At 37.3% G+C, this 144,179-nt stretch overlaps 5 protein-coding genes across 9 annotated transcripts in view; 3 read left to right on the top strand and 2 right to left on the bottom strand.

The window, feature by feature from the left end:
* Window positions 1-4,632, bottom strand: part of LOC116242985 (calcitonin) — a 12,063-nt gene extending 7,431 nt beyond the window's left edge. Inside the window, exon 1 of the mRNA XM_090140496.1 lies at window positions 4,511-4,632. The gene's annotated coding sequence lies outside the window, so the exon portion shown is untranslated. The remainder of the gene's footprint in view (window positions 1-4,510) is intronic.
* A 981-nt stretch (window positions 4,633-5,613) lies between these two features.
* CYP2R1 (cytochrome P450 family 2 subfamily R member 1) lies at window positions 5,614-14,567 on the top strand. The gene is made up of 5 exons (XM_031614062.2): window positions 5,614-5,771; window positions 8,177-8,318; window positions 9,943-10,575; window positions 12,709-13,038; window positions 13,764-14,567. Exons 1-5 carry the CDS (start codon window positions 5,742-5,744, stop codon window positions 13,937-13,939), a joined length of 1,311 nt encoding a protein of 436 aa, XP_031469922.2. The 5' UTR covers window positions 5,614-5,741; the 3' UTR covers window positions 13,940-14,567.
* Window positions 14,568-24,195: 9,628 nt separating this feature from the next.
* Window positions 24,196-100,875, bottom strand: PDE3B (phosphodiesterase 3B). 2 transcript variants are annotated; one of them, XM_031614055.2, is made up of 16 exons: window positions 99,752-100,875; window positions 43,726-43,776; window positions 42,628-42,876; window positions 40,315-40,457; window positions 37,208-37,323; window positions 35,435-35,636; window positions 34,825-34,898; window positions 34,231-34,334; window positions 33,334-33,468; window positions 31,034-31,145; window positions 29,182-29,295; window positions 28,268-28,467; window positions 26,909-27,112; window positions 26,374-26,535; window positions 25,665-25,908; window positions 24,196-25,399 (listed from the first exon to the last, which is right to left on the bottom strand). In XM_031614055.2, exons 1-16 carry the CDS (start codon window positions 100,739-100,741, stop codon window positions 25,179-25,181), a joined length of 3,321 nt encoding a protein of 1,106 aa, XP_031469915.2. In that variant the 5' UTR covers window positions 100,742-100,875; the 3' UTR covers window positions 24,196-25,178. The 2 variants fall into 2 exon arrangements, with proteins under 2 accessions (XP_031469915.2, XP_089996613.1); XM_090140487.1 differs by lacking the exon at window positions 42,628-42,876.
* Window positions 100,314-125,728, top strand: PSMA1 (proteasome 20S subunit alpha 1). Of its 4 annotated transcripts, none has more exons than XM_090140494.1 (14): window positions 100,314-100,328; window positions 101,306-102,055; window positions 102,234-102,321; window positions 104,290-104,370; window positions 117,230-117,782; window positions 118,068-118,112; window positions 120,114-120,215; window positions 120,752-120,855; window positions 121,646-121,734; window positions 122,443-122,513; window positions 123,296-123,425; window positions 124,052-124,131; window positions 125,039-125,143; window positions 125,518-125,728. In XM_090140494.1, the coding sequence occupies exons 5-14, from the start codon at window positions 117,780-117,782 to the stop codon at window positions 125,572-125,574; spliced, it is 786 nt and encodes a 261-aa protein (XP_089996620.1). In that variant the 5' UTR covers window positions 100,314-100,328; window positions 101,306-102,055; window positions 102,234-102,321; window positions 104,290-104,370; window positions 117,230-117,779; the 3' UTR covers window positions 125,575-125,728. The 4 variants fall into 4 exon arrangements, with proteins under 4 accessions (XP_089996620.1, XP_089996619.1, XP_031469920.1 ...); XM_090140493.1 differs by lacking the exon at window positions 100,314-100,328 and adding an exon at window positions 100,953-101,091; XM_031614060.2 differs by lacking the exons at window positions 100,314-100,328; window positions 101,306-102,055 and adding an exon at window positions 101,153-101,271.
* A 317-nt stretch (window positions 125,729-126,045) lies between these two features.
* On the top strand, window positions 126,046-142,630 carry COPB1 (coat protein complex I subunit beta 1). Its single transcript, XM_031614056.2, has 22 exons — window positions 126,046-126,222; window positions 128,276-128,427; window positions 129,191-129,420; window positions 130,154-130,323; window positions 131,022-131,136; window positions 131,808-131,900; window positions 132,150-132,287; window positions 133,265-133,384; window positions 133,793-133,900; window positions 133,994-134,140; window positions 134,374-134,519; window positions 135,429-135,525; window positions 135,949-136,109; window positions 136,264-136,384; window positions 136,799-137,026; window positions 137,188-137,367; window positions 138,517-138,661; window positions 139,146-139,265; window positions 139,700-139,845; window positions 140,385-140,474; window positions 140,999-141,154; window positions 142,298-142,630. Exons 2-22 carry the CDS (start codon window positions 128,337-128,339, stop codon window positions 142,355-142,357), a joined length of 2,862 nt encoding a protein of 953 aa, XP_031469916.1. The 5' UTR covers window positions 126,046-126,222; window positions 128,276-128,336; the 3' UTR covers window positions 142,358-142,630.
* The last annotated feature ends 1,549 nt before the right edge of the window (window positions 142,631-144,179 follow it).

Below are 144,179 nucleotides of genomic sequence, written 5' to 3'. Positions count from 1 at the left end.
AATATTGCCATCATGCCAACAAGCCATAGACATTGCAGTGAGGTTCTTAAACGTCACCTGATTTGCAGAGCAGGGTGTTTCATGTTAAAATGGATTATAAAAGCTACACAGCCTTTCTGTCTCTGTGTCTCTACCTGTCCATGTTCCAGATGGACGCCTAATTCAGCCTCCTATCTCCACAAATGGCTGGAAAACACTTCTACTGAAGAAGATGAATACATACAGGGGACAGTGAGCACTACTAAGCACCCATGAAAACATCTTTCTAATGTGTGATTCCAATCTGCCCCACAGAAAATTAATCTGGACCTGAGTTAGCCACATGATGCTGTTGTAAAAGAAAGCTGTCTGTTAACAGGAATGTCATGTTTAAGGCCCTAGAGGTAATCCTTGCACTCTACTTGCTGCTGATAAGACCTAGACCTCACTGTACTCTGTTCAGACTAGCATGACATACCTCAGAAAGACCTGGGCAACTTGGAGGGAGTCCAGAAAAAATCCAACATTATTATTATTGGAGCTCAGAAAGCGACTTAGGAGAAAAACAAAACAACAAAAAAAGACCAAATGTGAAGATTGGAGAAACAGTTAACAGAAGGAAATATCATGAAGAAAGATAAAAACATAAATACTTGCTACAAAGAAGTAATAATGTGCTCAAAAAAGCAAAAATATATGAACTTAAAAGACATCAGTAGAGATGCTGTACATTAGAAAGAGCTTTCTATAGTTGAAATTAATGCCATATAAGAACAATTTCTATTGCACCATACTAACAGTTTCTATGCCACTGTATGGCATGGTAGTCTAACATCTGTCAGGAATGACATCATGTAGCTAATATTCATTCTGGGAAAGGAACATGATCAATTAAATGAGCTTTCTTCATCTCTTTCATCTCCAGTTTCTGAGATTATGTAATTTTAACAGCTTGCTTAAACTCTGAAACATAACATCTTACCTATTGTCCAAACTTTTACTAGCAGTGGTTTTGCAGATCTTACCTCCCTAAATCATCTGATCCTTTTCCCAACCACAGCCTTCAGAAGGCAATATTCATATTTAGACTAACCTCATGTCAGGTTTACCTGCACAAATTATATTTTACCTATCTATCCTGTAGTTTCTTTAAATTTGGCCAAAAAAAATGAGTGCCTCTCTTCAGAAAAATGCAGCATTTCAGTGAGAACCAGAAAATGGATACAGATCCCAACACTAGAGGGTTCCCTTTTTAATAGCATCAGCAGTCAGGGTACTTCAGTGACTCGTTTCTCAAGAAAGGAAGTTATTGAGCTAATTACTGGGAAATCTATGAATCAGTCTGGAAGCAAATTCAGATCTTCCAAAATGCCTTAGAAAAGCTTCCAGACTGAAATATGGAAGACATTTTAAACAGAAGATCGATGCTGGATTGTTTTAATCTCACTGAAACGCTCCTAATGAGCTTTGGCTTTGAAGTACTTTCCCTATATGTATTCAAAAACCTGGTACAGAATAATCTTTTACAACAAAGTGGGTCACGCTGTGCAGCACTGAGGGTTCTATGGCACGGAAGAAGGGGCAGATCATAAGGAAGTTGGCTATGGCTCCATCATCTTCCAACCTTCAGAACCACAGCTCAGCCCGTGGGCAGGCTCACAGAGGCTGCAGGCCCAGTTCATGCCACGTGGCAACACTTCCACCCTTAAGAACTGGCAAAACTCTACCACACTCCAGCCAGACCCAGTCCTGTCCCAGGCTGCACCTCCAGTGCTCTGACAAGGGAATCCCTGAAGGGGAGCTTTCAGCTCACCAAATTCAGCCAGGGGCAGACCCAGAGCATGGCCAGGCTAACACTAAGAGGACAAACTGCATGGGAGAATCTCACTCTGAATGAAACACAGCACCTATTTCCACTTCAGTTTTATATATTTTCCAGCTGAGATAGGAGTTGAACAAACTCCTTATCTGGAAAGCAGCCTCAGAACTGAAAACAGACCTTGTTAGGCAATAGCATAGTTATAAAACCTTGTTTCGATCGCTTGCACAAGTGCTATCCTACTATCTTATATGTCATCAGAGCGTGTCAGCAAAAATCTAGTGAGAAACTGTCTGGTAAATCCTGACGTTAACCCTTCACAATATACTAGGAGCCTGGGAGAGCTCATGTCAGTATTTCATTCTGTGTCCCAATAGTAGGTAACCCTAACCCTGATTAAGCCACAATGTAATTTAACAGTTTGATCAGCCCATTCCAGGACCATTCTGCTGACCCTGTGCAGTGGGCTGCTACAGTGATAGGCCTCTTGTTGCCAGCAGTGCCATCTGTGTGGGGAGGACCAGGCGTAACAGTTTCTCAACTGGCTGTTTAACTCTTTGACTCTTACAAAAGCCACTTGTGCTTGACAAAGAAAGAAGCCTGCTTTGATACAAGTTGGTGAGATACTTGATGGAGCTTGGAAGCAACTTCATCTTCCTCCCAAGAACATAACAGAGTTGTCATTGGACTCTTAATATTGTTACTGAAAGAACAATCCCATCTATGTGTAGATTTCTTCAAATTCTTTCTGAAGTCAAAACTATGCACATGCACAGCCACTTCCTGTCAAAGAACTGCCTTCTGCTTTTCTGGAGAAGGCAGGAATGTAATCTTTGCTGTTACTTGATTGCGTCCAACTCTTCCTCACAGAATTTATGGTGCAAAGTAATTGTGAATTGTGATGACAAGAATGTTTTAGAATTTAATAAAGATACACACTTTAATGGGTTTCCTTACTCAGCCATCGTTTTTTTATAATTGAAATCACAAAACCTTTACTCATCCTATGAGTTTGCTCATTTGATCATCTGTGATTAAGATGAGTAAAACCTTCCCAAAGTAGCAATTCAGCACAAGCTACCCCCACACTCTCAAAAGAATGAAAGAAATATAAAAAGATCAGTGAGGAACTGGCAAGGAATCCTCCTTGGATAGCCCACTGGGTTCTTGAATCCCTACACCTCTGTTCTTACGTGATGTCATCTGTCTGCGAAGCTTCATTTATCACTTCTGACAACTTTCAGTCATACTTATCCATGGCTTTCAGTCATACTTTTCCTCCATTTAATCATTCTTTAGAGACTGTTGGATTTGTAACCTTGGTAGATTCATCACCATTTGGCTTGATCAAATCTGATATAACAGCTCTGCAATCACGTGCTTCATTTCTCATCCTCTGTTACAGCAAATAGCACCATCTTCTTTCCTCCATCACCAGGGTCCAAATACTATGATAAGAGCAGTTTTGATTGTTCTCTCCCCCGCTTGAAAATGATTGTTGGACTTTTCTATATCTCCTTTTTTTTTTTTCTTGGGTCTTCCTATGCTATGATTGTTTTCTGTTTTTCCTCCCCAGAACATTTGCTGCCAAAAAGTCAATCACTTTTGCTTTCTTTTCTTAGACAGATGCACTGGAAATCATAATCCTCTGGGTGCATGTGATGTATTACACGCTTAAAAGTGAAAATCAAAGCAATTGCAGCTAGGCTAGGTTTCTTCAGACACTCTGAGAACTACTCAAGTATCATCTTATCCGGGGCAGGTGTATTTTGATCAGCTCATCTGTGTACCTCCATTCACCTAAATATGCTGTTTTTAAACCCTCTCTTCCTTACTTAAGTAGGTTTGAATCCATCCATTTGAGTTTGCATGTTTCAGCACAGCTGCTCAAGCAAACTGCAGACATTTTTTTTAACCACTTCCCTTTTTTCTCCCTCTGGCTGGAGCCAAACTGGGGGCCTGAATCTGTTGCCCACTGGTGAGAAATCTTAAGGCACTTACACGTTGATGGTTTTGCAGGCATGGCCAAAGTAATTCAGTCAAGATGACAGGAAATTTCATAATGGAACAAAGTGTGAGGGAAGGGACTGCACTGCTTTACACTGTTCTGCTGCAACCTCACCTTGAGTACCATGCGCTGGTTTGGGTGCCACAATACAACAAGGATATAAAACTATTAGAGAGTGTTGAAAGGTGACAAGAAAGATGGTGAAGGATTTACAGGGGAGGATGTATGAGGAGCTGCTGGGATCCCTTGGTTGGCTCAGCCCAGAGCAGAGGAGCTGAGAGGAGGCCTGATGGTGGCTGCAGCTCCTCACAGGGAGCGGAGGGGCAGCGCTGAGCTCTGCTCTGTGTGACAGCGACAGGGCCTGAGGGAACGGCGTGGAGCTGTGCCAGGGGAGGGACAGCTGGGAGTGGGAGACAGGTTCTGCACCAGAGGCCAGTGGGCATGGAACAGGCTGCCCAGGGCAGTGGTGATCACACCAAGCTGCTGGAGTTCAAGGAGCATTAGGACAGCACTTGTAGACATAGGATCTGATTTTTGTGTGGTCCTGTGTACAGACAGGAGCTGGAGTTGATTACTCTAATGGGTCTCTTTCAACTCAGGTTATTCTATGGTTCTGTGAGATAACTTGCAGCCAAAACGCCAGGCAAAAGGCCACACCTTATCATTTCCCAGTCTCCTTCCTTCCCCCATCCCAGTCACAGTACCTCCACTCTGTGCTCTCAAAGTGATGCCTTTGCCGTGCACGATTTCATCTTCACCTGCCTTCTGAGCAGCATCAGGGGCCATCCTCAGCCTCGGGGCCACGTGCTCTCAAGTTAGTACCTCCACATCAGAAGCAGAACATCCCAACACAGGAACACACTGGGGGTTAAGCATTAAATAGTTAGATGACCGAGAATGTGATGCACTTTGATCAGTTAGGTTATTTATGAAGTTCATCAGTACAAACTCTGTATCAGTGCAGATCTTAATCTTCTTCCAGAACTACTGGAGGTACCGAGCTAAAATCAGCAGAAAGAAAGACTGAATTGGACACAGCACTGTAATTTTAGTAGGGCATCAGTACTTCTGTTATGCTAAGATCTACTTGTACGGTAGCAGCGACAGAAAAGTAAAACAACATGAGTGGAAACAGAGTGAAGTTTTATACGAACTGTTTCAACAGGATGTTATGCTTCATTGTGGGATTGCATTCTTAGCTCGGCAGGAAGCAATCTGTGTTTGTCCAGCATCTGCAGCCCTTTGCCGAGGTGCCACCCTGCTCGCTAACAGTGGCAATAACGAGTTACTCAGAGATGTCCTCCAGCAGACATCAGGCTCCTGCCGACGGTGCCCACCGCCCACCAGCGGAGCCCCGTCGGGCGGGCACGTTCCCTTTATCGTGGCCAGAAGGGAGGGCGAGAAGAGAAGGAAACGCGGCGGGGTTGTCCGTCTGCAGTCTCCCAGACCCGAGGAGGCTCCGGGAAAGATACCCCCAAAGCGCGTATTTCCGCTTTTCCTATTTTTCCAGGTCTACGTACGAAGGTATTTTCATTCGGGCGCCCCAAGCTTCTCAGCGCTTCACCAGCGCAGCCCCGTCCCGCCCCGCAGCCGGCCCGGCCCGCTGACGCGAGGGGCGGCGCTCCCGTGGGCCGACCGACGCGGGGCGGCTCTGCCAGCGCCCAACGGGGGGCGGCGGGCCGGGGCCGGGCGGCGGGAGGAAGCGGCGCGATGGGGCCGGCGGCGGGGGACGCGGAGCCGGCGGCGGCGGCGGCGGCGGCGGCGGGGGGCGGGCCCTGGCTGCTGCTGGCGCTGCCGCCGCTGCTGCTGCTGTTGGCGCTGGTGGTTCGGCAGCTGTTGAAGCAGCGGCGGCCGCCCGGCTTCCCGCCCGGCCCCGCGGGGCTGCCCCTCATCGGCAACATCCACTCCCTGGGCGCGGAGCAGCCGCACGTCTACATGCGGCGCCAGAGCCAGATCCACGGGCAGGTACCGGGCGGGAGCCGGCGCCGACGCCGAGCCGGGGCAGGCGGCGGGCAGAGCGGCGGAACGGCCCGGCCGCTATCGGGCGGGACGGCGCTGGGGGCCCCGCAGCTCCGGCGCTGAGCGTCGGGCGAGACCCGTGCTGCGGCGGCCCGGCCCCGGGCTGAGAGCGGCTCCGCTCTCGTGCGTCCGCTTCGGGACAGCGGTGTGGCCGAGCATCCGGCTGCCCTGCATTCGTGGGGCTTCGCCTGGGGCAGAGCGCGCAGGAAACCAAAGGGCAGGCACGGGCATAGTGCAGCATTGTCACGGGAAGAACTGTGCATTAAAGTGCCTTCAGAGTGATACTGGAGTACTTTCTGACAGTCCATTTATATACATATATAGGAATGTTGTGATGTTTTGGTTGTTGGTTTTTTTTTTTTTCCTTTTCATGTTTTCTTGTTTCTCAGCTTTTTCTTTTCATTACCCCGTTTCATGGAAGCAGTCTATTCTTACACGCTTCAAAAAAGTGAAGCCCAAGCTATCAGTGCTGGCTCGGAAAGGCAGGCAGAGCAGATGCAGCACGTGTAGGTGTGCGCCTCTTCCCGCCCCCTCCGTCCCCGGAATGCCTGCGGGCTTTTCCTTAGAGGGATTCTCATCGATGGAAAGAGAGAGCTTTGAGTCCAACAAACACTGGCTTGGCTAGAAAACCACATTCCTTAAACTGTTAAGAGTTGTTTAAGGGGTTAAGGGGTGTTTAAATAATACTCTGAACAAGGAAATGAAAGAATACTGGTGATGGCACATAAGTCTTTCAAAAGCTTTTGTAAAGCTTTTCATTATGGAAGCTGCAGAAGAGACTTAACAGTCATAGTTTTATGAATGAGAAGCAAAATGTGTGAACGAAAAGCGTGCTCAGTGGCAGAAGCGAAAGGGTAGGGTTATCTCTTCATCTCTTTCCTGTTATTTTGGCAGTAAAGGTGTTTCAAGGGATTGGGATGAACTGAATGGAAATAGAAAGGCAAGTGTATCATTTTAAGCTTTTTTATCAATTAAGCTTTATACTTGCCTGAATGCTGACTGCAGTTCTCTTCACCTGCTGTCACCAAGGATTCTGCAGAATTTGGGCTAGATCAGGAGGCAGACCAGGATACTGGGAGCTCTAGAGAAGATCAAAGAAATGATCTTTTAAAGAGTGTTTCACAACATACGAAGAATGATAAATAGGCTATGATTGAAGTACACAAAAATAAATGCTTCCAGGAGGTACAGCGGTACTTTCTTCTCATCATGTAAAAAAGAGCAATTGCAACAGTAAAAAATTTAGGCTTGCTAAAAGGAAATAGACTTAATAGAATGAGTAACTAAACTACTGCCTATTACTTCATACAGCGATGGTCAGCAATGCTGTAATGAAGAAAAAATAAAGATTTGTATAAGTGAAAAATACCAGATTTAATACACTAGCTAAACTATGAAAAGGAATATAGAAGTTCAATCTTGAGAATTTAGCCTCATTTTTATTTTATTTTTTTAAGCTTAGGAGAAGATTTTCGTTGTGTTTATCCTGTACCCTTCTGCAGGGTGCATTGCATCTTTCTCCAAAGGATGGAGTGCTGAGTACTTCTGAAAACGGGAGATGGGACTAGCTGGGCTATGCTATCATTTGTTGCCTGTCATCATGCCTCTCACATCTGTCATCTGATGGGTCTTTGGGAGTCTGTGCAAAGTAAACTGGTGCCCAGTTTCAGAGAGAAGAAGGACAAGGTGGAGCTTGGCTGTCTTCCAGCACTGACACCACTTCTATGCCTGCCATCACTAAGTGATGGAAGTTTTGGTCAGAAGAACTTGTAGCTTCGATCACAATGCCCTTAACCAAATTCAACTACAGGATTCTTTTTTACTACAGAAGAAAGGAGCGACAGATAGCAGTGAAACATCCCTCCTTTCTTTGTTTCAATATGAAAGTATATAGTACAAGTACTTTAGTTCTTCTGTAAATAATGTACCTCCCATCCACTTGCATTTGGAGAAAAAACTTTTTTTTTCCTGAAATATGCAAAGGTTCACTTTTTTTTTTTTTTTTTAATGACTATATGAAAGTGTTCCCAATCCTTACGTTGGTGGTTTGGTCCCACTAGGTGCACTGCAAAGCAGAATGTAGCATAGGCTAACTCACTGTATCATTTGACAGAGATTAATTTAGCTCACAACAAACTCTGTGATGCCATAATTGTGTCAGTACTTGAGAATGCTCCTATTTCTTGTATGCCCCATTGAAGTTTATTGCTATATTTATGAAATCCATATTTTGCATTGAAGTTTAGTGTTGTGTCACTTTTTCATTAGTTATATTTGCTTGTTTTCATTATTTCTTTGTAAGATTTGGTTGTTACAGCATCTTATAATCTCTTTTTTTTTTTCCCCTAAAGATTTTCAGTCTTGATTTGGGAGGTATATCTGCTATTGTGCTGAATGGCTATGATGCAGTGAAAGAATGCCTCGTCCACCAAAGCGAAATTTTTGCAGACAGACCATCTCTTCCTTTGTTTAAGAAGCTGACAAACATGGGAGGTAAGTGCTCGTGTCTTCAAACAGAAATACATTTTTGTCCATAAGATTTTATTAGGCTGTATGATCATATGAAACATTTGTTCCAGTTATTTTCTCTACCTTATCTCTTTTTATGAAATACTCAATGCTTCTTTGAAGACATACAGAAAAGACTGTCATTCCTGAGCTGAATTCCACAGCAAGATGCATGTAATTTTTTATTTTTTTTTAATCTCTGTGCTCTCCCTTCCTCAGTCAATTAATGTCAGTTGGAAAGCTATTTTCTTTGTTTCTGGGAATCAAATTAGCTTTGAAGCATCTCTTAGCTTTTAGCTATGAGCAGTGCAAGAGTCTTCTGAAATAGCTATACTTATCTATTATTATAACTCTTCCAGTTGTTTAGCACAAACTCTGAGAAACATATTTTTCACTCAGAGGGTGGTGATGCACTGGAACAGGTTGCCCAAGGAGGCTGTGGATGCCCCATCCCTGGAGGCATTCAAGGCCAGGCTGGATGTGGCTCTGGGCAGCCTGGTCTGCTGGTTGGCGACCCTGCACATAGCAGGGGGTTGAAACTAGATGATCATTGTGGTCCTTTTCAACCCAGGCCATTCTGTGATTCTATGATTCTATTTTCTTCCAACTCATCTTGCCTTCCTTGCAGATTTGGTCTGTTGGAGTTTGCAGATATGACTTCTGTGGCCTTGTTATTGAGAAGATCTATATTAAATTGGCCTTTAACATTCAGATACAGGTCTATGAGGAACTTCAGAAATTTTGATGAGTTTAAGAGCGGCACCTCAAATTTAATTTCTCAGGTTAAATATCAGTATTTCTTCTGGTGTTTCCATTCTGTTTCTTTATTTTCTGCCTTTTATGCCTGGCTTTGTAACATGTGCTTTGCACCACCTCTTTTACCTTGTATTATACAGATTTCAGCCACGTCATTAAAAATTGCACCTTGTTCCTTCTTAGGGTTTTTTCTTTAGAATGCTTATTAACATAACTATTTTTAACCTAGACTGGCAGCCCCATATCCTTATGGCACTTTATCTCCCAGAGATGCTGAGAAGTAGTATGACCTTTATAAATCTGATGGAGACAAATACTGAGAGATTACTCAGTATTTGAACTCTTTGAATCCAAGCTTAAAAGATCTTTTTTTAAAATTAGTTATAGACAGACTTCACCTCAACTTTTGTTTATAGGATATACTACTTTTAGTAAAAACTAAGTTAAAACTTCAGTGAAAAAGGAACATGTGGGCATTACCACATGTTAGTATATGTCTTATGACTCAGGAGGCTTGCATTTTGATATCAAAATACTCTTGATGTACCTGCTGACGTCATAGTGGAAGTAACTCATAGCAATTGCTCTTAGTTCCAATTTTCCATAAATGCAAAATGTTTCCAGATAGATCTGACGTGCTTTTACATAAAGGTATGAAATCTGCTTGCCTGTAGTAGCATAGGTATATCTAATTCAGCTTCGAGGCAGAGGGGTTGTTTAGGCAATCTTCTAATTGCTTATTCTACTGACAGTAATATACTTTTAGAGTGGACTGAATGGTTAAATAATTTTATTGTCTTATTGAGGCATAAAAAGCATTGCATAAAATGCTGTGTCAAAACATTTTTTTCAGGCTTACTGAACAGTAAATACGGCAGAGGATGGACAGAACATCGCAAGTTAGCTGTAAATACCTTTCGAACTTTTGGATATGGTCAAAGGTCCTTTGAACACAAAATTTCAGAAGAATCTGTGTTTTTCCTTGATGCCATTGATACCTACAAAGGCAGACCATTTGATCTTAAGCACTTGATAACAAATGCCGTTTCAAACATTACTAATTTGATTATTTTTGGAGAACGTTTTACATATGAAGATACTGAATTTCAGCACATGATTGAGATTTTCAGTGAAAATATTGAATTAGCTGCTAGCGCCTCTGTATTTTTATATAATGCTTTTCCTTGGATTGGTATCTTGCCTTTTGGGAAACACCAGCAGCTGTTTAAAAATGCAGCAGAAGTCTATGACTTCCTTCATAAGCTTATAGAACGAGTCTCTGAAAATAGGAAACCTCAGTCTCCTCGACATTTTATAGATGCATATTTAGATGAGATGGATTGCAACAAAAGTGATCCAGAATCTACGTATTCAAGAGAAAACTTAATTTTCTCTGTTGGAGAACTCATCATAGCTGGGACGGAAACCACAACAAATGTTTTAAGATGGGCAGTGTTATTTATGGCTCTTTATCCAAACATTCAAGGTAAGAATTTTGAGAAACTGATACACTTTCCCATTGCAAATTATAAAATGAAGTATGATATTAACATTTTAGCATGTTATTAAATTGTTTTACAACTTTTTATGGAGATTTGATTTTTTTTCATAAATATTTCTAATATATTTAAATTTTGCATTGCATTGCTTAATATTGGTTGGCAGATGCACTAACTATATTAAAATATATACATGCAATTAAGTAAGAAATAACAACGTAAAAACATCAGCAAAAATATTTTGGATATCTTAGTTGCAATTTTGATTTTCCTTAAGCACCTCAATTCAAAATAGATTGAAGTTTTTTGTATTTCTGGAAGAAAGAAAAAAAAAACATTTAAAAACAAAAAGATAAGATTACAGCTATCGGGAAGTAAGGCAGCACTAGATGTTTGAATATCAGCCCTGACACCGTGTAGAAATTTGGATTTCAGAGCTAACTAGTCATCTTGTGTCACTGCCTACAGATTTATTTCTCCTATTAAAATCATAGTGGTACTTACTTCAAATAGAAACTGTCATGGTTTGGAGAAAAAGCAGTGTGATGACTCAAACTTGTAAAACTAGTATTTGTACTTTGACCAAATAATATTGCTCTAACATCAATTTGAACATTCTTTTAGATTAGGGATAACAACACTACCCATGTCTGTAAGGCTCTTCAGTTCTATCTAGAGATCAGATATCTCTATATATGAAAGGTTATGCTTTATTTTTGTGGTAATGGATGTTTAACTAAGGAGAAATACCTAGGTTTCGCTGAGTACAAAATGAATACTTCTTTTGTGGAAGCATAAAAGTGAGGTTGCTATTTTTAAGCAGTCAGCATATTTCAGATGATTTAAAACAGATAGTTCTAAAAAAATTAAATACTGCTTTTACGTTTCTGTGTTCCGTTAATTCATCATCATACTTGATGTAGTACAATTAGAAAGTCTACAAAAAAAAAATTAAAAAATGATAGAATATGATTATAGGTACTTAAGTTTTAGTATACATATTCGTATTGAAAAGAGGTATTTTAAGTGCCATAAGTAGTCAAAAAGACTAAAAATGTCCTAACTCCCTGAGATCTGACCAAGATATTGTTATTCAATTGAGATCAAGAAAAACATTATCTCTTCTCCTATACACTGGCCAGTTTTGTAGAAATCCACTCACCTAAAATAATCTCTTGATGTTGGATACTGTACAGTACAATACATTCCTGAATCAGAATTCAATATCAGTTCATCTAGATAAAAAATAAGAATTGCAGTTACTTTTTTTTTTTTTTTTACAATACACGCCAATAAATCACTACATTACAGAATGTGCTTTCACTAAGCTGTTTCCCATCTCTTTATATTGATATGAAATACTGTCACATCAGATTGAAGAACCTGGTGATTCTTGGTAGAATTTTTCTGTTGCTATTCAGATTTTCATTATTTGTACATTTAATGTAAAAATGCAAATTTATTTTAATTAATTAGGGGCAGTTTGCCTGTCTCAACAAAGAAAGCTTATGAGGAAAAAAAAAAAAAGAGGAGGTCCGAATGCCTTTTTTTTTTTAAAGAGTGATCTTATTCCTTTGAACTTAGGTTCATATAATTTTAAAAATAGCTAAAAAAATGAGGATTGATTGAATTTTTTTCTTTTCAGTTACATTCAGAATCTTGCTACTGCGGTCCTTTTATCTAATACATTACAGTGAGAATTATTTTCAGTTTAAGAATGAATGATTTTACACTGTGTCAATTTCAAAGACTCAGCAGAATTAGACAAGCACCATTGTAAGTAGGTAATATCAGTGTTATCTGTGTCCACTCAGGTATTTAAAGTACATTATCTTTAGAGTCTCATGCTTGTTCCCTTCACTTTGATGAAACAGAAGTAAATTTGAGGACAAAAGAATATAATGAAGTATGATTTTACTGTTAATAGTTAATCTTGAAATGAAGATTACTGTTATATATGCTTACAAGTATTCCTACTAGCAAGAGGAAGACAAAGGTCTAACTTTAAAAATAAGCTACTATATTTTTGGTATGAAATGTCATGTTTCAATATTCTTTTATAAGTGTATTTTCAAGCTATAAAATATAAAGGATTTTTCACTTATTCCTTTTCCTAACAGGACATGTTCAAAAAGAGATCGATTTAGTCATCGGCCCAAACAAAATGCCTACTTTGGAAGAGAAATGTAAAATGCCATATACTGAGGCTGTTCTCCACGAAGTTCTAAGATTCTGTAACATAGTTCCACTAGGTATTTTTCACGCAACCTCCAAAGATACTGTTGTACGTGGTTATTCTATTCCTGAAGGCACTACAGTTATTACAAACCTCTACTCTGTACATTTTGATGAAAAATACTGGAACAACCCAGAAGTGTTTTTTCCTGAGAGATTTTTGGACAGCAGTGGACAGTTTGTCAAGAAAGATGCATTTATTCCTTTTTCATTAGGTAAAAACGATTCCTTCCACTGTTCCTTCCCATAAATCTAGGAACATACAACATAAAAGTGATGACAATAAATCAGAAATGAACAGCATGATTTAAATCCATGGTTCTGATGAAACAGCTATTTTAAACATATATTCTTTTCTGAGCATAGCACATTTTAGGATAATGCTATATGAAAAAAAAAGGAAACTATTATACTGCTTATACAAATCAACAACTATTTCGCAAATTATACAAACCAACAAAAAAAACCAACTTGTGTAGTATCTCCTTATCTGCAGAATTTATACGTATCAGATCATCGTGGCACCTAAATGCTGTTTGTTTCAGAATTAAGGTGCATAGTCATTTGCTGCTGAACTTGTCACAAACAGGTGATATGCAGAGCTAGTTTTCAAATTTCAGCACTTTGGTCAGCACCAGAAATTGCAGGTACTGTTTTCAAGGGAGGTCAGCATATGGCTCTACCTTATGTCCCAAGAAAATATTCAGGGAGTCCTAAGACAATTTTCTTGGACTAGATGCACAACTCCTAAATGGCCTAAGTTAGATGTGATGAATTCTATCTTTATTGCTTGTTTTGTTTCTCTGTATTTATTTGATTTTAAAACTTCTAGAATTTGTAATCCATCTGTCCTACGAAACCACAATTTCGTATTCACAAAAATGAAAACGTAATGTAAATAATTTTACAAGTCTTTTCAAAAACTTTTTTTCTAATTCAGGAAGAAGACATTGTCTTGGAGAACAGCTAGCTCGAATGGAACTTTTTTTGTTTTTCACTTCTTTACTGCAACGATTTCACCTGTGTTTTCCTCATGGTGCGATTCCAGATCTCAAACCAAGATTGGGCATGACATTACAACCACAGCCATACCTCATTTGTGCAGAAAGACGATGAAGAGAGGTGTCTAGACTGTGAGGTGGAGTAAAAATGGTCCAAGCTGCTGCAAAGGAGTCTCTTGCCTTCTATTTCTAAATGTATTCAAGTTGGAAGAACAAAAATGTTAATGACTTAAACTATGGTTATTTGTGCACAAGTTCATGTCTTCTTTTTACTTAGTTTTCACAAAAACAGCAGACCAAAAACACTCTCAACCAAGAATATAAAACAAATCCTGTGTTTAAAGGTGACCTTTCCACTCCATAAATTTGTTTTGAATCTAATTACTGATTCAGTTTTTAATTTCTTAGTAAGCTATTTTACTTTATTTTACATATTTTTATGACATAGAGAATATGACTTAAATTTTTATACTCAGATTTATCTGTAGAAATCCTGTATACCCTATTCCAGCAAAGCTAGAATATATAATTCTCTATTAAATTCACACAGCTAAAATGATTTTAAAGGTATGTTTAAATTTCTGTAACTGAGAAATTCTTGACAAACAAGTCTATAATTAAAGCATTTCAATCCTTTCTTCATCATTCCCAGTATTCCTATATGGTCTTCATTTTCTAGTAAGTCAGATAACTGTATGATTCATTTTTGATGTATTTTATGGCTTGCTTTTTGTTCAGTAACATACGCAACGTGTTCCATTATTCTCATGCTCCTGACAATTACAGAAATGCACTTTGCTTGTTAATTGCATTTCCAGACACATCCTCCATTTCCTCCCAACACAAAGCATTACATAACAATTAAGCTCTGCCTCAGTAGTCTAAAAAAAAGTGTTTGTGTTACAAAAGTCAAGTGCAGCTGTACTAAGAGTCTGCTCATGAGTCTGGCAGAAGAGACCTTGTAGGAAGGAAGGAGAAAGTAGGGTAGGGAGAAACAAATTTTAACTGGATTTTAAGCTCAGGTTCTAAGCATAAAAGCTATTTGATTTCTGGTAACCCTATTTTTGATCCTGCTTGCAAGCCATTGCTTTATGGTTATCGGTAGAATGTGACAGTGAGTGCACAGCTCTGTGGGTAGTAGTGGGACTTCAAAATAAGGTTCAGAAAAACACACGTGCTGAGGGAACAGCTATTTACAAACAAGGCTTAATATTGAGTCTTGCTGTTTTCATACCTTTTGCTTTGACTTGGAGCTGCAGGAAAGTTCAAAGGCAGAAATTTGACATTTTTCTTCTCACCTGAGGTTTTCAGTTCATACTGAGCAGAAATACTTCCCTTCTTTTGAAATAACAACTGAAAAGTGTGAAATACAGCTAGTATCAGTCCATTTACATAGACATGTATGGACTTAAGATGCAGCAGATCCAACTTAAATTACTCACCATGTCTAAGGATGAGATGAGACGTGTCCAACAGAGAACATCTCAAAAGCATGTTCCTGGTGCTCTGAAAAGGGAAGAGTAGCAACTCTTCTTGCTAAACTACATTTCCTTAGAGATTCGTGATTTCAAAAGGAGAGGATGATTATAAACCTTATTCCTGTGTATTTGACACACCATGAAAGCTGCAAATAATCTGTTCCTAGGATTTTTGCATATAGAACGAATACAGAAGACAAAGCTGCTGAGCTTCTCTGTCCAGACTGTGGCTTTCTTTTCTTTTCTTTTCTTTTCTTTTCTTTTCTTTTCTTTTCTTTTCTTTTCTTTTCTTTTCTTTTCTTTTCTTTTCTTTTCTTTTCTTTTCTTTTCTTTTCTTTTTCCAACTTAGAATTATAGTAATATTATTATATATTTTTCCAACTTAGAATTATCCAAAGATCCAATTAAACCATTTGAAATATGGGTATAATTGTTTTTTCCAGTTCTCTGGTATTTCTCTGTCCTATTAAGATTGATTTGTCATGAACACCAGTAACTGGATTTATGTTCAGAATTTCCTGGTGACAATTTTTAAAAAATCTAAAACATCTTGCATAACTGGCTGCTACTTACATTCTTTTGGGATTTATGTATTTATTCTGTGATAAAAATACATGGGTTGAATTTTTCCCCAAATACTTGTTCCATAGTTTATTTTTTCATCTTTTTTTTTTTTTTTTTTTTTTTTTTTTTGCCTAGCATTATTGTGTTCTTAATATTTTTATTATTCCCCACAAGGAGTGTTTCAATATCACTGGAGGAGATTGGTGGTTTTTTGTTTGTTCCTAACATGCTTAATTATACATATCAATTGAGAACTCCTTATCTTTCAACTTTGCTGATTCTGATGACTAATTTTTCTTGCAATAGAAACGTCTATGTACTCCAAGCAGGAGATAAGTCTGCATCCACAGTGCAGGCAGCATTACAGTATTGCACAAGATGGCGTGACATGCGCTGACTTTGAGCTGTAGGAATTTAGCATAATCTCTGTGGGATTCAGTATGCCTCCAAATGTTCCTCGCCACTAACTAGACTCAACCATAACATGCACACTTAAGGTGAAGTAATGCATCTTTTTACATTTGTTTTGGGGATCCCTCCTTGGTACTACTGTTGTGCAGGTAAGTTGCCAGTACAAGATCACTATTTTATATTTATGTTCCAGAAGTTATAAATCTGTAACCATGAAAAAAGTTCAGTTGATTTACATTCATTTCATATATACACATTACAATCTCTCTACCTTACAGCTGGATGTTTTTACGAGTCAGATCCAATATCAGTAGAAGGTCTTCCCTTTTGGACTCCAGCCTTTTTGGATGTATCCAAGTATAAGTTCATATCTCTATGAGCCAGTGACACAGAATACAGGAAAAGGATGAAGGAAATCCTTTATGAAAAGCTGTAATTCTTAAAAGTAGTTGGGATTCATGGTTAAACATGAGCTTTAACTCTGCAGCCAAAAGATCTAATGTGACAGAATATTGAATAAATATACAGAAACGACATGTGTATTTGTTGCTGGCACAAGTATTCCTTGAATACTGTGTCCTGATATGTTATCTATAACAAAATTTTAAATGCTTCCATAGTTGTGTTTCTATAGAGCTATAAGAGTAACTAAGAATATGTTTATACCATGTATTCTGGCTTACTGCAATCCACTTCTACTGATTTATAAACTGAGCATTTATTATATGATCATATCAGGGCAGAACTATGTCCAAGCTAATATGCTTTCCTGTCAACATAATTTATTGTTTCAGACTTGGTTGTATACTGGCACTATTAGTTTTGTAAGTTGGAGACTCAAGCCTGTTTCTAGAATGTATGTCACAGAAACACACTGAAGAACATACAGGCTAATCACACATTCAAGGCAATTCATTCACTAGTTTACCAAATATAATTTAAATGGCTTGATTACAATCTACAGCTGTCTATACAGGGAACAAAAAGCTGGTCTCTTCAGTTAGTAGAAAAGAACAATAGCAGCCAAGCTGAAATATCTTTAAACTAGGAACCACGTGAATATCTTGAAACCGCTGTAGATGAGGAGTCAGGTATATGGCTGATAGTGAGAATAGTTATCCAGGATCATTAAGGAATCTTAAAATCAGCTAATAGGTATCCCTCCCATGCTCTGCTTCTAATTTGCATTGCCTTCAGTGTGATGTACATGTAACATGCGCCATGACGTAAGGTCATAGTATTCTCCCACAGCAATCTCACTCATCACTTTTTAAAAATGTACTTTTCTCTCTCAATTCCAAATCTCTGCTAACTATTCAAGAGTTCAAATGGCTTGAGCTGACATAGCAAGCAAGCTTTGTCTTGATTTGGTGTGCAGTTGTACTACACAATTCGATCTGTGGTTGTCTGCATAGTGAAAATATGCCATTAATGTGCATATTTTTAGCCTAAAGGTTTGTACTAGCACAAATACTAGTGAGTAGATGAGGGAGATTATGCTTCCAATTAAGACAGCACATTCACTTGGAAAAGTAACAAGTTCAGAAAAACAACAGTAAGACAATCAAGTCATGTAGGAAAAGGGGAGACAATAAGATTATGTAAATTTTGCAAAAATGCACTAAATCAGAAAACATTAGGACGAAGGATAAATAGAAAAATAATCATAAATGTTTGAGTGCCAGATCAGAATTTATCTTTGGGTAAGACAGACGGAAAATGAAAACAAGATAATAGAGTCAAGTGCAATGGACTATTAAATACAAGCTTGAGAGGGTAAATTCTCAGCATAAATTGGTCTGTAAAGGTACAGACATGGATTTTCATAGCAGCTGAATGCCTGAGGTTTTAGTATCGCGCCTTATTTTGGTATCTGGTATTAGACAAAGCCTTTGTCTAATCAAGATCAAATTAAACTTCCGCTCTGGAAACATTTTGCCTTATTCTGTCCTTCATACAATGTGAGGATCAGCAGATTCTTCCATTTCTAGATTATCCCTTCAGATATTTCTGAAGACTGTCAACTATCTCGATGTCAATGTGATTAGAATTAGGCAGAACCCATACTCAGAGTGGTCATTTCTTAGGAAGTCTGCCAGAATTCAAGGGACATTATGTTTGCTACATTCTCCTGAATAAGTAACATTCCAAATAGATTAAATCCATTAAAATAATGGAGCAAATCAGGAATGTGCAATCTAATCCAATAGCTTACTATTACAGCAGCAGATGGCTGCTTGCCCAAAACTTTACATGTTATTTATAACAGCCTATAGTAATGTAACAGAAAACAGAATACATTTTTTCCTTTGCTGTTTTCACCTCCTGACTTGCTTGTCTAGGCTAGTACAAAAATCCTTAAAGGAAATATTTCTAATTTGTATAAACTGACTTACCAAAAGTACAAAAAGAAAGTACATTATATACACTAAAATGCCATTAATTTACATGATATATACAAGAGTTTTTACATTATGATTAATTTATTAGGAGGCTTAATCAAATTAATCCCATTGCTAGTACCCAAACAAGAGGGCCCACACCAAATAAACTTATGTTCCCACTAAAGTGAGGGAAAACAAGATGTCAGTCATTGTTCAGATCCCTCACAGGATAGGCAACACAGATGGAATTTCATACAAGCAAGCAATGCAAATTAAGTAGAACATTGGCTGTGGATAAAACACTAAAGAATTTTAGTTAATTTCTCTCTAAACGCACCCAAGATTAAGCAGCCCAAATGCTCTCTGGTTGTCTTTAATTTGCACAATAAACTCAGTTAAAATAATAGTGCTGGTGGTGCACAAGCACCATAGCATTACTGAATAGGTCTAATTTTTCCAGGAAAGAAACTAGATATCTACGAACTTTCTTGTGTCTATAAGGTTAGGAAGTTCATTTAACTGTTCTTCATGGGACCAGAAAAACTGATCTTCAAAGTTCCTTGAAGGCATCTTCAGGTCAAGTCCCAATGTATTTTACATTACATAAAGCCATACTGTTTCTCTTCTCAAGTAATCTATAATCAGAATTGTCACAATAGAGGAAAATGCAACAAATCTCAACAAGGCATTTCTATCTATCACAAATGATAGATACAGGCTACAAAATAGCTGAGTTCTTCATGCTAGAAAACATCACTGTGTATTTGAAAAGAATAAGAACAATTACTTGTTGACTGCAAAAAACCTCAGTGCTAAAGTTAAGTTTTATCTAAAAATCCCCTCTTGCTAAAGTTGATTTTCTTTATAAGTATATAAATTGCATTATCTTCAAAAAGAAGATAACGTGCACTTTCTTAAGCTCTACGGAACCATATAGCATAATAAATATCTAAAATGTAATAAGTTTTAGCAACCAAAGCTTGAATTATTTATTTTAAACATTTGGCTACTGTCTTTCCATTTATTCATACAACAAGTTCTCAGAATCTTAACTTCAGCTGTGCTTCAAACATTCATTGGAGATCCCCTCCTTCTCCTCCAAAGGATTCTAAATTTCTCACTCAACAAATAAGACTGTTTCTAATGTGAGATGCATTACTACTTAAACGCTCAGCAAATGAAAAGCTTTAAGATTATTTTCTATCATTGTGTACATTTTCTTACAAATATTTAAAACGATACATATGAAATCCCATCTCTGATGCTAACACTTAAAATATAGGTCCAGAAAGGAGGTCAGTAAGTTATGCAGTTTTCACTCATCTCATCCAGCAATATATTTTCTCAGAACTGTTTGTCAGACTTCAAAAAATTTCCTTCCTACTCTAAAGATAATCTCTTTCAGTGAGTCACAACTTTTTCGATCCTCAGACAATTATTGTCTTAAACATTATGAACACTGAAAAGATTATTCTGATTATTTTGCTCATTTCTATAGGAATTCAATGATCTATCTAACGGACAGATACTTTTCCTGAAGAGTGGCATCTGAAATTAGAAGCAGTATATTGGTAACTGTTTACTTACACTGAATAGAACAAAATGATTACAAATTCATTCACAAACGCTTCTTCATTCACTTCTATGACTGAGAGGAAGCTTAGTTAAAATATGCATCAGATAAATTAGCAGTACCACAGAGATTAATCAATAAGAAAGTCCATTTGAATGACCACGCATAAGAAAAAATTTCCTGCCTAACTGGCACTTCCAATAAGCAATATCAAGTCTTTGGACTGTTTTGTATAATAGCTTTAAGCCAAGCATTAGTCTTTGTTTTATACACAAGTAAAATGGGAAAACTTTGATCTCATCCAAGGTGCAAAGGGTTTGCTGATCTGTAGCAATGAGTCAGAAGTGAATCATCACCTGTTTTTTGGCAAAATATTTAGAACATGGACAAATCACAAGGTGAACGATAAGAATAATCTGAAACACTATGCTATCTCATCATTACTTAAAGACTCCATTGGTTTATTATTAAAGCATTTGTTTCTATTTTTCTGAAAACTCACAGACAAACCACATGATAGAAAGTTTCTGATCTGCATAGGCCTTTTAGTTTCCTTGGTTTTGCAGATAGTAATATTCTGCCAGGTAATAAAGCCTGTGCATTAGAACCTACCATAGACACCAGTTGCTAACGTCTGTGATCTCTCGCAGTGCAGAAACTAAAAGATGACTCACAGTGTACAGATTCCAGAAGAAGCCTTCCAGTCAAAAACATTTGATTGTGTAGTGCACTTTTTAAAGGGTGCCTGCTGTATCACGTAGAACTGTGTGTCAATCCCTTAGGTGTATTAAACATCCATTATTCAGTATCCTGAATGAATCACAACATAGCATTTTAAGTCTGGCAATTTCTGGACAGACATTTCCATCATTGTGCCAAAGAAAAGCAGACTTACTTTACTGAAACCATTTTCTTTAGCTTAATGCTATTATTAGCAAAACAAGCAATTGTTTTTTAATCTGTTGTTTTAGAATATTAAAGATAACAGAAGTGAGACTAACCAGAAGTATTATTTCAAGCCTGAGCCAGAAATATCTCAAAGAAGAGTAAAAATGGACAATAAAATTGAACAATTTGTCTTAATTGTTAAGATTAATGTGTATATATACATATATGTCTTGAGTTAGGAGTGGTATATCTGCTGGATTCATAAGGATTTTGGAATATGCACACTATGCCAGGAGCATCACTGCCAACTTCACTGCACTGAAATGTTTATCTTATAGTGGCTTAGTTCATTAGCTTTCCATCTTGTTTCTTCTGGAATATTAGTCATTATTCTTTATCATTAAGCAGAAGACAGAATACTAATTGCTTGTGATGCCATTAAACTAAGATCAGATAGACCAGTTAAGACCAGTTAACAGACGTGTTCTTTTGCTATCATCATCTCTGAAAAGTCACAGTATGATTATTATAGCAAGTTGAAGGCTTAATTCTGGAGATTCCAATGAAGGAAAATTCTTCATTGCAAAAATGAAAGCAATTGATCATCTCATTTGCATTTACTCAGAGGTGAGAAATGTAATTGTTCAGAAACACAGTTCTGAGGAAAGCTGGAGAAAGAACACTGCCTTGATCATACTTGCTATATCTTTTAGTCAACTTCACATTCATTTTCTCCATGTTTTTTAACCATGCTAACATTTATAAGTCATAAAAAAAATCAATTTTCCTAAACTTGAATCGCTAATTCATTTATAATAGTTGTATTGTTATTAGCACTATGACTTAATTTTCATTACTATTAAACCATAAAAGTATTGTATTAAACAATACAAGTATCATGACAGTCATGTTTCCATGTTCTTTAAAATACGATGAGCTGGCTTGAAATGATAACATTTAAGTCTCTCTTTTGTATAAGTAAATATCTTTTGCATGTATATAAAATTATTTACGCCATGCCTACTTTTTATTTCCTAGTATTCATTACCTACGATGATTCTATCCTACTGTTAGTCTAGTATCAGGCTGGGATTCTTGATCTCACAATTACTAGCATAAGACACTTCAAATCTGCATCTCTCACATCTTCTGAAAAGGTTCCAGATAAAAGGGAAAGTTCTGCCTTATTAGTTTCAGGCTGTATTACTTCAAATTCCTTGTATATTCTGGAAGAATCAGAAGCAGGGCTCAACTGTAAGTGCCCAGGAGAATGCACTATAGGTAGAAGTGAGCTCCTGAATTCTAATTACTTGTGGTGATTCACCTGCCACTGGTTGTGTTTGACAGCCAGTCTCGATGCCCATGAGAATGCACTCCATTCACTTGAAAAGGGTGGTTTGAAAGCAGAGTGAAGAATTTCTCTCCTCTAGCAGAACCATCTTTATTAGCAACTTGAATGAAAGACATACAGAGTAAAAAATGGTTTTAACTATCTTGCAAATAATCTTACTCAAATACTGTAAACTTGAACTCACCTGAAGAAATGTTACACCAGTCCTTCCATTTTGAGTCTTCAACTCACCATCTGACTTTGCTGTGAAGGAATAACCCAAAGGAAGAGGAAGCAAGTAGCTGTTCTTGACTGTTTAGTACCACCATGACATCAGAGGTCTCCAGAAATATAGAGGGAATTTGGCTCCTTACAGGAAACTTCATAGTGTAGTTCTGTATGTACTGTATGCGTGGGAGTAAGTAATCCAACCTATGTTGTAGAAGAGGGCAATGAGGAGATGGTAGACTATTTTGACAGGAAAGGTGCTGTGAAGGCTTTACTTAAAACTGAAAATATTGGAAATAAGGATATCTACTGTAGAAATATAGCTCAGTGTAAGCTAATTTAGCCTACTTCTTGACCAAATGAAGTATTTGCATTAGCAAATATTTTAAAGGTGTTCTGTGCACTTCTCTGTGCTCCTTAGCAAACCTTGGTAGATGTGGAATAGAAGTGCGATCACAGATCAAAATTAGTTGTAACTTCCAGTAGTCTGTCACCAGAATAAATGTGACCTGCTTTATAAGGATATGTGTTGCTGACAACAGCTCAAACAACATTCAAATAACTCTCCATCAATATTTTTGAAAGATTAGAGCACTTCAGTTGAAGTTACCTCCACTTCTGCAAACATGCCCTGAAGCAACCTTTGATGACATTAGCTCCTAGGAAAAGAGTAAGCCACGTATTATGTATGCATAAACAACAGACATTCTAAGATGTTTTTGAACACATTCACAACTAAATGAATAAAATAAATAAATAAAATGAACAAAATAAATAAAAGGAATAAAAAATAAGAATATAAAATAAGTAAAATTAAGATAAAAAACTGATAGTAATAATGACAGCAAGGGGGAATTTGACACTGATAAGGTAAAAAAAAAAAAGCACACCTCAGTAGTCTTTGAAAGTGAATCCACAAACAGCTGATTAGTAGGGGGAGGAATAAAAATCTTTCTCAGTTATTTGAACTGGCCAAATGCAGAATAGATACTAAATTCTGTGAAACAGCACAAAATAATTTAGACAAGATTATCTTAGAAATGTTAAACCTTTTTCAAGCTAACTAATGTAAATGTAAACAAAAATATGCTAACATACATTAGCAACATGTGTAGTTTTCTAATGCCATTCATCTGCACAGCATATAAATGTTTAGTATTAAAAAGTGCACTTTAAGGCTAGCTTTCTTTGTGGCTTGCATAAGGTGATTATTTACTTGCAGTTTAACTTATACATTTTTATTTTTGCCACCAGCACTACAATTACAGCGTTCCTAAAATACATATTTGTGTGAATCGTGGATTAAGTTTCTTATTTTAAAACTAAACGATCTAAAATCTACTATATACAGTGGTGTTTATCTTCCTATGAGACTTTACATGAAGCTTTCACATTCTGCTTTCCATATGTATAATTCTGGATGCAGATCAAACTTGGATGCAATATAAGCTATGTCTGTGATGGAAGAAAAGATGTAAGGCACATTAACATACACTAGCCACTTTGAAACAGTAGTTTCTATCTTTTGTAAAAAAAATCTTTAATTCTCCTAAAGTTTTACATACAAAGAATAAATGAAATAAGATCTTATTTCTTTACAATTTAATACCAGAAATCGGTGCAAGATAAAATCTATTGTGTTGTTGACTTGTTTTTTCAAACAGGAACCTGAGTACGGGCAGGAAATATAGCATTATAACTAGAAGAATAAAGTCCCTTAATAATTTAAGTAGCTGACCAGATTTTTAATGTTTTACCACAAAACAGCAAGGCAACAGATGATAATGGCCTCATATTCAATGAATACCCACTGCAAACCTGAATATTTTCTGCAAAAAAAAACAAACCATCAAATTATGCACAAGAATAAAAAGCATCATAAATAGATGCACCTGATTTTTTTTTTTTCTTTTTTTAAACCACAAGTATCAAAATTTAGCATTTCTGTCACAGTCCTTGGACAGTTGATCTGAGATGACTACATTAAGCACGCAATTGCACTAAAGTAGACACCCCACAAGAGGCTTGCACTGCAACAGGAATATGGTTTTCATATAGGCACAGAATTTTTCTTATTCATGTTCAAAAACAACATGAAATACACAACTCAAGACAATATTAGAATTCATCAAACGTATCCTTGTTAGCAAAAAGTTCTTGCCACTTTGGTAACTGAAGTCACTGAATGTATCTAAAAGTTGTAGGTACCTTGAGGAAAATAAGAGTTCCATATTCAGCAAGGCAGCATTGTATCAGGATATTTTATACCAACTAAGGCATAAAGAACTTTGCATCTGGGTATACAATACTTAATTTTAGAATAAAGTTTTGTATTCTGTGTGGTGAAAGTGCATAGGAGTGGGATTCCACTGGAGCAGAAAGAATCCTCTCACAGTATTAAGGCCTTTCAATTTTAAGTGAAATGCATCAGGCTAAAGTCTGCACAGTGAAAAAAAATAGGACTTCCTATCATCATACTGAACACAACTGGAGTTTACTCAGCACGTCTTTTCTTCTCCTAGTTGCCGCTCATCTTCTTCATCAGCTTCCTCAATAACCTGAATTTCATCTGCTTGAGGTAAAGATGAGATCTCTGTTAGCAGTTCAGCTCCTTCAGCTTTTTCTTCTTCTTCAATCGCTTTCTTCCATATTTTGTGATTTTCACTGAGATGATGTATTAGCTGACAAAATATTCTTCTACCTTTTTTTCTTTGAGCTTCTGTAAAATTTAAAGCATTATGTTTTAGTTTTTTGAGATTCAAAGAGATCACATTTTACACACACACAAAATAATGCCGTCTTGAAAAGGAAATGTAAATTTGAGTAAAAACCACAAATGCTTACTCACAGTATTTGAATAGCAACCTGGATAATAAGGATAATCACGATAGCTACAGTATTTGAACAGCGTGATTTCAACCACCATTGTTACGCCTGAATCTAGTAAAAGAAAACCTGGTACCAACTCAAGTATAAAATCTTACTTAAAATGAGATCATCTTCTATTTCTTCATCATCACTCTCCAACTGAGCTCCATCATCTTCATTACTTTCTGCATCCTCCTCTTCATCAACCCACCGCCCTGGAAGCAGTCCTGCTGCATTATAGGAATTACAAAGGGGCCCAACTATGTGAGTGATAAAGGATTCTTGCAATTTTGCAAGCTGTGGAGAAGAACGATCCATGAAAGGACTTATAGGTAATCCAAGACTTGCCTCTTCATCACCCTAAAAAAAAGATTGCAAAAAAAAACAGAACTTCTCAAAATATTAACTTTAAATTTTGATTTTAGAGATTAATTTTGAGGAGATAAGTAAACAAAGCTGATTGCATCTTTTTACCAAAGGCAATACTAATATAGACTAAACTAATGAAAATGTAGTTAGAACAATCATGAAAAGATATTTTAAGACTTCCACATCTCAAAATTCTCCCTTCACCTTTGCTCTCAATATCTCAAAAATTGATAGTCTGTTAGAAGTCTTCAAGTTTCTAGAAGTAATAGAAAGTGAAAGATTACATTAGTACGCTTCACATAAAAACAACTTGTCAGTATTCAGGAAAAGAAGATGGAAATACTTTATCTGACTTTATCCTGACAGGTAATAATGTTCGTATTAGTTATACATTTACTCGCATAAAGAATTGATGATCTGCTTCTAATTAAAAATATGTATACTTCCAACACCTACCTGTTCATAAAATTCATTAACAATGCCTTCTGTCCATTTCAGATGCAGCTCTCTAACTTTTGCTGGGCCATTGATATCTGCCAGTTTGATGCATATCTGACAGACAAGCAGGCGATCATTTTCATTGCTCCATTCTATACCATGACTGTCGATGTCATTGGCCTGGGTTGAGCACATAAATTTTGAAAAATTAAGTTAAAACTATTTATGGGTATTATATTTTTAGGCTCTGCACCAAGACACTTGAATTATTTTTTCTATAGACTTTTTTTTTTTTTATCTTAACATAGTCAAAAAAGTCATTTTCCATCTGAAATAAGACTCGGGTCTACTACAGGTCTGCAAGGCCTACAGGCAATATAGAAACCAACATAAAATTGTTCTGTATGAAGAAAATAGCATATTTGCATTTTTAAAAACAACTCAATAATATAAAATTTTAAATACAATTGTTTAGTATCAACAAATATTCAATGGCAACACAAACATCAGTATACCACAACCAGCTCAGCGCAGGCAGTAAAATGTAACTAACCTTGGAATTAAATTCTGCAAGGAAATCAAAATGCTTCTTGAGATCTGTGGCAAGGATTGCTTCAATCACTAAGAAACGAAAACGCTTAAACTCTACGTGATCAAGATTTGATAAAAAGTTGTATTCTGGTCGTGATAAGAAAAGATTCCAGGCAGAAGCAGCGTGGTGGTTTTCTAAGACTGATCTGTCATTGTAAAGAACAGCCTACAAAAGAAGAGAATCATAAATTACAGATTTAAGATTTAGAACTTAATATTCTGAAGCTTAAGGATTAGCCACTAACAAGATGTTTTTCTTTTTCTTTTTTTTTTTTCCTTAATTAAACTACCCAATGATGTTTTACCTTCTAATTTTGATGGTTATAGGGAAAAAAATGGCAGGTGAGAGGAAAAAAAGCCAAGTAGTAAAAGCTTTTCTTTCCTCAAGTTCTCCAAAGGTCTTTTAAATTTCCATTGATGCTTTTAGGCACACATACTTCTTAAAACAGAGATTGAACTTCTGGTAATATGTATGGGGCATACACCAACAAAAACAAAACCAAAAAACTCAAACTGTATTGGTTTCTGATTTACTATTATTGTTGTTGTCATAATATATGCTTCTTGTCTCAAACTTCAGACATGCAAGCCACCATGATCAGTAATTAGTATTTTTCTTCCTCAATCACTACTCCCCTATGCAGTTTAGATATCTTTTATTCAGTGATTTTCCTTCCCCCCATCCCCAACTCATTTATTTTGGCTTTGCTCTATCTCACCTTATTCATCTTTCACTTTTAGACCTGAAGAGAATTTCCTTTCTTTGAGTTGCTTTTCTAATAAAGCTGATTACAGGAGATGAAAGCAAGCATATCTTGCTGATTTTCTCCTAGTTTATTCACCCACCCTCAAAGATAATGACTTATTTGGGAAACTTATCTGTTTCCCAAAACAGATAAATATGAAGTACAGATTTTAGGCAATGCAATTCACGGAACTAAAGAACACCTCATGTTTTTAAGGCAATTGCAGAAATCACTTTGATAGCGATAGGACTTTTCATAGGACTTGCAAAATGGGATATATCCATTAATTTAGCTGCTCTGCTTGAAATTATCTTTTACTACAATCTACATAGATTTAAGTTATTTATAGTTTTTTAAATTGAGATTTTTTTTTTAATATATGTACAATCAATACACAAAAATACATGAGAATATATCAGGAAAAAAAAAGTTACATGAGTAAATTCAAATTCATTTCTCAAAGCCTTAAATTGGGCAAATGATTCCTACACAGGCAATATAGGGATAAAGAAGAAAATAACTTTTACTAATCTCCTTGCAGATAGAAATAGTTTTCTGATTAAAACATTTCTTACCTGTGGTGCATTTGTAGCTACTAAAAAAGCATTTGTACGACCAGGATGATCATAATCGTGCATGGCAGCTGCCACATATAAAGCCATCAGTTCCAAGGCAGGAATGTTTGATGCCAGGCACCCGTAACTGTCATCAGTAACAGAACAGCTTTTTGAAGAAATATAGCTGACTTGATCAGGAGGACCACCACCAGCTTCATCTAAGAAAAAATCATATTTCTGTTTTTACATAAACCAGCAATTTTGAAGCACAATAGGAAAGGCCAGTAAGAAGTAAATTCATCATGACTGTACGTGTTGTCCAACAGGGTAGCCAAAATCTTCATGGAATTCATGGAAAGCTTTCACTATTTCAAGACATTACGCAAAGGCAACATGTTTTTGCAGGACATCCTTAAGTTTTTAAAGTGTCTCAAAACTGGAAAGTCCTAGAGCTTCTGCATTCAAACCAATTATTTACTTAGCACCAGACAGGGATATTAACATACTTTTACTCAGGCAAGTTTGCCCATTACAAGATAACTGTCATTCATACAAGTTAGAGAGATTTTGGAAAGAGCTGTTATCTGTCATAATGAGGGAAAAAAAGACAATTCTTAAAATTAATCTAATGTATTTCAAATGCTAAAAAAGGGCTGACTTTCATTTAGCATAGAAAACTTGAGTGAAACTGTTTTGTTGTCTAACAAGCCAATTCTTCTAATAACTGTTCTAAAATCAATTGCATTTTACTTCTGAATAGTATGTACTAGTATTGTCATACCACTACTGCTTTATAATAAAATATAAAGAATACTTGAGTGATAAGGATAATTAGTGGTTTTGTTCAAATGTACTGTGATGTCATTAAAACTTAAAAAATTTCATAAAATTTTTACAGCAAAAGAATAGAAGTAAACTATGTGGATGCATACCCATATCAGTTCCCAGTACATGCTCATTATGAATTTGCTGAAATCCAGGAATGGGCCTTGTGGTCAGATACCATACTGCATGAAGAACATCTGTGGCATGTATACGATTGTGATCTGAAAATTAAAAAATAAATAAATTAGGTGGGTGAGTTACTTCACACTCTTTACTGAAGTTTTTGCATTTAAATTGTTTTAAAACAGATCCACATTAAAAAACACTTTTTTTTTTCTTCCATAGAAGAAAAAGAAAAGAACCAGCACAAAAATATTTGTAACATTTTTCAATTTTTGCTCAGACATAATACTTTATCTTTGCCTTTCAGTTTTCATGACTCTTTATTCAATGCCATTTCCTCATTATTTATTTTTCTCAATCTGAGTTGTGAAGTCACTGTAAACAATTTCCACAAACACACACAAAAAATCAGTTAACACTTAGCGTGTATTTAAACTTTGCATAAGACATAATGTCTGTACACCTTATAAAAGAAGAAAGTTAAATTTAAAATGCAGTAAGGCATGAAAATACCAAAACAATTATCTATGTTTAACTTACATTAAAATGTGGAGAAACAAGACCAGGAAAAGCAATCACATACAGAAAAAGCGAACTAACTCATTTGAGCAGACTTGTTGACATGGGACATGGCAATAATTTTATTCATATAAAAACAGTACCTCAACTATCTTTTACTAAATATGTAATTAACCGTTTTAAAGTGTTCTATTTTTGCAAAAAGACCCAGGGAAAAAGCAATATAGAAAATTAAATAAACTAATCAATCAAATTAGTAAGAATCCAAGACAGAACTAAACTTTTCTATCTAATATCTAAACAATTATAACTGTTTTTGATACATCATCTAATTGTTTTTGTTAAAATTAGAATCTAATACTGTTTGTTGTATGCTGCAGAAAGGACCTAAAGAGGATCACTGACTGACTACAAAATGAAACATACTATTAAAAATGCACTATATGAAAATCTGATAGTATTTATTCTGCCACTTTTGGACCTGTCTTTTCCAGTGAAGAGCTGGAAGAAATAAATGGTAAGCATAGAGAACAAGGATTTACTAAGGAAAATTAGAATTTGTTATACAAAAAGAGACTTGACAGACTTTGAAAACAGAAGAAAATTCACTAAATATGAGTGGACAACTGTTCCATCTATCTCCCACAATGGATCAATAACAGTGAAATATCTAATAGACCAAATTTACCATAAAGGAAAACTCAAACATTAAGGAAAAGATTGCATTTTAACTTGTAGTAGACACTATCACTGAAAGTTTTTAAGAAAAATGTGAGATAAAAATCAAACAAGTCCTAAGCACGCTTCATCCATCCTGAAAGTCTGGAATGGATTAAGTAACCTTTCAGTCAGCAATGGGCACTAGACATTCATACCAATTTGATACCTACAAGCATCTGGGCCAGTAAAAACATCTGTGACATGATTTTACTTATTTATTTTAAAGTTGGCAGCCCTAAACATATTGATGAATGATTACAGTGAAAGTTCTTTCTCGTTCTTCAATTACAGCCCTAATCCAATTTTCTGTTAAATCAGCTGAGGTTCTCCCACTGACTTCAATATTTTTGAATGAACTACTCATCAAAATCTTTAAGACTATATTCAGCCTATACATTAACAAGTCTAGTTTTGGAGGCCTTTTGTTTGTTGTTTTTTTGGGGGGGTTGTTTGTTTGTTTGTTTGTTTGTTTGCTAAATTCTGACATAGATACATCGTATAAAAATATGCTGTATACCTCCATACCAAATATTAATATACCTCAAGGAAATACATAAATATAAAAGAAAAAGACATATACAATTGGATATTACTCACAGGGAATATCTCGGTAGCCATTTTCCAGTGCACAGAAGTAATTCATGAATTCTTTAATTGGGATTTTGAAAATCTCAAACAAACCAGTGTCTTCAAACAAGGTGTAAGTTACCTAAACATATATTAAAATGAATTTTAGCCTGGAAACATCACAGTAGCTGAGCATATTCTGCTTTTTCTAAAAAAAAAAAAAAAAAAAAAAAGTTCTAAAAATATTCCCATCTTTATAAATTTTGCTTGCTGATAGGGCTGAAAACTACTGATATTTCATTAAAGTTTGCCAGAAAGCTACTGTCATACATTAGTTAGATGTTTACAAATCTAACTAATGTCAAAACATTAGTTAGATGCTTAATCATTTTTAATTGAGAAATTTTAAAAAGCATTTTTAGCATTCTCTTAAATACATATGATAAAAAGCCTGCATTTTGCTACTGATTATACAGACAACTGATGTTTGAATCATATCCACCAAACTTTTCATAATACATCAGAGAACTCATGTTTTATCTCATGACCAAAATAGAAGAAATCTATATTCTTACTTATCACTCAAAAATTTAGATTACCTAACTATAGTAGCAGATCCATTAATATAAAAAGAAATAAAAGAAGCCACATCACATTGCGTATTTATTTTTGAGACCTTGGAAATCCTCTCTCTTCTATTCAAATCTCAGGTATTTTTTAACAAACCTATCAAAAGCTAACAAAATGTCCTCAGAACATCCACACACGTATATACAGTACAAAAATATTGAAGTGTACATGTAGAATCTGGCAACTACAAAGATATAAAAGCTTTTTAAGACTGCAAATATTGAGAAAGCTTTTCAAAGACACTACTTTTCACTTTTTGCCAGCTCCTACCCAGCCACTTAAGAATGAACAAGCTCTAAAATGTGGGAGGTTCTCAAAGCAACATGAGAGCAAAATGAGGGGCGTCCCTCCTTTCAGCTGTCCTAAATATTTCCTTTTTATACATACCCAATCTGTGAATGTTGCAACTAATAATGATAAAAACGCAGCTTATAGCATAACTGACAACAGGACTGGTGAGGAGAAGAGATAAAACACATACACACAAAATCAGGAAGAACTGATACATACATTCTGGTTAAATAGAAACCTGCTCATTGAATTGCTTACAGGTTTAAACTATCCTATGGGTTGCACACAAATGAAATACCAGCTAGTATGGATCAAAGAACATTCGTATACAACTGCAAAAATACCAATCAAAAATGGATCGTGGCATTCTACACTGTACATTAACAGCAGTCAATAACTGAGGTGATAAAAGTCCCATCAATTTTCATCAAGTAAAAAAAAAAAAAAAAAAAAAAAAAAATCACCTACTTGAAGACTTAAAGTAATAGCTAGAATACCTGTGGATTGGGAAAGAAAAGATTGCATCTAATAACAAAAATTAAATTATCCCCGTTGTTTTTTCCTGACTTCAGCACAGGTGCTGGTCTATTTTTCCACCTGCACCTGACTACTTCTAACTTGTTTCCTTCCAGGTGCTTGTTCATAACACTACTTTGAACCAAGAGCAATGTGCATTCTAATTCAGGATAGAAAATTAAGATACCAGCAAGTAAAAAGCATTTAAACTTTGGATCAGAACCAAATCCAGCTCATACTATAATTCCACAATTCCTAAATCCAGTATAAAGAAAGAGACAGAAGTTTACAGGTGATACTGATGAATCAGAAAGTCTGGGGAAGAGCAAACAGGTTCATTCTTTTGCACTTGCCATTAGACTGGCTTCAGCACAACATTAAATTGCACCAAAGAGGTTTGTAGTAAGTCAGAAAGAGATAAAAGGGATACTACATGCAGAAAGCAGTATGGAAAAAAAAAATCCCATTGTTTGTAGGATAAAGGGGCAAAAGACTGCCTAAAAGATCACTTCTCTTCCCCCACAGGTGTAGCTCTGGCAGAAATGTTTTACTGAAATAAAGAAAAAAGAAATAGTTGACAAACAAGGTAGCAATTCTGAAAGCAGGAGAATTTTTATAGGAAATGGCACATTACTACAAACCTATTCCAGTAACCATAAATCGAATGTATTTTACACTGAAAACAAAATTCAGCCATTTTGGAGCAATTTCTCTATAAACAAAGCACTTTTTATGGTTTACAATGAGGTGGAGTAGGAAAATGGAATTTCTACTTCACAACTTAGTTTTCAAATATACATTGAATGCAGAATTTCTTCATGGTTTAAATTAATATAAAGGCATAACAGCTTCAAGCAGTCTCCCTATCCCTCATATAACAGAAGACAACAAACCCGGCTAAGGATCCTTCCAGACTGGTCTCCCATTTCTTGCACAAGGTCAAAAATTTGGAAATTCCAATTGTTCATTTTCTCCATCAATGAATCGTGTTCTGTTATCATCGTTTCTAATTTAGGATTCTGCACCACCTGCATAAGAGTAAGAGACTTAATCAACTCTAAAATAAGAATGAAAATTAATTTGCCAACAATATCGACCAAAAAACCCTATGAGAATCATAAACCATAGCTGAATTTATTGAATGATGCCATATCTGTGGCTATGAGAAAATAATAAATCAGCAGTACAAATAACACTGGACTTTTCATACTTTGGGGAAGCTTCCTGACATGGTGATAATTATTTTATCATCAACATAATCTTTAAAGCAAACTGAGTTAATAAAACAAAGCAAAAATGCATAGGGTACCAAAATGTATACTGAGCTTTGAGAATTCCTTAGCTCAACCAGCTTTAAAAAAGCGTTATGAAGACTCAAAATATCAGTAAAGCTTAAGAAACACTTTGTCTTCTTGCACTTCCAATATACTGCATTGTGTGAACATTGACAGTTTCACTGAAACTGCCACATACTTCATAAATGTCCAGGAGAAAATACTAGTCAATTAGTATTTAAATGTAATATCTACATTAACTCTACACAAATTAATTTTAAAGAACAAAAATTCATGCAGTTCACTATCTTGTCATTTACTAGTGAAATTTAGGCAACATAGAAATATATTATTAATTGTAAATTTTAATTAAAAAAAAAATTGGTGATGCACCATTTCCCTTCAGACATGACAGTTATTAGCAATGCAAAAACCTCTTTACAGCATGTTTCAACTGATAAAGAAATACTCTACTATCATAAGTTACTTCAAGTTCTTTTGCAATTGCATACTTACAAGTGAATTATTTTGTGTTTGAGTCATTGTTTCCTTCTTTTCATCTTTTGTCTCCTCTGTATGGTGGAAAGACTCCTTTGGGAGACTAGCACTTCCAACTTCACCTTAAAGAAAATAATTAGATAATTACTATAACAATAATTTATTTGTAAACACTAATGTCTAATAATTCTTTAAATTAGACAGATCTCTTCAAAAAGGAAATAGCTTGTTTCTAAACCAATTATTTAAGAATTTTAAAACAAGAAGTTGTAAAGGAGGAAATCTATTACAAAATATATTTGAAGATATAGAAAAGGTAGCATGACTTTTTACTTGCACAAACAGTTTCACTGTTAAGTTTAGCTGAGATGGTAGACACATTTTGAAATACTGAGTACAGGTCTATGAAGGTACAACTGGGTGTCTATTATTCTTATTCTGAAATAGTGAATATTTTAGATTACATCAACCATATCAAGTGAAATAAAATATATGGATAGACATTTCTTTAAAATTATAGTACAATTTAATCTAGAAATAGAAAAATATTAATTTAATTGGCTTTGGAAAAAAACCCAAAGCACAAACGTGTATGTATTTTCAAAATCCCACCTGATTTGTTGTCTTTATAATCCTCAAATTCTTCCTCTAGTGATGGAATAGGCTTGAGTATCTGACGTCCACAGCTTACAGAATACATGAAATATATGTAAAACATTCAGTATTTTTCTTCCTTTGCTATTGTTGTATTCTATTGAAAAATATCTGCAAATTACTTTCCTTTACAAGCTATGCTTTTCAAGGATCCTCCACCACATGACCATGAGTACTTTCTCTATTTAGACATACAAATTTAACTTGTACTTTGAAAATAATCAGCTATCACCTCTTCTGGACTCACCTACACAAATTAATAAAGTAAGGCTAACTGTTTAGAAAGTGTTTAGACATAGAGAATTAAGATCCCAAACCAGAAACAATTCTCTAAAATCTGTTAAATACTGTTACTCTACAGTAACTGCTGCTTTTCCTACAACTCCAGTTCAATTGTGCACATGCATCATTCTTCAGTTCCCTGGGCAACACAGTTACAAATTATTATGATATGTCTTTTTTTTCCATACTAATAAATAATAGTGATTGTTATTTTACTTTTTTTTAAAAAAATATCATTAGTATTTTCAGTACACTGAGTTAGTGAAAATGTAACAGTTTACAGTACCTGCTACACACATAACCCACGGGTGTTTTAACTTGCTGCTGATAATCTGAAGAACTAAATGCGTGCGTTGGAGTCTTATTGATATTAATGCTTGGTTTTGTAAGAAAATCAGCAGTGTCAGGAAATTCTACAGGTGACCAGCTGCCACTGGAGACAGATCCATGAGTAGGTGAACCCACTGGACTCAGGCCGGGAGAAGCACCTTCCAAAACAAACATAACATTGGGATCAGATTACAGTAAAAACACTTCTGGTTAGAAAGACTGGAATTGAACAAGAACTTTTATAAATTGTAAAGAACATGGAAGTAAATATACATAGATCAGCAAGGTTTATTCCAAGTTTTGAGAGTTCCTAATATTCTGCACACACTAGGTCACATCCGAAGCAGTAATCTACACAAGGTGGTACAACCTCTGGCTTTGAAGGGTTTTGGTTTGTTTTAACTTTGTTAAGCAATTGCTGAATCTTTCCATTACCTTTTCTGATTCAAAATTTGATATTTAAATTTTCCAGAACAAATAAGCAAAAAAAATTCATTATTGGTATTAGCCTTAGGAAAAATCTTTTTCCTCATTGTTTGTGATTAAAGAAAAAAAGGCTTGAGATGCTTTTAAAAACATAGCAAGAAAAAAAGTTGTAATCATGTCTTTGAATCTAGTGATTAAAGTGGGCAGATATTGGCTATTATTAATAGTGATGTGCCTTTTCATTAATTCTATGACAATCCATTCAAATCTGCCTAATAATGAACTTTAAACAAACAGAAATGAAACAGAACAAAAATAAAATACAACCCTAAAGTTTGTTCATGGATAATTCAAAACTTATAAAACAAAACAATAACAAAATCATTCTTGCTTACATATATGAAATTCCCCATTCTCATGGAAAAAAATAAGCTAGAGTTTACTTCTGGAAATCCAGGAAAGAAAGCCCATCAAATCATACTTTGATTACCATATACCTGATGTGAATTTAAAACAAAATTTTGTGTTAAGCCAACATATCAGTTCTCCCCTTTGCAAAAATTTACAAAAGATGGGTTATCTATGAGTGCACGAAGTGAATTATAGCCATTGTAAACAAACTTTTATCAAAGAGAAAAAATTGCCCTTTGCCAAAGGCTCAAAGAGCAAAATAAACTAAGTGTGCTGTGGGTGTCCCATAGCTGAATTACTTATTCTCCTGCAAATTCCAAAGCAAAAATTCGATCGTAATTATTGTGATTATATGCTGCACGTTAACAAATTACTAAAAGTATACAAAGCAGGCACCAATTGCCCTTAAATAAGGGATGTGTAAGTTACACATCTCAAACAGTATCACAGGCCACCCTGAATAGACTCATAGGCCTTAAGAGTAGAAAGTAAGTTTTGGTGTTCTAATGGGCAATTTTTAAGTCCACAGTGTCTAAATAACATTGTTCTATTACAAAAAGCTGTAGTAAAAGTAAAAATAAACAGTTCCTTATTAAGGTATGTGAACTTTGCAATTTTTAACAATTACCAACCAGGCCAAATATAACATTTTGCAAATTCATAGTGTTAGACAAATACTTGAACTTTATACAAAGTTGATGTCAACTTTTTGAGTATTCTTAGAAGGAAATGAAAAATATATATAAAGTATATTTTTAGAAGATAAAGAACAAGTTGATGTAATGTTATTGTTACATTTGCATGAAAAATAACTTCAAAAAAAATTGCAATGCATGATATACTTACTACCTTGTGCAATTTATACAGCCTGATGGCAGGATGTCAATCTTACCTGCTCGTCTGGGACCTACATGGTGAGCCAGTGTTAAAGATGATGATCTCTGTTTTGGTATCGTCAGCAGGTTTGCACCAAAAGATTGGTGAGATCCATTTGAGTGAGATCCTTGGCTGAATTACAAAGAAACAAGGAAATCAAAACCAGAAGTCCATCTACAAGAATTTTCCTTCTGTCCCACCATGTATTTCGCCATTATCAGACAAAATGCTTGCAAGATGTCTAGACTGCTCTGATATGGTTCCGCTACCATTCCAAAAAAGAAAGTACTAGAAAGAAATCAAGTCCAAGATCAGATAGACAACGTATCACACAGAATAGTAAAAAACTTATATGTACTGTGCAAAAGCAATAGAAGATATTATGTAGTACTAAAATGGCACAGCGAGTTCATTCAGACAACTTGCCACATCATTTATTTCCTAAAATTGTATTTACTTTTTTTGAACATTGTCTAGAAAGGGTCCAATATCCATCTGAGCAATTGTATTTGTTTATCAACTAGACTTCTCTGCAGGGCACTGAACAATACTTTCATGACCACTTGTTTTTTAAGGAATACTATGGAAAGTAACTGGAATTTGCTGAATCATTATGTTTTGCATAACTCCTTAAAATCCCACTGCTAAATATTACACAATGATTGTGAATTTATTCATTGGTGATAATATCAGATACAACATTGTGTGCTTTAACAAAGCCAGCTACATTCTAAGCCTAAAAGCTTTTAAAATACTATTTACATTGCAAATGCAATCATATGCAGCTGCAGCCTGCTTCTCAAATCAGTTTTATATAATAAATGAAATAAATAAATATCTTAGAAATAATGCTGCTTTTAACTGTCAGCTCCAATAGTTGTATCCTTAACCTGATTGATAAGTTATGCCATCTGCTGTTGTAGGCCTGGAATTACACTCCTAAATTCCAATTAAACATTTCCTCCAGTAAACAAAAATGTGATGTGCAATTAAAAGCAACTGTACGCATGTAATTTCCAGTGAAAATAATTTATGTGATATAATTATTTTGTTTTAGAATGGGAAAATAGTATTTATTCAAATATCTTTGGTCTTATTTTATCAGGTTTCAAAGAAAAGTCAAACAATTATTGACCCAATCTCCTTTTTTTTTCTTTAATAGATAGATATAAAAAAAATAAGTGAGTTAGAGAATAAAGACAGATTTATTATTTTGAAATTTAATGCTGACTTATTAGGAAAACTTTAAAAGTTGTTCAAGTTGATTCAATTTGGACAGTGAATTTTTTTTTGCCATTTGTAAACTGTTCAGTTTTCATGACGTACCCTCTTAAAGCATATAAAATTTTTTACATCAGTACTTAGTGTAGGAATACTAACAAGCAAGGCCAGTTCACCTCATGTTAGTTTAAATGACAAACCAAATCAATAGAACAGGTCTTAAGAGCACTGTCTTGATAGGTGAAGAAATTTTTTCAACATTTAATCAATTTTTGGAACAATAGGTTATGGTATCACTGTGTAATGTATTATCTTTGTGAACTCAGCTAAAATTCAGTTGAAAGCAGCCACTGTATGTAAAATAATATTCTGATTTTTTCATAAGCTTTCCTCCTAGCAAAATTTCCTACTTCATTCTCCCATTTTGCTATTAGCCTGTCTCTCTTCTACTGGTAATTGGGCTCTTCTTTGGGATGAGTCCTGTTGTAAGACAGAAAAAAATGCTGCCTTTTCTTCTGCTGAATTATTTTTCTGACAACTTAAAGGACTGGCTCAAGAGCCAGAGCCAGTGGGACAAAGAGCCAGGAGGAATGCAGGACTGCCTCTCTTGGCTACTTCCAGTGAATATGATTCTTTCAAATGCTGATAACCAAATCAGCATAAACATAAAATCTTTAACCTACCATCATAATCAAGCAGTGACAATTTGTGATATGCTTTCAGTCTGATTTGAAAAAACCAATGGAACTGTTGTCTATGGATGAGCTGTATAAATGGTATAATATATGGTATAAACTTTCACTGAAGTCAAATTCATCTGGACAGTCATGCCTATGGAAAGCTACACGTAACAACAGACAGTATCTGCAATCACATTTCATAACCAAACCAGAATTAAACTATATACTTCATAAAAAAATCAAAGCATGTGTGTTATTTGAAGGGGGAAAAAACAACTGACAATTGCCAAACTGTTTAAATGGTTCACTTTAAAATTAAATATTATCTTGATAAATAAACTATTGGACCTGTATATAATCTTTCACTTACTATCAGTAATTATCAAATATCACTCTAACTCACATTTTCTTTTAAGAAGTCATCTATTTACTTATCATCTATGCAAAAACAATTCTTAACAGTTGAAACTACACAAAAATCTTTTTTAAAATTATTTTTAAATGATTTTAATGAGTTGCATGACAATTTCAAACATCTGTTGCACTTTTTCGAGCAAAACTACAAGAAAAGTTAAACAGAAAGAAAACAGAATATTAACTCTATTTCTAATTCAAAATATAATGCTGATTTTGGAAACAAAAGCTTGGTTTTTGTTGGGTTTTTTTTTTTTTTTTTTGCATTATACTTCATAGTACGCCTTAATGCCTGCTTGAATAATGCCTGTATGAATAATAAATAAGTACTGCAATACACACATGCAACAGTGATTACCAAATGCAAGAATGACACATAATCCTTTTAATTAGGAAACAAATTTTCAATATGTTTAAAATATATATCACTTTCAAATTTCAACTAAAAGGCAAAAGAGGAAGTCAGTTACAATTTACAGGTTATACAATTGCAAAACAAAGTAATTTATTTTGACTCATTTTTTGGTTCCTACTAAAACTAATATTCAGTCCCAGTCGCTATGATGGTGCAAACCATTCAGCTTCAAAATGACTTAATTTCTACTTGAGGCCAGCGTTATAAAAGTGTTGCATATTATTAAGCTGTCAGAATTTGAAGACATAATTTAAATACAAGATTCTACATTAGTTACTTACACCATTACAGATATGAACATTTTTGAAAGGCAACGTTTATTATTCTACTGTTAAAATCCTGTTAGGTGGCAACATGTATTACTCTACCCTTAAAAACCTGCTAGGTGCTTACCTTGACACATTATAGTCCTGATGAGATCTCTTACTGTTACTCCGTTCCCATTTAGAAGATGGTAACTCTATAGGTGGAATACCAGAAGCTCCTGAAGATCGTCTCAGCTGTGGTGTTGGCAGGCTATTCCTGCTAATTAATCCCTGTTGAATAATTTCATTATAGTTGAAATTGATGTAATTGAAATTAGATAGTAAGACTTTATTTTTTTTCTTACTGTAGATAAGATATGTCACTACTGTTGTTTATGGTAAAATAAGAAGCACAGTATTTCATCTTCATTCTTACTGATCAAGAAAATCAAAAAGATGTATTTAAAAATTATTTAGCTTATTACGAATAGTTACATTTTGTTGTTGGTGGTGGTGGTTTTGTTGTTTTATTTTTCTTCTTTTGTTTGTTTGAAATTCACATGGTTCAACAATTAGTCCTCAATTGCTTTCAGAAATTGAGATCTTGTAGAGACAGCCAAATGCTGTAGGGCTATGGATGATTTTTTCTACTCGATTCAATCACACAGCTACATAATCAGCTTTCAAGCACCCAGAATAACCCCAGATTTCAGTAACTCAGATAAAAAATATTGACATATGTTGTGAAAAATAAAGAAAAGATGACACAGGGCCGAGCTCTGGTACATCAAGGCTCCCTCTCTGCTTCCCCGCTAGTCTCATAGTACCAAGGAGGCTTCCCAAACACCTCTCCACTCCCAGCCTTGAAGCTGTATTATTTTAGACATGCTGTAGCCCAAAAACAGAGAATCACTTTCGTGATTCTCAAATGGTCCTTTATGGAAATAAGTCAGAACTTACTAGCTCTGCCTTACTGAACTACACTCAGAAATGTATAGCAACATTTAAATAGTAACTAAGAGAACCCAGGTAATAGAAATGATAGGATCATTGAACCTACACTGCAAAACTTGTTTAGATCTGGCTTATCTGCATTTATTGCGCACAAAACCTATATATTGCATTCTAACCATTTAAGAAATCTGACTCCTTTCAGTCTACAATCCACTTGGTTAATTTGACCTTTGATATGTCCATTCAACCTGGGGAGGAAGGTACTGTTCCACATAACTGAGATAAATGGAATCAAACCTTGCTAAGAAAAAACACAACAGCAACAAAAAACGATGCCAAGAAAAAAATGTTTTGAACAAAGAATTTAAAAGGAACATTTGCAGTATTGAGTAAGGTCTACAGGATCATGTATGAGGACAAGTGACCCTCAGATACTAACTTCAAAAGGTCTAGCAGAAATTACGACTTCACAGTTTTAAGTTTCATCGAGTGGTCAAAGATCTTACCTCACTCACTACCATATACTTCATATAATGGAAAAATGTTAACACAAAATATCAGTTTCTGACCCCAAAACGTCAGACTGCTCTGAGTCCTTGATATAAGATGTACTTCGACCCTGTTTGCTTTGCTGCAAAAAGCAACAGTCACAGCCAGAAAGGTGAAACTGTACAAGCAGAACAAGACCACTATCTCCACAGAAACCTGCAGTAGCCCTTAGCCAGCCCTACTAGAATGAGAACCAGAGGAAAGTATTCTGTCAAATTAGACAAACCAGTTACGGCAATGCTGCACTAGAGCAACAAAATATTCAGATGGGCAGGCAGTGAAGGTGTTAATTAAGCCACTCTTGCAGAGTGATTTGCTATGCTGAAGTTAAGCAAGCAAACAAAATCAAAGGCAGAGCTGAAGTCAGTCAAATATGTGCTGGAAAAGCTACATGCTGGAAGCAGTTAGGTAGGCAGCAAGGCTATGCAGCACCTGTAAACTGTCTAACAAAAAAAGAATGGACTGATGCCTTAAGATAATCTTCAAGAGAACAGAGAAAATAGCTAAAACTGTAAAAGCAAGACTCAAAAATTCCTCTAGGTTGGGCATTTAGCCCAGAAAAGGCAGCAAGTTTTCTGAGCCCAGACTTTGGTCAGAACACAACATTGAGCACTATGCACTGTCAGGCTTAGAAAGGACTTCTGCGTCAGAAGACTCTCTTGCAACACGGGGACCACAGCTGAAAATCCCTGACAGTAGAGCAGAAAAGTCTACTCCCTGAAACAAGCACATATGTCAGCATAATACTGAAAGAAGGCTCTAGCACGTGCACTGAATCTGGCTTGTGATCCAGTTTATCTGACCCCAAGATGCTAAGCCAGCAATGTGGCCAGTTTGGGACAACCTGCCAACAGTCTGGAAATGCAAGTAACGCAGTGCAGGGACTATTTTTTCTAGACATATCTATGTATATTTGAATGGCAACACACACACAGTGACAATGAAAAAGTAATTTGACCTTGAGTGACTTTCGATCTCCTTTTTCAGCAGGATCGTCTACTTCAGGACAGGGGAAGAAACCAGGAAATGGTGTGAATGGATTAGCCTTTGGCCTGCATGTGCCTGAGAAAGCACCAATCAAACTATTAATGCTTCGAAGGGAAGAAATCACTTGCGGTGGAAGGGATGGGTCAGTCAGGAGGTCTGTTAGCATGCTCCGAGCCTCATTTAGTACTGAAAGATCAACTCCAGTTCCACTGCCAGCATTCTAAAATAGATGGAATTGTTGCAAACTATTAACATGTCAAAACATTTAACCTTGTTATAAATTTTAAGTAAGTATCCTATCTCCTGTAAAATATTTTTCTTTTAAAGAAAATACATACATAGACATACTAACAAAGCAACTTTTAGTAGTATTTCTCATGCAAATAAGAAAAATCCTCAAAATTCAACACTAACTACCAGTTATTTTTACTCTTTTAAAAACCTATCCCATTTCTTCTCACTTTAATTTTTTATTACTTTGTCTTAGAAGCAAAATTAATACTCTACATCCTCCAACAATGGCAACAGAAACTTTGGTGATCAAACTGTTGTAAGATTGTAAGAAGTAAAATTTCCACAGCATCACTATCAGTATTATTTCTATTTATATTGAAATAAATCCTAAAAATTGTCTCAAAAACATAATTAGTGTCATTTGTTTTTATTTGGCACAGCTCCCTGAATAGAAGCAGGAATAGCTAATTAGATGCCAGTATTAACACAAAAAAGAGTGAGAAACAAACATTCAGGAAAAGAGGTCAGATCCTGGTAGGCCTGAGTTTTCTAACATCTGTGGGGAATCACTCCCTAATCTTATGCTAATGAACATTTAAAGGACAATCAATCAATCAATAAGCAAGCAAAATTGCTCCCATCTTAGCTGAGTTTGATACTGCTCCCATGTAGGTCACAGGAAGCAGAGCCCAGTCAACTTCCTCTGACTGCTACATATCAAATCACTGCTATGTAGATACAATAAACTAGAGTGCATTAGAACAACTTAGCTAACTAAAACTTCTGTACTCAGTCAAATTTCATCAGAGAATAATTAGATTCATAACACACTGACCTGGTAGTAGGGCTTGTACCACTGCTTCAAATCCCAATCCCAAAGTATCATCTGTAATAAAGAAGAGTAACAGTTGATATGTTAATGCTTATAAACAAAAATAGAATAAATATTGATTATGTGGTACAGTACTTTTATTTTTCCAAATGAAACGAAGACTATTTTCTCTGTCAATGCTACAACAGCTAAAATCCTTAAGAAATGTCTGAATAAATTCCTATGCAACAGGGATCTTTTGATGACAGACAAAACTATATGGATTTACTTTAATAATTCTAGGTTTTTGATAAAACATTAAGATCTAAAATAAAGCATCTAAGTCTATTCATCTAGACTTGTAAAAGTCAATCTATTCTAAAATCCAATATATTTTATAAATACAGTTATCAGGAGAATAAGTATCCAGCTACTAAACTCAGGAAACGAAAAGTATACGATTTTTTCTTCCTCAAACTATAAAATACATCCCCCATCCTTCAGGATATGGGCTACTAGGCTTGGCAAATCTCATAATGGAACTTTCTACAAGAACAGCAGAAGCACAGAGTAAAAAAAAATTAATACAGTAAGCAAATTGCAATGTCAAAGTAAATTTACAGCTAAATCTTGTGTCTAATAAAATAAATTGCTGCAATAAGCTCAAAACTGAAAAACCTAAGTTACTGGATATATTTTGTATGGGGTAATTTACAAATTCATATCATTTGTAGAATATTTAAAACAGCCTGTGAACAAAAAGTTAGGAAAAAAGGAAAAAGTTTTCTTTACACTAAAACCTATTACTGCATTAAAATCCAATAAAGACCTATGAGGAGAGGAAAAAAAAATCACATAAGAATTTGTCAAGAAAACATTCAAAGAGAAGCCACTGAAAGATTTCAAGTCGTTTTGCATACGTTGAATTATGGTTGGGTAAAGCACTGTAGGCCTGATCCTACTGTTTTCATTTATACTCTTTTATTATTTCAATTCTAGAATCATTACTCAGTTTGTTAACACACATGAACAAGGAATTTGCAACAGCTGATAGATGGAAACCGGGAATTCTGCAGCGGGACGCATATTTAGACAAGCTTTCCTAAATACATTTTATATATATACATATATTTCATACACACACACATACAAAATATTTATCATAATCTAGCAAAACTGCCTCTCCAGTTTCTCTATCTTTTTGCCCAATAAAATTTGGACTCAACTGACCAATTAGAGTCAACCGCGGGAGTCTACAATCTTATGAGTCATACTCTGAACATAAGTTATTTCTGTTGTAGATGAAAATTACAAAATACTGTAGACAATTCATTATTTGGGAATATTTTGTTCATTTCTGTTAAAGGAGAGTCAGACAGAATCCTGAAGTTAAGGAAGCTAAGTTAAGGAGGTATTGTGGCAGAGATACAGGATGAAAGGTGGACAATCTAGGAAAAGCCCCTTGACTTAATGATTCCTAAAAAGAGAAATAAAAGGGAGATTGGTTATCTGGGATACACATACATATAACCAGGTCCATGAACAGGAGAAGTTGTGTAACACAGCTGACTACACCAGTGTGTGTGCTAATATCACTGCTATTAGCCTCTCAGAAGTGACACTGACTATCACACTAAACTGTGAAATGAGAGATATGCAGCAAAAACACCCTGCAGCTGAGAAATCAAGCCATCTGTGCCACCTTGTCCACATACTCTCCCAGAACCAAACCATATCTCATTACTAAGACTTAGTACTGGCTCTTTTTTATATGCTTTTTCTCCAGCATTAAAATATCCAAGTAAATACAAAAAATATACTGAGACACACTGTTATTAGAGCAACATATGTGCCTTGGCAGTACATGCATTGCCCTACATATACTTTCCAAACTTGCATGCAAACTTAAATGGCCATTCTGAATGACATTGGCTTTCTCTAAACTGATTCATATGTGTTTTCTGAGTCCTATTTTCACAATAACAATTGCTAATCTTTTGGTAGAAATTGAATACATTGTACCAATTGTTGCCCACCATTCAGAACTTTGGTAGTAGCTCTGTGAAATGTCCATCGTATGCATTCAGCATCATTAGTCACATTAAATTACAACAGGCAACCTAAAACCGTAGGGTTTGGTGACTATTGTGTTTCCCTACTCTGTAAATATAATGAAATACAACATCTGTGATGACAATGCCTAAAAGTTAAATTCATTTAATTGATTGATTTGCTTACTTTAGGAAATGTAAATGAAATCGCTTTTCTATTTATCTAATAAGACTGCATGGATTTCACAGCTCGTGGCAGTCTATACCAGCTGTATCAATATTTCATTCTCTTAAAAATCTGATAGAGAACATAGCTTAGAACTTCCCTTTCTTCCCAGAGCCATTCAAACTGAAACATTTTTGTGAGCTCTGTATAGAAAGCACTGTAATACCGTCATTCATTAAAAAAAAAAAAAGGCTCCTCAATACCTCAGGTTAAAAACAATATCTGTATTTGAAAAAGCATTCGCTTGCAGGAGGAGTGTTTTGTTACTTTCTGCTTGAATATGATTATGAATCTACCAGCCAAATAGCTTCACGAAACCCACCAAAACCACAAAAGAACGTCAGCAACACAATCTGAAGATACTATCAGCTTCAAGTACGTCAACAGCGCTCACTTAATTTTTCAGTGAGCAAAAAATAAAAACAACATACAAGGAATGAAATTCAGATGTCTGCTATGTTCCAAAAGTGTTCAGTCTTTCTGACTTCTTAACAGCCACTAAATTACCAGGGTAGAGCAAGGTTCTAATTATTCTCTGATGAATTAATTCATTTGCACAACAAAACTGGCACACACAAATGAAAACAAAGACAACTCTTTTTTTTCCCCTTTCTTCAACCTATAGTTACAGAGCTCAAATAAGGTACCAATGCCTTTGCCTCCTAGTTCATATTTTGCAATCCTGGAAATTTTTCTGCTTATTTTTATAGGTGAGAGAGCTATGTTTGAATTTGTTCCTCCAAGACTAACAGCTCTTTCCTGGGGCAAACACAATGTTCCACGCTGGCACTTGCCCAGCAGAAGGTGTAGAAAGTGTCAGTGAAGAAATGCAGGCTGCACAGCAGCACTACCCAGGCAAGGGCAACACCTACAGTCTCCTCTTTTTTGTTATCTTCACACGGACACTATTTAGCACCACATTTAAAGTTACAACGACACCCACTTGCTATGATAACTGAAGATGGCTAACTGCTTAAGCATGTGCATGGGCTGAGAACAGCCGTATTACATGAAGTAAGATTGACTCAGAAATGAAGACCTTAATGGTTTGAGGTTTTAAAAATTCGTCTAGCTACCACAGCCTCGTTAATCAAACCCTTTCTAAAAACCTAAACATACAAGATGACTTTTAGCCTGTCAGTGATGAGCAGTGCAGTAGTGACAAACACTGTCTAGCCATACTCATGCATCTTATTAGCACCAGAACATGTCTGTTCTGGTAAAGGTACCAAACCTTTAACTGCAGATGTTTTTACTAACACAACAGCTTTCTTCTGTGTGTGTACACAAATGTGTAAACCAATAAGTACACAACTCATATATCAGCTGTCCAGTTAAGCTCTGGAGAACAGATCTATAGGACTAAAAGTTCAAAGACTTCCTCTCTGCGTTAGCACCATCTTAGTAGAGAAACAACCTCAAAATGTGAGAAGCGTGAACTATTCATTGCTACCACTAAAACTTCTGTCCTATACCCACCCAGTGCACACAAGGAACACCAATGCGTGCTGTTCACACAAAACCTACTTCCAGTGCAAATCCTGGTTTGATATTTTAAATGGGATGGCAGCATTTCATCCACAATTTCACTTAAATGAAAAGCTTCACAGCTCAGATTCATGATTGAAAATTTTCTATTTTCATTTAAATCAGAAGATTCAAGCTTTACCACTGATTTCAATTTTCTCAGCAAAGGACCTAAACTAATTTTGAAGTAACGGAACACAGGTTCATCTGTGTGTTACCAACAGGTTATTATTATTCTTTTTTGTTCACTATACATCATCATTAATTAAAAACCTAATCTCATAAGATTGTACTGTTTTACCACAGCTACCAGGCTACCACTGTGCATGTTAAGTGTAAATCTTCCATCTGGCACATTCTGAAGTAATTAAAATAACCTGATTAAAACTGTAGGCCCAATCTCTTCCACCAAGCACAGTAGAAAAACTGCTGTTGCTCAAACAGTTAATACTTTTCCACGGTAAATACAACTTGGTAGAATTCTGTTCTACCCAGATCCTTACAAGTTAATAATGAAAGGGAACGATCACCTTATCTTAGATGCTGAAAATAGGCCACAAGGTGGCGCTCACATCCAGAAAGCCTCCTTCTTCAAAAAACTTGGAGAGAAAGGAACAGAAACTAGTAGTGTTTGTCCTCTGCAGAACCGAAGTGGTTTTAGGAACAAAGAGGGTGGGGGGGGGCAGCTTTAAAGGTTATCACAGCTGACAAATCTTGCTTCTTCACAAACACTTCTCTGCTTAAGGAAGAACCCCCTCTTTCCCATTCTAGTCAGAAACTACTGATCAGCTACACTTACTACCTCACTATGTAGCACGCTCAGTTCAATTAGCTTAAGTAGCACTGCAACTGCATTTCGAAATAGTAAAAAGGCAATATCTCTGGAATTACTATTTTTGAGAATTTGGCAGTGAAAATTTTAATAAATTACTGTGGATTGTCAACAAAAGTTACGGAGAATTGCACTAATCTTTGAGCAGAATGAAAATAAAAGGGAAATGGTTAATTTTAACTTAATGTAAATAGATCTTCAAATACGTCTCAGGCAGAGCCTCAGCAATTTTTGATTTTGCAACCATTGGACTTGTTGCAGAAAGATCCATACTCTGAAATACTAAGATTTTGTAACCCGCTTGCATGTAACATTCCTCTGTATCTCCTCTAACAAGAAACACCTGAAGAGGAACTTGAGTCACAGAAGTTCTGAGTTACAGATCACTCCTACTTGAGCCTCTGAGCAGCAATTTGTAGTGCCAGCACTACAGAAGTCACACCACTGGAAGCTAATAGGATTGCTGTGGGCTCTGATAACGCCGATGAACTTTGGGTGAGGTGATAAAATTATGGCTTTCCACTCCCCATGAGCTCGTACACCGGATTACCAGTCGGCCTAGAAGATGAGTTCTCATCTCAGCCTGACTACTCCTTGAGACTCCCAGTTCATCCAAAGGGCAATGGTCACCCTGTCTTGTTTTCATGTAACTGCTTGTCAGGCTGAGTGGGGTTTTGAAGGAAAGTTACTACTACAACAAAACTATTACAAACAACAATGAAAAAAGGTACAAATGTACTACAGTACTAGATGTTCATTGACAGTTGACATCTGTATTATGCTTAAATATAATAACTGAAATCTATGTCGTCGGTATAATAAGTTTCAATACAGTTAAATTGAGATGAAGCAGCATACAAAAATGCTTTATGTACAAGTGGCTGTTTTGGATTTGGGCACCTGGGGCACCATCAGCTGAGATGATGGGTTTAGCTCAAAGTGAAACGTGCCACTCAAGTTAAGCTATGAGTCCCAAGGAGGGAATTTTTATCACTGGAAATGAAGTTTAAAAGCTAGAAAATAATTGTTAGTTCTTAAGGACAAAGTAACGACTTAGAAGATTTAATTGCTACATTCAGATCTACAGATGTTTAGTTGCATCTAAGGAAATCTTAAGTATGTATCACTTACTGGAAACATGCAGCAAAATGGTCACTGTGCATCAGGTATTACCCTTTGTTTATACTCCAGAGGAATGCCATGCAATTTGAACCAAAGAATTTTCTAACACTATTAGAAATCCATCAGTTTATGGGGACAGTTGGGGCTAGAGAGGGAGAAAGAGGGATGGGATGGGAAATAAGTGAGGAGAACAGAAAAAGTCCTGACTGTTGAATAGCAGCCTAAGAATTATCAAAACTTAAGTATAGCACTTTGGCAAAGCACATGTTGTTAGCAACACCAGACACATCTGTTAAAAAATGTACACAAAGTAATAGCAGTAAAGGTCTTTCCCAATACAATTTACAGCATACACAGCCACAGGAACAAGCAACATTAATTTTACAAAGAAAAAGTAAGGAAAAAATATCACTCTAACAGATTGCAGTCTAAATAAACTAGAAGCAGATGAAAAGTAGGAGAACACAATTTAAAAAAAAAAAAAAAAAAAAGACAGTTTGTGGATTGCTTATTAAATTATTTTTCTATATAGAAAGTTATTTTTCCCATCAGGGTGCAACCAGTATTTGCAGCACAGGACCAGACATGCATTTCAGAAGAGTTGAGGATGCAAAACTTGGACTTTCTTTAGATTTTCCTTGCATGAGAGCCACAGCTCCATTTGGCTAAAATCATTCTGGATGAGGAACATTTTAGACTTCCAGAACTTTAAGCACAATAAATGCCTGGGTGTTATACTTTTCTCAACTTAGGACCATTGAAATGCTGAACTGTACAACCCGCACAAGTCCATCCACAGCATTAAGATTTGTAACATTGCTGTTTGATTGCCTAAACTAGTTACCCAGGAAGTTGCAGTTTCAGTGATGTCTTGGCGTGCCTTCTAATGCTCATTAGGAAAAGAAAACTTGTCCAATTTGATACCACTTGTTTACATTCCATGCTCTGAATATGTTAGCAGTGACAAAGTGAGTAGAAAAATGACTTCTGATCAAGTCTTTCATTGATCAAATATAAGATTCTGAGTTGCTAGTAGCATCTGGTTGACACCACCAGGCATCAGCTCCATAAGTATTTCCATAGCAACCAAGCATAGAATTCACTAAACAATGAAACCAACACCATAGCAACTTGATTCAGAAATCAACTCTGTAAAAAATCACTTCATTCAAAAGCAAAATATATATGATACTTAAGGTATGATGATATGTCAGTACCCACTAACCTTGCCATGAAAATAAAAGGGACAGGGTATAAGTAGGATATTTTTGCAATCCTAACATTTATCAATTCTTGTCTCTATATAATTTATTTATCCAAGGCTGTAAAATGTCTAATAGACTGTGAAGTACATAGCCACAGTCTTTGAAGAGAAACTGAATGTACTTTCCTAGTTCTGAGGTCTGGATATGTGTACTGATGCTTCCATCCTAAACTAAGCTGAAGTCTTTCAAAGAATTATTTTCAATTTTGTAAGGAACCTAATATATACTTTCATTGCAAAGAGTCTTAATCCTACTTAATTAGTTTATTAAACTCCCATTTGATACATCAAGTACTATGTGCAATGGATTTGCCTGGGCAGATAAGAACGACATGGGAACATACAGATTCTGCCTACTAAAATGCTTTTACTACACTCCAAGATACCCGATACAAAATGCTCCTTTGCAACGCTAAAGTTTCAAGGAAGTCTTCAGCAGGCTTATTCAAACTGTTAATAACAATGCCTGCAGGTGCATGAAAAAACACTTTTTTGATTGGCTGATTTTGGTTTTTTTTTTCTCCTTTTGTTTTCTCTTTATTTTTAAACAAGATGGTACTTCTGCTTTTCTAACCAGGAGTATCAGCAGGTCAGCCTCCACTTTGCCTGCTATAGAAAGTTAACACTTCTCTTTTTTTTTTTCCTCCCTTATATTTGCTCAGATCTTCAATATTTTCAAACATTTCAAAAAGCTTTAAAAGGTGTTTTGCCTATTAAGAGAAAGTGTTTTTTGTGCGTGTGTGGGGTTTTTTTTTTCCCCCTCTTTATGTAGCTAAAGAAAAAAAACTGGCTAAAACCACACTTATGTCATTTCCTGTTCCTTCTAGGTTTTGTCAGACTTGCACGTCAGAGTAAAGGCCAACCAGTAATTTATGGCAACAGGAGGAGGGAGGGCAAAGGAAAAAAAGCCTGCTATGTGCAGATCCTTTAATTGCCAGTTACAAGCATTTTCCTTTGGAGCATGTGGTTCTAATCACCATCAAAGAGAAGAAATAGTGCTAGGTGGATTACAGCTCTGATCCAGTAGTTGCTCCGGTGTTCTGGCATTCTGTGCCCCTCTTACTGTCATGCAAAACCTAAAGCCATTATTAAAGTTGTGTTTATTTTATGAAAAGCAAAATCTAGAAACCTTTCCCAAAACGTCCTTTTCATGTCTGCTTATTATGTTAAAATGATGCACAGTAAAATCTAAAGCCTTTACTGGTGTATTGACACACTGCTGCTCTTTGTGCTGGAACAGATCAAGACAGCAACTTTAAATTTCATCTTTCTGCAATGGCTGAATGTGCACAAATCTAATGTTGAAGCAGTTTACTGTATGCTGATATATTCTTAAACGGTAACTAAAAACATTTACTAGATATGAACTGATTTCCTCTGTTACCTCCTCTTCTTTTTAATCAAGTGTTTTTTCCACCTATTACCCTAGGGATATATGAATGGAACTCTGATCTGTTTCTTGGCAGGAAACAGCAAGGAATTATTTCATATGGCCACTACTTGATGACACTGGTGTTGTTTCTTAAGCACTGAGTGCAGAGTTACTGAATTTCTCACAAAGATGTTTTATCAAAACTTTATATTTGAAAATCTCATAAAAATACTTACATTTCTCTATCTCCCCCTGTTCCCCCTCTAAAACAAGCAGCATAAAATTAAGCTGTACAGTTCTTATACACAATTTCTCAGGGCAACCAGTTCCAGTGTCTAATTATAGATTATGCAAAGTTCCCTTTCATTTCTAATCAGCCAACCTGCTTCATTTAATGCCCCCAGATTCATATAGTAAGGAAGCAAACAATCAGCACTGCATTCAGGCAGACAACTCACTGAAAGACCTGTATTTGCAAAATATCATAGTTCTTGTCCAGCTAACTTTGTGAGGCTGTATTTTCAAAACTCCCAAGTTACTACAGAGACACAGCATCCTCTGCATAAAAAGCAAAGGAAAAAAAAAAAAGATCTCAAACTTTCAATTGACTGAACACCACCACATGTATGTGTATGCACATGTATATGATGTTGTGTGTATAGACCTATCTACAGTGTTGTGTGTATCTATACAACAATTAGTGCTATTATGTATATATATGCATATATCTTAGGATACTTTTTATTTCAAACAGAATTGCCACCAATTACAAGTTTTACACAAATCAGTGATATTACCTTTCAATAACTCATCCAATCAAGGAAGATGATGACTTAACAAGTCAGAAGAAAATAGTCAAGAAGCCAGAGAAGATACTACATCATAAAATTATATATATACACACAAACACACACACTGGTGTAGTGCTGAAGTTGGAAGTTATGTATGGGGACTGAATTAACAGAATTCTCTGTTGCTCAAGCTAAAGAATTAAAAGTAATAGTTTTAAAACAGATAAGAGACTGTATTTATCAGCCCAATTACAGGAGTAGTTGGGTCAGTAAATGTTAAATTAGCATTTAAAAAAATACGTTAATGGACAAGTTTCTGGTTGCAGTGCCAGGAAATACGAGATCTCTTGGAAAAAATATGGAAATTCTGAACAAGGTAATACAGATTGCTGACAGAAACTGAGAAAAATGAGGGAATGCAAATTGCAACATTTCACAGAAAGTGCCATTTTATTTCTCTGTACCGAATTCACGCAAAGTAGTACTTGAGTTGACCTCTCTGCCTAAGAGGATGGAGGAAGACATCATTACTTTAAAGCATTAGAAAAAGACTAATTCAAATAAAACTACATTGTGAGATCCTCTACATCCCTCAAACGTTGAGCCCTGCACAGATAACTGTTTGTGCCACACTCATTTTGCAAGTGCAACGCTAATAAAGAAATGTCAGTGCAATGGGAGGGTGGTGTGCCTAATTCCACCTTGCCTCGTGGTAAACCCACGGTGATTTTTATGAGTGAAATTGATAAGCCTGCCCCTTTCCCAGAAAAAAGACTTGAAATGTATCGAGATGAGTTGATCTTAAAAATACTCAGTTAACAAAAAACTTATTTTTCATTTTGGTAGCGTGACTCAGATGGAGAAAATAATAAGAAAGAAGGAGGTCAAGATAGGTCAAGTATCTTCCAGTGATTGTACAATAAAAACAGTTATCCAGCCAATTCTACACAAACAGAAAAGTATTGGGTCATTCTTTTAAACTGCAAACACTTAGGAAAATCATCAGAACTGTAAAAAATCACATAGAAACCTACAAAGTACAAATTTTATAGTAAGAACAACATTTGTCATTTGGGACAAGTATTATTTATAACGCACTTGCAGCACAGCATACCCAATAAATCCATCAAACATTACAAATGTATGCTAAGTAACTTTTCCCTGGGGAATACCACTAATTCTTCCATTTCTCTTCTTCTATAGCCTTTTGTGTATTTGCTATGAAGTCTCATTCAGACTACATTTTTCAAAGTAGCTGTTAGTAACATGAACCCAACAACAAGAACCTACGCTGTTCTGTGATCACCTCTGTCCCCTTTTCAACAAATTCACCTCTCAGTTAGAATTCACCTCTCCTAGAATTTCATGTTTTGAGGTTTTTTCCTTAAAGCAGAAATGTTGAATTTTAAACTAACACTAACCACAGAAAAACTATGGGATGTCAAGGTTCCCAGCACTATTTGACTAGAAAAATACTGTCTTAATGAGGTGTAAAGAAAAGCTTTTACAGAAGTATACATATCAGAGCATTGTAAATGGTTATTCCATTAAATAAATAAAAACACCCTCATGATATTTATGAAAAAGACAAATAGTTGTATAGTTATTCATTTCTTTTAAAACCTGGAACCTATCCAACTTAAGCTTTATGAAAAAGATTATTTTTTATTGTAGTTATAGTTATTAAAAACACAATTCTGAAATTAATAATAGCAAATAATTTCCATGGCACTAATTTAAATTTTTTTTAAACTGAAACATGGACATTAGAACTTCCTCTCTGAATATTTTAGATGTATCAATTAACTTACATCATTCAAAAGGCATATGTTAATCAAATACCCTTGTGAAATACATACGTATTACACTAGGAGGAAGACTAGCCAAAATAAATAATCAAATATTTATTCACACTTGGTCCAATGCATGAAAGATAAGATTTAATTATAGTAACCTTCAAATGAGTAAAATCTGCACATTGAAGTATGTCACATCACACCTTGTGTCTCGCATCACAGAAAGAGAAAGCAGCAATTATACCACCTTTGAAAGAGATGCAGAAAAATGTGGGGAAGCTGTCAGAGGAAATGGACAAAAATTGGAAGAAAAACAATTGACCGCAAAATGAATTCAGAGATGAATCTTTTAAATATGTAAACACTACCAAAAATCAATAGGACTTTCTTACATGGATATTGTATCCAAGAAACCTACTGTACCCTGAAATAATGCACAGCGATTATAAATGAATCAGCCAATCTACTTTGATTTACAAAAAGAAACTATGATATGATTTCTCATTAATGCTGTAGTAGAAATCACATTTACATGGAAAGAAAGGGATAGCTCTCTTCTGGGTTGGCAATATGTTAAAACATATCAAATAAAGAATAACTGTAGGAATTTCATACAAAAGAAATAAATTACCAAAAAGACACTTCCTCAAAGATACTTATACAGAAAACTAGGCTCTTATTGCCAGGAAATACGAAGAATATCAGCCAGGAAAGAGATCTTGAAGTAATTTGCATCAGCACTGTGCTCAAATATTTGAAAAGAAACATCAAACGATACAGAAAAGCCACTGTCACTACCTAACAGTCACAGTAGGTGACATGGTCTTACAGCAGTCAAGGTACATGTTGTGGGTTGGACTAGATGATTATAGAATCATAAAATAATAGAATCTTAGAATCACAAGGTTGGAAACGACCTATAAGATCATCTAGTCCAAGCGTCTTCACACTACCACTGCTACCACAAGCTACTAAACCAGATCTCACAGCTCCTCATCCAGACGCCTCTTGAACACTGCCAGGGATGGCGACTCCACCACCTCCCTTGGCAGGCCATTCCAGTTCCTGAGCACTCTCTGAGAGAAAATGTTCTTCCTCATGTCTAACCCAAACCTCCTCTGATACAACTTGCGGCCATTTCCCCGGGTCCTGTTGGGGTTGGATCTTACTTGTCTTTTCAACCTTAATGATTCTATTCTATGAATTTACTTTTGTCCACTGCAAATAGCATAATTTAAGGTTAAACTACTTCAATACTCACATTTAAGCTGCAATGTTTTGAAGTAACAATAACCAAAATGATCAATATCATTTGGCATAAAAAGTAGTGTTGACTAGATACAAAGTGATTCTCTCTTTACTCCATTTGATAACAGCAAATAAACTGTATTTAAGACAAAAGGAAATAAACCTTATAGGAAGAACTTCCAGTGGAATTGGAAATTGCTGACACATATCCATAACATAATGGATTCTATTGAAAATAAAGATTATTGAACATGAAGATATTTTATAGACCAAATGTTTCAAACAAAAGCATGAGATTAAAGTAGGCCATAAACTCTGAGTTACAAAAATACGTTTACAGATCCATGTCTGAAATATATGGAAAGAAGAAAAAGTAAATAGTTAAGAAAAACAAGATAAGATAATACTGATAATACTGATCTTATCTTTCTTTTCATAACTATTTATTTTTTCTCTTCTTTTGCTTCCCAATCTGTCTGTTCATACTGTCTAACTTTGTTGTGCTTGTCTCTGCCAAGGACAGTCAGCTGGCCTATAAGGGCAATTAGATCAGCAAGACATAGGCTAATTGTCATAAGTATTACGAGAGATTCTGACCTAGAGATCAGTCAGTAGGAAGTGGACGGTAGGAAAAACAAATAAATGGACCATAAATCTCTCAAATTTTCAGGGAGAGAGACTAAAAAAAGACCCTGAAAAGTGATAATAGCCTTTGCTGTTAGCTTCCTTCTTTCCTTCTGTCACTTTTTACAAGTGAAAAAAAAAAAAAAAGAAAAAAAGAAAAAGCTTGTCTCTTTCCTTCAGAGTTATGTTTTGAACTTTTCTTAGTCTACACTGCACACTGGTGCTTTCCTGTTTAGTTGAAGACAGGTGTGTATGTATCAGAAATGACACTGCTTAAAGACCTGTTACTGACTCCAGCTCAGTATAAATATGAGGAATACTCCTGCTTTGACCTCTACAATCGCTGTTGCCCCACGTTTCAGTTATGCCACCTAATGATGAAAAGTATCTTTTAACACTGAAGAAGCAAAAGTAGCCAAGCTTGAAGATCAGTAAAGCTTTAAGATAAATAAAGAGGGGAGACACTTGAAGCTATGAAATATTAGGCTCAAAGGGACTGTTTTTATTCCTCCCTTACATATGATATAGATTGTAGTAACTTCTGACCCAGTGGACAGATTTAATTTAGAGCCTATTTTTTAGGCTGAGTCTTTTCACAGAAGCTAATTCCAGTTGAAAGAGACTATGTGTGAATGAATGTTTGAAATATATCCTCTACATTATGTCACACGCAGCCTAACTTGAGGGCTGTAAATCACCCTACCTCTAAACACTATGCAAATACATAGAAAGCCAGCCTCCTCAAATTACTGCAATTTGAAATATATATAACTATATGCAAAAATGATTTGAACACTGAAAGCAAGAGATAATTTATAACTATCTCCAGATTCTAACTTCCTTCTCACCTCCAACAGAATGTATACATATCTCCAATGTTTTTTGCACATACAAAGAGGACTTATATAACAAGTTTAGAAGAACAGAAAGACCATCACTACTCTGAGAAGTGAAATGAGAAAAGCTGGCATCTAGAGAAAATTAAAAATATAAAAAACAATCAAACACTCGTCATGACCACAAAACCTAAACCACTTACATGTTTAAACATCTAAAATATGTGAACAGACCAGAAGAATTCATTGAGAGCAGCCCTGCAGAGGAAAACTTGAGGATTCTGATAGACAAAAAGCCAACAGTGTGCACTTGCAACCCAGAAGGCCAACAGCATCCTGAGCTGCATTGAAAGTGGGATGGCCAGCAGGGAGTGCAAGGTGATCGTCTCCCTCTGCTCTGCCCTTGTGAGGACCCAGCATCCAGGTCTGGAGCCCCCAGTACAAGAACAACATGGAGCTGTTGGAGCAAGTTCAGAGACCACAAAGATGACCAGAGAGGTGGAACATCTGTCCTATGAGAAAAGGCTGAGGGATCTGGGCTTTTTCAGCCTACAGAAGAGAAGGCTCCGGAGAGATCTTATTGTAGCCTTCCAGTACCTGGAAGGGAGCGTATAAACAGAAGGGAGACTGACTTTTTACATGGTCTGATAGTAATAGGACAAAGGAGAATGGTTTTATACTAAACAAAAGAGATGTAGATTAGATATTAAGAAGAAATTTGTTACTCAGAGGGCAGTGAGGCACTGGCACAGCTGCCCAGAGAAGCTGTGGATGCCCTATTCCTTTTGAAGCATTCAAGGCCAGGTTGGATGCGGATCTGGGCAGCCTGATCTAGTGCATGGCAGTCTTGCAGATGGCAGGGGATAGGAATTAGATGATCTTTAAGGTTAGTAGCAACCCAAGCGATTCTCTGATTAAAAAGTGATTTATAAACAGCAACATGATAAAGACAGAGTTTGGTTACATGGCCAGTTTGTGAGCAGAGGTGGTTTTATGTACTCCTTCAAGCTAAGGCAAGAAGGCAACAAAGCACAGAGACTTAACAGCAGTCCCCATACTTAGGCAGAAAACAAACAAACAAACAAACAAACAACAAAAAAGAACAATTTACTTTGGATTGAAATTGCTATGTAATTTTAAGAAATGAAGAACATAGGATAAGATTTTCTATTTATGTTGATGCGAAGATGCATAGAAAGACAAGGTTTATGCGCATGTTCATGGATGATGAGATTCATGCAACACGTTTTCCAGCCTCCAGAGCAGTGATGTGTACAACTACAGAATGAACATATGGATGGAGAAGCATTTTAAGGCTTGACTGCAAGGAATACTCAAAAGTCATATATCACTCTTTATGAACAGTTCTGTAGCAATACAGCTATTACTGTACATGGGATGCATGAACACAAGTATGTGAAGTACAAGAGAAATGTCAGTACTAATTTCAGAAAAATAACACTCTACTCAACAGTTTTACATGTATTTGTATAGGATATAGTTTTCCTAATGCAGACTGTTCCATTTCTTCTCTAGCTACTGCCCTTAGAAATGATCTTGCTTTCAGTATAAAGGTTTCCCTCTTCCTAATATTAATTCATTTCTTTCTTCAGAATCATCATTTACATAGAAAACATCATCAGTGACTCTCAACTTAGCATTTTCGTGTTGACTCCAATGGAGTATCAATATTTCTCTAAAATTATAAAAAAGTAATTAAAGTAAACTGTAAAACATACTGTTTAGACATGAAGTCTAGTAGACTGTACAAGAAATCACTGTGAAACATCATCTTATTCGGTTCTCCCTCACAGAATGGTTTGAGAAAAGCAGCAATGCCCTAATTTATGGGTGCTTCTCTTACAAGCCATCTGCCTCAAGCAAAACAGCTGCCAGTGATGCAAGCTGGGAAAGTAGCCAAGCTGGCTCACATGCAACTATATACCCAAGAGAGCAATTAATAAGTCACAAAACAGTACCCAATTATGCAAGCATTTTCGAATCTTGGGGCTCAGAACAGGGCTGAGAGAGTAAGAGAGCCTAAAGGAACTCTCAGCACTCAGCTACAGTGTATGGATGCTGCTTCACCACCTGATTTTTCTTTTCCAGCAGCTTTCACACAAGATCAAGTGGGAAATCAACTTTCAACTGAAAGTTAAAAAGATGTATTAAAAATATTAAACCAATTATTTGAATTGTAGGAAGATAGCTTACATAATCAAGTCCCAAAACTCATGCAATGCTACCTTTCATTCAAATGTATGGTGTTCCTGATTCAAGAAAAAGAAGCTAAATATTTACATTAGTGGCATTATTTTGCCCTGTTTATTTAAGAAAATTAAACCAACATTATTTCTATTGTCTTTTTTGAAGCATTACCATCTAGGTTTCATATATTTTATTCTTTAAAAAAAAAAAGAAGGTAATAAGGAAATCAGCTATGAGGAAATTAAAAGCAGCTATGGTTAGTTTTAAGGTAGGTAGCAAGATTGAAGTTGAGCACATCTGAGTAAGTTCTGACAGCTGTATCATATCAAACTGATTGTTTCCAATACTCCTGTTCACAGCAAGTTTTTCATTAATTGTCAAAATACATGAAAACTAAGGTCTGCATCTGTAGCTATCTTTATGGAAGGCAAGTTATGCTAGAACTTAAAACATCAGTACACACAAAGTATTAGCCAACATTTTGTATTCTGACATTAACATGAACTGGATTTTAAGAGACTATCTGCAGCTTTATAAAGAAACTGAACAGTAATCCAGAAAAAAAAATCAAATCAGAATAGTTACTAAACATGGGAGTAAGCCTTCCAGTGGTGAATTTTGTCTTGTCTTATAAAACAGCAAGATAAGTTGTTTGCCAAAATGATTCAACCCCTACGATTCTGTGATTCTGTGATTCTACAGTATCACCACCTGGCAACTTTCACTACAGTGGAAGACTGTTAAAATCCCTAACCCAGCACTACTGCCTCAAGTACGAGGGCTGCTCTGAAAGTAATGCCTCCTATTTTATTATGCCGGCCTCTGACATCAGAGGTGGATGTTAGTGGTAGGGAGTACAGGTTGAGCCTTCCTACCACTATCCTGTCACATGTTGTTGCCATGGAACAGATGGCAGCAGAGCAGCGGCCTGACAAGATGGCGTCTGATACAGAAATCAAATGAAGTAAAGATGTGTCATTGAATTCCTTCTTGCAGAAGAAAAAACAAAACTAAAAAACGGCACGCACTGACACTGATTGATGCTTGCTGAACATTTCTGGGGACCAAACAGTAGATGTGAGCATAAGGAGATGGTGGCCGATGCGTTTCAGCAGCAGCAGCACAACATGAGAGGCAAGTCCTGTGCCGGATGGCCGTGCACTGCTGTCACACCACAAAATGAACAGCTTCTTGATCAGCTCACACATGGAAATTGGCTAATAGTGGTGACTGTTGAAAAAGTTCTGTAGCTGAGAATTTGCTCCTTCAAATAGTGTTACTGTGCACTTTGTATCTATTGTAGTTTCCATGGAAATAAATAAGAGGCATTAAGTTGACAGTAACTTTGGCTTCAAAGTGGATAAAACTAAGGAGATTCCTAACTCAGTCATCTCTATTTTTCTCCCTCTCCACCAAAATTCTAATTTGTTGTCACTTACAGTGAATAAAAAAAAGTTTACTATTGCTTAATAAACTGGAACATTACATAGTGCTACATTAGATATTATAAGAACAAAATTACCTTGATAAAATTTGAATTTAAAAAACGTGAACAATTTTGAAGAGGTATCTAGCTGTCATACACCTATTCAGACAAGCTATATGGCTCAACAAGTCAAGCTTAGAATAGAGAAGGAGCTGGAGTAAGCCAGAACCATGAAGAAGTATTCATCTTTGGAAACCTCATTATAACAAGGCAGAAGGGAAACTCTTGCTTGATTAGTTGTTTCTGGCCATGCAGTTAAAGATTTACAGAAAGGAACTCTGCTCCTAATAATTTTAGCAAAGCTTTTGGAAAGGATTTGGCTGTTAAAATCAGAAAGCTAAAAACAAAAACCATAAATGTCTTAAAACCTCATTTAATAAAACATTGTATGGAGAGGAAAAAAAAGGGGGCAGAAGGCAACAGTAAAAAAAATAAAAACAACAACAACAACAAAACAAACATTTTAATTGCCATGCACTTAAAATAGTGAGATCTCTCCCACAGGTTATCTCTATCAACTAGCAGAGCTCACACAGAAGCCTACAATTAAATCTTTCATAACTACAATCACAAACCCTTAGGAAATTGGATCATAAGTAAAATAAGAAGTCCTGCATCAAATGCCGTGCTTTTGTTGTTGGTTTTGGTTGTTTTGTTTGTTTGTTATAAAGTGATGCAACAGGTTCAAAAGGTAGCAGGTGAGAGGGGACAGAGGTAGATAAAGAAAGCACAAATACTCTCCTGAACCTTTTTACCTGCAAGGCAGAACTGAGGAAGGACAAAAGCATTACGACAGAAATACACTTCATTTCACAGTGGCACACTTTAAGCCTCTCTATCACACTTCTACACAAATTAGTTGAATTGATTTTATGAGAGTTTTTAATTGAGTTGCAAATATATTGAAAAAAACAGTCAGCAAAAGATGAATGCAGTTTCTCAAAGGGTAATTTAAAAGTACTCTTTCAAGATTTCTAAATCTGTATGGTAACACGGATTTGAAATGAACTGGAACTTAAAAGGCTTTGACTTAAAGAATCATCTTCAAACAGTGTTTTGAACCTCCAGGGATGTTCCTGGGGAAACAAGAACACAAGGCTTGGCGTACCATCAGCTGACAGCTAAGAGTCTATGGTCTCATTTCAGAAGCTTATATTCAGTGATTTGCATTTACAGCATTATTCTAGACTGAAGAAGCAGAATGACTGTCCAATAGAAAGTATTTGTTCAGTGAAACTACAACACTGGTCAATAATTATAGAGAAGTTCATGTATTCCATCAGTCTATCACGATTGATATGGAGGAAAAATAACTGCTGTATACAAAAGGAGATGACTATTTTAGCTGGAAGATACTTCTAGAAAGCACTTGTCACCATGTTTCCTTGGCTTTTGAATTCCTTGTGGTAATAATACAAACGTTTTGTCCCAGAGTTACTATTTTATTTATGTAATTAATTTTATAATAGCATGTGTCATCTTTTTCCTGAAAATCTTAAATTCCCAAGACGGTTCACTTAAACTCCAATATTAAACTGAAAAGAATCATGCAAGCAATATCCTTTTTGAAACATGCATTTTCCCCCAGTTAAATACAATTTCTGAGGTTTATTTGTTATATTCTGATGACAGAGGCTGCTTAAGTGGACAGATTGACAGATAAGATAAAATAAAATATTTTTATTTTGAGAAGACACCAGTCTGCACTTGAACAATACTGAAAACCACTGCCAGGCAGAAACAAGAGGTCAAAAACAAGTGCCAGTAGTGCCATCTTGAACAACAATCACTGTATCCAAAGAATGCTTCTGCTGATGCACTAATATTTTCTTCTGTGATTGGGGGAAAATACAGACTGAGCCCCAGAGGATTGCCAGATATCCTGTGTAGTCAAGATGATGTGATCTAATGGTCAAATCTGCTATTTTATGTACAGCATATAGAATACAGCTTTTCCAGTATTTCTGTGGAATCAGCTTTTTTTTTTTTTTTTTTCCCAAACATGCAGAAATCAAGGCTACAGGCATCTGGAAAAGTGGTTATTATGCAGATAAACTGTAGTTCCCATGCACAGTTAATCTTTGTACGTACAGTTTAGTTCCCTGCCATTGTCCCAGATTTTAGCATCTAAACTCTGGCAACCCTAGAACGCTGCCAAATTTCTACAGACAAAGAAGGAGCTTGTTTCAGCTCCAGAGGTGATTGTGACTAAGGAGCTGCTTCTGACCTCCCTTCTCTCTCCCATTGACCTTGGCAAAATACTTGTTAAATGGGACTATTTATATTCATGAGTTGCCCTCATAACTGGTTCATTACTGCACCATCAATCTGGTGGTAAAAGATGCAAATGTGACTTTTTTAATACTATTAACATGCAAATGCTGCTGGGAAATAAAAAGAAGTTAAACTGCTGAGAAATCAGCATACTACATAATATGAAGACAAAATCTATCATAGTGAACAGCATTTTTATGTAACAGTACAGACAATGAAAGTCTGGGAGACTTGTTCTCTAGCTCAATTTAGAATAACTTGGATGACACTGGACAGAAGTTGCCTGCCAGAGCTGTGGAGACAAATGTCCAATAAGAAATTAGTTGTACTACAGCTCAAGAGATTTTCATTGTCAGTTTAAAACTGTCAGTCAGCCTCTAAAACTATCAGGTAAAATCAAAAAAACAGAATTATGCTAACTAAACCCATACACAAACCAACAATAAATGCTGAGATTCCTAATACTATTTTTGCAATAAAATTAAGTAATTTAACATTATTCTATCTTCTGTGCAAGTAGCAGCCCAAATTTCTTTGTACTTCCTTTAAAATGCTACAATGAAACCTTCTATATGTAATGAATAAAGTAATGCAAGCACTACAATTATCATCTTTTGAAAATCTGATAAATTCTTAACTCTCAATGTAGATGCTTCTTAACTCTAGGAAATGTCAATTATCTGTTTTCTCAACAGGCTGAAATCAGCTGATAATCATGACTCAAGATATGAGAATTGCTGCAGTTTCACATAGAGCTCAATCTATCCTAGCAAAGTGAGATGTTTCTGTTAGCATTAGGCCCTCTCAGAGCCATCCATTAGTAAATCAATGTAGTGCAAGCTGCTGCTTGTCAGCTGCTCTATGAAGCCACTGTTTTTAAAAAACAAAATACTTCAAGTTATCACTCCCCGGAGAAAAACACTGGAAATGAATTATTATACAGGGAATAAAAGGAAATCCATCAGCAATTACTGCAGAATAGCTGATGTATCATAAGCTAGCCATGGCGTAGCAGCATACCCATGTCTAAATGATTACAGTATTAGAGGTTATCTTAGAGCACTGTAAGGAAACGATTCTGAATTTCTACTCCACATATTTAATGCAACCTCACACGTTCTTCAATGTAAAACTTTCAAACTGTGAATGGAATAAAGATTAATTTTTTTACTACAATAAGAAAATACTTCACCTCCCAAAGAGGTTAGAGCTGCATGATAAATATTTTAAAGAGAGACCAAGTGAAAAAGGCAATTGGAATGGACCAGTAATCAGCATAACAGCACTGTATCAAACAAAGATGCTTTGTCATTCAGGTATTACAACAACAAAATGACCCCTTCTCATCATACCTTGAGATAAAATATTGCCCTTAAAGTCTTATTAACTATATAATTTATTGTATGTTTCACATTATCTACACTGATTAATTTTTCCAAATACATCCAGCCTGTGCATGGAGAAAAGATAAATGCTGGAAAAAGAAAGGCTTCATCATAATCATAAGATCACAGATCCACCAGGGTTGGAAAAGACCTCCAACATCATCCAGTCCAACCACCCACCTATCACCAATATTACCCACTAACCCATGTCCTTCAGCACAACATCTAAGTGTTTCTGGAACACGACAGAGACTCCACCACCTCCCTGGGCAGCCTGTACCCTTATGGTCACTTATCAGTCATTACTACTGTATCTTTCCTAGTGGAACTGCAAAGCATAAATGCAGCTTTCTTGAAAGCATTGCAGTGCTTTCATATGCATAACATTCTGATATTCAAAGTGAAATATATGTAATGTATGGTATAATATATTTATGTATTTGTAATGGAGATGTATAACATACAAGCAACACTCACACTGTTCTAGACATTAAAAACACTGTGGTTAGTGTTTTATGATCACAGGACTATTGCCACATGCTGATGTATTTTAAACAATAATATCAATTATTGAATGACAGAACTTGTTTCACTGCAGAACAACAATCGTTTAATTAGCTGTCACATTACTTTCTGGCAATGTGTTCATAATCACTGAATCAAGCAAATGGAGTACACTTGTGTATGGGAACTGCTGAGTCACAGCCTGAACCTCTGATTGATCACCTGAGGCGAGCAATGAGTCAGCCCTGGGAGCACAGGTGAAAGCAATTCACCTGTGCTGCAGGAAGGGATGGAGCCTGGCTCCACCTCTCCTAGACCCATTTAAGAGCTGACTACCAGTAGGGAAGGATCTCTCTCTCTTTAGAAGATCCACTCCACTGGTCTTTCCTGAGTGAGCCCACGACATGGGTAAGCCTCCTATTTATTCTCTTTGTCTCGCTGTGCCTAACTCTCTTGCTTATTTCATTATTACAACATCTTAATATTATTTGATTATATACTATTCCTTTATATAATTTTCATTGATTATACAACTTCTCAAAATTCAGTGTAAGAAACATGCCTGTGAAATCCTCCATCTCATCTGTAGTTCTCAGGGAACCACAGGTTACTGGATGACATTCAGACTCTAGGACAACTTAGGAGCAAGTCCACCTGGAAGAAATTTCCAGACATGAAAGAAAAAGACAGTGACTACAAAGAATTAGCAAGATCAAGCCATACCCATCAAACCCAATTGCTTTCCATGGAGAGATGACATTTTATGAATGAGGGTAGAGCAAAAGCTGTCATTTAGCCTGACTTCAGCCATCTTCCACTTGCAAGCCCTTACCAGTTCAAAGTAAAATTTAAGTAAAAAAAAAAAGCACACTACCATCAGCAATTGTGTTAGCTCATTCTCAGGCATCTTGAGTACCTTGGGCATGCACTATCTGGTCCTGACATTTTGCTGTTTTTATTAATATCCTCTGAGAAATTGCCAGTAAACTTCCAGCACAGGAATTTTCTTCAGGTTCTCCAATAGTGAACATATGAAAAACCCTTTATTTTTCAGCTACAGCCTCATCTTATAAGGACTCTCCCTCTACTTCTAAGAGCCTACCAGTTCAACAGATACTCTTGGAGATGTCAAGCTTCTACTGAGTTTGAAGAAATAATATCACTGATTTTTGTATTTTCTACAATTTGCCCTCCAAGTTCTTTTTTTACCTGTCTTGAACTATTAATTTAATGTCTTGTCTAGACACAAGCTCAACTTTTCTGAAGAATGTTTGTTTTTCCTATAAGCCTCTTCTACAATCTTTTTTTATCATGGTGTTTCTTTTCATCTTCATCTCTTTAAGGACATGCATTTGCCTTCAGTTTCCAATACGATGTCTTTGAAGGTTTTCTAAGCTGCCTGCAGAGACTTGACTTTATTTACTTTCAATTCTTAAACTAAAAAGTTTAACAGTTCTTCTGACTGACACAATTGCTGTCTAAGCACAATAGCAGTGGATCTTCTCATTTTCACTGTTCCACTATGAATTCCTAACAACGGCTGATATCGCAATCACATTATTTACTAAGGACTTGTAGTGGTGCAATCCATCAAACCACTGCTTTAACGCTTTTAATAGTTATTGATTTTAAACCTTGCTAGTGGCTTCAATCTCAAAAGTTGCTGCAGTATCTTAATCCAACAGAAGAGAGGGACTCCTAGTAAGGCCCTGTCAGATGCCAACTTGATTAAGCACTGAAAGCTCAGCCTGAAATGCGATCCAGCACCTTTCTTATACCAGGTGCTGCATGGCTCTTCACTCATGAAACAAACAAATAAAAAAGCAAACAAGAAAAATTGACAAAGTTTCAATAATAACTGAGTAAAAAAAAGGACTAGATTTTTTTTTTTCAGAAACAGCTCTACAGAGGAATATCAGGATTATTTCTTTAGCTCAAGTACTAGCAATGGTACTAAATAAAAATGGGCTCAAATCTACCTCTAACCTGTCTATGAAAAACAAACAAAAAAAAAGATTCAGAAACTGAGAATTAGACTGTGTTTACAGAGTAAAATAATTTATGTTAATCATAGATGCATTTTACACATTTCTACTATATACTTTGCTGATGCAATCTACTGAAGGCCAAGAACTGCATTACACCAATTCTTTCTCCTATTTAAGAGGTAAAAATTCCTGATGATTCTCTTGTATAGAACACAGCTATTTAAAGGATGATATGGATTCATGCTTTTAAGCAAAATACATTTGAATATTAATTCTATCTCAAATTACTTTAGCAGTGTTAAAGAACAGCATCCAAAATCAACAAAAGTTTTCAGGCCAGTGTGGGGACAAGAGAAATAAACAAATGATATTAAAGAGATGGGTCACTGACATGAGAGGTCATAAAGCTGCAGTCAGAGAGTACTGCAAGATATTGGTAAAGTATGTGAACGTTATCGTCCCAAATTCATAAAACTTAACTGAAGTACTTCTTAGAACATCATTGTAAGTTCAGATGTATAACATAGCAGAATTTCAATGCTACTAACACTCAGTTCTTATGATTCCTGTGCTGTTCACTGAGCATATTAAAGGCAGTCTAAAATGCATATTTCAGAATACTAAATATTTTGTCAATCCCACCACTTTTGAAATGTAGATTTAATAGACACTGATAAGCTTTTATTATCTCAGTAAGATAACAGATTGTTTGAAGTACTAGATAAATTCAGTCAGGTAGATTTTTAAGTGTGCTTTTCCAAGTTTAAAACCCATGAAAAAAAAACGACAGAACATGTAAAGTTGTATGGCAGATTTTGACTATGACAGAAGAGCCATGAATAGTAGCGAAAGGTAATGAGACGCCTCTAATTCATTCATACAAACTAGCAAGAATTATGTTAGAAAACTCCTAGCAAACTACCAGCTAGATAGCTTAGGTAGTACTAGCTCAGTAGCCACAATGGCTGGAGTTCAACATCGACTCAGTACTTAAATATTTGCTCAACTCCTTTCCCATAATTCACAGCCTGAGAAGAATTATGTGCTACTGCAAACATGCCCTCAGCAGTGCCTGAACTAGGTAGGTATGCCTACACAAAATTGACACTAACTGGCACACAGTTTTCTAGGATAACTCAATTTGAATGGAACCTTAAGAGGTCAATAAATGTTTTCCATAGAAGAATAAATATCCTGTGCCTCCACCTTACCTTTATACCAAAAGCAATAGTTGCCAATTTTATTTCCCTTGTTGTGATAATTTTCATTTCAAACCTAACTTCTGTCATGTTGAGAACTCCAGATGCTACCAAGGAGTTAGGTTTGTCCAAAAAAAAACCAAATAAACAACAACAAAAAAAAGGCAAGTTTCTAAAATAAGGCAATGAGGCAATGCTGCCTAAAGCAGAGAAAGAATGACTAGGATTCCAGTGCAAAACATGCTGTAGATCCAATCTAGGTATCACACGCCCAAGTGGTTGCCTCCAATAAAGAGCAACTGAACAAATCAGAAAACAAAACCAATGTGTTCAAATTATATCCACAAAAGACTATGTTAAGAACTACTATATTTGAGCTAAAACTAATTCTTTCAGATTCATGCCCAGTTTATCTACAGATGTATATTTTTTTGATAGCCATATGTGACTGTTACCTCACAGAATTGTCTACTCTGGTCTACAGACAAAAAGCATCTTCACCACTTGCATCCAAGTATACCTCACTTATAGCTTTGTAAATGCATCTTATCAGCCAACTGTCCTATCAATTGCTGTAACATGTTAAACAAAATTAAGCTATATCTGCTGAAGTATTCTGGCTTTTCTTGACTTCACTGAAGAAACAGGCTTTATTCTTTTTTAACTGTATGCGTAGAATAAAAGCAAAAATCAAAAGGAAAAGTGGGAAGAAGAAATTTACAAAAGAAATTTAATGGGAAGAACAACAAAAGTCCATGGTCAATTAATCATCAGTGAAGGACTATTCTATTTCCAATATATCTCATATTAGCTTAACACATCTCCTCAGTTGATTCTATTTCATTATTAAAACTTATTATTCACACATAAGTAAGCAAAATGGTTCTGTTGACTCTACATCATGTTTCACAGTTTTAGAACTGCAGTTGCCAATTGAAAACGAATGAAAAATGCTTAGCTAAGAAAATTCAGAATGTGCAAATGTACTGAAAATATCACTTTTTGAAAATTAACTGTGGAGTGGTAAAAATAATAATACAACACACTGCTTTTTGTTATTAAAAATATCCAAGCTGCTTCTTTGTAAGTCTATAAAGAGATGTGTCCTACTTTGACTACTATAAATTTCCAGAGAGAAGTTTTTGGATTTGAGCCCAGTAATAGTTTCACAAACTAACAGAACATACAGGATGGTAACTAAGAAACCTGAGAGCAGAATGGTTACTATAGGTCATACTGCAATTAGGAAAAATAATAAAGGCCTTTTGATTTGTCTCAATTTAAGATAATTATAATTAACCACAGGTGTTCTTACAGTAAAAATCATTTCAATATTTTATTCACTTAATTCAAGGAGGGTTTACAGTAACTTTAAAGTGTCTAGCAAGTCAAAAATGTTTATTTTAAAAACTTAGACATTTGATATTTTTAATGGTATTTCGGAGTAAATGCTTTTAAAAATTGAAATAGGATTGTTTGTGTTGATCACAAACAAGGAGCTTCTTTACTGTTTTTGTTTTGTTTTATTGTTTGCTTGCTTGTTTCTACTCTTAACATATGATCTAACAAGGAAAGAGTGACCTTTTCTCTGTTTATAAAGCTTTTTTGGGATCTCTGCTGTGGCTGCCTTTTGAAGTCAGTGACAATGAATGGATAATTTTTGGCACAATCTAGTTATTTACAAAAAAGCACCAAGTCTGCTCTCTGAACAAGAGCAGAACCTGCAGAACAAATATTTGCAAAAAGGCCAAAACTCACATTCAAGATGCAGCCATTTCTCCATAATATGCAAAGACTGTTATACTAATTCCAGCTGATCTCACACAACACAGAACCAAGAAGTTTCCTTCCTGCAAAAGGAAATCAACGTAATAGAATGGTGTAATTTCTCAGTGACCATATTTTTCTGCTATTCATTCATCTCCAGGTCATTGCATAAGTTCATCTGACATCACTGGGCAGAACTTCCAGTGGCACATCCTGCAGCAAAAATTCCTAGCAGGCAGTTATTGCCAGGAAGCAGCATACATATTACTGCAATACATTCACTCACAAAGTATACAAAGGTCATAAACTTTATATATTAGACCAGATATAAACTGGTCTCTAAGTAACATTAAAATCTCTTAACCCAACTAGTTATTTTCACTGCTATATGTCAAGCTTACTGCTACAGTGCAATATACTTATTGCAATAGTGCTGAAAACATGATTGTTGCAAACACCATCAGATGAACTGGTTGGTAGCAAGTTGACCAAAAAGACCACTTATTCATAGTGCAAGAATAAAAAGCCATCAGAAAGGGCTAGAATGAGCCATGTCCAAAACAGGGGAGTCCTGGAAAACTGGAAATTCTCATAAGTTGAAAGGTAGGGACTTGTCACTAACTAGCTAAAACCAGCAAGTTCCCTGAACTGAGAACAGATGGAAGCATAGGAAGGTTTCATGGAAGAAAAAGAGTATCACATTTCATATTTCATATCTCCTATCAGCTTCTGATTATGGCTTTTTTTTTCCCTTCATGATCTTTAATGTACTTAATTGCACATTAGCTCTTGTAATACGTGGGAAGACGATAAGCAGCTACTTATGATTACTGTCCATATTGATTTTCCGTTGCTGTGCTTGCTCCTGGAGACACTGCAATAATAGACGAATGCATGGGATGACTGAAAAAAGTGCTAACCCATGTTTCAGTCCTAAAAGCCAGCTTATTATAAATCTTCAAGTAAACAATACAACTTAACTAGTAAGAACATTTTAAATTTCATCCCAGACAAAAACCAGACAGAATATTAAGCTAAACAGACTCTTGATCTGAGTGATTTTTACACTTCAATAGCAGGAAAACTCACAATTTCAGTAGTTGTATGGGAACAGTTTACTGAATTAAACATCAATTTCAAACTCATCCTTTGCTATTCAAAGCTGTAAAAAAGATTTTAAATAAGGAAATACAGCTAAGAAGGATGAACATTCAATGAAGATCTAGAAAAAGCATCTCTACAGGTAAACGAGTAATAGAACTTAGCAGCTGTTAGTCTATTTTGTCTTAAATGTGAAAGAAAAACTATGTTCTTCTGTTTAATAATAGTTTACAAAATATGCTTACAGATGATACCAGACTGGAAGAATTGGCCTATATGAAGAAGGGGAAGGTTGCCTTCCAGAGGGACCTAGGCAGGGTGGAGGAATGAATCAACAGCAGTCATGGAATTCAGTGGGAACAGGCATGAAGATCTGCACCTGGGAAGATAAAAGTAGGGGAGCTAGGGATTAAACTTAACCCAGCAGCACACCCTAGCAGCAAAGGCAGCCAAAGGTATCCTGTACTGTATTAGCAGGAGCACAGCTATTAGGAGATTACTCCCATCTTCTTAGCTCTTGTGAGACCATACCTGAAGGCTAGATCCACTTTTGGGCTCTCAAATACTATTGTCACTGCAATTAAGCAATTTCAGCAGGGAGCCACTGAGATGACCAGAGGACTGGAGCCCTTCCCTGCTAGAACAAGTTGAGGAATAAGGGCATATTCACCCAGAAAATGATGGTATCCAGTTGGGCGTAGTGGGAGGACTAGAGCCAACACTGAACCAAGATAGGATCAAACTAGACATAAGGATAAAGTTTCTCACTGTGAGGACAGACAAGCAGTGGGACATGGTGAAGCAAAGTGCCTGAAGAGGCTATGCAGCCTCCATCCTCAGATTTTTAAAGTCATATTGGCTAACTCATTACACCAGTACAGGAAATGTTAAAATATTGAAATGGACTTTGAGACCAGTGAGGCTACAATAACAGCTACATTCAGTCTGAACTTTACTTAGCTTTTCACTTTTATGTTTGGCAATGTTCTCCAGTGTTCTATAGGCATTTTCTTAAATTTCTGTCTAATTCAGGTTAATTTGGCATCTAATTTAAGTTAATTTGGAGCAACTGTTCTCAACTTCTACCTAGTTCTGAAAATCACTGCCTCCCATCTTCCAACTGAAGGAAAAAAAACCTTGCCATTTTTTTCTTACTGCCATAATAAATCATCTTGTAATACTACTTCCTATAAGCTCTTCTTTGTACCGTTGTAACTGCAGTCTCACTATTATGTCCTTTACTTTCATATAATGACAAGGACTTTTTCCTACAGGTAATTTTTATGTAGCGTGGGTGCAATGCAAGTATAACCAAGAAGAAATTAAAATTCATAAACGTTACTAAACCAGTTACACTCAGATTTTGTTTAATACAAAAGCAGGCAGCAAAGTACTCCAAGAGTATCATTCCAAATGTATATGCTCTAGCCAAAAATCACTAAGTAAATATGTTTCACTTGAACTGGAAACCGTATGCCTGCTTTCACTTCTTACACTACTTCTAGCTTTGCAATCAAATACGCAAAAGCTTTATGCTCCTTTTAAATTATTCTAGCTATATTATAGAAAAAAAAAAATATAAAGGTTACCCCTTTAAAGCAACTGCAGAGGGAAAATATACCCCTCCCAGTCGTCTCCTACAAACTAGATACCATGGCATATGTAAAAGAAGATAAAATTGCTAATCAAAATAAAATATGGAAAAAATGAAGTATGACACTGCAAACAGTATGTATGCTTATTTAAAGCAGCAACCTCTTTGACTTAATCTAGTTACATACTTTCGTATTTTCTAAGAGTCTGCCCACAGCAGATAAACACACAAACCTTCTTGTGCAGCACCAACTGACGTCAGCAGTCGCTTAGGAACAGCGTTTGGTGCAAAAGTGGTAGTACTGAAACTATGTTTACAATTGAAAAGAGAATGACAGTATGCAGGACTCACCATAGTTTCAGGAAAAGGCTTACAAACCATTTGAAAACGTATAAAAATTTCTAAAAGCTTCACTGTCTTTTCAAAGAATGTTGATCTGCATAAATACTTTGCAGTGATTATAACTCCACTAAGAGTAATAGATTTATTTTTTCATATTTTAAATGGTATAATTCCCCCCTTCCCCAGAAGTCACCGGTTTTGGAATGCAAGCTTTCAGCTTCTTTCACTTCTGTTTAATCTGTAAACAAAAATTCAAATCCAGTAACGACTTCATTGGGTAACTGTTTACAGGGACAAAGACCCGTTGTTCCCACTGCAAAAAAAAAAAAAAAAAAAATCTCACAGAACAACCTGCAGCAATAGAAATAATCATCCTTCCTACCTTTATTTTAGAAATGTTTACAAAGCCTAACGTTTAAGGAATTTAGAAGTGGTACACTTTAAATAACTCCATAGGAAAAATATTTTCAAAACTTTCAAGAATAAAACCATAAAACTGGAGAGCTGAAAAAATGGATTGGGAAAACTTCCCAAACTTAATTTTACAGTTATAGAATTTTAATTTAGAAACAATGTGTGTGAAAACTGTATATGCAGTTTCATTGCAAGTTGCAACAAACAATTTTGAACAGCCTGACACTTTCAATTCTAAAACAGTAAATTATAGTTTGAAACTACTGCTGAATGGTTATGAGCCATTACTAAATTGTTAAATGTCCAAATTGTAAAACACTTGATTTTGAGTGCACTGTTGTCTTTAATCTCTGTCCCCACCAATTTATTTTTAATTACCACAAAGAAGTGCCCTTTTTAAAACAACTATTTTAAAAGAAGTTCTATTTTACAAAATGTATACTGTGGCAGTGTGCTTTGTCACACACCATCTTGAAAACTGATAGCAAGATACATACATGAAGTATGTGGTTGTGTTTTTGTTACACTTGTTGAAATCTACTGAAGAAAAAAAAGGAGTGTGGCTTGTACAAGCTTAAAAAAAATAGTACTGAAGTGCTAAATATCTGTATTACACATTTAGCAGATATTCTCCAGTTTTAGTCTATGGAATTTAAGGAGTTCTCATTAGAGCTGGGCCTAATGTTGTGTATACATTTATCAGTTTTTGTCATACATACCTCCAGTTGAAAAACTGCACAGAAGGAGAATGCAATCGCCCTCTTCCTTCAGGCTGACATAAGAACTACTACGCATTTGGAAAGGATTACTAGGACAGACACTACTTGAAATGAAAGTAATCAAAATTAGGAACACTTCCCACTTATTTTCCACCAACAGAAATCCACCATCCATAGACAAAGCGGAAAAACTACATAAAGTACTGCAAATGGGGATAACCCTCATTTTTGAGATATTTCATTTCAAGGCATGCAGAGAGTCTTATACAATTTATCCCCAAATTCTCTAAAACAAAAAATAAGTATGGCAGCAAGTACCATCAATTTGATCAATACTGAAGAAAATAACTTGTGGTTTCATTCATCTCAGGTTTTTTTCTGTTTTGTTTTTTGTCAAAGCGGGGCAAAGCTGTACCTGCAATTTCAACTCATCCCTAAGTAGTACTGTCTCTGGACAGTGTCCAGAAGTAACATGGTCCAACAGCAGCTATTTGATCCCAAACTGAAGTGTTCTAACACCAGCCAAAGATCTAAGTAGAATACAGTTGAAAGGGATTCTCAAAGATCACCTGGCCCAAAAGCAGTTTATCTGAAAGTCAAGCAAAGAATTCTGAAGAAAAATCAGCTCTACTAAATTCACATAAGACTTCATTTATTCTGGGATTCAGCTTACTTTTTGGAAGCTACAGTCTACTTTTCCAGGATTCTGAATTCACTTTCCATCACATCTCCCGCCATGACAGCTGAGAACTGAGTTGCCAGCCTTCAAACATCCTTGGGGAACAAAGCATCATTTTTCTGTTGCTATGTCTGGAAACAATCAAGGGAGCAGCCAGCTGTTGCAACTGTTCCATACTTCAAGGGACTACAAGACAGTTTAACAGAGCTTCAACAGACAGTACCAGCAGGAGAATCTGTTGTCTAAGACTCACTGCTTGTAAGCATCTCATACATAAACACCCAGAAGATATTCAGATAATATTTTAAACGTGACTTGCAATAGGAAACAAAGACCCAGAAGCAAGGGTCTAGATTGTTACTGACAATGCAGCCAATGCACTAAGCACATCTTGTAGAATCCTAAAGTTACAACTGTGCTCTCACAATGCCAACTTCATATCCAGTAAAGAGGTAAAACTTACGAGAAAGTCAATTTTGTTGTTGATTTTAGGCAACGGTCAAGATTTAAATTAGAATATTCTTTTCCCTTCTTCATCCTCCTCTTCCTAGAAATCACCTCCCTGCTGAAATAGGCAACATTCAGAATCTAAACGTGATGTAATCTTATCTTCTAACAATGTGAAACACACCTGCTCTGTTTCACTATTCAGGGCTCCACAAGAATAAGTTGTGGCATACTCTACAGTTTCTAAATGACAAAAAAACAGGGAAACAGCTTGTTTCACATTCCAGCACTGGTGGGAAAGCATACCTCATGCTGAAGCAAAATTTCCTTCAAAGAACAGCCATTGTCATTCCCATCCTGCAATCTAACTGTTACAAACAAGTTGTAGTTGACTATGAGAAAGGCTCAGAGCATAAGTAAAGTGGCCAATAAATGAGACAGTATTTTATTTATCATGAAGTTGTCATCACTACACAGCTTGTTTCAGGCAACAGTTAAAGACTGAAGAATAGTAAACATCCTATAACGTGACAAAAAATACACTGTCAAATTGCAGTACATAGAATATCATCTTCCCAGAACCTGAATAGAACAACTCAACAGTAAGCATGCTTTTTCCAGAAAAAAAACAGTAAGTAGCTCTGTGATGAACAGTAGTAATGAGCTCCTAAGAACTTTTGCATTATGACTAGATGACCTGGCACCTTGGAGTTTCAAGACTTAAATGTCTTGCTTTCCCTTATTTAGAGTACTTACTCTAGCTTCAGTATTTCTTGTAATTAAGGTATTAGTTGGCTACCAAGAATACTTGCTGGCTACTGATTGTCATGAAACATATAGGAATATTATTCAAGATGATTCTTCTCTGTCAAATTTAACTGAACTAGGCCAACTGATACAAAGGTACCAGGGATGTATGAGCATTACAGAAGGTACCGAGGTGACACCATCTATGACAGGGACTGCACACACACACAGATGTGCACATACACTGCTCAGCATACATTTTAGTGGTGATAAAACTCTTGCAGTGATACCTATTAACATTTAGAAAATACTAAGGTTGTATGTTAATATAGGGTTATATTAACTTTTAACAAATTTTAAATTAAATTATAGAAGTATCTTCAACTTAAAACAAAGGACAATGTCTGTGGGAAGGGAGTAAACATTTCTTTCCAAATACAGAAGTTTGACAGTATGGGACAGTGTCATTTATTTGTGTTTCAGAGGAAGGTGGAACAGGAGACAGGAAATTATTTCTTGAAAATGAACTTTGGAAATAATTTGCATTGCTAAAGATGCTTTCTCTTCTTGGAAGGACTGCAAGCTTAGGATTAAAGCTTTAACAAATAGAAGAACTGCTATTTAGAGGGAAATCAACCTGGAGTCTACAAAAATGAATTAGCTAAGACCAGAAAAAGCTACGTAGAAAAGAAATGATGACTAATTTACAGAATGGAACGGTTAAATTCATTAACGCTTCAGGGAAGGGAAGGGAAGGGAAGGGAAGGGAAGGGAAGGGAAGGGAAGGGAAGGGAAGGGAAGGGAAGGGAAGGGAAGGGAAGGGAAGGGAAGGGAAGGGAAGGGAAGGGAAGGGAAGGGAAGGGAAGGGAAGGGAAGGGAAGGGAAGGGAAGGGAAGGGAAGGGAAGGGAAGGGAAGGGAAGGGAAGGGAAGGGAAGGGAAGGGAAGGGAAGGGAAGGGAAGGGAAGGGAAGGGAAGGGAAGGGAAGGGAAGGGAAGGGAAGGGAAGGGAAGGGAAGGGAAGGGAAGGGAAGGGAAGGGAAGGGAAGGGAAGGGAAGGGAAGGGAAGGGAAGGGAAGGGAAGGGAAGGGAAGGGAAGGGAAGGGAAGGGAAGGGAAGGGAAGGGAAGGGAAGGGAAGGGAAGGGAAGGGAAGGGAAGGGAAGGGAAGGGAAGGGAAGGGAAGGGAGAAGAGATCAATGCTTTAAAAAAGTGATGTGGAAACTTGTTATTATGAAGACCATAAGGCTGACTCAGACTATTATGCTTAAACAATGTTAACTCTCACTATCACACAAACAGTTTTAATTAATTGCCTCAGGAAATGGAAAATGAGCTGCTACTTTGAAAACTGGAAAAGTAAGTTGTTTGGCGTGTAAAAATGGTAATTAAAAAGGATTATAACTGCTTAAACAAAAGAAGCTTATTGTAAACTTTATGTAAGTTTTGAAGCTAGTCAGAACACTAAGTATATGTTTCAAAATTTGAAAAACAAAAGCTGTAAATTTAAACTGTTCATTTCAAGGTTTTTGGACAATATTTTTGACACTGAAAATAGCTTTGTTAATATAAGAATAGGTTGTGTGCAGATGTTTTTTTTAAGTTACAAGGCTTCAGTGTGAACCTAAGGGACATTTTTAATATTTAGACACACCATAACAAGTCAGTCTTTAAATACAAAGATCCAAAAAATGGAGTGGGAAGAATGCTTTATCAATGTCAGGCGTTTTACTTTCAATAAATTTTAGAATTTGGGGATATGTTAATGTACACACTTTAACAATCATTACTGAGTAACTAGGGCAGCAGAATGCAGCAATCTTTCAAATCAAATCAAATAAAACCAAAAAGCTACACAAAACCACTTAAAAAGGTTATGAAGTCAAAAAAACACACATTCAAACAATACCCAATATTCAAAATTTCAATAGTCCTATTTTTCCTACTGTAAATGCAAAACTTTTTGAGACTTTTAAGAAAATTTTTTGACAAAATCTTATCTTCCAAGAATATTATCTTGAAGCATTTTGGCAAAATAAGAATTCTTTGCTATATATGTGTCCCAAGAAAAGAAGGAATCAAGCTTCATTTTATTTAATGAAGTCTAATAAATACAAATCTATTACAAATAATATCTATAACCCTCTATGTATAAAGTTATTGTTAATCACAGAATCGCTAGGGTTGGAAGGGACCTCAAGGATCATGAATCTCCAACCCCCCTGCCACAGGCAGGGCCACCAATCATCCCACCTAATGCTAGACCAGGCTGCCCAGGGCCCCAACCAATCTGGCCTTGAACACCTCCAGGGATGGGGCATCCACAACCTCTCAGGGCAGCCTGTTCCAGTACCTCACCACTCTCTCTGTAGAGCTGATTGAGCTATACTAAATACCAATACAGCAAAACACTTAAGAGCACTGTGAAATCACTTGTTCAATGCATCTTTCTGACCAAAAGATGAAAGAATTTTCCTCAAATGACACAGGGCTGAAACTTAGCTAATTAATTGATTCAATCAATACACAGTTCATTTTCGTGTAGAACAAAGCTTTTAACATACAAGGAAGGGACTCCATGTAGTACAGAAAATAAGGAAGGGAGATAAGATTGGAATTGCCTATTCTGGCCTTGTTTTGGATCCCTATCAGCACCGACCACTTAAAAAAACACACTTACAAAAAACACTATTTTCATAAAATATTCAGTTTTTGACAGTTGATCAACTTCAAAAGGAGCACTGGCAAAATATTTAAGTATTACAGGCTACTTTTCCAAATGTTCAATTGGTCAAAAAGATTAATGGCAGAATGGAATTCAACACAAAAATATCCACCCACACTCACCCAATTTCCTCAGAAGGTTTCAGAGTATGCTGCAAATTGCCTCGGATGTACTGTGAGCAGCATTAGATACAGATATCACAAACTGTAGCCACTGTAATTCTTTTCTTAAGATGGTGTAGTGTCATTATCTCTTTTTGTAGTCATCGTAATGGATGACTGATAAAGGACACTTCTGCATTCTTCAAAAGTGCTTGCGTAACTCTTGGTCAGTGAATAATTGCTCTCACCTATTTATTGCAATACATTTCTAACAATATTCTCTGTTAAAATATCTTTTTATTGTCCAGTATATTTCTGCCATCTAGACACATTTATTTCAAAATCTCACAGAGCAGGGACAGAGGAACTCGCATGCTCTTCATATTTCTACACAGCATTGTGTAGAACAGATTGTCTTGCACAGACACCAACAACATAGATAAAACCCCAAGTACTGCTAACTCCTTAGTTTTATGTAGTATTTTAAAAAGTATTCTAACTCCATCTTCTGGATAAGAATAAGCAGCATGGAAGACAACTATCAAGACTTATCAAAGTGATCAAGCTTTAACTTGTTATTTCAACTTAAACCAAACCAAAACTTAATTAAATAAAACAACAGTTGCAAGTTTTATGCTTTTTCTACCTATAATTGTATTTCTTCTTTATGCAATTAACATTTTCTCTCCAGTTTACTGTTCCTTTCATGTTTTTTTCCTCTCACTTTTTCTATACTTGCATTTAATCTTTGACAATCATTGATACAATCGTTTTTTGTTTTTGGGTTTTTTTTTTTTAATATCAACTTAATTGCAAATTTCTACTTTACCTTCCCTACCATTATTAAAAAAAACAAGCAAACAAGAAAACCACCAAACCGTAATTAGGTATGAATCAGTCCTTGAGTTAGAAAACAATTGTTAGTTGCACAGTACAAGATAGAATATTTCAGACTTCATAAAGATGTACAAATATAACATCTCAAAGTGGCAGAACTGCAAGAGCTTTCACAAAGTTCTCTGTTTGAGAACAAACCTTGAGCATAAGGTAGAAAAAGGATCTCAAGAAGTTCACAATAGAAGCAGACCATAGAACGGTTTCAGTTGGACGGGACCTCGAAAAAATCCACTTCCAATCCACCTGCCATGGACAGAGATGCCTCCCATCAGCTCAGGCTGCCCAGGACTCCAACCAACCTGGTCTTGAACACCTCCAGGGATGGGGCATCCACTGCTTCTCTGGGCAGTTGAGCCAGTGCCTCACCGCCCTCTGAATAAAGAATTTCTTCCTAACATCTAACCTAAATCTCCCCTCTTTTAGTTAGAAGCCATTATCTCTTATCCTATCACAACAAAACTATATAAAATGTCAGTCCCCCTCCTGTCTATACACTCCCCTCAAGTACTGGAAGGCCACAGTAAGGTCTGCCCACAGCCTTCTCTTCTTCAGGCTGAACAAGCCCAGCTCCCTCAGCCTTGCATTAAGAGAGGTGCTCCAGCCCTCTGATCAGGTTCGTGGCTCTCCTCTGGACACAATCCAACAGCTCTGTACCTTTCCTGTGCTAGGAACCCCTGGCCTGGACAGAGTACTCCAGATGGAGTAATTTGTATATATTGCTTAACAGATGAATTATTCAAAAGCTGAAGTCAGAAGTGTAGTGCACCTATTTGCATTTCTCCATTCCCAACCCCTCCAGCCAAAGAATGTTAACAGTAGCTAATGCCTTTTACATTAGAGATTTTACTGGATGGTAGAAAGAACAAATAGGCAAACATGTCTTTAAGGTGAACATAGCACAGATTCATAGTTATTATGAAAGGACTAAGTGACACGTTACTAGATTGCACAATTCCATATTACAGAAGATTACAAACCTAACAGAACTCTGAAGCTGGCAGGAATGAAATCATGAGAATTATTTGTCTCCGAAGTTCAGTCCAGTCTCAACGGAGAGTTACTGTAGAGAACTGAGTTGAAGCTTTCTTACTGTATTCAACTAACTTTACCTAGAATTTCAACTACTTGAAAATAGGCAGAAAAATCATCAAAACATCCAGCAATATCAAAGTGGGAAAGCTGTAGTGACTCAGGACTTCCACTTGCTGAGATAAAAGTTTTGGGTTTTTTCACATTTTTTTCACATTACTAATTAATTACTAAATTAATATTTAGTACTGCAGATGGGAGCATGATGGACTGTTGAATAAAAGACTCAGAAGATGACCCAGTATTGTTCCAGTTTTATGTTTTCAATTTACTTCATTCTGAAATAGCGAAGGCCTTTCTTATTAGCATGATAGCATTAAAGCACTATTCTAAAGGAGAGCTAAATACCCAGGTATAAGAAAGAATTTGATTCCACCTGTGTCCTTTATCAGCTCATTCCGTTCTTACGTATGAATGTAGTATGATACCATCTATTACCAGAAAATCCTAAACTGATTTTCAAAGGAACCCTCTGCCCTACTTAGTGCACAAGGCTAAATGCGTACACTAACTTCTGCTCCTCTTATTTCAAGAAGATAAATGCAGAACATGCAGTACATCCAAAGAAACAAAGAACACACAAGGACTTTGAAGGGGTGAGGGAATGCTATTCCAAATGATTTGGTGGGAAGTTCTAACACATCTATTCCTTACACTGCACTGCCACTATTTCTCTTAGACCAGCACAAGTCAGCACTGCCACAATAAAGGAGCAGTTCTGTCCTCCCCCAGCTGCTTATTCCCATCTCTGTGTCACTCCCTCTCTTATGCAGCAAAAGCATTCATGCAGACACGTGGCAAGGAACTACAAAAAAGAACTGATTAGTTTTAACATGGATTAGTTCCCCAATTTAATTCACTGTGCAGTCTCATGAATGCTTGTGTCAGCACAAAGAGGGACAGAGTCAGGGCAGGAATGAGCAGATGGCACTGGGAAGGACCACTTCCATCACTGCAAGTGCCACAAAGCACTCAGGGAACTGGAATATTAAAGCAGAGAGGATCAGATTAGAAAAGATATGTTTAAAGGTCAAAAAAAGTACTTTTTAAAATCTGTAATGACTACATAAGGATCAATCTAAATTGAACGTAGATCTTTGCATCAAGAGAATTATCACCAAGTACGCTCTGACCCCAGTACTTAAAATTTTAATTACAATTTGTACTGCATTTGTACCATACCTCCCAGCCAAGAAAAGCTGCACTGTAAGTTTAAGTTAATTCTGCTGGTGGTGTTATGATAAAAAGAGGCAAAAGGGAAACAAACAAACAAACAAACAGACAAAAAGAAAAAAACAACCCTAGCATTAAAATCAAAGTGTGAAGGAATGATGAGGAAGGCTGGAAAGGTGGTAGGGGGGGAAAACATACACAGAAGATATCAGAGAGATATTCAAAAGGGTTCAGTATCCCAAAATTAGAGGGAGGTATTGAAGAGTTATTAATACAATGATCTTAAAAATCCTTGGAGTCCCTGCCTCCAGAGTGCATCTTAGTAAACATCTCCTCTAAACAGCTGCCATACACAGAAGACATTTTAAATCAATTTATTTAAAATAAAATTAGCATCCCCTGAGAAAATTATAGTGCAATATGATGACCCAGAAAGATCATCTGCAACTGATACTTAAGGCAATGAGAAAAGAGCTCTCCATTCCACAGGATTTAAGTAAATTGTTAAATTGTATTGCATAAAGGACTCAGATTCCACATGGATACCAAACTGATACAGATAAAAATTAACACTGATAAAAATGCGAAATAATCATTTATTTGGACACAGACAATATATGAACATGAAAATCACACAAGGAAAATGTGTGACACACCTGGAAGTTTTTAGAGGTGGCTAAGTCATGTCTCTCAGTAACTCCCCGTAGTTTTTATTCTCAAAAACTCCAAAACAAACAAAGCAGTCCACTTTTGTTTTCCTACAGCCTAAACTTGGGGTTTCCTATGGGTGGAGCTGTAGAGAAGCTTCCTACTTAGAGTAAACAGAGATTTTAATATAAGGAGAAAGGGGCTGGTGAACAGAAGCAGATTTACATCACTACTTGTGTTGTTTTTAATGACTGAATTGAAACAAAACAGGGTAACCAGCAAAGATGGCTTTAAAATAAAAAGATATGGAAGAATATTATCCAAATGCGACAGTGAGAAAAACAATTTTAAAAACCAAAGGTGATCCTAACGATCATTTAAGTTTGTAACCATGATATCAGAAAAGAAAGCACAGGTGAAAAATACTCTTTGCATTGCTCAAAAACATGAAAATATTCCTGACACACAAAGCAGTAGGTGATCTTAGTGCTGGCTATTTTAGCCATGCAAAGAAACAATGAACTATCGGTCACTTCCTTGCTGTTTTCAGTGCAATTTTCTATATAATACTGCACAGTATAAGAGTTGCAAAGAACAATTTACAGATTTGGTAACCTCAGTAAGAATCATAATCACAGGAAGATGGAACAGACCATTTTCTCTTTCAAAGCACTCTCCTAAATGACAGGTTCAGAAAGTTATAGAATGTACAGTGTGCGATGATCTGACTTAGGAGACTACAACAGACATATCTATAATCTATGTACAACAAAAATTTCCCCAGAAATCACATGGAACTTCACAGACTTTGCTGAAAAACACAGACCCTTACCATACTGCCTGCGAGATTACACACCAGATACTACCAGGTACTCCTACTGTCATTACATCTGTTATTACCAACTAATCTTTTGAAACGTGTACATACTGAACAGTCAGGCTCACAGTATGAAATTTGGGAAAGGAAATAACTGAGTATTGTTAGCTTACAAAGCACTTTGAAAATAAAGTGCCAGAATGAAGATTAAATTGAGATAATTAAACAACATTAAAAATAAGAATGTGGTCATATAACTCCCATCTCCTTCACTGAAGATGATAACAAGGCTTACCCAGCAAAATGACTAAATGAGGATAAAACAAAATATTCCATATGTTTGATGCAAGTTGTATAACTTGCAGTCATTTGCCTAAACAAATGGCAAAGTTCCTAGACATACACTCACAGAATCCAAGTGTGATCTGTCAGCACCATAACTTCCATTTTACTGTCAGCAATAAATAAAATCAACAACAAAATTCACATGAACTTCAGATATCTGGGTCCTGTTTTATTAACACCTCTATTAACCACTTGTTAACTACAGATTTAAACCCCAGTACTCGCTGCCCTGAATGGTAAAACTTTCTAACTTGAGGTGGAGATACGGTGAATGCACACCAAATAAAGCACATATCAAGCAACAGCCACACAAAACAACATATGTTAGTGAGCTGGACCAGTCAGTCAAACCATTTCAAACTAATAGCAAAAGCATTCATTCTTCCTTTGGAACAGAATCTCAGTGCTTCAGCCAACTCCACCCACCCCAAATATTTTTATAATGTTAACAACAAAGGTAATCCCATAGAAAGATCTCAGTCCAGGTAGACAGCGATAGCAGCATGGAATGCAATCCAAATGGCCAGCTAAGTATAGACAACATTTGTATACAGTGTAAAAAACACCCCCCAAAACACGGGCTGCTAGGCTTTTGCAGACAACTTAACCTAATCTACCATAACTGTGCAGAACCACAGGTACCCATGGCAATCTTTCCATGCCTCTCATTTAAGTTCTTCTACTTGTTTGTTTTTAAAGCAGCTTTGCCTATAGACTTCAGATGCAGCTCCAGGTGATTGCCTGTCAGTATTATGAAAAAAAAAAACCACCTTCCTTTAAAAAAATAAAAACAATAAAAAAAAATTGGACAGCTTCTTCCAAAATAAATTGAAAATCCTAGTACTCAAAGATGAAAAAGATAATAACTTATTAAGCTTAATACAAACACAGGAACATGTGTACTGTGTGCTAGACATCTGAACAGGTTTAGCCTGCAACTACGTACTATTAACAGCAGTTCATTTATTCACATAACAACAACAGAAAGGTAAAGACAGCAACAAATATTCTTGGTTTAACCTGTTTCTTGCTGCATGATTTTCCTCTAAAAAGTAACTTCCCGTAAGCAGCCATAAGGCAATTCCCATATTAACAACATACATCAATATTAAACCAGCCACTGTGATTTTGTTCACAGTTTAAGCAAAATGCAGAAGGAACGATGATTTTCTGAGACAAAATACATACTGTTTTCAACTCTCACTGGTTTAAATCAGTGATTAGGTAACACTGAAAGTTGCTGAAGTTTCATCAATACAGTAAAGATATACATATATTAGGAAGAGAATCTCTTACTTCAGAGGTTAAGCCTCGAGTAACATGAAAACAGTTTTCAAAATGGATATGTAACATTTCTGTACACGCAACTGCTAGACAAGGTGGGGAAACCTGAAGCATGGGTAAAACCTATGCAGTGCTTAATTTCATTAACTAGGAATGATCAGTTGCTCAGAAAAGAAAAAATGTGATTGCACATTGTCCAGAACCAAGGGCAACTGAGCCTTATTTGCAGAAGCAGGCTGGAGAGTTGAAATAACTGCAATTTATCCCAAGTTACACTTGCAAATTCTCACAAGCGCCAGCCACAGCTCAGCCACAACCTAACAGTTGGAGATGAAGGCAGCCTTTTCCTTTGTAACAGTCAAGTTCAGCTTGCAACACTATCAAAAATAAAAGAACTGTAAGCTAATTGCTGGCAAGTATGACGCAAACGGTTTCCTCGGTAACAGCCCAAGTTGCTGAAGTGCCTGATCCAGCATTTCCTCATCTGTTTGCACTCACACCAGCAGTCTGACAATGTAGTCACTGCATCCTGTTTCACTCGGCAGCCAGAGAAACATAGTGAGCTTAACCCTTGGTTAACAGCTTTATGGTTAACCTATCGTATCTGGAAATCAACTTGTACAGAAATGTTTTATGAACGCATTCTTAACTTTCTCACACTTCTGCACAGGCTGCCTAAGCTGCGTTCTCTTTTAAATTGAGAAGAAAAAAAAAAAAAAAAAAGACATGAAAAAGAAAACAGTCTTAAATAAAAGTTCATAATTTATCTTTTAATTCACATTTAAAACAAAAACGCAGGAACACTACTGAGAGAGCCTCTTCCCATTCAAACGTAAAAAGCTCAAACACCTGCAGATTTTACATAAAACATCCAATTATCTGTACCTCTGATGTTAATTTTACAATTCCAGAATTTTACTCATCTCTTCCAGAGGAGCTGTGGATTCTGGAGCAAATTAATAATGATAATGTTAGGATTACATGATAATCAAAGAGCATGTGCATCGGCCTGACAATATATTGCACAAAACAGTGTGGACAGTCTCAGGAATCCCTTTTAAGTGTGAATTTGGCTATTTCATGACAGGAATAAGCACGCAACAAACTGTTTCCAGCACAGATCTCTAACATCAGTGCTAACATCAGTGTTTATCTGGTGCAAAACTTAACTAATTTTTCAGCATTATGGAATAATCACAGGGCACAAAGGAAGCAAAAAAGGAAAGATAAAGGTCATTGTTTTTGTTAAAAAAAAAAAACAACCTGGGCAGTGCTTCACAAAGGCAAAACGCACATGAAATTACCAATAAAAAAAAAGGTCTCTCACCTTCACCAACTGATCTACCCAGTGCAGTGTTAAGTGTGAAACCCCCCAAAGCATTCTGAAACAGACAGGTGACAGCCAACAAAATAACCTATCATAGCATCTAGTTCTCTGCAGTGGTCAGAAAGATATCAAAAAGCTGAAGGCGCAGGAAGAAGACAATGCTAGTGATTATTTTGCTCACCTCCTCTTCCCCCCTCCCCCCATAACAAAGGCCAGGCTCATATGATGTTAGAACTGCTCACTGCTCTAAAAAGAGCTCTAGTCCTGGTTTTCCAATGAAAGGATATAGCCTAAATCTTCCAAATGCATCATGGCTTTTCCAGTTTCTTGGGAGGCTTTATTGCTCAAATCCAGTGTCACAACATGGTCTTATTATGAAAGAAAACAAAAACACTGGGGTAAAAAACCAAAAAACAAAAAAAAAAAACAACCAAAAAACTCCAGGTGTACAGGCAAATGAGTACACTAATACAAAACTAAAAAGAAACACAAAAACAGCATATTGGTATGCACTAGCAACTATACTTATCTAGAAAACAAGAAACAAAAAGGGCTACCATGTTTACATGATATAATCGGTGCTTGTGCTTAGTTAGCAATTAACTACTTTCTAGCCTCTCAGTGATGTTTTTCTCTAAATGGAGATGTTTTAGACAGCAGCATTTTCTACTCTACTAATATAGTCTTCCACTGCATCTCTTCTTAGATTCTTCCCATACTCCTGCACTCCTCTTCACTCTGACGTTCCAGAACCAATATAGTAGGAAGAAAGGCAGAATAAAATTTATGACTATAGGGAAATAAATATTTTTTTTTCTCACCAAGAGACAGTTTTCTTCAACTGAATGGAAAAACAGCTAGAGAAGAATGTAGGCCAACAGGTACCAGCGAGAATAACATTGCCTTGGGATCCAAAAGATTCCAGCTCTATTCAAAGATGGACCAGAGGCAAATGGAAAAAATCTCATCTCTAGACTGAGAAATGTTGATAGCAATTTCCTTTCCTTGGTCCTTTAAGGTATAGTTTTTGTGATGGCTGCATGATGGTTTTAGGTTATGGGATTCAAGGTTCAGGAAGATTGTACAAAATAAACCAATGGTTGCTCAGGATAACTTTGAGAAAGTGAATTTTTAGCTATCTGAATTAGATAGGAAAGAAACATCCACAGAAAGTTCTCTCAGAGGGCATAAAAAGTTACGCATACCTAAATAGGCACCAAACAATTTAGTTGTTTCCTTTATTTAATTGATATATAACAAGGCCACCCTGCAGGGAAGGTTGGCCTCTGCGAGCCTTGTGATATATTTGGGAGTTATCCAAATACCAAAGATCAAACACACTTCTGCAAAAGTCAGAACCGTTACGTGCTTTCTAACAGTCTCCCAGCTACAGAATGTACCATCGTGAGATACACTCCAGCTCTGTCTCCTGCTATGCTTTGCCTGGGACACACAAAATATATATATATATATATAGCTCTGTCCACCAAGCTGAATAACCTCCCAAATGACACTTGAGAAGAGGCAAACATAGGGAAGTCATAGCTATTGACTCTGGCTTTTCTTGGCTTACCCCTTTTCCTGAAATCTACAGGGGTATCACTGCAGAGCATCTCAGAGTAAAGCAGAGCTGATGGGAACTAAAAGACAGACCTGAGACACAGCTGGGAGTGTAGAAGATATGCTGAGCCAAAGTATTACTCAGAAAGTAGAAATAAAGTTCAGAATTTCCTTTTAAAAAAAATTCTGCAGAAGTCTGGTTTAATTTAGTTGCCAGAGTTCTTTCTATACATGGCAAATAGAGCTCTATACATCAAGAAAGAAAATATTCCTCTTCTCTTACTAATCCTGCTATAATCCAACTGGTAATCGGAATGAAACAGCTCAAATTCATATACAAACGTCAGAATCGGAAAGAACAAGCAAAACATTGCAGGAAGACACTTTGAGGGATACAAACTCTCTAATTCTTTCCCCTTGTTTTTGAATGGAGGAAAAACAAAGGGTTGTTCAGTAATCATTTGTTGAGGCACAGTTCATTCCCTACTGTCACTAATCAGCCAGCTATTCTTGCTGCAGCTACAGCACTAGAGCCAAAGCTACTCCTACTTCGCTTTCCTCACTCGCTTAGAATAGAGTTAGGCAAAACATCAGCAAGATGGCTAAATGCTTACTGTTCTCCAAAAGAAACTTATGAAACTTTCGTCCCCTCTATCCACAAAGTAAATGGAGGATTATTTTCAGCTTTGAAACTGCTGAAAATGTACAGTCTCTCTTTGAGTGTAAAAGAATAAACTCACATCTACAAAAATCTGACTGTTAACAGCTCAGATCTGGCAAATTTGCAATTATGTTTATAGAAAAATGAAGCAGGTAAACAAATACTTTACATCTAATTTGCAGAAACAGAGGAACAAAAAGAAAAACCGATATCTTTACGACATTGCAAGATATTAACATGAAGTGTGCAGTCTGATGTATGAGTACATCAGAAATAAACACACATGCCTTTTTAAACACAGGCTAAATATGCATCATTTTTCAGTTACAGACTTAATATAGTATTCACATAAGGGATTCTGGAAATACTGTTGTAAGCGCAAAAGAATATTTAACCCCTCTGTTTAATAAATTGCATTACCAAATGTTCTACACGATTTAAAAAAATACTAATAATTTGGTTGAAAGGTTTCAAAAAAATATTTTCAAGTCAGGATACTTTTGTCTTTGCTGAACGATATCTGTAATTTTGGATATAATTATGTTACTGGTCTTGTAATACGTAGAAAGTGAACAAAGAAAACACTGGTAAGAAGAGGTGTTAAAATGATTGTAAAATTAAAAACAGTTACAGACAGGGAAAGAGAAAAATGGTATTTTGAGAAAGAGACAAGCAAATAAGCAATTTCCAATTGATCATTTACTTTCTAGGAAACTCTTTTCTTGAATTCTAAAGCAAAATGAATTTAAAATACAGATGTAGCATCTAAAGGCACACCATGCCTGTCCAGTATCAGACAGGTGGAAGAAATGTAAGTTTTAAGAATGCATTCATTTGAGATTGTTAACACCTACTACTGGAGAGTCAAAGTTATAAATTACATTAAAGCCTTTGAATTTTCAGCAAGTAAAGACTATATATGTATATATATACTATTCCTTAAACGATGTAAAACACAAGTTCTCTTCCACTTGAAAGAAAAAATGTTCCACTGACTCCAGGGAGCTTCCTAACAGAATAAATGTTAAGGCAAGGATAGAAGATTCAACAAACCTTTAGAAATGAAATTTTAACAGCAGCTAGTCTCATACAAGAAAATGACATAAAGCTAACTTTCTGTATTACATTATACATTATTAATTATATATTTTTATTTATCATTTATACTATATCCTTTGTTACTCAATGGAGAAGTGTTACAGGTAAATTATTGAAGTTTTACTGACTCTTAGTTAGTTCTGAAATTGCATCACTTTATTATTTGAAACACAGCTTGAACTTTTTCCAAAGCTGCAACACTTTCCTGAGCACTAATTAAAACTGGATACCAATTTCATATTTCCAGATTCCAAATGAATTTGTCTTGAATTTTTATCCTTAATGATCTTAATAACAGGCACAATTCATAAATAAATTTAATATATAAACGTTTTACTTGGTTTTAACAAAGCAGCTTTCAAACCTGAGTATCTCAGCTTTGACTTTTATTCTCCACAAGAATTTTTATCCTTCACAGAGACAGAGGTACTATTTCTCCTTCAGACCATTCTACAGATGCCTTTGATACAAAAGCCTTCATCTCAGAGGGTCTGAAAACCTAGACTACGCTCAGAAGCAATAGCCACTGCCTGCCTTCTTATTTCCAGAAGTTACACACGTTTCATAAAGTTACACACAAACCTTTTATTTTCAAGCTTTTTAAAAAGCTCTTTGTCATCTAACAAAAGTGCTGCCAGTTATAATAAATGAAATTAAAACCAACAAAAATACTGGTTGTTAACAGAACAGCTGCTCCAAAATCTTCTTACTTAACCAAATTTGTCCAACCAGAAGCTCCAAATAGAAAGAAAAATTAGATTTTTGGTATTACCATTGCATGGAATGAATGGTCTATGATAAATAAAAAAGAAACTCATAGACAGATTCTAATGAATACTTTTCTATAGCTACATAAAATAAGTTCACTGTCTTCAACATATTTTCTACTATGTTTTGCCATAGCATCACAAAGTTATTTATTATCACATCGTGGTAATCACTCATTTTAACTTCATATAGACACACACACACTGCATTTCTTTAATCATTGGAAAGATCCCAAGTAACTTAGCTTTTTTATTATTACAAAAACCCCCAGCAACTAGAAGATGCCTAGACAAACATCTATGTGTTCAATCAATTGAAAATCACTGCAATTCTATTTTTTCATTTGAAATTTCCTTTCAAAGCACACCTCAGTAATTCCCAAATGGATGTTAAGCAGTTAGCTAATAAAAGGACAGAAAGAGAGCATGTAGGGAGCGGGTAACAAAGTTGTTTGTGTTTACTAGTTAGAATATGAAATATACTGCTCTATCCTATATTGATACGTTCGAATGAACAAAGACCCTCAAATCGTTAAGGTTGTGTGTTTGCCCCAGGCTACAAACAACTCACAGTGGATACATCTCTGTTTCATGGCATTATTGTATGGACAACCTCAACGGGAGCAATGTAACCCACTTTTCTTTCCCTGGAAAGTAAAGACTGCTTCTCACACAACCCAACTAATTAAGGGCACAGCTCTGCTCGTGTGCCTTCACTTCCTTCAGTCCAAGCCAATTCATGCAGGGCAATGCAGAGCAGACAGTATTTCACAGGCACAGCAGGATTTTAACTTTTTTCAGTGTGCTAATCACACCTTCAGGTTCTAACACAAATTTCCTGCTCTTACACGTGGGACTTGAAATGCTTGTATCTAAGAAAAAGCAGCCTAAATGAACTGAAATTGAAGTTCAGACTATGCAATGAGAATAATTCTTTTGGACTGGTTATATGTAGGGTTACAGAACTACAAGAATAAATATCAAAAATACTGTGAGTAGACTGCACTGTTTAGATGGCAAACCAAATGAAATAGAGGCTACTGTGGTCAATACTTAAGAGAGTTACTTAAGATTTCTCAAATACATTTTTTTCTTATAAAGTTAGCATCTATAAACTAGACGTATGACATTGAATTTTATTAAGTACTAATGATGTCCTATAAATACAGAGATTCGTATCTGCACCAGAGAAAGCTCACAAGAAGTTAGTTCACATCCCCTCCGAGCTACAAACCCAGCTAAAAGGCTGCCCACTTCTGTAAGGCATGCCCACTGTAAGGCTCTGTGGCCACCACACAGATTATTTCCTGTGTGAAGTGAGATCAATGTTTATCACCAAAGACTGAAAAACCTTATCCATAGTAGCAATTCACAAGAGAGGATATAAGCTCCTCCAAAGAGCCAAAAGTACTACTGGTCAGAAATTAGAGTACTCAGAAATTTAGAATTCCTTTAAAAGAATCCACCACACAGAAAATAGCCATATTGCTGATGTGGTAAACAGGTTTCACCCACCAGGACTTAGAAAAAAGTTTTTATAAGAATGAACATAATTTGTAATTTAATTTATAATATTAAACTAAGAAAAATAAAAAGCCCCAGTTTTCCCAAGCACATATATAAGCCTTTAATTTTAGGCCACAGAAGAAAAATCATGCTAAAGACATAGACAGTGAATGTAAATGCCTTCTTAAGGCCTTTATTTTGCCTGCCATCATGTTAAAAGAGTTTAATTAAAAAAAAAATAAAAAAATAAAAAAATATGACTAATAATAAAGGTTAAAAGAGATGTTCTAATACCACGTGCCTATGCAAGGTTTCACTATGCTGTTATTTCAGTAAAACTAATAAAAACCCACTCCACAAACTGACATCTCATTCACTTTCAGAGGACCTGATATTACACACTTCTGCAGACGAGGCTGTAATGACAATAGATGTGTCACACAGGCAGGTGTGCCACAGGATTGCAGTACAACTCTGCTGGGGTGGGAGCAGTGCTGTGTGGTCTGGGCACACTGAAAGTACTCATCCCAAATTAAACCACCTGCATATTTTTCCAATTAGCATTACCAACATGGATATACCTATTTCACTAATTCATGCTGCTCCTTCATAAAAGAGGGACAATCTCTCAAAAACAAATCCAAAGCACCCAAATATAGCTTCACATGGTATATTTTCTATGATATCTAGAATATCTTAAAGGAAGGTACATAAGGAAAAGAATATTTTAACAATCAATGAAACAAACTTTTGTTTATCAAGTGAACAACAAATAAACATTTGCTGCAAATATCCCTTTAACTTAATTAAAGTATTTAGATTTGAAGACAGGAATGTTAAGGCTGGCAGATCAGAACTGGGTAACTAAACCTGACAAGATTAACATTCAAGGCCGTTTAATTGGAAATCTGTCAGCTTTTTCCACACTTTTTGTACAAAATGAGATTAGTAGTGGCACACAAAAAATGCTCTACATAGCAGCAGTGCATTTCATAAATGCTTAACTATCAAATAAATGAAGGCATGTACAAAAATCATTTCTCTGGCTGTGTCTTCTTCTGTTCCTCCACCTGTGAATTTGCTCATTTCAAAGGAGGAGGCTAGACACAAAAGCTACAAAAAGTAGGGATAGTTAACGAAAAGAAAACCAGACATATCAATGCTAACTTCTAGACAGCAGCTGCCTCTATTTGAATTATGAGGGTTTCTCTGAAAGTAATGCCTCCTATTTTATTATGTTGGCCTATGTTGTCAGAGGCAGGTGGTGGTGGTATGGCAGTAGAGGCTGAACCTTCCCATCTACATTCTGTTACGTGTTGTTGCTGCGTGACAGATGGCAGCAGAGGGGCAGTCTGACAAAATGGCACCTGACATGGAAGCACAGATGAAGCAATGGTTTACCAGTGAATTCCTTCATGCAGAAACAATCTGCACCCACTGATATTTGCTGAATGTTTATGGAGACCAAACAATGGATGTGAACATAGTGAAGTGGTGAGTGATGCATTTCAGCAGTGATGACAGTGGGTCACTTTCGCTGGTACAGATTTTTATGAGCACGGCATGCAGGCTCTTGTTCATCACTGGTGAAAAAGCACAGCTAATGATGATGACTATGTTAAAAAACTGATGTTTTGTAGAGAACTTGCTCTATCATATAGTGTTATTGTGCTCTTCTTAGCTGCTGTAGTTTCCATGGAAATAAGCAGGAGGCGTTATTTTTGGACCAACTTATGTATATGCTTTCACAAAACAACTGACTGTTTTTCAAATACTAGACTGATCTGTAAGCTTTTGTATCAGCAGTCATTCTATATATTTATGGAGTGCCTAGTTCTTAGGACACTTTTTTCTCTCCCTCACCCAAACACCACCCATTTAAGTCACTCTTGCTTAAGGAAGGATCTCTCCAATCTGTTTTTATCATGCTTTCCTTTGCCAAATAACAAGTTGATGGATTGCGATATCCTATCACTTCTAATCTACTGCTATTCTTGATTCCTGTCTGTTTGGAAGACTCAAGTATTCCTTAACTTCCAATCTGTCCTCAAAGTGATCAATGCATTTAATTGTCTACTATCATTCATTCATTTATTGAAAAGTCTTCCTTATCCAGTCCAAGACCTCAGTTACCTTCCAGACTTTCATTCCTTCTATTGAGTTGCCAAAAAGTCCCATTATTCTTATTCCCCATTATAATTTATTCTGTTGTGTCTTTTCATCTTGCTAAGAATTGGTTTCCCCCAACTCTCACCTTAACAAGTCATTTCAGTTCTCTCTCCACAGTATTCTAGAAAAACAGGTGAATTCTAGTATGGAGCACCAGCTCACACCATGGACTTGCTGTATGTCATAGCATATTCCATTGGGTTGTCCCACTGACCTTTTTTCACAAAGATTAATTGAATTTCATATCTTTGAAACTACTAAAGCCATAGCATTCAATCAGTTTGATTGGTCACATTCCTTTATTAGGATGGTACTGCCAGGCACATACATGCACAAATAGGAGTGTGCAACTCAACAGGAGTTGTCTTTTCCTCTGTTAAATATACCTGACACCCTGCCATTCTCACTCCTCTCATATTTAACCTCACAGAATGTGCTCATGACCTACAACATGGAAATCCTTTTTTTTGCCATTTTAGAGATTCTTCTGAGAACTTATTCCACATCCCTACCATTTGCTTGCATAAGTTTAAAATAGCTTTCTTGTCAAAGCTGAAAACCAATGTTTTATCAGTGTATCCTGTGGGTTCCCTTTCACACAGTTAATAACTCAGTTCTTACAAACTTCTTTCCCACTGGCATTCTGGTCACTCCTGTAACACACCACCTGCAATACTTTCCCCACATTTCTCCAGTGTTTCCTCAGCAGATGCCTTCACTTTCATTCGTTTCCTTCTTTACATCATGTCCTCAGGAAATCACACCTGCAGAAACAGTCAAGCTAATTTGCTACATTGACAAGTTATAAACGCATTTCCCTGCTTTTAGTGTGCTACTTCTGTCCAAAGCAAACTGCCATCCAATTCTGGGTATCTAAAAACCAGCTTACCCTATAGTTAGCTAACAGAGCTCTTAGCAGTCATCAGTCTTCTTAACTGCACTCCCAGCATTCTTTGTTAGTCTCTGTGAACCTCAATACTGTTCTGGTGATCACTGCCATAGGGACAGCATCATAAGCTCCAATCTCTCTGTAGGTCTCTCAGGTAGACTTTTCAAATGATCCTTTCTTTCTGGTATGATACTTCTAGAAACTTGAAGATACTCTAAGAAACTTAAGAATGGAGAAGGGAAAAAAAGAATTAAAAAAAAAAGGATGCAACTCTTACAAAGCCTTCTCATTTTGCCTGGCACAAAACATTTTGTCAAGGCCAGAGAGAACCAGACAGAAATAATCTTACTCATCCAAAATAATAGTTGCAAAAACTGTTTTCCACAACTGTCACTTCATGGAGCACTTACTGTTATTGCGTATTTCCAACACTCAGCTGCATCCTATTGAATTTGATTGCAAACACAGCTAAACACAGACTTATTTCTACATTGATTTCCACCTCCCACCCCAGGAGATGACCAATAAAAAGGAGATACAGAGAACAACAGAAAAAAAGCTTTGCCTGCAGGTACACTTGTGATAAGAGACACCACAACCACCACTACAGGAAAAGAAAAAGAAAAGATGAACATTGCAAAGATCTCATCACCTCAAATGCATAGAAGAAGAGATACATGTCATCTTTCTAGGCTGCAAACCTAGAAACTGTATCAGAACTTGAAAACTTTAAGGCAATGTAACATACCTATTAACAGGTATCTTCTGCCGTAGGAAACTAATTGCTTCAGCAGTTAAGGAAAAATATAATTTGTTTTAAAAACAGGAAACAGACAGTTTTTATGTGTCTAAGTAAACTGCATTAATTTAAAGTTAAATCTACATTGTAGACTCTCTAAATCAAGTCTTGATCTTCCTAGGGTACAAGATAAGACTTGATCCTCAGAGGGTACAAGATAAAAGCATAAGATAGCTACAAATGGAAATTGGCAGATTGGTAGCCAATCTACCAGCCTAAACATGAGACAACTCTTCCTTTAACTGACAGAGCACAACACAGAAGTTTTTATCCATTAACATCTCAGTTTTACTACTTGTTTGAACCTAGCGAGATAGCTAGGATATTTTAAAAAGGAAATAAACAAACAAAAAAACCTAGCTCTATTTGCAGGCTGTTTTGGACATGTGTCCCGTGATTTGAAAGGCCTATTCTTTTAGTAAAGACAAATAGACATTTTAGAATCACATGTCCTATATGTAGTTACATGCTCTCATATACACATTCACAAGGATGTAAATAAATAAATAAATAAATAAATAAATGCTTTACACTACAGTATTTTTCAAGACAAAGATTATTTATAAGATCTGACCAACACCCTTTAGAGTCCCAGTACTGATCTGGCTTTCAAGTAGCAACAACAAACAAAAAAGAACATTAAGTAGTTGTGTAGTAAGTATTCAACAGCCAGTGCAGGCAATCCCTTTGATAGCAGTATGTACAGCTAATATTAGCATGTAATTAAAACATTTAATCAAAACATTGTCTGCACAGCATTTGTAGTTGCAGCCAATATTGCAATTGTACTGCTAAACGATTCATCAATTGGCCCAAGATGAATACTGAAAGAAGGAAACAAAAAGCCTGTTTACTACTTAAATCTTATGAATTTCCATTAACTTTCCCAGTTAATATAGTAGAGCTCAAAAAGACAGTGTGCTTGCATGATCTTTAGCCTTCATTTACTTCCCTCTGTTCTACACATATTTCTATTTGTATGTTTGAAAATGGCATTTAAGTATACTAGCATGAATTCAAAGATAATACCTATTGAAGACTCATTTCCTCCACCCACCAAACTACATCGCTATGTATGTATGTATGTATGTGTGGCTACACATACAGCAGAAAAAAAGCATACATGGCACAAATTAGATTTTGACAGTAAAGCGTGGATGTTCACAGATAAGAACAAAGATAATTACTGACCGTTGCTATCTGTTGACAAACAAAAAAACAGAAAACAGTGACAGCTCCACTTGACTCCACTGTGTGAACACTCTTAGTTGTGCACACCTGGAATTTTTTTCTTATGGTATTTAGACGGAATTGGGCATAATTTCAATTCAACAAGTAACTGAAAACTTAATGTAATACCAGCAATCCCTTTTTTCCCCCCAGAAAATAACTAAAATCTACATCTGCCTTTTTCTTTTGTTCTTACATATACCCACTTGTAGGGGTGCAATGTGCATAAATAATCATATAAAATGCATCAAAGTGAATGACAGCTAAACTAATATTGTCATTATAAATACTCCTGGCATAGCAAACTTCCAGCAGCACGTTCCTCATACTCCACTGACCTTTCCAGCAGTCCTTATTAAATTCACTACTTAAAATATTAATATTGAAAAAGAAGCCTTGCAATGCGGTCTAAAAATCTACAAAACATGCAATCTTTCAAGAAATTCACATAATAAATGCTCCTCTGAAGAGCATTAAGTGCTTCTATTCCTTCTGTTTCAAGGAAACAACACAAAGACCTCGCAGTGTTTGGTCAAATACAGTCACAGACCATAGGCTTCCTTCCTCGTGTCACCCCCAGCCCCAGCAGCTGACACTTTATCAGCTCTGCAATGTCTGATATCTCTCCAAGTCAAACACAAGAGCGGAGTATTTCACCTGCATCGTCCTCATAAAAATCCCTCATAAAACACCGCCTCGAACATGTATCTCTGAATGCAATTTAAATCATGGCTAATAAAGCACAAATATTTATTGTAAGGTGTAATAGACTTTATGAGGAAAATAAAGAACTTCGGATCTCTTTGCTGTTACTGTTCACTTCTAGTGATAATGAAGATATCAAATTCTGGAAGTCTACCAAGCAGTTGCGTTTTACTATGAACACGTATGATTTAAGTACTGCCAATAAATTCAAGGCATTTAGTTAGGTTGACGTTTATGATGTTACTTAAAGAATACTAAATGTCTTAACTTGAAATATATACATATTGTATGGGAAGAGAACTGAATATCAAAGGAAGCACTTAATCAGTTGAATAAAAACAAATATCTTTTATCGTCTAGAAAAGTTAATGAAAGCTGTTACTGCATTTTCTGTGTTTCTTATATTGTAGACAAACATGACACAAGCAGAGAGCATTTCCTATCTAGAAGGGAAGGGAGCAGAAAAGTAAACTATTATACAATATTCCCCACATATCTTAACTGCTGTTACAATATTTTAACGTTTGTCCCATTGTCTGCACTTGATAATTTTAACCTACTGACGCCTGTTCCAGCAGACTGGCATTTGAACCTTTCACGCACAGAACAATTACTGCTGTATTATTCTATTGCGTAAATGCAGAGAAAGAAACGCTCGCAAACCGCTGCACTGTTTCAGATTTGCCTCGTATTTCCTCCGACCTATTTCACATCACAAGAAGCGCATTATGGAACGCACGACAAAGCAAAGTTAGAACATTTCATTTGGCATTCATGAATTTCAGCCACCGCAGCAACAGATGGGGGGTTCTGTGGCAACAATCCCTTCACAGAAGCTGGGCACTTGCCATTCATTCCCAATGCCCCCACGCTCCTCCAGCATGGGGTCAACTGTCCGCTCCAGCAGAGCTGGGCCGTTTACACCCAGCTCCTGTTACTCATGTGCCACCTACCAAATATAAACCAACTGCCCCACATGGGGGTTGCCCTGCAAAAAAAGAAAAAAAAAAAAAAAAGAAAAAAAAAAAACAGGACTCATTGACAAGTTTTCCAGGAGGCAGAAACCAACAGAGTTCCATTCAAGAAAACTGAATGTTTTGGGCATCTTTCCAGACTCTACTGAACAGCTCTCTCTGAGGTAAAAAAAAGAAGTTTCTTGAGCTTAATCAGCTCAGACCTAATGGTAATTTTTTTGGAGCGAGGGAGAGATGGTTGCAGAGGAGACCAGAGAAACAGAGACGGTAATCTGCGAGGCAGCCACCACTCAAACACTGCCCCAAACTGGTAAATAATATCCCTGAAAACTCGAGTTCTCCTTTAGCACCTGGCAGTCTTTTTGTCGATAGAAAGCGAGAAGTGGAGGAGAGAGCAGCCAGCAAGGCTTTGTCTCGTGACGTTGGCCACGAACAGAGGAGGTGGGCTTTGGGAAAGAAACAAGGTGGCTGACAGCAAGAAGGGTTAGATTTTAGCATTTAATCCGTACGAAAAGCGAGCGAGTCTTCTATCCTGTCGCACGCATCGGTACGATTTAGCTTCCATGCAGCCTGCAAGGACTGCACCGATCCTGCAGAACCGAGTTGAAGTAGACGCTAAGGAGCGAGTGTTTCCCTCTGTAAGAGCAGCGTGACAGCAGACATCCCGCACACACGCCTACAGGAGCTGGGAGAGCGAGCGGCGCTCGCCGCTCTCAAACTTTCTCCCCGCAGTCCCGGAGCCACCTACCTGCTCTCTGGAGATGCAAGGCAACGAGGGTCTCCTGAACATCTTGCTGCTGCCGTAGTAGCTGCCCGAAGCTTCCCCCAGGGACACGCAGCTCGACCTCCGCCGGGGTCTGACCGCAGGCACTTTGTCCTCCGCGCCGGGCAGCCGGGGCTGCGGCTGGTGCTGCTGGGGCGCCGCCCGGTCCCGAGCCGGGAAGATGCCGCGCTCGGCGCCGCGGAGAGCCAGCAGGCAGCCCGCCACCCCCACCGAGCCCGCCAGCAGCGGCCGGAGGGCCGGGGGCAGCGGCTGGAGGCCGGTCAGAGACACCAGCCACACCGCGCCGGAGAAGAGCAGGACGAGCAGGCTGCGGCGGAGCCCCGCGGAGCTCTGCAGCAGGGTGAGCGCCGCCACCGAGCCCAGCGCGGCCAGCAGCCTGCCCGCCGCCAGCCGCGGCTCGCCGGGGGCGAGGGGCTCCTCGCCGCGCCCCTGCGCGGGCGGCAGCCACCGCAGCGCCACCAAGTCCCCCGAGTAGCAGCAGACGGGCAGCGCCAGCAGCCACCAGCGCGTCGCGCCGCGCTCCCCGCGGGCCAGGCGGCAGGTGAGGAAGAAGAAGGCGCAGGCGATGCTGAAGAGCGGGCTGAGGCAGCGGGAGAGGCTCAGCAAGGCGTGCAGCGCCCGGGGGCTCCGCCAGCCGCCGCCGTCCTGCGGGCCGGCGCTGCCCCGGCCGGGGAAGGCCAGCAGCGAGAGGGCGACGGCGGCCAGGGCGCCCAGGCTGAGCAGCGCCCGGCGGGAGGAGGAGGAGGCGGCGGCGGCGCCGGGGCAGAGCGGCGGGGTCGGGAAGCTCTCCGGGGGGTCCCGGCGCGGCGGGGTGGCGCAGCCCCGCACGTAGCCGTTCCGGAGGCTCTCGGGCGGCGCCGGCGGCCCCGCGCCGTCCGGTTGCGGGCGGTGCGGCGGCGGCTTGCCGGGGCCGCGGCGGGAGGCGGAGGCGGCCGCTTCTCTCTCTTCCCGCATGGTGGTCGGGGGTCTCGCTAGCTCCGTCCCGCCGGCGCCTCCCGCATCGCCTCAGGAGAGGGGCGCCGGGCCGAGCCGCGGCTTCTGCCCCGCGGGCGGCGGCGCCCGGAGCATGGTGGGGAGCGACGGGAAAAAGAGAGAAAAGGTAAAAGTCTGGCCGCTCGGCTCGCTTTCCCCCGAACGGATCCGGCGGGAGGAGCTCGCTGTCGCCTCCCAGCGCTCACCGGAGGAGCGGTCCGGCGGCGGGGTACGGCCCCAGCCCGCCTCCCCTCGCACGCTGCACACGGCGCGCGCGGAAGCCTCTGAGGCGGCACGCGCCCCGCGAGCGGCTGCGCGCGAACTGCCACGCGGTAACGGCCGCGCGGGAAGCGGGGAGGGAGGGGGAGGCGGGGTTGAAGGGCGGGAGGGGGGTTGGGTGAGGTGACGGAGCGGCGGGCGGTAACGGCTGCCGGCAGCGCGGAGCTGTGAGAGCCGCGCGGGACGGGGGGAGCGGCCGAGCACTGAGGAAACGGGAGCCGGGCTCTGAGCGTGTGGGTTTTCCTTCTCGTCTTTGTTTGCTTTTAGGTGCTGAGGGAAAGTTGCTTGTGCGTGCTGCAAAGCGCGGCGTTGTTACGCGAACCGTTATTTTTAACGCGTGAAGAGCAAGGTTGGATTAGAGGAAGTTTCTGCTCTTTGCTTCGGTCTCCCCCAGTGCAGAGAATGACAGAACAGCATTCCGAGAGAGAACGTGGATTTCCTTTTGGGATGATAGCCCTGCCTTTCCTTTTATTCCCGTGTTATTGACATCATTTCATCCACAGCCAGGTGGACACATGGATACAAACGTTTTCCTTGCTAAGACATTACCACAGCCCCTCCATTTTTCTATTCCATTGAATTCAGCTATAAGTGTGTTCCAGAGATAACTAGACATTGTGATCTTCTTAGAAATATCGTATGCACACATATACAGCTGCAACAGCAGAAAGTGCCTAAAGAAGAGCACCAGATGTGACACCGTATGATCCCTTACCACCCTGAACACGGCTCACTGAGGCATTAGCACTTTCTGAATCAGAAGTATTGCATTATGCTGGGCCAAAAACATTGGTTTCCACTTCCCAGTCTAATTCTTCCCTTATATTTCCTATCTCCTGTTTGCCTTTTATTGTTTGTTTTGGTTAGAGAAGAAAGCAAGCCAACAAACTGAGTATTGTTGAATGTTGTTCTGCTGAACACTGAAGAAACATTGAACACTGTTTTCATAACATTAACTTCGTAGATCACAGGATATCCTTTAGTGTTAGCATCTAAATCCACTAAATAGTTATACAGGTAAGGATGGAATTCTTTTCCATGCATGTTTCATGGTTATTTACATTAAACACAACCTGCACATGACCTCAAGGTTGTGAGGTTGTATGCAGATTTGCTCAGCTGAGTTTATTTTTTCTACTCTCAATAACTTTGTATCACAATTCACTTCACCACCTTATTGTTTGTTTGTTTTCAGATCACTTATCATGCAATAATTAGCTTTTAATTCAGTGGTGCGTCTGTGCAAAAACACCCTGAAGAAATGTATTCACAACTCATTTTCTGTAAGTAGTTTCTTTAGCAGCTTCTCTGTTGCCTAACAGTAATCCTAGCATACTCTTGTAAAAGGATGTAACTATGAATAGATTCCTGAATAATATACAAGCTAATTATAAAGGATTTCAATGTAAGGAAAACTTGATTTGAATAAGACAGCATCTATCATTAAGAGCATTAACTAGACTTCTTATGACAGAATAATTTTAAGAGTTGTAATGCTATAATGGGATGATAATAGTAGGGTGACAATGTTTTTTGGCTACAGCAAATGAGAACAAGCCCAAATGCAGCAGCCACAGATGCAGAAATGAAGGAAAAGAGCTGCTTACCTTTTGAAGTCCTCAAGTAGGTAGGGATCTCTAAAAAGAAACGCTCCCACCTTCACTGCCAACCCTTAAATGAGGGCTGGGAATGGGTGGATCCTGGCTCCGTTCTTTCCAGTCACTCATGTGCACTGCATGCAGCTGAGCTTCTCTGGGCTGGCCCTGCCTTCCCACCTCCATCACTGCTTCAGGCCATCGCTTAGCATTTCTGCTACACAGGTGAAAAAACATGCCAGGTTCCTGCCAACCTGGGGCTTTCTAAAAGTAAACAGTGCTTTTCTTTCATTTCTGTGGCTGCTGCATTTGGGTTTGTTCTCATTTCCTGTAGCCAAAGACTTTGTTACAATCTTGCTCTTATTGTACTACTTTCTGTGTCATTAGAACATTGCAGCTTCTTCCTTTAACTTATGCCCAGAGCTATCTCTAGACCTTGTCACATCCTCTGGAATATTTCTGAATTGCAATAATTCCCTTCTGTTTGCACTGCTCATTTTTTTGCCTAGACTTAGGTGTATTAAGGTCTTTAAATGAAATGTGCTTTAAAACTCAAAACAACAAAAACTTAAACCAGCTGTGTGGTTTGAGTAGCCTACATTTCTAGCTGTAATCTGGGATCATTTGCTTATTAATTTTTGTGTACAATTGATGATGAAGTTGATGTCTTCTTTGAAGAACAAGTTTCTACTGCCTGGCTACTGCTGTAGTGTAGAGTGCAGGTGAAAAGAAGGTGAGGAAAGAGGATCTCTCTTGCTTAAGAGCTTTGAGTTAGTAAGTTCAATACACTCTTTTTAAAATTCTTATCTGTGGGTAAGCAGCTGTCTGTAGGTTGCAGTACTCAGAAGAGGTGAATGGGACATTTACAAAACATTTTTTAAATTGTGGGCAACCAAAACATTTGGATGAATTCCTGCTGTTCTGTAAATGTAGTCTCGGAAGCCTTTGTGGAAATGCTGATGTTTCACAATATATTTCTTTGAATATTCATTTCATTCAAATGAAATACAGTTTTGTTAAGAAATTGTAAAGCAATATAAAGACAGGTAAGTTGGTACAAGCAGTAATTGGGGATACCTCAGTTTTATTACTGGTTTTTGTTTAAATTAGATGCTCAAATAAGGAAATGATATTATTACCACCATAATAATTCAGCAAAATATAGGAAATAACTATTATACCTGTAGAAGACACATTGCATGCCCATGCAATTGCTGTCCCCTTAGGGAAGTCTAAAGGCTTAACCAAACTTAAATGAATGCTTGGAGAAACACCAGTGTTATCTGTTCCAAGTTTGTACTGAGCCAAGCACTGAAAACGCTCTGTTTGGTAAACTGTAAAGATGTGTGCTTCAGCTTGCTGAGTGCTTGCAACTTGAAGGCTCAGAGATGCAACTGTGCTGCCTGGATGATTCCAAACTTACCTGTGTGTAATATGCTGTCTTTTAAAAGCAGGATACGATGCCAAATGTTAAGATGCTCATAGTCTTGAATGCTGAAGGACTAGAGAGATCTTCAGTAGTTCATAGGCAGCCAATATAGTGGAAACAAATGGTTGAAGGATACTCAGATGTAGCTACTAAGTGAAGGAAAAAAATACAGGGAAAAAGTCTTCTGGAAGTATATTTACTAATGCACAATGTGACTGTTCTTGCAGGGAGGAGTTATATTTGTCAAGTCCAAGGGTGAGAAGAGATCCAATTGCATTCCATGTGAAGCAAAGCAGTCAGTTTCAAAGGTAAGTCACAGCATTATGATCTTTGGATGACTGCAAAGACCAAGTTACTACAAATGGCAACTGTTTAATTTCTAAAAAAGATGCACGTGGCAAGGAAAGCTAACAAGTTGTGAAAAAAAGAAAGACTTTCCTTGTAAGATGTCTCTTGTAGATACAGCACTAGTCAGTTTAACAAGCATGAAGATAGCACTAGAAATATGGAGCTGGTGTGATATGGCATTGTTAGATGAGATTTTCCACTTCTGAAGATGGAAAGTATCAGTCTGATGGCAGTTCCTAAGCTATAACTCAGTAGTGGCAAACCTGAGGAACAGTCAGTGAATAAAAGAAATATCACATCAGTACTCTGAGTCTTAATCAAAACTAGGACAACACCTTCATCTGGACTCTCAAGTTTTTTTTCTGGTGCCAATATTTCTGATTCTCTGAGGAGAATCAGCAGCATGCTGGCTTCTGTTACCATATCCAGATGTTCATACTAGTTTAGATTTTTAATTTAAGCAGTCTCCTGATTCCTGAAGAAATTTAGATGCTTCTCAAATGGATCAACATGTGCATCTCCAGATAAACATGCAATGATAAGCATCTTTACAGCTGAAATGTATTCTGATAATATTCAAACTCCTACTTTTTAAAAGTGAAATTGTCAGTGGGTGGTTATTTTAAGTGATTTACAAGTAGAATTCTTTGATGTTGCAATTATTGCTGTCACGGGGTATACAATCTGTGTATTACTCCAAATAACATTAGAAGTCCAACATTTCGTGTTAGCTTTATGAGAAAACTTAATGAGATTCTGTAACATTTTAGAACCTTGTTTCTATGCTATATATAATATACAAATGATTTTTTTTTTCTCCCTGAAGGGACCATTTCCTAATAAAAATAAAGCTATTGGGCTATTAAATTCAACAAATATTTTGCTTTAAAGACACCAGAGAACTGCATAGATTTATACCATACTGCTCTTTCACATGAGCTTATTTGGAGAATAGTGAGTTTGTTCAATTTTTTTTATAATAAGAATGCAAAATTTTTTCAATTATGAAACTTCTGCCAGGTTCCACTTCCTAAAATTAATTACTTAAGCACAGTTTATCATGCTATGGTATAATCAAGTTAAAGATTGATAATAAAAAGATTACTTTCTTCCTATGTAACATCTCTATAAAAAGTATAACTTGCACCAAATCATATTTTATCATAAAATCTGCACATTCAGTGAAATGACATTAAACTTAAGAATACATGCTAATATTTCTTTGGCAATTCATTCCCTAACTTGCTAATTGAAATTTCTGCCTGGAATTGAAATGTAGGCATTTCATGGGCTCTGCTCATTAACACTGCTAAAGATTAAACCTAACTAGGCAGCTGGTTTGGTTTTTCAGAGACGTCTGTCTTAACACATGAGCATCAGATGCATTAATACATTCTCAAAAAGATAAAATTGGTCCAAATATGATCATTTATTGAAGAGGAGGTTAGGGAGCTGAATTAATCAGTTTGTCTCATTTCCATGTCTTTTGGACACCCACTTTATTGACCCTAAATCACTGAGACAGGTCCTTGTTAATTAACATTCATTTGAATTCTGTTAAATTGCTGTAATTACATTATATTGTCAGCAGGCATAATACAAGCCAGTAAAGGGATTGAGTTGACTTATATCTCTTGAGGGTCTGGCCTGTGTTTCAGCATGTGTTTGAGTAGCATCTCAGCTGTTAGGTGGTATTTTGCCATTTAGTTAAGTGTGTGAAGTCTTCATAGGCATTAATTTACTCAGAAGTTCATCACACTTAACACTGCCTTACAGTAGATATATTCTAAGAGTTTGGATTTAGACTAAAATGTTATTAACAGTCACTATTTGTTTTATTTGTAAATAAATGAAGATGTAACCTTTGCCTTGAAGAATAGTGTCTGTAAAATTGTGCCTTGACAGAAAACAAGTAATAAGATGTACTAGATCTTACTTCTTGAATGCAAAAAGTCGTATTGACTGAATATTAACCATTCAAAACTTATCATAAACTGTTATATTTCATTAAACTTATAAAATATTTTGAGATTAATTTGGTTTTAGTATTCAAAATAATGATAGTCTAGTAAGACAGTCTATGTAGATGAATCTACAGAACAAAACATGTAAATAAAAGTTATTTTTCTACAAAACAAAGAGAAAGGTGACGGAATTCCGTAATAGTAACTGCATAACTCTCTCTTCTGGAGATTGAATATGAGATCAAAAGAAAAATGAAAAAAGGAAGATTATGCAATGAAGATAATTACTCATCAGTATGGAGGCATATGAAGGAATTCAGATATGTGAAGTAGCAAACAAGAGTACATTGTCTAGTTTTAAAGTGATAAATTTGTTTTTTCTGCCTGTTCCTGAAAAGGTAAGCATGCCACCAGCATTTCTTAGGCCAGTTTTATCTTGATCATTTGTTAAGATCAAGTTGTTTATCAAATAGGGCCTGAAACTTACATATTGTCCAGAAAGTGATGACAGTGTCAGTGCTCTTGTTTGAGACAACTTGTCTCAATAATCTTGGCTATGTACTTTTAAGCCTCCATATTTAGCTAAAAGTTACCTTTCTTCTTTGTTTAATCCAATAGGACTGTTTTGACATTCATACTCAGTACTGAGTACAGTTACAATCATTTATCAGCTGTTCTCAGTATCTTAACTGCAGCTCCCGCTCCTTTTTCAGCATTGATATTTTGTTGAACACAGTGCTCATTACGGCTTGACAAAACTGAGAGTCCAAATTTATCATATCAGAAACTGAAGATGAAGACTTGAAATACTTCTGTAGCTTTGGGCTTGCTGCTTTTCCCCCATGTGTGTGGTATAACGGCGCATCATGATTATTTCTGAACATCATCGAATTGTGTCTAGTTTGCAAGGGTGAACATATGTAGGTAAAGCAGGCAATGGTTTCACAACATTAGCAGATAAACCTCTTGATCAAATCCAACAATATTATTGCTCAAAAGTAGTGCTTATTGCCTTTAGGAGTGATGTTACATTTAGAGGAGGAAAAACAGCTGGATGTGAAAATATATTTAAATGTTTCCAAGATGCTCATCTTTCTCAGGTGAAACTCTTTAAAAGAGTAAATAGAAGTCATAAGAAAACACTGCAAATCTTCGTGGGATTTTACCCAAGCAACAAAGACTTTTTATATTATAAAAAATAGGCTCTCCCCTATTTGTAAAAACACATTTGAATTCACTAGGTAAGAAAAAATGAAGGTATGCTATGGAAATGTTACAAATTTTGAATCTGTAATGAACTGGTAATGCACATGTATTAACTTCCAGTTGATTAAACTTTATGTGCTTATTTATAGCTAAAATGTATCTGGCATACTTGGGTACAAAGTAATGATGTAGAAGTAATCAGTCATGTGCACCTGTTTGATCTTTCAAGCAATGAAAGAATAATAATTGCCCTGCAAACACAAAGGCATCACATTTAGAATGGTTCTTTTGTTGCTTGGAGGTTTTTTGTTTGAATTAACAACAACCTGAGAGGAAAAGACATTGAAACAGAGTGAACTGGACACAGCAGTAGTTTTACCAGAGTTGATCGATGAAACCCAGAAGTTTGCATTTTGATAGCTTTGCCCTAATGTTCAATTAGTAGTAACTAGTTAGCTCTAATTGATGCTTAATATACCAAACTCAAACACTTAGGTTTATATCACTAACTGATTTCTTACTGCAGTATCATTTATATCATTCCATAATGATTCCTATGGTGACTGCTTTTATAAGAGGATTTTCATGTTTAAAAGTCAAGCTCAAATGTCAGGTAGCATTAAAGACTGGATTTATGTTTTTAAAATTTGGCATAGTTTATTCAAGTTACCTCCCCAGCCAGACCTCCTACATTAGTAGATCTTCACCAGATCTAATGGTGTGACTAATGTATTTCTGAATGCAACAACTTCAAATTGGTGTAAAATATATTAATTTGGCATATAACTTAAAATAACAAACACATTCAGATGTTGAGGTGAGGCCTGGTTCTTCATACTGCTCAAAGTGAAAGAGATTCAGAGAGGATAGGCAGAAGTGCTGCTTTAAGCAAGATCGTGCTTCTGAGAGGTCTAGCTAGAAGCATTTATATAGAAGATATGGAAATATATTAGCGTGGGACAAAAACAAAATGAGTATATAATCATTTATTTCTTCTATGTAAGGTAACAAGATTCCAGTTGCCAGACTAGTTTGCCTAATTACATTTATTTTATAAGTGGGCATAACTTATTTAAGGTGTCTTTACAAGGCAATTTTGAATTTAGACTGTGCTTTACTATTTACTTGGAAAGTTAGTCTTAAATGACAAAGTGACTTGCAGAAACTTAACATAAGTAATGTCAATGTAGAATTAGGTACATTCTGTGTACTAGAACTACTTAATCCTTGGACATAGTTCACAAATACAAATTTGAATTATTTAAACATGAGATGCAAACAATATGTTCCATGAGTGGCAAGCCTATGTTTTTCAGATGAGAAAACGTAATGTTTTTTTCCTTTTCTCCCTCCAACTCCTAATCAAGATTTTAGGGCCAAACATCTATGTGACAACTGGGGCAATTAGAGAAGCTTGTCAGACCCGCAGCATCATGCTACCTGCTTACCAAACAGACCTCTAATATAGACACATTATGCTTAAGGAAGAGTTCTCCTTGTGTTCTAAATCTTTACTGCTGAAGTACCACGCAAGGCTACTTTTCTGAAGATTCCTGAGTTACTTATGCTTCACTAAAGCCTTCAGCTTCACTTCAGTTCCACGTTTGGAACTACCTTGTGTTCTTTCCAAACTATTTTCATAAGATCTTTGACCATCTGTTGACCTTTATCAGATTACTGCCTAAAGATTTTTGCCAGAAGCTTGACACTCCAATTATTGAGAGTGATATGCTATCTAGAACAATCCTGCAAGCCTCAATTGACGCAGCAGGGACAGCTGTCTGTGCTTTCACCTACTCTTTATTTCTTAGGCAATTTTCTTGGCTTCTGCATTTCCAGAAAGAATAAAACAACTATAAAGAATGATTGCTTAGCATCTATTCCAGAGAGGCATCACACACTGCAAATGGTATGAACTGGAATATCTTACCTGTAACAAGCTGAATTAGCAAGACTAGCTATTCTTCTAGTGGTTGTAAACTGCAGGCTTGTGACTGTGTGTGAGCAATATCATTACTGGAATGCTTTTCTAATATGCTTTGAGGTTGTCATAACAGATGCTTGATTTCTTGGCTAGAAGTTGTCCTATGGGTGCCTTGAGATTAGGGGAGCTATGCTATCCTCCTGAGCAGTAAAGCATCATCTAGTAGATGTTTCTGCTAGCAGACTGCTTGTGCTCTTGAATGAGCTGGATAATAGATTCAGTATTTTGAAGCATCCGTAACACATGTAGGATCTATGTGACTGTGCTCTAGAGTCTTTTTTTCAAGAACATAGTTAACCATACTGACTTTGCCTTTGGTTGGGAATACAACATGCCACATTTTTTCACTCCTGAATGTCCAGACCTGTTTTTTCATCAGCTATTAAAAGAGATGATTTAACCATACTTGTCTTTTCCAATCTTGAGAATTGTTTGGAGGATAAACAAAGATAATTATGATTATTTTAATAGCTAAAGCTGGCTGGTTCAACCAAGATGTATTTCAGAATCCACATTCTTGCCGAAGTCTTTCTGTACAGTGCCTCAAGCTGTTGCTTTTACATCAAAATCTCCTAAGTATTAATGTAACGCTGATTTGATATCAAGATTTCAACTTCTCTATTGAATTTTCTATTCAAGCTCATTATTGAAATTGTATTTTTAATGCCCAGAGACTGTTTATTTATCCCTTAGAGAAATACTCTGATTAATAGAACAAAAAGAGGAAAATTTACTTGTTCAGATAGACTTCATTTGCCAAGTGATACACAGAAAAGTCAATTTCCCTTTCCTTGGCCTCATTGTCTGGAATTCTGCTGTTTCCTGGATGGAGCTGGATTCTTCTGGCAACTCAATCTATTTGACAGCTGTTTCAGCACTGCACGGATTCTTTGTTTTTGTTGATACTGTAGTAATTGTATATTGAAGTGCTTGTTAATATTTTTGTCTCCTTCATGAAGTAGTTTTCAAGTACGGTCTGGATGTTATGGTTGTTTCCTCTGTTTCTGAATGCTTTTTGAGTGCTCAGAAATGGTACTTAAGCTTTCATGTGCTTGTTGAATGTTTATCACAAGTCCTACACCATCTATGCTACTGAGATCTTGGAAAGAGATATGCATTGAAATGTAAATATGGAAGAAGAATTTACACAAAGCTAGACAGATGTATTAAAAATTAACAACTTTTTAAAGAATAGGCTGTAAAATGTAGATATGCGTGTGCTGCAGTGCAATTTAAAAAATGACAATTCCTGATCTGAGAAACATTCTATAAAATTCACATTCACTGGATCTGGTAGCTGTATGTACTGTGTTCATCCCAGGCTGCTAACCAGAGAAACTTGGTCAGTTTGATACCAATGCTCAGAAGTCTGTTCTGGGGGAGACAGTCACTCCTAAATAATGAAGCACTGCTGTCATTTTTGCTTGTATGCTTCAGTTGTGCAGTGCTATATTATTCAAACTTTTACACAAATGCAAGTGTTCATTAACTTACTATTCTGTTTGTCTATACAAATGCAAAGATCTTCTGATTCTTTTCTCTTTATTATTTTTTTCTAATTATTTTCTCTATTCCAAGTACCCAGCCATGTATTTGTCTGAATAATTGTTCCTGGTGCTGTAATGATGCCATAAACACATCTCAAATGTTTTGGTGCTAGGGCATCTGTCATGAACAAGACATACATAATCATACATTTATTTGATACATACTTCATAAAGCAAGAAACAGCTGTGCGGGTGTGTTGACCATGTAGCAATATGCTAATAACTATTGCAGAGATCTTTAGATACCTCACTGGTTTGAGGCAGGGTTATAACAAGCCTGTCTGGAAAGAATTTAGAGCCCGACAGGCCTTTCACTGAATCCCATAAACTAGGCTTAGAAGCCAAGAGCTGCACCCAATACTTGAGATTTAGAAAAAGCCTGACATCAATGGGATTTGTTCACAATTTAAGCATGTATGTATGATGCATTGTCTGAGCTCAGTCATGTGTCAGACCGATTGCAGACAATGGACTTTACGCTACCAAAAGCCTTCTTACATTTGTCAGGACTGGCCTTGGTTTCTGCTTCCACTGTTGTTAGTTTTGGAATATATGCAATAAAGATGGCAGATGGCCAAATAAAATTTGTACTGTGCAAATGTATTGGGATATGAGTGACAGCAAAGCTGTTAAAATCCGTGTAGCAAAATTAGGAACTTGGCAAATGCTTGGGGGAAAAAAAAAAAAAGGCTGATGACAGCAAGGCAGTCAAACATTATGACAATGACAGCATAATCAAACATTAATTTTTTCTTGTGTAGTAATTCTCTATTGTAGTCTCTCCTAATCAAAAACTGAATCCATGCTGTGAATAGGTTGGGTCGCTTTTTGAAAAATGTGCCAGAAAGATCAGAATTATTGCCTAAGTAGTAATTGAACAGAACAATAAGTTCAGTACTCACATAGCACTTAAAAATGCCTGTAAATAGAAGTGTCACACATTCTTAATGTCATACTAGGAATGTGAAATAATTCCTAGGGTCTTCTCTTTTAAACAAAGCAAACCAAAAGCTTTAGTTTAATGGACTCTGGCAGATGTGTATGTGAATGTATTTCCATTTTCAAGAAGGAAATTGGGCAATACTGAATAGGGCAAAGCCATTCTGCCAACCTTTTATTGTGTGATCCACGTATAAGTACTCACTGTTAAATATTTATGGAATATAAATACAAAACTAAGAACATAATACTTCGTCTCGCCATTAATTTAATATGACAGCATTGTCTGCTGTAAGGAAATAGGATCCATTAATGGTCTTGAGGATTGCAAAGGCTTTCTCTCTGGGTCTGTGATTTCCAACCTTTGCTGACAATTAAGGTTAATGCTCTCACAGGTAGAGATTTTGAAACATCCCAGCACTAGTATAACTAATAAAAATGCTTACATTATAAAATGGCCGCTAATAAAGGAGTAATTTTTTAGCTGCGTTACCTCCAAATATAGACTGCTTACATCAAGTAAGACAGTTCTCAAAAAATAAGAAATACAATCCCTAAAACATCAAGAATAGTCGAAACGTGTGATCCTGAATGTGTTAATGACCAATTTTCACTTTTGTAGGTTTTTTTTTTATAAAATATGTATATGAAACTGGACTGTTGGCTTCATGTGTCAGTCTTGAATGTGGATTATTAATTCCAGCTTTATTTTAAATATGATGCCTTGAGAAACATAAGGGGCATTTTATGTGAAGTGATGGTCAGCCACGGTGACTTGAGACTACATTAGGTTTAAAGGGAGTTAACTAAATAGGGCGTGTAATCTGAAGGGGCTTCTGGGACAAATGTGGTAACTATTTCTGCCCTCCAGTATTTGTAGACTACAGTGAATAAGATTTTGTTGTTATTGTGTTGTTGTTTTTTTTTCCCTTTAATGGGAGTGAAAAAGACTACTTTCCAATGTCTTCTGTAGTTTGTTCTCCCAGTTATCATTTCATAGAGAACTTTGTATTCTTTTTCAGAAGAAAATATCCTTCCCTTTCTCATGTTGACCTAAGTGATTGATCATCAAAGGAACTTTTTAGGATACAAAAATAGCAAACCACATTTTTTTCTGTCTCAATGTTTTGCTATTAGTTTCATTTCAATAGAGATAACACTTGTAAAATCACAGAACTTTGATTTTATTGATAATCTTATGAAATGTGGGTGGGGGGTGTCTTTGTTGTTTGCTGATTGCCTTATGATTTAAATTTGCAATGGCAAAATTGAAAGGCAGTGTTTCTAATACTGATATTTTGTACCTTGTATTGATATGCAAGATAACACTGTATAGCATTATATAGTGCTATTATATAGCATCAATGTTATTTCATAGCCTAATTCTGCTCATTTTTTGTCATGTTCTTGGCTATGCCAGCTGTCCCACGAGCAGTGTACAACTTTGCCTGGTTTGTGACATTTCAAGTCTCTTGAGGCTAATACTGACCACTTCTTTCTATTGGTTCCTTTTTAAGATGGTTTTGATATTTTTTTTCGGTTTGCATGGATATTCAAAAAGTTAAGCTCACTGATGAGTGTGCCTGGGTGGTACCTGGATACAATGTGGTTTAATTCGAGCACGACAGATGACATTCCAGAGAGTGATGATAATTCTATGAGATGGAAAATACTGAACTTCATTTTTCATTACCTCTATCTCCATTTCCATAAACTTTTTTTGGACTGTCTGGACAATAACCACATCATCAGATTCCCTGAATGTGATTGTCATTATTTTTAACATCTTACTCAGCCTTTATATCTTCCAAACCCAGAGGGAACCTGAACCTTTTCCAAGGCTAGAGAATAAGGATAATAAACTCCCAGTAGTCAAATTCCCAACGCTTAAACAATGGATTTTTTTATTTGAGGAAGACTGAAATTAATTGATAACACTTCTATTCTTAAACATACTTACTGGAGAAAACTATAGTGCATGAGTCATTCAATGCAGGCTAAAGAAATTAACATATTTGAACATTATAAAGGTACACCAATTCCAGCTTGCTCAACAGCAACAGCACTGCTGTTTGCAAGTAGTAACTTACCCATCTGACAGGGGGCATCTTCACGGGAGCTGTCCTGCTTTTCCAGGGGGATGGAGATGCTGCTTTAGTTCTGTTATGCTAGAACAACAGTTTATTTCTTCTTTTGCAGTCTGCTGTGCCTAAGTAGCATGGAATATGTGGTCACTGAGAGTAATACCACTCACCACAATGGAACCGATCTTTTACCAAAAAAAAAAAAAAACAAAACCATAAAACTGTCAGATTATAGTACACAAGAACACAATGGTTTCATGTAGTTTAATGAGTGGTATTCCAAAAGTGGGCTTGGTGGAATGTTTTTTTCTCTAATGAGTCAGCAGAAGGGAAGGCATAATGCCCTTCCCTTTTAGTTCCTGTACGTTAATCTCTTCAGAGCAAGCTTGCCATAGCTCAGGTGTCAGATGCTGTTTATAACTATGCTGGAAACATAGCAGAACAAAATAGTATCATCAATTTCTCTTGAGACTTTACATACACATTTTAAGTTACCTGTTTTATCGCTGCTGCTCTTAATTCAAGCACTCTATCAACAGTTTTGTAAGGTGACTTGAAAAGTCTTTTCTGTCTATGAATTTGCCCAGTTTCTCTTTGAATCTGAGACAACATGCCAGCTGTGATTTGAGAACTGTTCATCACCTTGCCTTGTTTATCTGTTATTTAAACTGAAGACTCCTGTTCTCAATGGCCATTCTTTACATGAAGTTATTCCCATTCTCCAGTACCTTCTCCAGTATATTTTAAGATAATTTTAAGACGGAAAGCAAGAACTGCACCCACTATTCAAGTCTGAATGGCTGTAGAAGCAGTGTGGATTTATACATTGGCATAATAATGCTTTATATTTTGTTCTTTCCTAATAACTCCATAAGTTTGGTTTGGCCATTACTGAGAATCCTAGATACGTTTTCATAAAACAGTCAATTCTGTATTTCTTTGAAGTGATCCAGATTATCAGGCTGTTAATCATGAAACTAACAGTGAGGAAAATGCCATTTTTTGCTAAAGTGCATGTTTTATAAGTAGAGTATTTTAAATGTGAGTATAGGCTTAGTTTTACTTTGCATTCCTGTACTATTTTATATTATGGTTTCTTGTGATATGTTGATTGCAGTTTGTCATTCACTTTTTTTTTCTCTTCAGTTAAAATTGTGCTTTTTGATCCTTTTTTCTACAAACTTAAGTTATTCTAGAGATCTATACAAGTATATAAAAACTGCTTTTACAACTTTTATCAAAGAAACTGTTGGATGCCATTTCCCGAAGCTTTTATTATAAAACTAATATATGTGATGTGAACAACTATGGCAGTTTTCACAAAATTAGTGTGAAGTTCTCCCATGTTCCCTCATCAATGTGTTTCATAACACAGGTTAGAGAAAGCAGCTGTTTGGCCTTTGTGGCCATTCAATTCTTCTGCTGTGCCAATCAGCTCTGCCTGTGTCAATCTGGTTGTTTGCCATGTAGATTTTTATATCTCCAATGAAGCGTCTAAAACTGCCAGATCATTTCATGAAGGTAACTGTACACCATTAAATCAACAGTGATGTTTTCCCAGGTGTGGAGGTGAGCACAGCACTTATGCATTGCTTAAATTTCAGATACCATAATGTAAGTCCTTCATTCACATTTTCTTAACAACTTTAGATGACTGAAAAACCATTAATTTTATTCATTTCAGTAATTATTTGCCATATTTGGGAAAAAAAAGCGTGAAAATATGTAAAATTCTGGTTTGATTTTTTTAACTGAAAAAAGTTATATGATTTTTTTCTTTGTCTCCTTTCTGTAATTTTGTATTTAACTATTGTATTTTACATCAAATACATCATTGTTAGGTACTTTTAAAGACCAATGCACTAAGATCAGAATAGAAATAGACTGCAAAATGGTTGACATTACCTCCTACCTGTGAAGGGCTCAGACTGAGCCTAAGAGGCGGCATACAGGAGTATTCAGAAGGAAGTGAATGACTTCCTTCCATTGTAAGCTTTTCCTTGTTTGTAGAGATTATTCTTGTCTCTAATGCCCGCTGTGCTGCTGCCTTGGGAGTATGGTAGCAATTACACTGAAGCACTTGGAGAGCAGATGAAACTCCATCCAGTGCCTGCCTCGCTGCTTTTCCTAGCTTATCTTTAAAGGTGGGGGAGAAGCTTCTGTGCAACCCTTTGTACTGCTGCATTATGAGGATATAGGACAAGGGAGAACGGTGGGGGAATGGTTTTAAACTAAGATGGGAGATTTAGGTTGGATAGTAGGAGGAAGTTTTTACACAGAGGGTGGTGACACACTGGAACAGGTTGCCCAAGGAGGTTGTGGATGCTCCATCCCTGGAGGCATTCAAGGCCAGACTGGATGTGGCTCTGGGCAGCCTGGTCTGCTGGTTGGTGACCCTGCACATAGCAGGGGGGTTGGGTTGAAACTTGTTGATCATTGTGCTTCTTTATAACGCAGGCCATTCTATGATCACTTTAATCGGTTTGGTTTAGAAGAAATTTTTAATAGCTAAATCTCAAGTCAATTTGGTTTTGATTGTAGAAAGAAAAAAGATTATTTGTCATTTAATGTGCTTGTGTAACAATTCATTTCACTTCTGGAAGTTCTTAATGTATGTGTATATTTCATCTAATTTTCTTGTATCAAGTTTTATAAGAAATCCTCCCCCCTCTTTATGGCCATAAATGTGGCTCCTATCATCACTTTCCCCACTTATCAGTACATATGCAGAACAACAGTCTTGGCGTAGTTCAGCGTTCCATGAAACCTAATACGCTTTTGCCAACTAGAGGAAATATCTGTCTATTGTTCTGTAGTGGAGTAAACAGACTTGTAGGGAGTCACTTATTGCTGTAGGAAGTTATTACAGAATGGCCTCGTAGTGGGGACTACGGCAATATTTACTGAGTGCTCTGAAACTGGAAAGCTGCTCAGCTTCAAGCTCACTTAATAAAGCATTTATATATCCTGTTGCAGTGCACATCAAGCACTGCTGAAGAAAGGAAGTTATTTCAGCTCAAATGAATTTTTATTAATCGCAAAGCTGAATAAGTCGGATAAATGAAATCAGTTGGGATGTGTTTTTTTTTTTCCAGGCAACAGCGCAGTCCTCTCCAGTGACAAAAGGTGTACAAGAGGATGTTGTCCAGTGGTAATAGAAATGTAACCGAACCAGAGGGTGGTGGAACATGGCTCCCATTTGAATGACTGTGATTCCAGCAGCTGCATACTGGTTTAAAAATAAAGCAACGATCTGATTCTCTTCTGTCCTGGTGCTCGAGTCACGCGCTCCTGCAGAGCTTTTTGTCGGAAGTTTGCTTTGCAGATAAGAACTACATGCAAATGTTCCTAATTATCCAACATAAGAGCTCTGGTGACCGCTTCATTTACGCTGAGTACTTTAGCTTTCTATGTTTGAGTAGTTTAGAGACGTAACTGCATTTACTCAGCAGAACAACTAACGGAGGGAGGAAAGAACAGCGCGCCGAGGCCCGGCCCCACCGCGCATGCGCCGATCCCCGGGGCGCGCCCGCTCGATGTCTCGGCCTGCGGCTGCCGCTGTCTGACCGCTCCAGGCCGAAGCGAGCGCTGCCGGAGCGCGGCCCCCTCGCTGCCCCTCAGCCCGCGTCGCCGCCGGCAGGAAGCATGGTGAGCGGCACGGCGGGACCGCAGCGCTGCGACCCCGCAGCGCCGGGCGGGAGGCGGGGAGGGGAGGAAGGAGGGTTAGATGGGACGAGGGGAAAAAAGGAAGGAGCGGGGCCGTGAGTAAGCACTTGGCGGGGCCGGGCCTGGCGGGGCCCGCGGCGGGAGCTCCAGCAGCCCCACCGGGCCCAGCAGGGTGGGGATGTGCAGGGGGAGGCCAGGGCCTGTGCTTTCCTTTAGTGCTTCCCTTTAGGGCGGCCGCGCTGACGGCTGTTGCTCCGTCTCTTCCAGTTCCGCAACCAGTACGATAACGACGTGACGGTGTGGAGCCCCCAGGTGAGTCCGCCCGCCCTTATCTCGCTGGCTGATGCTGCGCGTTTCTCCACCGGCACAGACATCTCTTATGTAGGACACAAGCTGGGAAATCACAGAATCGTTATCTCTGAGATCATCATGTCCAGTCATCAGCCCAGCACCACCAGCGTGCTCACTGGTCACATCCCTCGTGTTTCTCATAAACTTCTAGGGATGGTGACACCCCTCACCTCCCCCTTCCCCCCCCCCCCCGGCTGCCCGTGCGGATCTGGTGCCTTTGAGCTTTGGATCTGCAGTAAACATATCCTGTGGGTTATTTCCCTGCCTTAAGAATTGAAGAGCTTTTAAAATTCCTCAGTGGCTATAGAGAATAACTTATATTTGGTATTCATTTTCATTCTGGTCACACACATTTATAAGCTTCAGTGTTGGTTGTTTTTTTTTTTTGTTTTGTTTTTGTTTGTTTTTTTGTGACTTCTAGTAGCTATCATGAAATCATCAGCAATGCTGAATTGTATTTATTTTTCATAAATTGTCTTGAAAGTCTGAATAGCACCAATGACTCACCAAAGACAGATTTGCTGCAATCTGTACTGCACGCATTCCTACAGGTGGTTGGGTCACAGTGGCACTGATAAGATTCTATGAAAGCTCTGGGGCATCTATGCAGGAGTGATGAGTAGTTACTCTAGGAGAATGTTTTTAAATATTGTTTTAAATAAAATGAGATTGAAGGTTAAAGACTTGAAAGGACTTCGGGCCTTTACAACCTCACAGCTTGTTCTTGGCAGTTAATAAATATGTGATTCCTTGCTGCTCTCAGGCAGGAAATAGCTGTGTGTAGGGCACAGTAGGCATCCAGCAGACTTTGTGTTCCTCTAGGTAAAGAAATCAAAAACCCTTGACATGTTAAGTGTGTAAATATATGTATCTTGGAATTGAAACCATCTTATATTAGTTTATATATCCTGTAGATTATCCCCAGAATGTTCCCATTGTAATAATTCTAGCAGTGTGTCATATTTTAAATTTATTGTGACTGGTAGGAGACAACTGTGCTACATTTAGTAATTCCAGCTTCTGCATGGTAGCTGTGAACGTGCTGATCATTTGTAATAAGTCAGTCAGCTAAAGAGCAGAAAATCAGCTACTTTACCCTCAGCTGTAGCACTGAAAGGATGTTGCCTTATTTTCCTGCAACGCTGCTGGCTTGCTTTTCAGAACTTGTATGGGCTTGCTTGTCTTTAAGACCTCTACTCCTCTTTCAGACTTTACTGCAGTTGACTAATAACATGTTCAGAAGTTATTGGGGGATGGATGATGAGACACAACAATTGCTTAAGATTCATTTTTTTAGGAAACTCGATTAAAAGTTACACATCCAACTTCAGCTGGAAGTTCCTCTGAGCAGTGATAGAAATAACTTCAGTGAGTTGCTGAAGTCATTGCCACTGTCATCTCTCCTGTGAGGAAAAGCTGAGGGAACTGGGATTGTTTAGCTTGGAGAGGAGAAGGCTCTGGGGAGACCAGATTGCGGCCTTCCAGTACTTGAAGGGAGCATATAAACAGGAGGAGGAATGGCTGTTTATGAGGGTGGATAGTGATAGGACAAGGGGAAATGGTTTTCAATTGAGACAGGGGAGGTTTAGGTTAGATGATAGGAGGAAGTTTTTCACACAGAGGGTGGTGGCACACTGGAACAGGTTGCCCAAGGAGGTTGTGGATGCTCCATCCCTGGAGGCATTCAAGGCCAGGCTGGATGTGGCTCTGGGCAGCCTGGTCTGCTGGTTGGTGACCCTGCACATAGCAGGAGGGTTGAAACTTGTTGATCATTGTGGTTCTTTTCAACCCAGGCCATTCTATGAGTCTCTGGTTTGCAAATGATAATAGAGGAAGTCTGTTGTTAGGCAGTCAGTGTGCCTGTCAGGATGGGGGAAATCAAAAGTCGGTAAATGAAAAACTGTTGAAAAAATGGTGCAGGTGATTAATTTCAGAATTGTTATCTTTGATTTTATTCTGTAGGGGCGAATTCATCAAATAGAATATGCCATGGAAGCTGTGAAGCAAGGCTCAGCCACTGTGGGGCTGAAGTCAAAAACACATGCTGTTCTGGTTGCTCTAAAGGTAAGGTTAAAACTCTGTTCTGCAAACATCAATATTAGAGGAAAAGTTTTGGTTTGGCAAATCAGTTTAGCACAGTCTGAACTTTTATCTGTATATAAAATAAATGTAGTATCACTTTCCTTTTCCATTAGTGTCAGTAAAAAACTATAAATAGTTTCAGTAACCATGCTAAGCAGATTTTCACAAAATGGTGATGGAAATGAGTGAAAGATTTTCACTTTAAAAGATAGGAGTTCTTCTATTTTATTTTATTTTTTGTTATAAAGTAAAACTGTTCACTTCCTTTTTCCAAAACTTGGGCATCTGTTCATTTTTTTCCTGAAATGAAAAGGAACATTTTACAGTCTCCTACTGAAGCAGAATTATTTTTTTCTTGTCTTCTGTTGCAAGTTTACAGTTGTTCGTTTGTTGTCTTTTGTTGTTGTTTTGACTGTTTTGTGATCATATTCAGTTCTTGCAATAAATGTTAGCAGATTACTCCACAGTGCTTGGCAAAGTGGTCAGTCTGCCACATAGCTCTCTCCTTTTATATGTAGCGAGCACAGTCTGAGCTGGCAGCTCATCAGAAAAAAATCCTGTACGTTGACAACCATATCGGTATCTCAATTGCTGGACTTACAGCTGATGCAAGACTCTTGTGGTGAGTATCTTAGCTGCTGACATACACAATTCTGCAATAAGTGAAAGTTCGCGCGTGGACTATTGCAAATGAAATTTTATGTTCATCTAAGGACTGGTCTTGGTCTCTTGTGCTTTGCCTAAGACCTCACTGTGAAATTCTGGAAGGATTTTAAGTTGTTGGCAGAAAACTCATTTGTTTGGCCCCAAAATTTGCTCTTTGGTTTTGTTACTTGTAAGACCAAATTGTCTGGTTTCCTCAGTGTGGTGGGGTTTCCAAGCAGTCTGAAAAAGTGCATTACTTATTTCCCTCTAGCAGCTACTTCTATTAGTAAAAACATATACTGCTGAACCTGTGGATTTGCCTTTCACCAGCTGACCACATAGCTTGATCAAATAAGGTAATATATACTAAAAGAGGACGATCCCCTGGTTACACAGGAAAACAAAGAAGACACAGAGACAGTATAGGAAGAATTTTTAAAATAAAATTTAATTGCCGTAAGGTTACAAAGATATGTTCCTGTTTAAATGTGGGTTTTTTCTTTTTCCCAGTGACCTATTTGTGGCCTAATGCACTTCTCACTTCTCTTGGTTGCTATGGAAGAGATGCTCTGAGACTCTTTCAAGCCTGTGGTCAACCTCCTAAATAACAGTTAAAAGTCACAATGAAATGAAATTGTGTAATTGTTTTTCTCAACAAGCAGAGCTGAAACAAGAATACACTTAAACCTTAACAGACAAATATTGAAGAAAATTCAGTGTGACTTTCATCGATGCACTGATATGATTTTTCTTTCTTTTTCTTCTAGCAATTTTATGCGTCAGGAGTGTCTGGATTCTAGATTTGTGTTTGATAGACCTCTTCCAGTGTCTCGTTTGGTGTCACTAATCGGAAGCAGTATCCTTTTTTTTTTTTTTTAAAAAAAAAAAAAAAAAAAATATATATATATATATATATAAAATAATTCAAAAGCAATGCTAAACTGAAAAAGTTAATTCAGAGGTGATTTTTCTTTATTCACGTTGTTTGCATGTTCGTTCTTTCAGAGAACATCCCAGAACTCTGAACTGATAGAAAAACAGTAAAGTGCTGTGTACCATTTCACTTACTGCTGGGGTTTTTTTGTTATATAGCACTGTGGTTTTGGAGATGGGGGTGGAAATATGAGTGCACTGCACAAAATATGATCATTTGCTGGACTGCAGCTGCTTGCTTGCTTTTTTTTTTTTTTTGTGGTAATTAATGTTCTCTCTGCTTGGAGCACAGAGGAGTCCTTGTATTCTGTTATCAGGTGCCTAGGTAAAGTTAAAAGGCTCAGAAATTAAATGAGGCTGCATTAACTGAACTGTTTGTATTACTTGGTTGAATGCATCACCAAGTTCTGAGAAAACCAGCTCCTAAATGTTGTTTTGGTGAAGAAGAGCCAGTGCTGGCATTCCAAATAAGTCCTGAGAACTATTTCTTCAAACACAGCCTTTGATACTACAAAAGGCTTTGCGAAGACTACACAACAATTTTGTAGCTTCAGTGCATTGCTCAGGAAAATGTTTTCAGTGTGATTGATTTAACATGTGCCTTTGAGATTGCTTCTTTAGCTTACTTTAGAAACGCAAATACCAACGCAGCGCTATGGCAGAAGACCATATGGTGTAGGACTGCTCATTGCAGGTTATGATGTAAGTAAACTGTGCTAGCTGCAATTGGTCCAGAAGAGAACATGCTTAAATGCAATTCTGTACAAGTATACATTAAAGAGGAGAAGGTAGAAGGAGGTGGCAGACTCACCAAAATTAACAGAATGACGCAATCATTTTCTCTATCATACTGAGACACAACTTATATAAATTAACAGCTAATCCACTCTATGCCTATGAGGTGTACTTATGCAAAAATGAAGAACTGATTATTTTTAGGTGCAAAATGAAATGAACAAATTATTTTCTTAACACTTTTTCCACATCCATTTTTTATTTAAAAAAAATTAATGGGCTCTACTTTACGTGTTCGGAAAAAACAGTTTGCCTAATGCAACACACAGAATGTCTGCCCTGAAGATTTTTAACACAAAGAAGGTAGAAAGAAATTAAAAACTTGCCTGAAATTATTGATGGCAAGGTTAGTTCTCCAGTAGGTTTTCTTGCTTGTCAAAAAGTCAGAAGCATGCATAAGCACAAGGCAGTTTGTGAAACACTGGAGGAAACATTTTGGTTCTTGTATTTCTTGTATGAAAAATGCAGTGCAAAAAACATTTCTTTACAAACACTAATTTGTTTTTATTTTTTTAACAATAGCTTTGAAAGAATTGGGTAAGAATGGTGGTGTAGTAAGCAATAGGATACTTATGTGCATGCACACAAACTATGTAATGTTTCATGAGCAAAACTATTTTAGAAAATATTGTGTGTTCCTACAGCAAGCTTGGTATGAGTTTATACATTTGTTTTATGTCTTCCTTTAGGATATGGGCCCTCACATCTTCCAGACTTGTCCCTCAGCAAACTATTTTGACTGTAAAGCAATGTCCATTGGTGCTCGTTCGCAATCAGCACGAACTTACTTGGAAAGACACATGACTGAATTTACTGATTGTGAGTAATGAACCTGGCTATCTAATGATCTTCTGTTACAAAACTTATTTTCTGCCACTGTTCCATTCTGCATGTAGTAAGACAAGAAAACGTTGAGGGCTGAGTTTGGCATAAGTGTAAATCTACATGAAGAGGAAAACTGGTAGAGAAAATATTGCAGATCTTCACGTCTAACATCTGAATGCTTATTAGATCTAATAAAAAGAGAAGCTGTGCTCAGAAAAGCAAAGTAAAAAGTAACAAACTTCTGCTCCGTTTAAAGAATGGGAAGAATTTTTTACATGTCAAAGCAGGTACAGTATGTCATGGCAGATACTTAAGTAGTGAATTTATACGAAACAATGATGTGAAGGGGGGAAATAGCTTGATTATTGCTGTACTGAAAACAATGCAGGTGCCAAAACCAGGTGGTTTCAACCACAAATGTAGAGAAGAGCTGGTTTCCCGTTAGTGTACTTGTTTAATAGCTGTGTTTTCAGTATCAGAAATACCTAAGGAGAAGGCTTTTAAAAGTCAAGCTGTGCAAGTTGATTTTCTTGTTGTCAGCTGAGAATGGGAAGAAGGGAAAATGAGTCTTGGGGATAAGTGCTGTATTTCATAAGTACCTTTCTGTTTTCATTCTTAAGGTAATCTAAATGAGCTAGTTAAACATGGACTGCGTGCCCTGAGAGAGACTCTTCCTGCTGAACAGGATCTGACCACCAAGGTAAATGCCAGGTTTTCTTAATGAGAAATTTCACTGCTATTGTTCTCAGTAATGACAGCGACAAAACTGATGTAAAGTATGGCTGGCACTGAAACTTGGAAGCCAAAAACTTTCTAGATAGTATCATCTTCATTTCATTTGTTGCCAATTTACGTGCTGCTTCCTTTATTATCTGAGATTTAGTTTTCTTTATGGAAGTGATGCTTTATTTAGATAAGATACTGTTTCCCTAGCTGCTTCATTATATTTTAAACTTGAATCGGTGTTTAAGGTGCTTTTTGTCCAACTGGAATTATCAGCTTTGCATTGTAAGCACAGTCACTAATTGACTGGGGTGGTAAGAGAATGTAATACACAAACTGAGTATTCAGCATCACAGAGTTATAGAAACCTTGGACAGGAAATGAAATGAGCAACTGTTGAGCAAGAAGCTTCTAAGCAGCTCTGTTACCATATTCTAGTGTTCTCTTTGTGGCTGGCCTTGCCCTCATCTATGCTTAATCTAAATTTTTTGTTCTTAGCCTGCCTTTCTGTTTTCTAGAACTCTTACAATAACAGCAGTGCAAAGTAAGATGAAAATCAGTTTTGAGAAGTCAGGTATTTGTTACTAAAAAGAAAAGGGGGGAGAAGAAAGGAGGAAAAAAAAAAGTAAGAATCCTTGAATAATGGTTTTCCTGTTAAGATGTTTGAAATGTGCTACCTTTTGTAGGGAATAAATGTCCCTCCCTTTCCTTTTCGAGAACAATCTACTAAAGGAAGACTTCATCAAAATTGCCTTTCTTCCTTAAGCAGACACAAATAGCACAGTGACCCTCTCTGTTACAGTGGGAAGCTTTTTTCTGTTTGACAAGTGAAAGTGATTTTGTGGAAAAATGCTTCTCACTTCTGTCAAAACTTTGCTTAACAGAATGTTTCCATTGGGATTGTTGGCAAAGACATGGAGTTCACAATCTATGACGACGATGATGTAGCACCATTCCTAGAAGGCCTTGAGGAGAGACCGCAGAGAAAGGTGTGTGCTAAATGGAAGTAGGCTTTATTGAGAGACAGCACTGTATGATGTATTATTTTTATGTTTGACGTTTAATTCTGCTAGTAGACTATAATTTTAGGAATGTGATTTTTTTTTTTTTAAAGCTAGAAGTTACTACATGAGAACTGGATACACCACGTACCCTTAGCTGGAGACTGGTGTGCTTATTTAAGTCAGTTGAGGCTGAATTGGTGGCAGGCCCTTCCTGCTATCTGTCATGGTGTTTTGCACTTTGTTTAACAGCTTATTTCTTGTGCATGTGGCGTAGTGCATCCTCAGTCTTCTAACTGACAGCTTTGTCCTTTGTGTTTACTCTGGATAATCCCATAACACATCTTTTCCCTCTCTTTAAGCCTGCTCTGCCTGCTGATGAGCCTGCAGAGAAGGCAGAAGAGCCCATGGAGCACTAGTTGGTGGACGGGTTCCTTTCTGCTGCCATACGTGTTGCTGTACCGGAGCGTTTATCCACGGGTGGTAACTTTATCCTCACCTGTATGCCTCTTATGCTGATACGTACTGAGGATTGCTTTTAAAAAAGAAATAAACCAACTCACCTATCCTTAAGGTCAGCAGTGCTGCGTTTTTTTCTGTCGAGGAATGGGTTTTCTTAAAAAGCACAAGATACTGTTTTTTAATGGATGCCTACTGTCTTTAGCCCATAAGGACAAATGGGATTAAATCACGTTTTTGGAACCTACCGTGGCTTTGGGACGGGTGGGGGTGGAAGAAACCGAACTCCCCCGTTTGGCGGGGCGATGACGTCAGAGCCGGAAGGCCCGCCCTCGCAGCTCACGTGACGCGGTCCTCGTGGCTCCCCCTCTTCCCGCCCCCCCCCCCGTCGGCCACGCGGCAGCGCTGTCGGCGGCTCCGCCTCTTTCACGTTCTCCTGCACGGAGGAGGCGTGTCCCGCTTCGGCCGCCGTTGCGTCGAGCTGTCTGGGAGGGAGCGGCTCCACGTCAGCCATCGCCGGAGCGCCGCGGGCAGAGCCGAGCGGGCCGGGCCCCGACCCACCGCGTCCGATCCGAGCGGGCCGCTCCGAGCAGCACCGCCGCCTCACGGTGCGCAGCTCCGCTCCGGGACGCCTCGCGGGGGGAAACCTCTTCACCGCCGTACCTGGGGCGGGGAACGGGAGCGGGGGGGCAGAGCGGGGCCGCCGCCGGCCTCCTCCTGGCCGTGGCCCGGCGGGGCGGCCGCAGCTGCGCGGGGCGTCGGGCTGAGGGAGAGATCTGTGGGCCGGACTGAAAGTACCGAGTGCCGCGAGGCAAAATGGTGCCCGGGGGCTCGCGGCTGTGGGGCAGCCGGCCGGCGGGGCGCTTCGTCCTGCGTGAGCTCAGAGCGCGTTACGGAGAGTTGTTGTGCCGTGGGTCTGAGGAGTTTCTGCAGTCAGGGCTGTGTGCCAGCTGCCTTTTGGGCAGGCCTGCTGCGCTTCCTCGCGGAGCTGAACGCTGGCTGCACAGCTTTGAGCTCTTTTCTCTCCCCCACCCTCTTGCCCAGAAGCTGTTGCCAAGAAAACGGCTCTTTGTTTCCCTTTTCTTTCCTGCAAACGATCAACTTGAAGAATCGAAGCCGTAGAAATACAGGAATTTCATAACAAAAAGTAACCGGTGTTTTATTGCCATTTTTCTTTCAACTGTCTTTTCCGGTACTGCTTATATTTTGCTGTTTTCTATGTAGAAGGAGGACACAGCCCAAAACAGCACGACTTCCTGCTAGGTGCCCATTTGACTGAAAAAAAAAGGGACTTTGGATCCATAGACATTTTCATTCATTCATTCCAATGCCACAGCTGCTCTCTTTCCTCTGTTGTCAGTCAGAGCTCTGTGTGAAGCAGTGCTTCTTCCCAGGCTCACCGAGCTGAAAATGAATGTTTGCTGTTTGAATGCTGTTTGCTCAAATGACTGCTTCAAAAATAAAGTGGGAGTGGAGGGTTTGCAGAGTTTGCATCTCAGAAGTTGTGTCAGCAGAGGTGTGGAGGTGAGGTGAGATCAGAACTGGTGACCCCAGACAGTGACTTTTTCACTTGGCATGTCACTGCCTGCTGTCTTGGAAGTGTGGTGATGGAACATTAAACAGGTGTGTGATTTTGCACTGTGTATTAACAGACTGATGCATAGTGCCATGTTTTAAAGAAATGTTTTCTTTTAAAGATTTGCTAAGCTGTGTGTAAGACTTCAAGAAAATTAATTGCAGTGAGAGCACAGTCATTATTCTGCACACGTTTAGAAAATGCAGCTTTGGACATGTAATAGAAAGTAACAATTTGCCGTGATCATCAGTGTGGTATCATAGCACTAACTGAGGAAACTGAAACGTTTTTCCATTAAGAAACAAAATAGTAAATTTGGTTTGATCCTAGGCATCAATTACGTTAGGAAGAAACAAACAGAAAAATGAGGATTTACCTTTTTTTTTTTTTTTTTTTTAAATCTGAATTGCAGCTTTGATGGGTCTGTAACCCTCAGGTAGTTTTTTGCTCTGTATGAATACTGACTTTCCTCATCAGTCTATAGGAGCAGTTAAAGAATAGAGTTCAACAGGTCTGGTTGTTCTTGGTATGTAAAAGTGTCGTCTTGCTTTCCTATCCATCTCACTTTTTTCTGTTCTGCCATCCTCGGTTTCCACTCTTAGATCTTTTGCCCATTGTCATAGCTTCCTCGTTGGCTGATTCAGCTTGTTAAATTGGAAGAAAACTCTTCCTTTCCCCTTTTCTTTAACTTTCAGTTGGCTTTGCACTGGGTCAGTTCACCTGGAGATGCACAAGAGTACCAGGAAGATAGTGAATATAGTAGGGATCAGAGGGATGACTAGGCAAGGGAAAAGCTGCTGCATCCTTTCAGTGGCAGCCAAATATCTGTGTACTGCCATCATCTGTAGCCATACCCTGACGTATTGGAAAGATTTTTTGTTTCTGGTTTGTTTTTTCCTTTGGGAAATATCATGCTCTTGGGTGTTTTTTGTTTTTTTTTTTTTTGTAAAATGGAAAGGTATTTCAAATGTGGCTTCTCAAGAAATCCAAGATTCTACAAATCATTAAGTCAGCTGGAAAATCATATTTATGTTATTAGTAAAATCTATTAACTCTGGGTTGGCTTTATTTGCTTGTTCTTTTAGGTTATCTGATACTTGTGTCAAAATAAATCATCCCCTGAGAAAACATTTGTAACCAGGAGCCATGACTGCTGCTGAGAATGTGTGCTACACGTTAATCAATGTCCCAATGGACTCGGAACCACCTTCTGAAATCAGCTTAAAAAATGACCTAGGCAAGTAACGGACCCTGATGAGAAGAATCATCCATCATTATTCTCACATTGTGCCCTTACACTTTCACTACAATATTGTTTGCATTTCATAAACTCAGGCAAATGAGTGTTTATTTTGTTATGTTGATGTTTGAAATGTGTAAATTCTTCTGCTTGCTGCTTGAGAAGCTTGTGATATTTATCTTATGTGACTTTTTGTCCAAATTCTGAGCAGAACTTTTACATCACCTTCAGTCTTCGTGCAAAGCAATACGTGTTGAGGTCTGAGCAGGCTTAGTTAATGAGAATCATATCACTTACTGTTCTGTGCACAGCTGTATCTTTCTTGCCAAAGTGGCATTCTCAGTGTTTAGTATAACACCACAGTGCATCATAGCATCCTGGTGTATAAGATGGTTTAAAGCAGTGAAACAGCGATGCAGTGATTGTAACATTACAGTGCATTGGAGTATTCTGATTTGAAATGCTGTTTGAGAGCACTGGAGCAGCGCTGCAATCTGTTGAATTCATTTAATTTCAATACATTGATCCCAAAAATAAGTTTAAACTCCAGGCTTATTCTTTAAATACCTCTTGCTTCCTCTTTATGCTCTTAAAAGTGAGGGTGTGGATTTTACTGAGATGTTAAATTGTACTCCTTCAAGGAGAAGTTGTATCTTCTGACCAGAAAACTGCTGTTCCTACTGAACTATGTATGTTAGCCTTCCTAGGCATACAATTACCGTGATTTGCTTTCTTGAATTTTCTTTTCTGTCCACTCTAGAAAAAGGAGATGTCAAGTTGAAGACAGAGGCCTTGAAGAAAGTGATTATTATGATTCTGAATGGTGAAAAACTACCCGGGCTTCTGATGACCATTATACGTTTTGTGCTGCCTCTCCAAGATCATACCATCAAAAAGCTGCTGCTTGTTTTCTGGGAGATAGTGCCAAAGACCACTCCAGATGGCAGGCTCCTGCAGGAAATGATCCTTGTCTGTGATGCATATAGGAAGGTAGCTTCTTGTTTATTTTACTATCTATGTTTACATACTGTGTACTTTCTGTTATGTAAAATATATGAAAGTGTCTTATGCTCTGCATTTCCTTGCAAACCATTTTGTCTTAATGCTTGATAGCTGGCTGAATTGTAGGTAACCAGCAAACCAACTACTAAGGAATCTTTACATTTCCTGTTACAATTAAACATTTAGTGCTCAATCTTTCCAAGTCAGAGAACCTCGAAGATGAGGGGTGACCTCATTACCACCTCCATGGTGTCCTTGGACACGCAATGGGTCAGTAAGAGTAGATGCTGTATTTGGCATATCTCCATTGCAGTGTATTTGGGGTGCTCCTTCACAAAGATAATCCTTCAGTTTCTGTGGGAATAGACTGCAAGCAGATAACTAGCATGCAGAAGAGTCTTGTTAGTAGCCACTGTGCTGGAATGCCTGCAGGCTGAACTTTAACAGCCTTAGGAGTCTCATACAATACATGCAGTGCAGCAGAAAAAACTTAGGACTTGCAAGTTTGATTACACAGAAATGCTTGTTTTAAATTTCATGGGACTTCAGTGTTTTAAGAAGATTCTTTTAATGAAAAGATAAAGAAGTGTCCTCTTAGACTTTTGGAATTTACTCTCTCAAAAAACTGAACTTGGGAAGAGGCTAGCAAGTGCGTTCACCTGAGCCTTTGCAGTTAAACTGTGGTATCTGACATTTCCAATATGCTTCTTGTTGATTGTAGGATCTTCAGCATCCAAATGAGTTTATCCGAGGCTCTACTCTTCGTTTTCTTTGTAAGCTGAAAGAAGCAGAACTGCTGGAGCCTCTGATGCCAGCCATCCGTGCATGCCTAGAGCATCGTCACAGCTATGTGCGCAGAAATGCAGTCCTTGCAATTTACACCATTTATAGGTAAATGCCAGAATCTGTTTAAAGTGCAGAAGACCAAGGCTGTATTAGGAAGGCTATGTTTGGTGGCATGGGTGGCTTGGGAGACCTCATAAATACGTATTTACGTATGTATTTATTATTATTATTAATTTCTGGAAGCAGGGAGAAAGAGAAGGTTGGTGTGAGGTGTTTTTTTTTGTTTGCTTTTTCCTCTGTAAAGAACTTTTTTGGAAAAGTGGAAGGTACTGCTCTTGCTTTTGCAGCTGTCACTGAGATCCTTATATTGCAGGTTAATTTGTAAGGACAAATCCTTTTCTTAGTTATCTAAACCTCATGCACAGTAATTGTTGTCCACCAGTATAAACAAAGAAGAATCTTTACAGGAGTATAAGCATATACATTTATTTGAAGTAAGACATTCTTCCTCTACTCCACTTATGTACTGAATGCTGTTGGTTTTTTTTTTCTTACCTAAACACTATAACCAGGTGTGTTCTTATTAAGCTGAAATCATTCATGTAGTAATATTTTACCTGTCATAATAGCAGACAATTTTTATCCCCACTGAGCCTGTCTAGTTTCAAATGACTACACAAAAGTTCTACATTGCTGTTTTATGCTTTCTGAATTTCTGTACACATTTGTGTAGGATATGCAATTAAGCTGTATGTTTTCCCCCTTATCAATAGTTTAATAATTAATTTTTTTTTTTTTTAAAGAAATTTTGAACATCTTATACCTGATGCTCCTGAATTGATCCATGATTTCCTGGTGAATGAGAAGGATGCAAGTTGCAAAAGAAATGCATTTATGATGTTAATTCATGCAGATCAGGTAAGGATACTTGCCCCCAAATTTATTTAGAGTAAATATCTGAAAATGTCCAAGGTAACTAGGCAGTAGTTTGTTAGAAGTGTGAACATATTCATTAAAAAAACCATGTATTTGACAGCTATACATCATTTGTGGAGTATTCTTTAACTGCAAATAAGTTAATATAGGTCTTTAGTGCTGTCTTCATTCTAAAGCATAGTTGCTGCATTTGAAGACAACTACGTTGTTGCTGAAAACTGTAACTAGTTTTGTCGGGTGAGCCTTACTGGATTGAGAAGAACTCTGTTACCTATCATTTTATAGCTTTGGTAGTTTTATGAGAAAGAAATGGCAAATTCTGTTCATTTGCTGTACTGGCAATTGAATTTTGTGCCTGATTACCATTAGGCATGTCTCATTTTTTGCATGTGTAGACAGAGTTTATTAATTTGCTCTTCACACTTAATATTTTTTCATAAATTCTTCAAAGCTTTCAGTTGAAAGGTTGACTGTGTGTAGTTTTCTTCTGATTGGTGCTATTGGTCAGAGGTGGATGGTTGGACTGGATGATCTTAGAGGTCTCTTCTAACCTGGTGATTCTCTAACTCTGTGATTTTTAAAATGTGCTTTGCTTTAAAATGTAGCTGAGAACTCTGAAATAACTTAGAATGATTTGCCTTCTATTTGTTTAGGATCGAGCATTGGATTATTTGAGTACCTGCATTGATCAAGTCCAGACATTTGGTGATATCCTACAGTTGGTTATTGTTGAACTGATTTATAAGGTAAAAGGAAAATATATTGTGATATATTTAAAAAATACAGGTTCTATTAGGCCCCTTAGTAGAACAGTTAGAACACAGCTGGAAAAGGCATTTTACCCTCTTGTGCATGTCAAGACCTTCTAGTATTGCATGCTATTTCCAGTTAAAGTATTCTGATAGCTTTTTAAAGTCGCTTTTTGCAACTGTGAATGATGCTTCTTATGCTCAGAAAAGGTTGTCACTTTTTGCTTGTATTTTCTTTGTATGCAGGTCTGTCATGCCAATCCATCAGAGAGAGCTCGCTTTATTCGCTGCATCTACAACCTGCTGCAGTCTTCGAGTCCTGCAGTGAAATATGAAGCAGCAGGAACACTAGTTACGCTCTCCAGTGCTCCGACTGCAATCAAGGTATAGAAGTGCTGTTTCCAGACATTCCAGTACCTACTGGTGCACTGTAATACTGTGTGTTATGCCCTGTGCTTTTGAAGTCTTAAGGCTTCAGCAAAATGTGGTTTTTGACACTTGATGTGTGAAACTGTCTTAAAACCTCTTCTGAAATTGGTCAGAAGACACTAGGACTATATTTTGCAGCTTTGTGGCTGGAGGACTTCGTGCCACTTGATGATGGACAGGCCTAATACTGTGCAATTTATTACAGTAGTTGGTATCAACCTGCAGTTTTGTTGACATTCTTAGCAAAGACAACCAATATTGAAGATTTGCAAAGATTGAATTACTTTCTTTACTCTGAAATGTTATTCTTTTTCAAAGTGGAAACAAAGCTTTGAAGATTTGCTTTGATTACTGCTTGACCTCACATTCCTATTTATCTTTGTAGTGTTGATTACTTGAGAACACAAAGGAATTCTAAATTCTATTCAAAAATAGAATATACCAGCCTAGAATAAGAGTAAAAACATTGTAAAGAGTAGCTTCAAAAGCTCAGGAGCCTTAATTCTTACATTCTTACTTTAGTGCACTCATTTTCCTTGAGTACAAATACCGTACAGAGAAGCTGTCATTAAAACTACATCTAGATATGCTAACACTGTCAATTATTTTAAATTAATTTTTATATCCTGTCCTGTACTTAAGATTTGACTCAAAGCATGCAAGGAAAGTTATGGTTTTGCTTGAATTCGAAATCAAGTCTGTGTATTGTAAGCTGTGCATCTTCCTGTGGGATTATTGTAACAAACTGATGGAACTATCTTTATGGTTTATCAGAAAGTTTAAACTGTTCTCACGTTAATTTCCGTGCCAACTCCTTGAGTTGTTGCTTTAGTAATAAAGTAAAAGCTGTCTTTAACTGAAGTTGTCTCCAAGATTTGCCCAGTTCCCTTCTTTGTTACTTATATAAATGTTTTTGATCTTTTTTAATTTAGGCAGCTGCCCAATGCTACATAGATTTGATTATTAAAGAAAGTGATAATAATGTGAAACTGATTGTGTTGGATCGGTTGGTTGAATTAAAGGAGCATCCCTCCCATGAGCGAGTATTACAGGTATGTGAGCTCTCTTTTTTTGCCAGTCTATCTGAATGCTTTTCCTTCCTTATAAGTTTTCAGGTGTTGTAGTGCAAAATGTCCTTCTGAAATTTAAGCCTTCTGTTGATACATCTGTTGAAAACATCTGAATGGTCTTTTATGTTTAGGCTTGCTGTTACCATTGCCTGCAATAACTGTGGTAAATGTTGCCATGATTGTGAGGCTTAGTAGCTTGCCTGAGAAGTGTTAGAATGGGTGAAATGAGCACTGAATTTCATAATCTCTAGGATAGATTGCGTGTTTGTCACTGTATTATATATTCTGTGTCCACAAGATCTTTGAAAATCACTGGGGACTGAAAATTAGAACTGAGGATGGAGTAATTTGAAGCAAACAGAGCAGTTATTTATTTTTTAACTGTTTCAGGATCTAGTTATGGACATCCTCAGAGTGTTGAGTACCCCAGATCTGGAAGTGCGCAAAAAAACCCTTCAGTTGGCTCTGGATCTGGTTTCTTCAAGAAATGTGGAGGAGGTAAAAGATATATTACATGTGTCTCATAACATACGTTTTTATTCTCCAGAAAAATATGTGACTTTCTTCAATTTTATTTGATCTTTTCTGCAGCTTGTGATCGTTCTGAAGAAAGAAGTGATTAAGACTAATAATGTGACAGAGCATGAAGATACTGACAAATACAGACAGCTGCTTGTTCGTACATTGCATTCCTGCAGTGTTCGGTTTCCAGATATGGCTGCGAATGTTATTCCAGTGGTATGGAAATGTTTAATTATATTGTCATTCAATTATGTCCAGCTGTCCTAAAATTTTTACTGCCCACCTGTGTAAAAGAATAAGTGAAGCTAAGGTTTTTCTTAAAGTGGATTTACACTAAGTCAGACCAGTTTTCATTGCCGAAGAAATATCTCAATATCTGAATGTAGAAGTACAGTGATACAAACGTAACTTTTTTGTTCTTTGTGTTAATGCTCCCCACGCTGTGCTAGCTGATGGAGTTCCTCAGTGATAATAATGAAGCTGCAGCTGCTGACGTACTGGAATTTGTGCGGGAAGCGATCCAGCGATTCGATAACCTCAGACCTCTGATTGTTGAGAAGATGCTTGAAGTCTTTCATGCAATTAAATCTGTCAAGTGAGTCTCAGATATGATATCAAACCAGAACTGGAGCAGTGTGTGCCTCATTTGCATTAAATCTGTATTGTCATTAAGTATGTACCAAAAGCTTTGCAGCCCATGCACAGGGAAAGTACAGGAGGTAGATGACCATAGGGAGATGGTTTCCATCTTGCCTCTTTGTCCATGATGGTGTGGGTGCTTGTTACATTGAATGCAGATCAGTTCAAATTTGTTTTTATGATCTGTTGTTAATTGCATTCTATTTGTTAGAGGATGATGTTGTTGAAGACTGACACCAAAGTAATACATTTGTTAAAACAGAATTACTAAGGGAGCGTTGCAGTGGGAATTTGCACTTCTAGGGAACTGGAAATAGTTGGGCATTTGTCAGACAAAAAGAGTCCTAAGATACGAGTACTTGCAAAGCAGTCAAAGCTTGGCATTCTGTTGGGTCAGTCATAGGGGGGGAATTTTTCTGTTTGAAGACACCTCTTTCTGGATATCCCGAATCCTTGGCTCTGTCATTATGTCTTAAGTGACAAATAAGCCCAACCCTGAAAAACACTGCTACTCTTTTTTTCTTTAATCTTCATTCAGCCTTCTGTTTTCTCATTTCTCCTACTAGTTTGTCTCAGGTAGTTGGGGAAATTACAGCTGTCTTTGTTAACATGCAGTGGAGTTGGTTGTGATTGTAATGAAATGTTATTTTATAAATATCAAGCTTCACACAGATGGAATAAAACAGAAGCAGAGAAGAAATCTTATTTTATATACTTGTTCATTAGTTTATTGAGGCTGAAAGGATGAATGTTCTAGATCAAACTTGCTTCCTGCCCATCACGTCCCTTTGAATTTGTCCATGAATAGCTACCCTTGATGCTAATTTATCATGAAAGCACGGTTAAATTCCTGTTCTTATTTTAGGATTTATCGAGGAGCTTTATGGATCCTTGGAGAGTATTGCAGCACAAAGGAGGATATACAAAGTGTAATGACAGAAGTCCGCAGATCACTTGGAGAGGTGTGTTTATTTTGTTCTTCTAGCTTTTTGTGGTGTATCTTACTACATGCGTTGTGCTAAGGAAAGGATTTAAAGCAATTAAAATGCAATACAGAGTTTTGAACAATTATAATGTAGTATATGTGCAAGAAGCCAAAAGAAAAAAATAGGTTTTGCATTCAGTATTGAATTATTTTTACATAGCAACTGGCATGTACTGAGAATAAATACTTGCATGCTTCAGATTGAGAAGGGTGGGTGAAAAATTGCTTGTTTCAGATAACTGCTGACTTGAACATACGATTACTGTAGCTATATCCACTAACAGATGAAGAGTGCTTTAAGTCCTGGGAGCTCTAAGACACTGTGTGCAACATCATGAGCTTTATGCATGGCTGTTGGAGGCTTCTGTATCTATGTAAACATTTTCCTCTTCGTGTTTAGATCCCAATTGTAGAATCTGAAATCAAGAAGGAAGCTGGTGAGCTAAAACCTGAAGAAGAGGTCACTGTGGGCCCAGTCCAGAAACTGGTGACAGAGATGGGTACTTATGCAACCCAGAGTGCTCTGAGTAGTTCCCGACCCACCAAAAAGGAAGAGGACAGGTATTTAAGATTTCTTACTAGACCTAGTTAATGTTTGTGTTTGTTTTTTTTTTTAAGTGACATTCTCTCTCATGGAGAACTGAGTGGTTGAGGTGATTTACAGTTTTTAAAGTATCTTCTGAGCTAGTTTTCTGATGACTGTCTGTCCTTGTAGACCTCCACTGCGAGGATTCTTGCTTGATGGGGATTTCTTTGTCGCGGCTTCCCTTGCTACCACTTTAACTAAGATTGCTTTACGATATGTGTCACTAGTTCAGGAAAAGAAGAAGCAAAATGTAAGTCATCTCTGTGCTTTCACTGTAGTTGCAAACAAGAGCTGGTTGGTGGGTTGGGTTTTTTTTGTTTGTTAGTGGGGTTTGCTTTTTTCTTTTTGTTCAATTGATTTTTAAGCAGATATAAAATTGATTAAGTCCTGAGTCACGTGGCAGTTACAGAGTTGTATAATAATAATTTGGGCCAGTTACAGGATTGAATAATAATAATTTGGGTTGCAAATAGGGCTTGCTGCTTTCCAGTCACCATATCAGAGCAGTCTCTTAACTCTTGGTGCTTTGTCTCTTAACAGATACAAAAAAAAAAGTCCAGAGATTTCTATGAATTTAATTTGCCACAGAAATAAGCATTTCTTTAAAGCTTTTTAAAAGTGCAATAACCTCCTCTCATTCTGTTTCACTTGTCTTCCTTCTCAGTCCTTTATTGCTGAAGCTATGCTGCTGATGGCCACTATTCTCCATTTGGGAAAGTCTTCTCTTCCCAAGAAGCCCATTACAGATGATGATGTGGATCGTATTTCCTTGTGTCTGAAAGTCTTGTCAGAATGTTCTCCACTCATGAATGATATTTTCAACAAAGAATGCAGGCAGTCCCTCTCTCATATGCTGTCAGCCAAGCTAGAAGAAGAGAAACTTTCCCAGAAGGTGAGATATTATGAATGTGTAATCATAAACACTTGGAATTTTTTTTATGTTGTTCACATCCGAGCAGGTCGTAGAAATGTCTCCATTTGACTATGTCTGCTTCAGTCATTATGTGTTCTGTGCTAAGTGAGGGAATTAATTATGATATTTTTTTTCTGCAGAAAGAATCAGAGAAAAGGAACGTGACAGTTCAGCCGGACGATCCCATTTCCTTCATGCAGCTTACTGCTAAAAATGAAATGAGCTCAAAAGAAGACCAGTTTCAGCTCAGCCTTCTTGCAGCAATGGGAAACACACAGAGGAAAGAGGCTGCTGATCCTCTTGCATCCAAACTTAATAAGGTAATTTAATAGTCAGTCTTTTAATTATTCTGCTAATGTGCAGAATCAACTATGGGAGTTGCATATGAAACTAATGAATCAGGCTATGCAGGTTGATTAGGAAGTCCCATATGTTTGTTGATTAGGGGGAAAGAAAGAGGAAAAAAAATTTGTTGTGCTTTATTGTTCCCTTATCGTGAGGAAAGAAGAGTGGCAAGGAGACTCAGTGCTAGGCTGGTGGCATGCAGAAAAGAAATTGAAATTGGGTGATGCTTTGAAGAGCCCAATAAGGTTCACTATGAGAAGAGCAGGGATGTCACAAGTTAAGGACCTCTTTCTTTTCTTTTCTGCCATATCCTGGTTGACAAGTCTGGTGTATCTTGTTTCAATTTGTCTTTTTTTTGCTGCTGGTTATTACAACTGGCAGAGAATGTCCAAAGAGGTTCATAAAACCACAGAATATCCCAAGTTGGATGGGACCCACAAAGGTCATCGAGCCAAACCTCTGGCTCTGCAGAGAAGCACCTGAGAATCAAACCCTGTCTCTGAGAGTGTTGTCCAAACATTTCTTGAACTCCAGTTAGGAAAACAGACTTTCATTCTCAAAGTCTGTGTAAATTCTTTTTAATGTTTAAAGTTACCTTTCAATTTGAAGTCACTATTTTTCATTCTAATCTTTTTAAGTATAATGCAGCATTTTAGTTAATGTTTTGTGATCTTAGATGAATTCAGTTGAGAAAACATTCTATCTGTAAAGGTTTTATAAATTGCAGTATGTGTGCAAAGGGACAGCTGAGCAAAGGATGGATTTAAAAATGCATTTGTGTAAATAATACGGAGGATCACTGTGACTTAGTTGTAAGTCATCAGAACTTGTTAATTTTGGAAAGCTTATGCAAGAAATATGGACTTTGGTTTTCCAGAATGTCACTTAAATATTTTCTAGACTAAGTTTGTGATACTTGGCTGAAGTGTTGTTTGGTTTTTTTTTTGCTGAGAATATAGTTATGTGAAATTTAAACCTCCTTGCACGCCTTTTCTGTTTGATTTGGGGACTCACATCAAAGAGCAATGAATTCAACTGTAGTTTATTGTTTTGGCATTGTTTGTCATGATTTCCTATTAGAAATGGCTTATGAGAAAAATACCTTAAATTCTTTTCCTTTACAGGTTACACAACTAACGGGTTTCTCAGACCCAGTTTATGCAGAAGCCTATGTCCATGTCAACCAGTATGACATTGTGCTGGATGTGCTCGTGGTAAATCAGACCAGTGACACTCTGCAGAACTGCACACTGGAGCTGGCCACACTGGGTGAGGAGCACTGCTGGACACTGGCACTGTTGGGTAGAACTAGGGAGTCTCCTACAATTTCTTGCTAGTGGAGTAGGGGAAGTTGCAAAGATTCAAAATCAAGATGGTACTTTGACCTGTTCTTAGATAGCTCAGTGCATGCAATACTGAACATTGAACTTTGTTTTTAAGGCACTAGACAGTAGCGTTAGGTGTTATGATGTTTGCAGTGATTAAAATACAAGGCAGAAGTGACAGTTTTCTGCTTGGTAAAAGTAATACCAAGCTCAATCCAAAGCCCATTTAAGTCAGTGTTTCCATTTGTTTTCAGTATCCTTTGGGTGAGTACATTTTAACTGAAGTTTTTAATGTGAAATCCACAAAGTAATGCAGTGCAGCTCTGTAGGCATTGTAACTGAATCGTAAAACAGTAAATGTTCCAAAAGTGGAATTGTTGTGTACTGGTAACATTCTCTGATGCCCTCCCCCAAATTTATTTAAACAGGCGACTTGAAACTTGTAGAAAAACCATCTCCTTTGACACTTGCTCCACATGACTTTGCAAACATAAAAGCTAATGTCAAAGTTGCTTCAACAGAAAATGGAATTATTTTCGGTAATATTGGTAAGTATACAGTCATGGGTGCAGAATATTGTGTGGGGTATTTCTTAACTGCTTGATGGGCTCAGAAATGAATAAATAAAACACTTTGTACTGGAAAAGGAAATGAAATGATTTGCAATGTATGAATATTTTGTGATGATCTTTCTGAAAATTTGTATTTTAATTAAAAATCCTGGTGGAGCACACTACCTTCAGAGTGATTGTCAGCATGATTATTGAACCCAAGTCTCTGAATTGAAAATGACCTTAGGCAGTATTGCCTGAAAAACCAACACACCTATCTCAGAGTTCTGTGGCAACTTGGGGAAAGCATCTGAAAAGGGTAGAGATCAACGCGGGGCTGAGCTGTTAGCTGACAGATGGTAACTGGGTACTCTTACGTATTGCAAAATCACTTTTCTAGGCATTAATGTGGTTTGTATTTCTTATTGCAGTGTATGATGTCTCTGGAGCTGCTAGCGACAGAAACTGCGTGGTTCTCAGTGATATTCACATTGACATTATGGATTATATCCAGCCAGCCTCTTGTACGGATGCAGAATTCAGACAGATGTGGGCAGAATTTGAGTGGGAAAACAAAGTTAGTTTTACTTTCTATATGTTATTTGGGGTTCTTGTTGGATGACTTGTCATCCTCTTTCCTCTTCCACACTAACTCATATCAACATTATCTCATGTGATATAAAACCTCATTCAGATGCTTCTGTGATACAAGTGATTCTTCCTTATATAGTGTTTAACACCAGGTAAAACTAGCTGTGTTTGTCTGTGTAGAAATAGGTGCCTCATCAAACATAGCTAGTGTCCTGGGTTTTTTAAAGATTAAACGTTTGCACTGGATGTTGGCCCTGTTTGTCTGCTTAACTGAGTACCATATGTACCTCGTATGCTTTAAAGACTATAGTAATAAAATGGGAGCTTCTACCCCTGAGTGAGAGGATGGCAGGAGGTAGTTTGTGTGTTATTCCAGTGCATAATGTGGCATGCAGCTTGCTCTCTCAGTGTGTTGCTCCTCAAAGAGAAATGTGGCAGTGCTTGTTATAGAGCACTGCAGAAGGGATGGTTTTGGAAGAGCCTGATACACTAATTAAAGTAATTGTCCTTTTTCTCTTTGTGCAGGTTACGGTGAATACAAATATCATTGATCTAAATGAATACTTGCAGCACATACTGAAGTCAACCAATATGAAATGCCTCACTCCAGAGAAGGTGAGCTCTTTGCCTGTAGACTCTTTTGTGACACGGTTTTTTGCTCATGTGCTCTTTTTTGTGTAATTTGTTCAGCATCTGTTAGGCATGTTATTAGAAATGCTTGTTAAAAGTACAAAATAATATATATAACCTAAATTCTTAATGTTCTGAAATGAGTAAAAAGCTAATTTTAACAAATCCTGTGTCATTTCATCACTTGAGCTATTTCTTCTTCAGCAAGAAGAAAATCAGAATGTCTCTTGTAATTTGTAGTAGCTTTGATGGGACTATCTCTTTTTATACAGTTTTTTCAGTAGCTTGAAGATCCTTTCTTCTGTATCAAAATTGACTTTCCTTTTGACAATGTATTCTTTTTGCTGTAAAGTGAAATATATGAAGTAGCTATTAAGGTACAGTGTGTATGTATTACAGCTAATAAGTAATACATGGACAGCAGCTAAAGTAAAACTATACCTAAGATGAGAGAGAGTGTGTTTGTAGGGTTTTGGCCTTTCTCATGTGTTCACTTGTTGTTTCTGTAGGCACTTTCTGGTTATTGTGGCTTTATGGCAGCCAATCTTTATGCACGTTCCATATTTGGAGAAGATGCTCTTGCAAATGTCAGCATTGAGAAGCCAATTCATCTTGGACCAGAGGCTCCTGTCACCGGTCACATACGAATCCGTGCAAAGAGCCAGGTAATGCAGCTTCCATTCAGAGCACCATTTCTTCTGGTTTGTAAGAAAATGTAACAGGCACTCTTTAAAAACTTGCAACTTTTTGGGGTGTTAATTAAATTAGGTACAATTTTGAGGAAAATGTGGGGTAAGATGCACTAAAACATCATCTCTCCCAGTGCGTTACCATAAAATAGGTGTTTGGGATGAGATTTCTGAATTTTTACACTTAGCACTGCTAGTAGGATGTTATATTTTATTTATGTTTCAATAAAGATCAGCTGCTCGCTGAGCTTTCATGGTTTTATTCCTACTACATTAGACATTAGAAAGAAAAAGCAAAAACTGAAGTGTCTTAGTAGAACAGTTTTCTAAAGATACATCTACGTGTCTTTGAATTTTAGAACTTCCACCTTCTGACTAAAAACTACAAGATTTAGAATTGTGTAGTAACGAAGCAAATATGGAAACAGCTGCTGTAATAATAACAGCATTTTAAACAGCATGCAGCAAAGAATTGTGTTGAAGTTATTGACAGTCAAGGAAACCATTTAGTTTGTGATGTCATTATGAAAATGTTGGAGTGATTTGATGTTTCTGATACACTTACTGTGACATATTTACATAAGAAAGCATTCAGTTACATATGCCAGCTTGGTCTCACCTTGAGATCATTCTGTAGATCAGATGGTTTTATTTGGGCAGTTTCTTTTGACATTTTTTCTTCAGTTTCTGTGCAATAGTAACATGGTTCTGTGATGAAATTATTTTCTATAACCTTGATGGATTGAGTGCTTCTGTCGGCACTGAGACTTTCAACAGCTGAATTTCAGTAACTGGATTGACAGATGTAAATTCTGTAGTGGGGCATACTTCCAATTGGTGGAAGGTCAAAAAGCTCAAAATTAATTTTTCTTATTTTGAAGACGGGTTTATTAGCTGCTAGCTCTTTGATGTTTCAGTGCTTCAGTAATGTATATCAGTGTGGCCTTTACCTGGAGTTAAGATGGTGTGCACTAGAATTTATGCAAATCAGTTAGATATATTTTGATTCCTATGCCACTAACTACTTAGAATCCTGTATATGGAATTTCCTTTTAGTATGGATAAAGTGATTTTATTGAAATACCAGTGTCATAAACATCTTCTTTCTTTTCCTTACAGGGAATGGCCCTGAGTCTCGGAGATAAGATCAATCTGTCCCAAAAGAAAACAAGTTTATAAATTTTATGTAATATCTTTTTGGGTCTTTCACAATTTAACCTTAGATATGTGGCTTTTGGGATCCAGAACATCGTATATTCTTCAGTGTTCTGTAACTGTAGAAGCCAAGCTTTTGAGCTGAAAGCATTCCAGCAGGTAACTTACAGGTTCTCCATGATTGTTACTGAGCAAAACTTTAAATCTCCAGGTTTTTTTCCTTGTTCTGGAAGTCATGTTTTCTTTGTCTCTAATATATACTGATGCTCACAGTACAATAAACAAATTATGCCTCTAGTCTTTTGTGTCTCAATGATAAATTTATCATTTGCTATTTGCTTAGTGCTTAATTTCTGATGGATATTCTAATGCTCTAAGAAGGTGCATCTTGCTTTTTGCAGGCATCTGATATAATGACTCGGCTTGATTTGTGTGAATGTGTTTGTGACAATTAATACTCTGGTGTATCTGTGGGAGTACACATTTGACAACTGAATCAAAGTCTGTATGTTCTAGATGGCTGGTTTAATAATGTGATCACTTGGCACAGACAAGCTTAAAACATCAAAACAAGACAGTGTTGAAACTTAGCTATTTCCAGCAAGTGGTAGAACCTTAAACTTGCTTAGTTTCTCAAATTCTTTTTGAAACATCATTATCATCACAAGTAACATAACATTCTCAGTGCTGTTGTGCAGTGCAAAAATGCTAATTTGCTGTAAATGCTGTACATATAAGCACTGATGCAGCTGCACAATTCTGGATTCTTAGTACTTAAAAATCACAAAATAATAGAAGTCAGCTGCCAGTGGTTATTTTCAAGCCATGGAAATCATTCTGTGCCCAGTAGAAAGTACTGAAGTTTACATTCATGTACCACGGTGTGCATACTAATGATACAGACAAGTCTGTACACCTCTTAAGGCTTTTGAAATATGAAATTTGAAATATGTGACTTCCAGAAGCTATGGCTTATTTTACTGTTTTCTTACAGGCACACACACTTACTATATGCAGTAAGATAAAGGTCTTTATAGATAAGAAACTTGCCATGACTTAATCTCTGAACAAAGAAAACACTTGAAAGTCACTTGGGAAGGCTCAGACTTCCTTGTGCAGTTCTGTGAGCACTGAATGTGCTCATCACAGAACGTACAACCACAGTAATGTATGCCAGATAAAAGTAGTAGATACAGTTGCCATTGAGTGCCATGGTGATGTGACTTCTAAGAACTTTATCTGCCCTAACAGGCGCTATCCAGCTCCAGTAAATGTTAGAGAAAGCGAGTCAGCAAGGTAACACAGTATGGTTTTATTGAGTGACCTGAGTGAGGTTTGCCTGTTTTGAAATGCCTTTTTGGTTCTGGTGTTATGTTTTTTAGTGAAAGCTCCAACTCGTGCATGGTACCAGCAAGAGCTGAAGCTCTGAATATGCAGATCTGCCTTGCTAATGAGGTTCTGTCTCTGCATGATCCCACAGCAGTGGGAACTCAGAGTGGTTGTGTTGCCTCCTGTGAAGTTATGCCAGAATCACAAGGAAATAGTGGGGATAATCCGAGTATGATCTTACTTGCTTAGTACTTCAGAATTTGGGGGGGTGGGAGGGAAATAATTTACAGCAGTATGTTGTGTGTGCTGTCCTGGGAAGTTCTGCATGTATAGGTAAGCTGCTTTTCATGGGCAGGGAAAGAGGAAGATTTTATTTGCCAGTCGTTTAAAGCCAAACCAAGACAGAAGAAAGTCCTGGGACTGCAGTGAATGGTTTCATCTCTGCAAAAGGTTGCAGTGAGCAGTGTGCTAGCGGACATGGTAATAACAGCTGCTCCTAGCCTGGCGTGATGAGATA

Source organism: Phasianus colchicus, chromosome 5 (genome assembly GCF_987193195.1).
Source record: "Phasianus colchicus chromosome 5, bPhaCol1.hap1.1, whole genome shotgun sequence".
Classification (NCBI taxonomy): domain Eukaryota; kingdom Metazoa; phylum Chordata; class Aves; order Galliformes; family Phasianidae; genus Phasianus; species Phasianus colchicus.
This window is presented reverse-complemented; position numbering and strand designations above follow the sequence as displayed.

What these genes read in the sequence shown, in the direction of transcription:
- PDE3B (XM_031614055.2), bottom strand. Translation starts at nt 100,741, where the DNA reads ATGCGGGAAGAGAGAGAAGCGGCCGCCTCCGCCTCCCGCCGCGGCCCC. An exon ending in GGTACAAGCCCTACTACCAG is followed by an intron (nt 42,877 to 43,725) that starts GTCAGTGTGTTA and finishes CATCTATTTTAG; the next exon opens with AATGCTGGCAGTGGAACTGG. An exon ending in TTATAAAGACAACAAATCAG is followed by an intron (nt 34,335 to 34,824) that starts GTGGGATTTTGA and finishes ATTTTCTTTAAG; the next exon opens with GTGAAGTTGGAAGTGCTAGT.
- PSMA1 (XM_090140494.1), top strand. An exon ending in CTGTTCTGGTTGCTCTAAAG is followed by an intron (nt 120,216 to 120,751) that starts GTAAGGTTAAAA and finishes TTTTATATGTAG; the next exon opens with CGAGCACAGTCTGAGCTGGC. An exon ending in CATGACTGAATTTACTGATT is followed by an intron (nt 123,426 to 124,051) that starts GTGAGTAATGAA and finishes TTCATTCTTAAG; the next exon opens with GTAATCTAAATGAGCTAGTT.
- CYP2R1 (XM_031614062.2), top strand. Translation starts at nt 5,742, where the DNA reads ATGCGGCGCCAGAGCCAGATCCACGGGCAG. An exon ending in AGAGCCAGATCCACGGGCAG is followed by an intron (nt 5,772 to 8,176) that starts GTACCGGGCGGG and finishes TTTCCCCTAAAG; the next exon opens with ATTTTCAGTCTTGATTTGGG. An exon ending in ATTTATTCCTTTTTCATTAG is followed by an intron (nt 13,039 to 13,763) that starts GTAAAAACGATT and finishes TTTCTAATTCAG; the next exon opens with GAAGAAGACATTGTCTTGGA.
- COPB1 (XM_031614056.2), top strand. Translation starts at nt 128,337, where the DNA reads ATGACTGCTGCTGAGAATGTGTGCTACACGTTAATCAATGTCCCAATG. An exon ending in CATGCAATTAAATCTGTCAA is followed by an intron (nt 134,520 to 135,428) that starts GTGAGTCTCAGA and finishes TTCTTATTTTAG; the next exon opens with GATTTATCGAGGAGCTTTAT. An exon ending in TTGCATCCAAACTTAATAAG is followed by an intron (nt 137,368 to 138,516) that starts GTAATTTAATAG and finishes TTTCCTTTACAG; the next exon opens with GTTACACAACTAACGGGTTT.